Source organism: Aptenodytes patagonicus, chromosome 3 (assembly GCF_965638725.1).
Source record: "Aptenodytes patagonicus chromosome 3, bAptPat1.pri.cur, whole genome shotgun sequence".
NCBI lineage: Eukaryota > Metazoa > Chordata > Aves > Sphenisciformes > Spheniscidae > Aptenodytes > Aptenodytes patagonicus.
The window spans coordinates 117,426,372-117,548,267 of NC_134951.1; the positions used below are offsets into that span (position 1 = coordinate 117,426,372).

Below are 121,896 nucleotides of genomic sequence, written 5' to 3' on the forward strand. Positions count from 1 at the left end.
CCAGCAAAGAGCTGCCGTTGGTGACCATGCCTGCGATGGATGGGCTGGGCATGGTGCAGGCAGCTCACAGTCTTCCCTGCTCAGCCACTGCCTCTGCAACACCAGCGACTGCTTAAGGGGGATGTCTTGTGAGCAGGACACTGAGCTGGTGAGGGCAGGAAGAACATCTTGAAACAGCCAACACTGCCAAGGAAGGGCCACACGGTGGCTTGCACGGAAGAGCTCCCTACAGCCACATTCTCTGACATACTCTCAATGCCACATGCAGGACAGATGGACAGGCTGATCGACAGGGGGTGCAAAGTTTTAATGCATGGCTCAGAAGATGCGGTGCGAAAAGAGATGAATTAAGGAACTTCAGAAACTTGTGTACTGGGATGAACCGATATAAAGACATGAACTGCATGTGAGTCATTGCATACATGCCATTACCCTCAGCAATTACATACATGACAATACAACCTGTCTGCAGGCATATAAAATTACCTAAAAATAAAATTATGTTGTAATTTTAACCCAAAGCATAGATGTAAATTGAAAGCTGTCAATAAGCATCCAGTTTGGGACAATGCATCTGCTAGGAGGAGTCACAAAAACTGCATCCTCAAACAAGGAATAGGTTGGAGGCAAGAAGACCATCTGGAAAGCAATACTAGATAAATGCCCTGTTCCTACACTCTTTCCCAGGCTTCTCGCTAGTGTTGGAGATGGAGCATTGGGTGAGTTTATTATTGATTCATGGCGTCGAAGCCTGAGTCAGTTCCTGTATTGCTGAAACTGCAAAGTGCAGAGGATCCTTACTCAAACACAGGGCAGAAAAATCAAAACTGAAGTCTTGGTCACCAGAGATAGGAGCTAGGGGATGCTTAGGTTTAAATGAGAAAGTTGGTGGAAGGAAGGTAATTAGTGGAGGAAGGTGATCAGTGCAGGAAGGCGGAGCAGTTCCAATTCTGGAGGTCTGGTACTCTGCAGCTTTTCTTTACTCCTTTTGGGGAGGAACCCGTTGGGAATGGCCTGAGAGGGGGAGGGAGGGCAGGATGGAGCATGGAGCTGCTGGGACATGATGAGCACACAGCCACATGGGCAGAGAAACACTGGCAGGGCAAGTGTTAGACCTCGTTTCACCCACTCAGTAATAGCCTACAAATCACTCTCAGCATCCAGTCTCCCCGTCTCCTCTTTCAGTGGAAGAAAGTGTGTGACTGTGCATACTTTCACTCCCACACCTTTACTGTCTGCACAGGCTTTCCAAAAATAGTGTTCCAGCCAGCGCTAAAGCCCGCTCCAAGCTCCCCAGACAGCATTACATTACTTTTTGATGACTTCGTTTAAGATACAGCATGTCAGGGCCTCAGGGGCACTAATGGGTGTTAACTGCCCTGCACCTGCCACCCATGCACCTTCTGCTTATGGCCCAGGACCTCATTTAAGTTCAGGCCTGGGTCTCCCATCCCTGTCTGAGCTGCGTTAGATGTGTCCCTGTCTCCTGCCCTGGCTGCTGCATGCACCTTAGACCTGCCTTGTAGCTTTGTCTCCAGCCCCTTCTCCTACTCCAGACCAGGCTCCCTGGAGGGACCCTGGTCCCTGTTCATCCCCCTCGCTGTGTCTGGGGCCATGCTGAGACCCTGTGGGACTGTGCCCTGTTGGGGAGGGCATGGCCAGCACTGGAGTCCCCCCCCCCAGCTCCTGGCTCATCTCCTGCTCATGCTGCTCCCCGAACCAGTGGATGTGTGTCTTGAGCTCCCTGGCAACGTTTTACTTCACACAGGATTATCCTCTGCAAGTGACAGTGACTTAATCAGATGGTATCTCACCGCCAAAAACATTTGATCCTGCCTGGACTTCCCATTCCTGCTGTGTGTTTCTTTCCCTGGCTGAAGGAATAGTTTGGGTTTGCCCTTCCCTCAGTAAAACACAGCCTAATAATTTGGGCTGAATCTCTGCCCTGCTGCAGTTTCCCAACGGCACTGGTGAGATGAAAATGTAAAGAAAATAGTTCCATAAGATTACCATAGGAAGGGGCACAAGACAGGTCTGCGGGGTCTGGCTAGGGAGCAGACAGGATGTGAGCGCTGGCTGTGGACCCATGATCATATGTGGCAGAAGACGTGGAAGTGGCTCACGTCGTTTCACGTTAAAGCAGGATCAATGTTCATATTTCTGACAGGCAAGAAGAGAACCTTTGGCCAGAACCACTTTACTTACAAAACAGTTGTCATTTGTTTGTGTAACTGAGTAAAATGGCTGCACACAAGACGACTGCAAGTAATGGAAAGTATAGGAGTCTTGTTAATGTGGCATCAAGTCAGAATGGCATAAAGTCACTTTCTTCTAACACCAAACAAAGATCTTCAGGAGCCCCAGGACCTCTTTGTTGGCTGCTCCTCCACTTTCTCCAGCTGAGCTACAAAATCTGGTGTGCACACGTCCTGCCAAGAAGCATCTGGACATACCGCTGCAGTATGGTGCACCTTAGATTGATTGATACTGCAGGCATCCTCAGCTGACTTTGGCCAACTTTGTAGGACCTCGCTGTCCAGTTTTTGCAAATAATAGAAAAAATGGAGACTCCCTGTGCGTGGCGCATCTCCCTCCTGCAGGCATCTCAGCCTGTGATCAGCTGCAGTTAGATGGGGACACCTCTGCTCTCTGAGAGCAAGGTTAGGGTAGCTTATTGGCTCTGATGGACTCGTATTTTCATGGCAGTCAGGCATAACTCAGAAGGGAGGGAGGATTTCAGGATCTGCAGCTTTCCCATAGGAGAAAAATACCATTTAAGCACCAACCTGCAACAACCGATCAGATCTCCAGCTACTCTGCAGCTGTTGAGATACCCTTGGGGTGGCTCTAACTGCTAAAGGAGCGAATCAACTCCCTTGCTACTTTCACCATCCAGTCTATTACAGCTCCACACGAGGCGTTACGAAATTACTGCTGGAAACAGAAAAGCCGCACGTTAGTGACGGAGTCATTTAATAATCTTCCCTCTCAACAAGTAGTTGGCATGCCGACAAGGAGAAGAAAGAAAGATTGCAGAAGAAAATTATACACATGTGAAGTAAAAAGTAAACTCTTCTTCACAGTTTTATACGTGAAAGCAGCAGCAGAGTCTGCCTGCTGTCACCGCTGCCGGGCAAGTCCAAGCCGTTTGAGTCAGGTCCTGGGTCTAATTAACCAAGTGGTAGGGCATAGTCAGTCACAGCGTTTGCACACATGGTGGTCATTAACTAAATCTGGTGACTGGTTAAGTGAACACATTTGGGTTAGAGAAATACAGCAATCAACTGATGTACATTTTAAGCAAATGCAGTATGAACAGCAGAGCCCCAGGAGTTGCAGAGCAATGACCTGTAACCTCATTTCTGATGGGGAGGCTGGAGCTGCTCTGCAGTTTAAATATGCAACAGCACATCAATGAGAGTTTCTGTTCCTTGCTCTTAGAAGACCAGTGGTGAAAAAAAACAATTTGTCCTTTAGTTCAACTTCAGCTTAAACTGCAACCCTGGAGGCACAGCATTGTCAGATGTCCCTGCTTCACTCTTGTATGCTTCCTTCATGCTCATCCCAGGATAAGCACTGAAATGGTTCGTAGCAAAGACTGGGGCAGCGCATTAGTTAAACATGGGTGACCAGGAATGCTGCTGAAAAGAGCAAAGATCTCCTAAGGCCACAGCATGGCATCCTTTGCCTTGTAAGCATGAGCCCATGGTGTTATCCTGCTCAGTGTGCTTTGCGCCCTTGCAGCATTTAGTAGCTGGGCGACACTCCGTCTGGGCATTCAGCCACAGCAGGAGGCCCTATGAAAAGCTTTTTCGGACCTCCTCATCTCAACCTGCTGCTCTACAGCCCTTTCTCGCTAGCCCTCTGCTGCAGGGAGTGGGGCAGGCAGTCACCGGCTGAGGCAGTGCAGACAGGCAGCTCTCGGCAGCACCTGGCAGCAGGCAGGACTTGCACTTTATCTGTGCCCAGCCCCTTGATGTGCTTGCATCCCAACACCAAACATCACCGCTCTCTAGGTGGATGGCCAAACTACAGCTGCTTTAAAGCAGAGCATGTCCCAGGACAACAGCTTGGAGAAAGGTTTGGGATGATACATCAGCATCCACAAACGCTCAAGATTGCAGGGTTGGTGGAGGAGGGAGGACGCAGACGGCGAGGAGAGAGGTACAGAGTGTGAAGATACAGCAGGAGATAACCTATAGCAAGCTGTCAGTAACTGTGCTACTTCACGTGCACCCTGCAAAGGGGTTGTAGCCTTTGAACGGGCAACGGGGTGCTGCCCCTGCTTGCTGCATGATGCATTGCTCCCTGAACCTGTCAGGATGCGACCATCTGGGATGCATTATGCCCAGGGGCTGCCCCATAGGTCCAGCCTGTCCAGAGCACCCGCTGCGAGAGAAGCATGCCCATGTCTTGTACCCAGACATGGCGAGGGTGTTAAGGGACTTGCAGGAAAGGGTCCTGCAGGCTCTCCAGACGGAGTCAGGGTAGAGCCCCTTCTCCCACTGCTTCCAGTTTAACTGCCCTAATCTCACCCCTTTTTCTAAGCTTAGTCAGTTGTGGGGCAGGGAGTTGTGTCTATCTTGTCTTGAAGTGCCAGTCATCCTCCAGCCAGGTCTCTGCCAGCCATGGAAGAGGTTGTACACCTCTTGGCAATTTTGGCAGGCCTGTGGTACCTGGAGCTGCTACTTCTGCTGCATTTTTTTGTTCCTGGTTCATGGGCTAGGGACTCTTCTTTGAACCGTGTTGGTTGAGTGAACCAAGCTGTGCCAGCTCTGATGCCCCATCTCCCTAGTTGCTGCATTTTCCAGGCACTGTTTCTATAACTCTTCCAAAAATTCAGCAATTTTTCTGCTCCCTGCCACCCTGGGGTCAAAGCTTTTGCCCAGCAGCTGTGTGATATACAACTGTGTGTTACACACCTTTGATGACCAGCCACCTTTCAGCCTCTCAGATGCACCGTCCATTCTTGTTCTTCAGTGGCTCCAGCTGAATAAAGAGCTCATTTTCTTGGTTAAGAGCATAAGAAGAGTGGAAATTCACATTAAAGACCCACCTCTTCCAGGAAACCGCTCCCTGAAGCAGGCAGTGGAAGAACCATGGTGCAAGGCCCGTGCAGTGGTGGCAGCAGTACCTGTGGCCCTGTCAGGGGCTGCCCACTCACTCCTTTGGCTGTCGCATCGGTCCCCCAGAGCACACCAGCATGTAGCTGTGACCTTGCGGGAGTATGTCATGGCCCCTCTCACGCCAGGTGCAGCCTCTCTACGTGCCGGCACTGCAGCTCTCATCACTTCCTTGCATGTGTCCTGGAAAAGCACTTTCCCAGGTGGAAAAAGGGACTTTGTGGGGAAACATTTTCACTTTTTCCATCCTTTGGAGGACACTGGTGAGCAGGTGGCCCTCACCTGTAGCCCACCCTTTCTCCCCAGAGTGCTCACCTCCCTGTTTGCATCCATCCAGAGACCTCTTCTCTTCTCTTCTCTTCTCTTCTCTTCTCTTCTCTTCTCTTCTCTTCTCTTCTCTTCTCTTCTCTTCTCTTCTCTTCTCTTCTCTTCTCTTCTCTTCTCTTCTCTTCTCTTTTCTCTTCTCTTCTCTTCTCGGCAGCCTCTCACCCTCTCCATACTCCCTGCTCCCAGGTCATGACTTGACACAAGCCATACTAAAAAACACTTAGCTGATGCACAGCAACCAAGCTGTCGTGCCCCTGGGCATGCCTACACAGTGGGTCACCCCCTCTCTTCTGGGGGCCTGTTTTGTTATCCAGCTGGGCTGGCTGGTGATCAGCTCACACTAGACAGAGTTTCTTGCAGTACCTGAGATGCTGCACGGTACCCACACACTAGAAACGACAGTGCTTTCACAACACTCTTGCCCCAGCCTCCTTTCCTAATGTGGCTCTCCCTCTCAAATACCTCAACAGGAGAAAAGGACTCTAAAAAGAGAAGACGCCTTGTGCTGGGTCCACTTGAAACAGATCTGTTGAGTGCACACAGGATAATTTTTTTGGCTCTACCCCAAATGGAGAGTTTCACTGTGACTTTTGCAACCTTTCAGCAAGGTCTCAAAGTCCAGTGAAGTGGCTGTATGAAAAGCCATGGGAAGTTGAGCTCCAAGGACAGAGGCAGCTTTTCAAGCTCATGTTGCTGCTCCTTGGTACGTAGCTGCTCTGAATGAGCAAACTCCATAGAAAAGATGAAATTTGAGGATCTCTTGCTGGAAATTGGTGGCTTTGGCAGATTCCAGATTTTGATTTTGTTTATCCTCTGCCTCCCAAGAATCAACCTCCCCATGCATTTCCTGCTGCACAATTTTCTTGCTGCTACGCCCTCTCATCACTGTGCAATTCCACACCAAGAGGCATTTGTGAATCTCACCATGGAAGAAGTTCTGCTCATCAGCATCCCCCGGGAGCCCGATGGCACTTTCAGGTCCTGTGAGATGTTCTCGCAGCCTCAGTTTCACCTGCTGCTCAATTCCTCTCTGCAACCAGAAAACAACTCCATCATCCAGCACTGCCAGCACGGATGGGTCTATGACCACTCACAGTTCACCTCCACCATCTCCACCCAGGTAACGCCTGGCCTGTGATCTAGCCAAAAATGAAATTAGCTCAGTGTTTTGAGGAGCAGATGGAGAAGTGTTCGCTGGGTGCACAGAGTCAGAGGGGAATCTTTGCATTTTAACCAGTGGAAATGATTTGTTTAGAGAAGATTTCCTGGGATGAGGAAGCTCTCTGAAGCTCAGAGTTAGAAGCCACCATTTTTTATTATTATTACAAGCATCTTGCTTAGATTGATATTTAGAAGCCAACATTTCTTGTTATACGCATCTTAATTTCTGCAGGTGATTGAGAGATTGGAGGGGCAGGAGGAAGACACACATAGGATTTTCTCTGCTTGGGCCACATGGCATTTGCACAGGATTACACCCCATCAGGATTTCATTTGAGCCCATGAATTGCTTTCTTGATTTTCCAAACACTTTGTAACTTCTATTCCCTTGGCCACCCCTCCTCACTGCCCTCCGGCTTCCCCCTCTTCTCCCCAGGATCACGCTGCCTCTCTTCTCTTACCACCAGTGTCTCCTGCTTCAAGCCAAATGTGCTTTCCAAGGGCCTCCCGCTGAGATGCAGCATGCTGGCCAGCCATAACCTTGAGCCTGCCCAAGGTCCCTGCCCATCAAACATTAACCACTTGCCTTCTGAAATGCTTTGCTAAGGCTAACAGTGATACCTCTGCGTGTTAATGCTTTACCTTGCTTGAAAGGTGGCCCAAAGCACAGGAGGTCTTAGAGAAGGGGACAACTTGGTCAGACAAAAGGGGCATGGTTGGGTTTGAAACTATAGCAGCTGACTGTGTCAGTGAGAACAGGGCCAAGTTTTAACCTAGAGCTGGTGCCTCCTCCCCCCCATCCAACCACCTCTGGTTTTGGCAGGCACAGAGGTGAGGGTCAGATGTGCACCAGGTCTGTACCTGATTTCTGCACTGCTTCAGGGAGAAAGGTGCAAAGCACCCTCTGGGGAGAAGGCAGGGGAGGTGCTCTGCAGCACGGATGCTGAGCATGGAGCCTCATGATGCTGCACCCACGGTGCAGTGGCCTCGGGACATGTCCAAGGGGCCGGGGCTTTCTCTGGAGTCTTTTGCTCTTGCAGCAAGAAAGGTTGCTCAAGGTCTGGCTGGCCTTGTCAGAGAGGCTGCAAGGCTGGGTTGATGATTAAATTAAGTTTTGCCGAGTTTGCACACACAGAAAATTAACTCTGCAGCTTGCGCCCAGCTTTCTGTAATGATTAGCAACATCTGCACCTCCAAGAAACTAAAATGATGCTCATTAACTTAATTAGGAAGAATGTCTAGACCAACTTCTCAGTAACAAATCAGTAAGTTAGCATCAGGAGCAAGTATTTGGTCTGGCACCCCCTCTGCCATCCTTCGTCCCTGGCACAGACAACTTCAAAGGAAATTGGTCAGGGCAACAGTAACTGGATATCAACACGACATTCCCTAATGAAGGTTGAGGCACGCCTTAAGCTCACTGCAGTGCGGCACCCTGCAAATGCCCATCTCACCAGGGCAATCCCAGGAGCGTGGCAGAAGGAGCTAGGGGAGACATGCACCCTGAGAGCAGCTATCACAGGGGTCAGGAGAGGAAAAAGAGGATCTTTCCATGATGAGTGGTACCCAGGAAAGCTTTCTGATGCCCAACAAGTGTCCACAGAGAGGCTGTCACAGTGGGGATAGATAACTGGGAGGCCTCTGAGTTTTGTAAGATGCAGCTTTACATTTTTCAGGACTCCGGCACTGTCCTATGTGCAGTTTAGTGCAGGATTCTACCCCTCAATGAGATTCGGCTGATATAAATTGCAAGACACGATGGCTGACCACTGGAAGGAAGGGGTGTGAAAAGGCAACTGGGCACTAAGTGTCATTTTGGCCTTGTGTTTCAGTGGGACCTCGTGTGCGAGCAGCGTGGACTGAACCAGGCGACTGCAACCTTCTTCTTCATTGGCGTTACGATGGGGGCTGTGGTATTCGGATACCTTTCAGACAGGTTTGACCCCTTTCAGGCTGTTCCTCCAAGGCTTCAATTTCATGACGAGAACTTCACAAACCTGTGACCTGCAAAAGGCAATTAGAGGGACAGAGAAAGGAGAAAACACAATCGTAAAGGGAGAATCCAGCCTCTCACATGAAAATTGGACTAAAGTCATACAGGAAAGCAATGCAAGGGCTAAATGCTCCATGGATCAGCCAGTTATCAGCCCACCAGAGAAGCAGCTCTGGCCGTGGTTAGGAGTAAGATGCACTGCGGCAATGACCACAACACTGTGGTCAGCATTGCTGCAGGAACAGTAAAAACTAAAAAAATCCACTGTCTGTAAGACCAATTTCAAAAAAGACAACTGCCTAAAAAAAGAGAAAGCTGGCTAAACCAAAACCAAAACAAGAGGCTAAAAGAGTTAACTCCGTGCAAGTTATACGAAGATTGGTTAAAGACACCTAAGTGAGGGGCTCAGAGCAAATGCATGCCACATAGCTGAAAAAAAAAGAGTTTCCAGAAAGCAAAAACTGACTCCATCGTTACTAGAGAAGCAGGGTAAAGGAGGTTATTAGAAGCAGGGAGGCATTCCTCAAGGAAGAGCTGAGGCAATGAGGAAAACAGGAACGAATCTGCTCTCTCTGGTTAAATGTTAGAATGTGATAATGTAAACCTGAAAAAAATCTGAGTAATAACCTAGAAAGGGCATCAATTAAGAAATTAAATATTTTTGCAAACAGCAGAACCAGGAATCCTACCAGAGAATACATACTGCAGGCATGCAATCAGGATGTGCTATTCACTGTACGCTGTTCATTATTTAATGTCTGAGTTTCCTGCGCAGGAAACCGCTTCCTGATTTCCTTCCTCTGGGAGCAAACAAGCATTAGTGTACGGCAGGCTACAAAATCACTGCATAGCAGAGGGGAACCAGCTTCACAGTATGGAGCACCCAGAGACTTAGTGCTGAAGATGGGAATTTTTACATCCATATCATTGCATGAGTATATCAGTATACTTTTACAAGGACCCAAGACACCTGGTTGATCTTCGAACTGTGTGTCTTGGCTTTGTATCTAAAACAGCTTTATAGCACAGTGGGAGGGAAAGAAATTCAGAATCGTGAAAAGGAGCAGGACAAAATAAGGCAGAAGAGAAGGTCTCTGCTAGAGCAAAATGAAAAATAATTTGTTTTTCAAATGGATTGTGAGGGGGAAGAGCCAGTAGAAGATCAAGGCATAAAAGGAGCATCTGGAAATAAAAAGGCTGTAGTGTGAGACATAAATGAGTTTGTGCTCACAGTGGGAGAACGTGTAGGGGCAGGTGTTGGAGCTGCAGCTTTGAAATAAGCTGATAGAAGAAGGCGTAGAGAAATACACCAGGTGAATGCCAGTAAACTGCCAGGAGCAGGGAGTGGTCATCCTAGAGCCCTACAGGACCTTTGGGATGAAAAGGCTGGAACGCTGTTGGCATTGTGTGACCTCCACAGCAGAGGGCTGGGAAGGTATCATGTATCAAATCAGTTTTAAACTGGTTTCCAAAAAAGATCTCGGGAACTACGTTCCAGGCAGCCTGACATCTATCTGTACCAGGCAAATTAGTAGAAACTATTCTGAAAGATTGAGTCAGTGGCCACATGGGTGGATATGACATACTAGTGAAGAATCAGCGGGGGTTTTGCAAAAGATTCATGCCTTACAAACATACTGGATTTCTTTGAATGTGCTAACAGGCATGTGAACAGGGGAGATAGATGCCATCTACACGGATTTCAAGAAGTTTCCTTACCAAAGGCTCCTAAAGAAACTGAGCTGCCCTAGGATAAGAAGGAAGGTCTCTGCATGACTAAATAATTGACTAAAAGCCAGGAAGGAGAGGGGAGATTAAGTGTTCAGTTGTGACAATGGAGGGAGACCTGTGGGGACCTGTGCTTGGATTTGTGTGCCTTTCAGCACATTTATAAATTACCTGGAAAAGGAGCGAGTGGAGAGGTGATGCTGAGTGACCAGGCTGGTAGAGATGAGATCTGAGTGTGGAGAACTGCAGAAGGAGATTAAAGAGCTCTGTGACTGGATGGGAGTATCAGAAGACAAAATTTCAGGGTAGATCAATCTAAAATAAAGAGAAACAACTCTAACTTCTCATTTAAAATTGAGGCCTCTGAGCTGACCATAGCTGCTCAGGAGCAAGACTTTGGGGTTATTACAGACAGCTCGAGGCAAACATCCACTCAGCAATGAGTAGTGGCTGGGGAAGCAAATGGAAATTAAGAATCATTAGGAAAGGAATATAAAATTAAAGAGAGTATCACTATGCAGTAACACGTAAATGCATAGTGGCCCCACACCTTGAATACTGTGTGCAGTTTTGATTTCCCTTCACCCTCCTTCCCCATCTCAAAAGGATACAGAAGAAATGGAGAAAATTCAGAGAAGCTAACAAAAAAGACCAAGTTACAGCTTGACTTCCAATTAGCCAGACCAGGACCCTTCAGTTTGCTAAAGTGGCAGCTAACGAGGGTTTGACAGCCAGCTGTGCCCTCCTGAGCAGCCTGGAGCAGAGCTGGCTGTGCACTGCCCACCTCAGCTACCTGGCCACAGGGCCCGCAGGTCACATCAGAAAAGGCTTGAAGCCCATGTAATGGCAGCGGGGGCAGTGCATCCAGTAAATTTGCAGTAAATTTGGCAGATCTGTTAAACCTCAGGCGTCATGCCCCCCATCTCCCCTAAGACCCCTTAAAAGCTGACGTCCCATTAGCAACCTTCCTTTTCTCTAACAGAGAAGAGGTCCCACTTCTTTGTGCTAACAGTAATGCAGAGATCTCATCTGAGTGCTCCAGGGTGACAACCATCTGGTCCTGGCATTTTGCTACAGTTCAGGTTCGTTTTGTTCTAAGCCTCTACAGACATTTGGATTTGAGAACATCCCTACTGACAAATTTTACCCTGGTAAACCCTCCAACAACCTTCACTGTGAACATATATAAGCAAAAAAAAAAAAAAAAAAAAGCTTCTGTTATTGTCTGCTCTTTTCCAAACACTCCTTTTGTACCTTGTCCTTGTACTGAATTGGCTGTACGATGCTTTGGCAGACTTCCAGATTGGGATATTTATGAAAATGGCTTTTTTAAAAATTTTTATGCTTGTGCAGTTTGCTCTTTTTATTATATTTTCTACATTTAATCTTTCAGAGGCTGTGCTTTCCTAACTCTCCCTTTGAAGACAATTTTAACAGCATTATTTCTAGCAGCCTCCCTGTAGCCTGCAGTTCAATCCTGCCAGCTCACCTCTGGTTTCCCTAGCAGGTGGCATGCATTTGCTGAGAGTCTAGTAATGGGTCCATAAATAGCTGCCTTGCAGCCTGCAGGGAATCTGATGGGTTTATATCCTTCTCACTGTATTTTCAAGAAAAATCTTCATTTAAAAAATGTATCTTCTTTCTTAGGCAGTTACCCTATTGGGAAACCGGATCCAGCTCTGGTGTGTTTCTGACCCAGCAGACACGAAGTCATTACAATGACTTTTGGAAGCTGGCTCTGCTTAAATTTCAAAGCAGATCCAGCAAACTGCCTGGGCCCAAGCAACAAGTTGTTTTTTCTCCAGTAGATTCATTAACTAGCTGCTGCATGAAGTCATTTATGATCATTTTTAGGAACGTTATTGTGGCATTATGTCCCGGCATATCACTTTTTGCTCTGGAGCAATTGTCCTTGCCACCATCCTTCTCAGGTGGCCACTAAGAGAGCCCTAATGCCAGAATCAGACCAGGATTGCAGTCCCTATAGACTGAACATTACCTGTTGACAGGGTTAATTTACTAGTCCAGTTTGAACCTAAGCTTTCATCACATGCAGTGCTGATGTTCATCAGAAGACTGATGCTTTGTGCCCCATTTTGATTTTTAGATTTTCATAGGTTGTGTAGAAATACATCCACACATATTTCTCTGTGTGTGTGTGTGTGTATACATGTGCATTTGTGTGTATTTGATTTTCTGTATTTCTCCACACTCTCCACACAGGACTCTGCACCGGGGTAAGATGGTCCTACAACTTCCAAAACCCTTGGGGAATGACCTCCTAGCAGATTTCTCACAGACCCCTTAGGACATCAGAGCTATTTGCACATGTGGGCTGACAATTTGATTCCTCTTATTTTCCTTTGGGATCCTTGTTTTTCTTCCAAGGATCGGGGTGAAAGTGTCACAGCTCTCTCTCCTCCTCGAGAGCGGTGGCAGTGGCTGGTCCTGAGTGATCCACAGGAGGAGGACATGCTGAGCCAGGCATGGGGACAGCCATTGGAGGGAGCAGGGTGAGCCAGCAGCATGGGATTTCAAGCTGACATCACTGCTTTTGATGATGGTGTTGAAAAGGGGAGCCCGATATATTGTTTTGATCAGTGCTGCTCTTTCCATTGGAGAGCCTCATGCTCGATGCTCATGGGGGCAGGCTGGCCCTCTGAATGGGATTGCACCACTGTGGCACCGGTTATATCCAGAGCTGTTTCCTTCTCTCTGGCGCGTTGCATCTTGTGCTCTTTGCAGAGTGGGAAATATTTTAATTTTCCTTCTCAAGCCTCTGGTTTGCCCCATTTCAAACCCTACTCCTGGGACAGGTTTCCAGCCACTGTAACCCAGCCTGTATTCGTGGCAGGTTCGGACGGAAAGCCATGCTCCTGCTGTCGCTTGTGTGCTCTGTCATATTTGGGATGCTGAGCGCTGCCTCCGTCTCCTACAGCATGCTGGCCATCATGCGGACCCTCACTGGGGTGGCCCTGAGCGGCGTCTCCCTTATTGTATTGCCTTTGGGTAGGTATGTGGCAGCTTGTGGGTGTCTGGTTGTACAGGGGGACTTCTGACAGGCAGTGGGTAGGTAGGGACTTGTCTACCAGACAGGGCAGAGCTAGTAGGAACAGGAGTTTGGAAATAGTTATGTGTGCAATTTCACTACAGGCAGCCAAAAGTACATCCCTCTTGGGAGGACCCAAGAATTACAATTTTCTGTTAGTCTAATTAACGCTTTAACAGTCTACTCAAAATGTAACAACCACTAATTAGTACTTCTGCTGCAACATTAACACTTGCAATCCATGCTACCCAATTCCTGTTAAGGATCATCAGTAGTACAATAAAAGCCATAGACCAAAGTATCTGCCCCTTTCCTCTGATACTGAGTTCTCACCCTTCAAACACACTGTTAAGACAATTTATCAGCGTTGCCATGTCCTCAGCAGGAGGAGGAGGAGTGTGTCATTCGCAGGGTGTTTCTACCTCCCCAGTCTTGAGGTTGCTCGCAGTTTTCATAAGTTCCCAATCTGTATTTTTAGAAAGAGTGGGGCGAAAGAACCACAAAAAAAAAATCATACAGAACTAGGCAAAACTGAAGCCGAAGAATTCAGGTAATTATATAATAAAAACAAGCTCCAAACTTCAGGGTACTCAGCAGAGCACTGGATGATTTTGTAGATACAGTTGGGACATACTAGGCAAGACTCATTGTACCCAAGAGCAAGTTACAGGTGCAGCAAAAATTTCCAAGATTTTTGCAGATACAGCCAAAATCAAGCTAAAATGGCCTCAATACTGGAAAAGTCCACACAAGACCTGACAAATCCCAAGGTCTGCTATGTTTTTTTATTGTTATAAAGGTTGATGCCTGCAAGGCAAAGTAGAGCTTGGGAGGGACATTTCTGATTGTTAGCAGTTGTAGCAGGATGACCATTTGAATGCAATTGAATGGGATGAAAAGAAAAGGATCACCTAAGGTGTTTTTAGCACTGTTTCTTACTATATGTCCAGTATTTCTTCTTTTAAGGCTTTATTTTAGTTGCTTACATCTTTGCAAGAGGTTAAGCATTGTGGATGAACGTTTGAAATGTGCCAGATGTTGGCCAAACAGTGGAACTCTCCTGGAGGAGAAGACCAGGGACATTACCTCACTTTGCCCTTGTTAAAGAGCCCTGCAGACCCCTTCCTGGAGAAGTCCTGTGTGTCCCAGCTGAACGCTGCCTTCCTCTTGCAGGGATGGAGTGGGTGGACATACAGCACCGCACCTTCTCCGGGATCCTGACTAGCATCTTCTGGAGCATCGGGAACATGCTGCTGGCCATGGTAGCGTACTTGGTGCGGGAATGGCACTGGCTATTAGTAGCCGTAACAGGACCTTGTCTTCTGAGCATTGTCTGCCTGTGGTGAGTGCAGCGACCTGGAGCCGGATGGCTAGTGGGGCTGGGAGTGGGCTGTGATTTGCCTCCTCTGCTCTGTAAGCGTGGCAAATGTTGCAACACTGATCCTAGGACTGGCTCCAGCAATCCAAAGAGGAGCAGGACTCATCTGTGTCCTGCACTCGGATTGCCCAGGCATGGCAGCTCTTGAAAACTGAGTGGCCTGGGTTTCATCTCTCCCCACCTCCGACAAGGCCAGGAGCCAAGGTCGCACCACGGCTTTGGGGACAAAGAGGAGGCAGGACTGGGGCTGAGGCCAGACATTTGGGGGACAAGTTGCAGCGCAAAGGAGCAGGATTTGGTGCTGCAAGCACTGTCAGACGTGGCTCAGAGCAAGCAAAGAGATGCCAATAAAGGGAGGTAGGGCCAGACCAGATCCCTGGCTTTAATCCCTGGTAGACTCAGGATAAGTAATTTATCCATCCTCTGTCCCCACCTCATTGAGGAGGATACCTCTGGTACCAATTTTTCCATATGAGCCAATGACATCTGCAGGCTAGGTCAGGTTCATTTATCTCTGCACTTCCCATGGCCTTTCTCAGCTGTGTAACCATCCTGATGGGTCAAATACATCTGCCTCTGTGGGCTATTTCCCTCCTGTAGCCTTATTTAAGAAATACCTGACATCTCTTAAGCCTTAAAATGAAAGATGGTTCATTTAATCAAAGAAACTCATTTTCCTTCTTTTTTTCATGTAGTAAAACAGACCAGAATACAGGGTTGATTCACTGATACTGTGACTGTAATGTGAAGTGTATTGGATCAACCTATTCGATGATCCAAAACAGTCCTTTGAATAAGCAGCTCCATTTACTGGCTGGACAAAAGTCCTGTGTTGAAATAAGCAAGCAGGCATTCCCACAACTGCCCCACTGAAAACATGCAGAAATGGGTGTCTGGGTCTCCTCCACCTTAGGGTGGTTGTTTAGTTCCTCTTGGACATTGGTGTGGTGCTGGACCACACTGCAGAAATCACAGACGTGTCTCTCAGGGGTGACGGGGAGCTCTAGCTGGAAACCACACAGAATAAGCTCTGATTGTTAGACACATGGGCCCCAAGATTATATGCATAATCGCTGAGCAGAAAGTGATATCCAAATGCTAAAGTGCCTTTCAGCTGCCATCAAAGAGGCTTCTAGAGACTATGGTTTGCTTGCTTACTATGTCTGTCCATCAGCTTGAAGCAGTAGATTAAATAGCTGCACAGACTGAGCAGAAAAATCTCAAATAATACTTATGAAAAATGGGGTATAAACTGATGCTGTTGTTAATCAATGGCTCAGAAAAGATGTACTGTTTTGCTGGTGATAAGGGTTTTCTGGCAAAGAGTAACATCTGATATTTCGCTGATCAAGTCCAGCACAACTGCAATATGTGTTCTGCTGACTTTTTTAGTTTGAGTTGTCTTGCTCTTTCTCTAGGACAACCAGCCATAAACAATTGAGTCCTGGGAAGTGCTGAAATTCAGATACATTTGGACCCACCCTTTCCATGATAGCTGATTTTTTTTCTCTTATGTTAATGCCTTTTATGGAGATTAGTTCTCCAACAAATTATACTGTAGTCCAATCAAAATTCAAGCAACCAAGAGGTCAGTGATTGTTGGATAATTAAAAGTCCCTGAAGTATGGAATCAAAATCTAATTTAGCACACTCTGTAGATATTGTTGACACAATGTCAGAACTCAGTTGAGACATTAGACAACCAAAAGACATAATATTATACTCTGGAGATGGTGGCAGTGAGTGCAAAATGCCATCTTTCACTCTTTATATTTCCCAAGGTGCACTGGGTTACAAGCTTATAGGAAGGAATTGAAAACTTTCCAGAAGACCAGTTCTGCAAATGTTTTTGCTCTACACATCCTTTTCAGCTACTGCTTGAATAGTGACAGCAGTTGCTCATTAGGTTTTTTGTAACCTGATTTAGGGCACATTAATCACCAACAGCTTACAGGGAACTGGTCTCGGACCGCTTCAGTGGGAGACTCCAAAGAGAGGTTTTTGACAACTGTGTGACCTCAGTAGACCTCATAGCCACATCCTTCTTCAGGGTTGTAAGTCTTCCCACTGACTGCACAGGATGCTCAGCTGAAAGTCTCCATGCGAACAGCAGATTCTGTTTTCTGCTTCTCTCAGGGGACACATTTGAGCAGCAGGAGGTAGGTGTTGGCTGCTCTAGCAGAATGTAGCCACTGTGGGGTATTTCCAATGTCTTCTGGACCCTGTCCACTATGCAGACCCACAAAACACCATGTACCCTCTAGGCCAGATGGGCTGCACTGTGGCCTGGGAAGCTCTGGGCCAAACAGGGCCATGTAGCCATGAATTGCAACCAGATGCAAGATCAGAGAGAAGTCCAAGAAGAGGGAGTTGCAGATGCTAGTTTATGACAAGTGCTGGATCTTTTGCTGGAACAGACAGAAAAATAAGAGTCACAGGACTCCTACCCTACACAGGTCTGCTAAGCAGACCTCTCAGAGTTTCTAATTAGCTCTACAGCAGTACAGTATCCCTTGTCGCTCAATGACTAGCTTGGATACTTCACTGGGGGCCACAGCCACAATGATTTAGACCCCAGTTGACTGTCTTGTGCAGAAGGCTTTGATTATTGCGAAAAACAAATAATTTTAGCAATTAACAGAGTAAGTATAGAGCCCACTAAATCCTTTCTGCATAGTAATTTTTTACACCCTACAATTTCAAAGTTTAAAGAGTCCCAAAAAGCATGAGTCTGTAAATATAAACTCTCTGGGGACAATTTTAATTGATGAGAGTTTGAAACTTCAACCAGCTCAGAAAATTCAAGCATTGATCAAAGATCACATGATAAAAATTTTGGCTAGACATACTTCAATTAGCAGACTGTACTCCCTTAAGAGTAGAACAGCATGTATGTATAACAAGGGTGTCCCATTACTCTTATCCTCATGCACCACAGTTGCTATTTTTAGCTGATGTTGAAGTCCCATTGAGAAGACCCCGTCTCTGTGGCCAGGGCCATGTGTGTGGGGTGGAAAACATGGAGCACCAACAGGAACACTGTCTTCTCTCCTCGCACCAGGTGGGTCCCAGAGTCTGCCCGGTGGCTCATAGCCAATGGCAAAGTGAAACAAGCTCACAGGCATCTGCTTAGATGTGCAAGAATGAATGGAAGGAAAGACTTTGCTGTCTCACCAGAGGTGAGAAACTGAAGATCCAGACACACATTCTTCCTCTCCCATTTTCTCTCTCTCTGTTTTACTTCTATTTGATAGCTGAAGCAATGCTCAGCCTGCAGTGTGATTTGTGAGGCACTGTGGTCCACAGGGTGCCGTGCTCCGTTTTACTCTAGAAAGCAGCTACATCCACTCCTAAAGATAAAGCAGCAGCTCAGCTCCCATAAGGCCAGAAACCCCCTTCATTAGGTGGAGTGTCTTTCCATTCATTATTGCCATGACAAGAAGCCTCAATGCACTGGACACTGGACTAAATACGCAGCGAGAGAGAAGCACAGCCTGAAAAAGTAAGGCAGAGGCATCACTCCCGTAACAGAGAGGAGAGCATGCAGGTGCATGAGCAATTTGTGCAGCTTAGTGTTTGCCTTGGTTGCCGTAGTGTTTGCCAAGTGTTGGTAGAGTGCTAGCAGAAAGCAGACACACATTAATAGCATGTAGACAGCATATTTTCTCTCATACTGCACTTGAGATACTGCATGTAGTGTTATCCAAAAATGTAAAGGCTAGTCCACCTCAGGCTGCGTTAAGTGTACATGGGAAACCGGGAGATTGTCAGCCATAGTGCCCCAGTGGTGAATGTGGGTGTAAAGAACATTTGGCATAATCAACTTTTTCCCCTGGCTAAAGCTCTGCTCTCAAGTCAATCATGGCTCTGCCAGCAGTTTTAAAGGAATGTGGCATGGGTGAGACATTGGGCAAAGTAGGCATGTACTCACTGGTTTGAATCCATTTTTGCTTGACCCCAGAGGTGTAAAGGATAGAGTGAAGAAGCTCAGCTAGATGACTGAACAAATAAAAGGGAAAGAGAACCCTAAAAAATAGCCACCTCTTTTCAACTCCAAAGCTCAAGCTATGAGGCTGATCTGGAGATCTTCACCTTGTGTTCAGTTCTATCTTAAAAATTTATTTTTGCATTCAGACTCACAAATGTTGAGACCTTGGTCCATGACGCTTACTTAAGGACATGCTGGTGGCTCCAGGGGATGTTGATAAGTGCAAGTGATGTCTCAGCTCTAGGGAGGACTCAAGGGCCAGGCAGAAGCTGGTGTCTCCCTCTGGGGAGACACCAGAGCACAGTCAGTGCTCACAACAACCCTTCACAGCCAGGCTTGGATGGCTGCAGGTCTGTAACCTCTGACTAATTTGGTCCACATGGTTTGTCTCAACCTTCTCAAGAGCAACAAAGCTTAGCTGTGAAATCCAGTGGGTACGGAAGTTTGTGGTTCATTAAACATCAATCTTTCCTTTAAAGTCCATTGGTTTTCCTCTTACCAAAAGAGGAAGATGGGAAATCCCTGGCACCAGCACAGGAGGCTTGTGCTTTGCTGTCATGGTCCAGCTGCATCTCTGCACCCAGTGCTCCTGCAACCATGCCACTGTCTTATCCTGGCCAGCGTGACATTTTTTAAAAGCACTTTCTTAGTATCTGTTGAAAAGGTGATTAGCCCTTTTGATTTACAACAGAAACATGTTGTTTAATCATGTGAGAAATTACGAATTTACTGGTTGTGGCAGACAGGAGTTGAGTGTGACCCTTCCTTGCCTTTAATCAAGCCAGTAGCTCTGACTAAATATGTAAAAATAACAAGTTATAGCCTCTTTCATTCAGCCTTGGCTAATGACTCTGTATTTCAGAGTGCAGTGTTTCACCAGGAAGGGCATGGGCTTGCACCCTCATACCATTCTTAGCATTAGGAAATGTAGCTGGGGCTTCCCCACCATCACAGCCTTGTACCAAGTCACACCATACTGTGACCACTGGACCACGATCAAGAAAAGCTTGCAGCTGTGACACCTTGCTGGATTCATGAGGTTTATAGGGACGTGCTTGTTTTCTCTTGTCCATATCCAAACATGCAGGCAACACAGAACTGCCCGATTCTAGTTTGCTTAATTGACTTGACTGTGCATCAGTGTGTTTTGATGGCTTATTAAGGTAACAACTGATTTTCCTTAGTTCAGAAGACTGAACTTTGAAAGACGTATAATCTCTGGATAATTGCCAGCATGTTAGTGACGTACTCTCAGGTTTAATAGCATTGTCTTATAGAACTGATTAAGGAATTTCCCAGTGTGAAATTCTTTCTTCAGTATGAAAAGCTTTATCACTCATCCAAAAACTGCAAAGAATAGTAAGCAATTAGAAATAAAATCTTAGCTCTTCCCTAGTGAAACATGCTGTTACTTACAGCTATCCTCTTCCCTTTCCTAACGCTTTCTTTCATTTTGTGCAATTCTTTTAACCAGAGAGCTCTTTGGGCTGGCATTTCTCCTTTATTAGATATTTCTGCAAGTCCCCAGCCCTCATAACTGTTCAGCACCATGTCAATTGTAGGTGATGCTGTAGGCCTGCAGATTCCCTCACCCTCCTCCCTCCCCAGTCATCACTGAATTATGTGCATTTTAAGTTTCTTGGGGTTCTCGCTGTTCTGGCTCTCCCAGTTGTCCTTCCACATGCCAAGAAATCTGGCTAGCAATACATACTGGAAGATGTTTTCCATGTTAATGTCTTACGTTACCCATTTTAATAGCAAATCATGCAACTTAAAGAGAGGACAGACTGCCATCAGGGTAACTTGAAGCTAATATTGAAATTCTCAGCATTGCAGAAGTAGTCTGTTATCAGTGCTATGATTCATCCTATGCATTTGGATGAAAAGACTTATTATTTGTCTGTGAAAAAGGTTAAAAAAAAAAAGGTAAAAGTTTAAAAAAATAACTTACTTGCCATACTGCAGTATTAACAAAAGTTACCAGATCCAGAGATGGGTGTACGGAAATAAAAGAAAAACATGGGTTCAACAAACCACTAGATAGTGTGGGAAAGGATCATCAAGGTGCTAAACAGACAGACACCCTGTCTGGTTCAGAAAGTCCCTGAAGGGCTGGAGGTGGTGACATTTCTAGGGGAATATCTCTACATGCTTGCCCAGCTCTTCTGTAGGTTCCACTGCAGGACGCTGTTGGAGACAAGGCACTGGAGAAGATGATCCTCTGGTCCAAGATGCTGGAGGCCCTCTTCATCCATCTAAGTTGTAGGTTCCCTATGCGGCTCTGTGGCTGGGATTAAGTATTTGTGCAAAAGCTTTAGCCGAGGCTTTGCTTTCTCTGAAGAGGATATTGATTTGAGAATACATGTAACTAGTTAACCAGACTCTCTCCTCAAGGTTTCCTGTGATTCATAACCTAATCAGTTTTAACTGTCCTACCCTGCATCTGCTGATGATTTTTGGACATGGTGAAGCAAGGCTGTCCTGAGAGGAATTAATCTCTCCCAACATTAGGTGTCCACATCATCACTGTCTGCAGTCTCCTGTACAGTCTGCAGTCTAATGAATAGCCGATGGAGGCTAGCACATGATTCTTCTGACCAAATGCGGTTGTTTGCTCTAGGATAAAATGACTCCATCACTTCCACTGGAGATCTCCATTAACTACACAGTGAGCCTATGGCAACTAGCTTAGGTATAGCTGCATTGCAGACCTGTAGTTGTGTGAATCTCTCGCATCTCAGCCAGGGAGTAGAACTTACCAACTCTCCTGGTACTTACCGTCAATCAATCGCTAAAAGACTTTGTGAATAAGCACTCTCTTCTTCCTTATGGGCAGGGCTCACTTCTCAGTGCCTGACTTTTTTATATATTCCATATTTATAAACAGATGTATAAATAATCACACTTTATATAAATGCATTAATGAGAATAAAGCATGCAGCTCACTGTTTGTTCCTGTCTGAGACCTGACACAACAGCAGGCAACAACATGGGGAACACTGACTTTGCTAACACCAAGGTCTGCCATTTTTCTGCAACCCTTTCTGCCACATGGGGTATGTAGGTAAGAGGGAAGAAGGGGCCATGGAAAGAAAAAGAAGTCTAAAATGGTAGGCAATCTATAAAGTTGTAGGAAGACGTGCCTCTGACAACGTATGCCCAGAGAATTGTCCTGCAATGGCAACGTATGGAAAATCCAAGGCGGAGCTGGAGCTGGGAAGGGCAAAGGCCCCAGCCTGTCTAGGGTTTCGTGTCTGGATCCTAAAAGTACAGCAGCTGAGCTATTTCCTTCTTTCCACCTCTCCCAGGCCCTTAGAAGGATGGCAACAGACAAAAAGCCAGGAGGGAGCTACTCCTACATCAGCTTGTTCAGGACACCAGTCCTGCGGAAGATCTCTCTCTGTTCTGGGGCTGTATGGTAAGCAGTGCCACTTCACACAGGGGATTTGTCCTGCAGTTCGCCGGCTGGATTTCCCTAATCCCCTTCTCCACACACTCCTTGCAGGTTTGGTGTTGCCTTCTCTTATTATGGCATGAGCATGAACCTAACTGGCTTTGGGCTCAACATGTATCTCTCCCAGTTCGTCTTTGGGGTCATTGAGATTCCAGCCAAGATGATCATGTATGTGGTGATGAATCGAGCTGGACGACGGCAGAGTCAGGCGTGGGCACTCATCCTGACTGGACTATGCATCGGAGCCAACGTCATCATTCCCAAGCGTGAGACGCTCCTCTGCTATATGCAGTACTTGCTAAAGGGGAGGTTTGCATTCTGTACAGTGCTAGAGAAGGAGAACCATAGATCTTGTCCACAGGCAATTCTGTATAGAGATGTCCTCCACCTAAAGGGCATGTGTGGGACAAGGTTGCTAATGTGGGCTAGCCCTAATATGTGGTGGCAACAGATGGTCTCCAGTCACTGTGAAGCGGCTAGTAAGGGTCCAGTGATGGCAAGGTGAAGTGCCTATCTTTATTATAGACATTGTCCAATGGGAAATATCAGGACCTATCCTTGCATCAGTTCAGCTCCCACTCGGGCTAATACTTACCAAACTTACTGATCCAGACTTTGGAGACAGCAGCTCCAGGGCTACAAAGCTCCCTGTTTTGTCTGTAGGAGCATTGAATCTTCTTCCTTCTTGTACCTGAGGCCACAAGAACCTTCTTCCTAGAGGCTGCTCTTTGACCATTGTCATAAATGTCTTTTCTTTCCTCCTAGCCTTCACCTCCTTGCGCTCTGTAGTAGCCATTATGGGCAAAGGTTTCTCAGAAGCTGCATTCACTGCTGTCTTCTTGTACACCTCTGAGCTCTACCCAACCGTACTGAGGTAAGACATGCCACTCTCCTGCATGCACAACCAGAGCCTCGGTGGGATGTCACCCTCAGGTCTTCGACATCAGCAAAGCAGGACGTGCTGTTGGCTAGACTGCAGGACTGACGCCTTGCCTCTAGAAGTAGCAGGTTCTAGCAATTACACATACTCACAAGAAAGGGGCAGAAAGCTACCCTTTTTTACCTGGGTTACATGTGGTTAGGTTATGTTGATAGGGAGATGTATCGAAAGGTGAGGAGTATTCTGTGTGGGAAGATTTTTGAACTCCATAAGGCATCTGTGCTTAGTAAAGTCTTAGTTCCCTGTGATAATCTGCCAATAACTGTTAAAAGACCCCAAAAATAATCAATTGAAATACCAAGTTTTATAAGGGACACGTACTACTACATGTTTGACAGTCTTCTGGACATCAGATGATATTAAAGCAGGGACTTTCAGGAGGAAAAAGAGAGGTTATTTGAAATATCTGGGTAATGGTGACATAAAACCAGATTTAGCATCAGCATAGTTTGGGATATAGCTGAGACTGGTGGAGGGAATCACCTCACTGATTTCTTTGTGAAAGTCTCAAAAAGCCCTAACGGATCACAGCAGGCCTTGTGGCTTACTTCACCCCTGTCCCTCCCTGCCCAGAGTACCCTTCTCTGCCATTTAGTCCTTTAACTTTCACTGGTCTGTTGCATGTGGGGAATGATGCATATTTAAACCGAAGTGGGCACACCAATCTGCTACTTTTCTTCTCAGATTGGTTTGTATTTTTACATGCTCAAAGACATTGACAGATAAAGACAAAAACATTGGTTCCTTCTGCAGTACTTACTCTGCATATGCACAAGTAGGTCCTGGCATCCTTGTTGTCAGTGTGAAATGCCACCCATCCCCTGGAAATTAGTAACTGGAATAGGTCCCAGGTCTTATTTTTGGCCTCCTCTCCAAGCCCTCCTGGGCTTATATCTACAGCAGGACCAAAGGTGCTCACAGGTATCTCCAGTGCATGCCACCTGCCTAGAAGTACCTGGGAGAAGGAGGGACTTAGGTTTGCTCTCAGCAGATTGGAAGACCTACTACGGGATGGGTAGAAAATGCACTTGGGGTTTTAGACATTTAAAGTGGAAACAACTTTAGAGCAGATATTTTTAGTGTGGAACTGCAGCTTCTTTCTCATAATAGACATAAATCTATTTCTCACAGCAGTTACAGTTGCTCTCTGGGAAATATTACCATTGTAGGGAGATATGAAGAAAGAAAAAAAACAACCTAGAAAAAACCTGGCAGAGGAAAAACCTGGGGGGAAAAAAGCCTCAGCACTTATAGAAAAATAGGGGGAAGGGGAAGAGGGTCTGCACTTTTTCCCAAGGTCTGATATGAAAGAAGTACCCATCTCTTTCTCATGGTGTTCTGCACCACCACGGTGCCCTACCTTTCCAGGCAGAATGGGATGGGGTACACCTCCTTCGTGGCACGCCTCGGCGGGGCTTTGGCCCCACTTGTGTTTCTGCTGGATGAGGTGTGGAGGTCTCTGCCCGAGGTGACGTACTGTGGTGTAGCAGTGTGCTGCGGCTCGGTGGCCTTCCTGCTCCCGGAGACGCTCAACGCGCACCTGCCTGAGGGTATCGAGGATGTCGAGAAGGCACAGTGAGTCAGCTCCATCCTGCCCTGCACACAGAGTCTGCTGAGAGAGGCGGGGGACGTCCCTCTCTGCCGCCTGTAATTCCCCATCTGTGGGTGGCAGCGGATGAAGGGACAGCCCGGTGGGGATCGGGACTGTCAGGCTCCCTGCTCTTCTGTCCATCAGCCCAAACGTGCCTTCTTTTCTTCCAGAGTGAAAGGGCCGCCACAAATCAGTGCTCCCGAGGGCATGCCGCTACAGTCTCTGCTGAAGTGAGGTAGTCCGTGGGACTGCAAAACTGAGCCGTGCTCTGACCTGTCAATAAAAGAGCCTTCACTGTCCTCCTAGTCTCTCTCTGCAGGGATGTGCAGCTGAGGACATTGGAGAAAGGAGGCGGATCACGAAACCAGCTGGAGGGAGCTAAGCCCACTGTGGAGTTAGCGTGGCCAGGAGCAAGAATACAGAGGTCTAACAGCGTGTGGAAATAAAGGCACCCTGTGCTAAGCTCTTCAAGTCTTTGGCCTTGTGGGACTAGCAGCACCTTTCAGATCACTGCACAGCCTTCCAGAAACTACAATCCATTGGTTTACAGACCACAAGAAACACAATGCAGCAATAAAAAATACTGAGTGTGAATCATACAAAACCAAATAATCTCAAATAAATCTAACTGTATGGTGGATAAACCATAAACTGTAGCTACAAATATTTCTTGAATTTGGAAATGGTCTGGACATTTTTCATACTGAGGCTCAAAGCCAGCAAAAGGCACATGCAGGACTCTCACTGAGAGTGGGACAACTGCAAGCCTTTGTCCCACATACACAAAGAAAAAAAGCTTTTGCAGATTATTTAAATCTAGTGTGTATGCGATGAGTATCCTTTAAGCTAAAAAAAACCAAAAATACCTCACTACAGGAACTTTTGCATGGAATATTGAATAATTCATTATTGGACTTCATTCTGCTTACTGGTCTAACACATTGATTTTAAATTTACATGGAATGCCTTTGCCTCTTGCACTTACTTCTGCAAACAGAGATGAGCCACCAAATTACCTATAAATTTGGAACCCTGATAAACAGCACTTTCCTAAATTGGGAAGAGGGAATGGCCTCAGCATCTGAGTCCGAGGCGCACCATGATTCCCTGGGCTGTGAGGTGTTTTAAGCTAAGGTACGCACAGCCCTACAAGGACAACACAAACTGAGGATGCATCTGAAAGCGGGTGGAGAGGCCCATCCAATCCCAGGTCAAAGAGCGCCTCCTAGTAGAAATAAGGTGCCTGGCAAAATTTTATACATCACCTTTCTGCTTTAAGGCAACAAAAGGAAAGCAAACTCCTCAGAACCGCCCTAAGGCTGAGACAATTTTGCGTATTATTTCTGTCCTAGGGATTGGGTCAGATAACCTGCCAAATCCCTGGGAAAAGAGCATCTCCCCGTGCACCGCCTTGGGTTCATCAGTGGCAGACCAGAGCTAATAATCAGCTAGCAGCAACACGCTAACATGAATAATAGAGCATAATATACCTTCAAAAGTGCCATGTGCAGAGCACTTGTTTGGGCAGCTTTTCAGGGCATTCCCCTACCTACAGCAAACACCTGGTGGAGGTACCCCAAGGTGCTTGTGCCACGAGGTAGCATGCAAACTGTGCCAAAGAGTAGAAATCAGTAGAAATTTCTGGGTTTGGACAAGCCTGGTATCTCTCACTAGTTCACATTTAGTAACTGCAGGAGTTTTCACATCTTCTCTATATGCCTGCGAGTATAATAAATTATATTTGTAATGCTGTCACCAGTTTCTGACCTGGGAGCAGTACAGCCTCACCTTATTTTGGCCATCCTGCTAGCTGCCATCGGAGAGCTGGAAAGGACGTTTTTCCTTTGCTGACAGAGGAGCCTGAGCAGGCTAACGCTGCAGCACTTTCTTCTGAGCCATCCAGGACTGGGGGCAAGACAAGCTGTGAAATTCACTTTGTCACAACCTGGCAAGTGCCAGTCCAGGAACACTTTCAATAAAGAAGGTAAAATTTCGCTCCAGAGCAGGAAAACGGTGAGATTTAATATCCTGATTTCTTCCCCACATCTTTAGTCTTGTCAAAAGGACAACAGATGGGGTCCCAAATTAATGGGGTTGAGGGTTGACAGTTCCCATTCCCACTCTGCCCACGCAGCAGCGTACCCACAGGCTTTCCTCACAGACCAAGCTGTGCACTAAAAAATTACAGTGGCTCACTTCTACGTGGCGGGGCTGAGACAATATTGCTTTAAAACCCTTTTCTTTTTCTTGGGGAGGTATTTTAAGCTCTGATCATTCCTGTTTTATATTCAGGAAAAAACTTCTAGCTTCAAAAAGACTAAATTCAGTATCCCAAGTTTCATCCCAGTAACAAACAGAATACACAATAGCGTCCCATTTTAACAACCTCCACTTTGGCATTCTGTCAAAGTTGATAAAAAATAACCTGACAGTTCTTTTTCATTTGAATGTTGTTATCATCCATTTGGCCTATAGTTAAGTGTTCTGTATTTTCCTTAGACTATTAACAAAATTGGTGTTTTATTATACCAGATTAGACAAACACTAATTGTTGTCCCTGTCCACAATTCTTTCAAGGTGAAAAGCATTTCATTAAAAATGTTTTGGAAAAGCATTTCATTAAAAACATTTTGAACAATTTAGCAGGAGAAAATTAGATAGCAGCCATTTTTTAAATTAAATTTTTCTGTCCATGAATCACATAACACCTTGTGCTGCCAAAGAAGAAAAGGCAGCAACATCAGCGTGAGGTCGTGACCAATCTACCACACATCTGAGTTTCCTTCAGCAAAATGTTCTTGATTTGTTAGAAATACATCATGATTTATAGCAACCAACACGAGTATGCAATGCTGATGTCATTCCTCGTACAGTGTCTGTAGGAAAAACAGGACATTAACCAACCCAAGAACTCACACTTTTCATTATTGATAGGTTTGTTAAGACAAACCTGATTTTGGGGGGGAAATCTGATTTCCAGGTTCTGAATTTGTGAGATAAGATGCCTTTGGTCTGTTGCAGACTTGTTTAGGAGGAGGACAGAAGTGATGATTACAAACAAAAAGACTTTTTCACAAACAGAAAAAACAAACTAGGTAACAATGCATGAGAAGATAAGAATGCATCTTTAGGAAAACTAAAAGATATCAAGAAAAATGTGGTTTGAAGTGTCAAATAGCTTAAGAAGAGGAGAAGGTCTGTTGGCTCTCCAGTCCCAGTGTCGCGTGGTTCAGAGCATGCATCACCCCGGGACACGGACAACCGAGGTCTGAGGGTGCAGAGCAGAGGAATCAACCTGGCCCTTTCCTCACTTGCTGCCCTCCTTCGGCAGTTTATCACGCTGGTTTATCAACATCCTTCTTGAACTGGACGCAGTACCTAGATGCAGTCTGACAAGCACTGTGCTGGGGGGAACAGCTCCTTCCCTCCACCTCCCAACTGTGCCTGTTCGCAGAGCCCTCACTGCCACGAGGGCCCAGGGCTGTGCCCGCCAGGCCCCCAGGGCCTTCCTTGCAGAGCCTCTCCAGCTCCAGCCTCTGTCATTGCTGACTTTCCCCTTCATCCTGAATTTCATGGGGTTCCTGTTGTCTCCAGCCTGTCTGGGTCCCACTGCATGGCTGCCCGCCCTCCACACGCGGGCTGACCTCCCCGGGCCTCAGAGGCCCGTACCCGCGGTGTGGCGACAGCAGCCTGTGTGGGTGTGCGAGGCAGCGTGCGGCCCCTCGCCAGGGCCAGGCCAGACCAGGCATCGGTCAGGGCCTGCGCCTCCGGTGGCGAGACCTAGACAGGAGCCCCACCAGCCCCGCGAGGCCGTGGGGCCCAGAGGGCAACCAACGCCTGCCCGTGGCCTGTAGCAGCAGCAGGAGCGGGGCTGCAGCCTCGGGGCATCTCTGCCTGGGCGTTGGCACGCAGGGGCTGCTGCTGGCCAGACGCGGGGCCCCAGCCCAGCGGCGGTGGCCCGCACTGTGCGGGGGCGTGCAATCCCAAGGGGGCAGAGCGCCGGTGGGGAGCGGGGTGGGCGGCGGCGGCGCCGCTTGTACAGAGCCCGTGCGGGCCCCCGCGGCCAGCCGCGCACGCACGACCGCAGCCGGGCGACAGGGGCGACCCCCGGCCGGTGGCACACCGGGGAGCGGCGAGGCCGGGCCGGGCCGGGGCGGACACGGCGCCCGAGGCGGGGAGGCCGCTTCTCGCCCGCCGCGGCGTTGCCTGGAGACGGGGAGGGCGCAGCAGCCCCGCCCCCCGGGCGGCCTCCGCGACGTCACTGCCTTTCCAGCGGCGGGGGCGGTTCTGCTTCCGGGTCAGCCCCCCCGCCCCGGGCAGGCTCGGGCGGGCGGCGCGCGGGGGCGGCGGCGGCCCCGGCCATGCGGAGCCGGGCCGGGCGGCGGCGGCCGCGCAGGGCCCTGCCTGGGCTGCGGCGGGGCCCCATGGGCCTGGGGCGTCCCTCGGGCCGCCGGGGGTAGGGTGGGGTGTCCCCCCTCCCCGCCGCCATGTACACCTTCGTGGTGCGGGACGAGGGCAGCAGCGTGTACGCCGAGGTGAGCCGGCTGCTGCTGGCCAGCGGGCAGTGGCGGCGCCTCCGGAGGGACAACCCCCGCTTCAACCTGATGCTGGGCGAGAGGAACCGGCTCCCCTTCGGCAGGCTGGGTAAGGGTCCCCCCCCTAGCCGCCCCCCGCCGGCAGCAGGGCCCGACGGCTCCCTCGCCCCCCCTGCAGCCCGGGACCCGGGCCGCGGCTGTGCCCTTTCCGCCTCGGTGAGCCTACCGGAGTCCCCCGCCGCAGGGTGGGGTCCCCCGCGGCTCGTCGCAGGCTCCCGTCACCCCTGCGGGCACGGGGGCTGCGGGCAGGGCGTGCCCCGGCGGAGCGCCCCGCCGCTTGGGAGGGGGTGTCCCCCCGGCCCCTGTCACCGGGCCTCCCGCTGGCCCCGACAGCTGACCGTGTGCTGGGCTCCCCGTCACAGGGACCCGGCGGCCGCCCCGGCCTGCGTCGCCCAGAACAAAGGGCGGAGACCGGGGGGCTCCGTGCAGCCGCTTCCCGGCCCCCGGCAGGGCTCTCTGCAGAAACGGCCCGGCCCAGGGACCGGCTGTCCCTGCCGGGGACTGCTGCCACCAGCCAGGGCTCAAAGGATCCCCCTCCCAAGCTCCCGGAGGGTGGTTTCACCGGTGCCCCCCAAGCACCCAGCCCAGCTTGGGGGCTTGCGCTGTGGTGCAGCATCGGGGTGGGGTGGAGGGCACCCGGAGACCCCCTCCTCACATGTCGCAGACCCTCAGGGTCCTGGCACCCCTGGGTGCAGCCCCCACCTCCCAGCCTGCCTGCCCTGTTCTGTAGCCACACACTCAGGGCCGTTTTCACCGGGGGGCTTCAGTCACCCAGCGTGGGTTTGTGGGGAACATGGTGGTGCCAGTGGCATCCCCCTGCCTGGCGCAGGGCAGGGACATTGCGGTGCTGAGCTTACATGTTATGGGGGTGTTTCTATGGTTTGGGACAGGGCAGGGAAGAGGTCTGAGCCAGGCACGCTCAAACCCTCGCCCCGGAGCCGAGGCTGGTGCGGATGTGCCTCTGCAGGGGCTTGGTGGGGGTGACAGCATGTCTAGTCCCTGCTTGGAGCCCGGTGAGGGCTATTCCAGAGGCGCTGTGTGTGTGTGTGTATAGGGCCAGGCCACCCCCCACCTCCCCACACCTTTTCCCCTGCTGTCTGACCCTCTCTGTCACACTGCCAATGTGCGGGGCCCCGGGAGCTTCCCTGTGCAGGCTTGTCCCCTGCCTGCCGTGCGCACTGCCTGTCCCGTGGCAGGCAGGGCTGTCAGCACAGCCACCCCGGCCCTCTGCCCCGCCGGATGGGGAAGAGCCCAAGAGCAGGGAGGGAGAGTGCCATGCACTGCCCGCGAGCGGGGAGAGGCAAGCCAGGCGCTGGCAGCGTTGTAGGGCGCGGCGGGGAGCAGAGATGCACTGTCATTGCCCATGGCTGGGGGCGAGCCGACAGGAGCCGCAAGGCTGGCAGGTCTCCGTGCGTGGTGCCAGCTGCTGTGCTGGCTCCTGTCACCAGGCCTGTCAGAGCAGGTTTGGGATGAGGACGCTGCAAACCCCAGCAGAGCAGTGTGTTTCCCTCCTGCAGTCCCCCGTGTCTGTATCCAACGGCTGGCAGGACCCTCCGGGCCTCTCTCCCTGCCCTTGGCCCTGTTTTCTCCTTTCCTGGGGCAATTTTGCAGCACTGCTGCTGGCTGCTGAAACATTGGAGCAGGAGGAGCCCCCTCGCCCCAGCAGCTCCAGAGTGGGATGGCTTTTTGCAGCCCCTTTCTTGCAGTTGACACCCAGCACTGACTGCTCTTTCAGATTTGCAAGTCACCAGCTCCAGCACCTCTTCCCTTGTCTCCACATGCGTTTGTGAGTGGAAAGTCCCCATCACATGGCGATGCCATCTGGTCACCTCCCAGCGCTGGAGTGTCTGCAGCAGGCAGGGAAACACTGGGAGAGGCTTAAGCAGCGAGGATGCTCACGCACGCTGTAGCCAGGCACGGCAAGCAGACCTGTGCTTTAATGGGGCCAGCAGGCAGGGCCTGTGAGCATCGGGCTTCACTGCAGAACGAGTACGGTTCTTTGATGTGAGTGGGCCTTGCACAGCACGTCTAGCCATGGTGGGCTCGTGGCCATCTCTTACTAACCCCTTCCATCCTTGAAAAGAGCCCTGGGGTGATGGAAGGGCTTCAGCAAGCCCTTCAGCATGTGTTGCCATGGGATGCCTGAAAATTCAAACCATTTCTCACAGCCAAGGCACATCTATGATCCGTGGAGAGGGACCATGCTTTGGCACTGGCTTCTTTAACCCATCCTCCTATAGCAGGAGCTGGTTGCCTGAAATCAGTAGACTCAGACCAAAAATAACGTGGTTATTTTGGTACATCTTCCAAAAAGCTGTATCTTCTCTGGTACATCTTCCTAAAGCTCTCCTCCTGAGCAACTGTTGCATCAAAGCTGGCTTGGTTTGGTTTTCCTAAAGGCTCTACTCAGTGGAAGCAGACGTTAATTCAGGGAACTGTAGGGATTTGCGTTACTCAGGGGCTAAGCTAGATCATTTGACATGGAAGAGGGGTAGAAGTGGGGACTCTCAGCATGCACCGCTGCTTCTGTCCAGCTGCAGGGACTTCTGTTGCTCTTGCTGATACCCTAATTCTTGGGGGATCGTGCCCTTAAGCTGTGTCTGTATCTAATGGAATAGCAGTTTGTACTAAGGAGAGGGAAAGGAGGAAGAGGCTGCAGAGGCCTCATGGAGCAGAGGATGCTGGACTACGCCCTGCCGGCCACGGGAGGATCGCCAGTTAGCTCAGTGCCTTGGCAGCTTTTTAACCTTGCTAAATGCGTGGTGCAGACCTCACAACATGCCCGAGAACCCGTTCCCCTTCCCGCCTCGTGGTCCCTCCTCGCTGACCACCAGACTCCACGTTGCAGCCCACTGCTCTGTGGAGATGCTCAGGAAACCAACAAGGATGTGCCTCCCAGCGGGTCAAGAGTTATCCAACAGCAGTGGTTTCAAAGTGGGTTTCAACCACTTCCGTCCTCCCTCCTTTCACCAGCCCCATTCCTCTGTCACTGGTGACAGGGTGGATTGACCACTGTGAGGCAGAGCCCACCCAGAGTGGTAGGATCTCCTTCTGGACCTCGATTCCTCCAGGAACCAAGCAAAATCGATAAACTGGAAACAAGGAAATTTGATGGTTTTTACTAATTTCTTTCAGTAAATTAGTGCCTGGCGGTGCTGGCTACGTATTGAAGTGCCTGAAGTTACAGATCTTTTCTGGAAGATGGTTTTCAGCTATGTGGTATTTAAAGATTTGTGAATAAAATAGTGACGCAGGTCAGGGCCGTGACTTTAGGGTTGAAATAGATGTTGACTGTCAGTGATCTTGCAGCTGCCTGGCCTTTAAGGTAATGTTTGCTCCAGGCCTTTTTTCCCAGGCAAACACCAAGGAGGACAGTAAAACTCTGAATCCTTTTTCAGGGTCTAAATCACTCCCACGAGCATTTTTTTGAAAAGAGAAGGTGAAGATGGAAGTAACTGCCACGCTTGGGGGATCGCCCTAGTCCTAGGTCACTTCAAACCAGAGCAGTTTTTCATCAAGTTTTCCCTATCGATGCTCTTGTCAGTTGTTGTCACTGGTGACCCAGGTATTGCCCCAGGCATCACTCGCCTCTTGCACATCCATGTTCGGCTGCACTGGTTGTGCGGGAGAGGCTGCATGGTGTTGCCCAGATTTGCGTTACCCTTCGGACAAGTGCTTGCCATCCTGTCCTCCCAGAGAGCTTCCAGCTGAGCACAAGTGTTCGTGTAGTGTGAGAAGGTGAAGGAAGGCAGGCTGTGGTGTGAAGTCCAGTATTGGTAAGGAGGTACCCATCTGTTTGGCACTTGTGAGGCCACAGGTGGATACTGGGAGCAGTTTGGGACTTTCCAGTACAGGAAAGGCATAGGCACCCTGGAGTGACTCCAGTAAGGCCATCAGGATAGCCAGGGGGACCTGGCAATCAAGCACTGGGACAAGGACCCGTAGAAGCAGTACGATATTCATCCTTAGAGCTACTCAGTCTTTGACTGAACAAGAGGTTGGAGCAGAGACCTCCAGAGGTCCCTTCCCACCCCAGCTATCCAAGGGGGCTTGCTGCAAGCTGCCAGAGGGAAGCAAGACTCCAAATCTTTTAACGTTTCCCAGTGTTTTGTGATATCAGGTCCAACAGGGAATCCTGCTGTACGTGACAAAGAAACAAGGCCCTTTCCTAAGCTGTGATCTTTGTATCGTGGTGTGCTTCCCTGCATCCTCCTGCTGCACTTAAGAGTAACTGAAATCTTGGCTTTTAAAAACTGCCACCAGCAAATGGAGAACGTTTTTGGGTGGCACTGCCAGTTCCCAGTGTAAATTAGGAAATTATTATTTTCCTTTGGAAAATGGAAGTGTCAGATTCAAAACAGACTTGGGTAAATGCATGGTTTTTCATAACTAAAAGAAAGAAACCACAGGAGCCGGTACCAGCTTAGAGCCTGTTTCTGTGATGCAGGGCAAGGAAACGGCCTCCTTTCTCTTCCCTACTGCACAGATCCTTTGCACCAAGCAGATGTTTTTCCTTCATTAATTGAGAAGCTTGTCTGACTTCTTTGTTTCCCCTTTTTAGGCCATGAACCCGGACTTGTGCAGCTGGTGAATTACTACAGGGGAGCAGACAAGCTGTGCCGCAAAGCATCTCTGGTGAAGTAAGAAATTCACTGAAATGTTACATGGGATTGGCAGAAATTTTTCTTCTAACCATTGTCGAGTGTCGAACCTGTTCGGAGGGTATTTCACAGAACAGCTGCCCTGGGAGTGTCCTAGCATGTGCTGTCTTCAGACTCCTATGCTGATCTCTAGAGCTAACTGTGTGCACAAAGACCTCTTTGTAACTTCAGGGGAAATGCTGTTTCCACTGAATTACATCTGCTTGAAACCTTAGAGTGTATTGAATCAGATTAGAGCCAAACCAAACGAAAAAAAAAATCTGCTCTTTTTCCCTGTAGACATTTAATTAAAACCTACTCCTTTTATTCTCTGTTTCATACAGAGATGAGACACTAATATGCCTTTAGCTAATCAGATTTGTTGATCAAACAAATGCTTGGAGACATCTCCAGGAAGAGCTCTGGGAGTTATTTCTGCATGACCAGCTGTGCCAGGGTCTCCTGGGGAAATGTGGATGAGCTTTCATTGTAGATAACCCTCGTCCCTGTGCAAACTCTGCAGCCATTAGGGCATCTTCATGTCAGAGCTCTTGGTCTCCTTCAAGCGTTTGATTCCACGTTAGTGTCTGTGCTGCCTGTTGCTGATGCAGTCCTGCAGACTGCGTGTGCTGAGCCGAGGCCTCTCCTTCCCCTGCGAAGAACCTGGTCCCAATTGCTTTCTTTACAGTGGCGATGGTGTTTGTCCGGAACTAGCAGAGTATTTTTTAAACAAGCACTCATGGTACTCCCCCTCAGATTTCTCTGAGGCCCGTGGTCTAGAGGCGGTGCTGAAAGTGCTTGCACGTCTGGTTTTCTTCTCCTGAACCTTGGCTGACCTTTCTAACTGTGGGGTCAACCATGCATCAAGCTACTTATGAACCCAAGGGACCACAAATGATATTCCTCAGGGCTCCCAGGGTGTCACTGACTGACTGCCATTTCAACAGAGAGGCACAAATGCACAGAGAGAGTCAGCAACTCATGAGCTCTGCTTTTGGCCTTAAGCAAAGCACAGTGAGCATTCAGCGAGGCAGGCAGCTCCCTTGACTCTGAAAGAAAACAGGCCTGGGCTCTGCTAACAGGAGTTTGCTGTCATCTCTAGACATTACTGGTAGGAGAGATGTGCCAGAGAGATCGGAGACTGCATGATGCAAGGGGGATCCCAGACACCTTGGGACATGAAATGTGTAGCTGTGTCCTTGCTTTCAGTGGGTTCCCAGTGGTCTTCATCCACAACTGGGACACCTGGTCAGATCTCGGTGGGGATGGGATCAAGAGCTAAGTTCCAGCACAGAGAACGTTACTGCTCTGGCTTCCCTTTTGCTTGTTGTGATCACAGTATCCTTCCTGTCCCGTTCTGTGTTAGCAAACACACCTCCTCAGTTCCCTTGTGCAGAGATGGCGCAGGGAATGCACCGCAAGCTCTAGTTACAAGGAAATTTCTCTGCTGATTGTTTTACGATATCTATAGTATCTACAAAACGCTTAATGAAAGCATGCAGGTCTGGTTCAAAGAGCAATGCTTGGCTACAGGTTGGAGTTGCCATGATATCTTTAGGAAAACACTAATTTCAAGGGTCTGAGGAAAATATAATAATTTAGCACAGACTATCTGTAAGCTGCTATTCATCACCAAGTGAAAGAGCCCAGTTAATGATGACTTTTACTTCTTAAATGATGTCCATGCAGGTGGGGACACTCTGGAGATTAACAGCCTGTCTCTCTTCACCCAGGCTAATCAAGACAAGCCCTGAACTATCGGAGTCCTGCACGTGGTTCCCCGAGTCATATGTGATTTACCCAACAAACTTGAAGACTCCCGTGGCTCCAGCACAGAATGGAATTCGCCATCTCATAAACAACACAAGGACAGATGAGCGGGAAGTCTTCTTGGCAGCTTACAACAGGCGGCGGGAAGGCAACGAAGGCAACGTGTGGATCGCTAAGTCCTCAGCTGGTGCCAAAGGTTCATTCTCCAGCAAAACGAGCCACCTTCTTGTTATTCCATACTCTTTACTTGATCGGTAGAGTCCCAGGGTTTGGCTGAGCCCAGCTGACATCTAGCCTGTCTATGAAGGGCTTCACCTACCAACTCCATGCCAGTCAAGCCAGCATAAGGCTTTCCTTTGTCTGCTTGGTGGCATGGGGCTCCTGACAAGCATTGTAACATGCACATGCTATCTAGGACATGGTCGTAGGACAAAAGGGCCTCCACTTTTCTACACATGCGCCTCAAAATACAGGAAAGTTTGCTGCAGGGAGAAGGCAGTGGTGACCAGCAGGCGAGGGGAATGTGGAGAGCAGGAGATTACAGGGAGCAGAACAGGGTATGGGGAGGAGGGCAGCAGGCAGGACAGCAGCCTTCAAGGGCAAGGAGCCCAGCTCTCCATGCTGCAGCTAAGCCTGGTTTCACCTGGGCAGAAATACAGCTGCCTGTCTTTCAACTGAACCCACATGCCTGGTGCCAATGGCCTACCCATGGTCACACTGAGAGACTGGCTGAGCAGCCATGAGCTCAGTGCATCGAAATTACATCCAAGCCTCAGGGGAAGGTACCAGAGCAAAGACAATCAATGCAATGTCTGTATGTCCCTTTGATTTGAATAAGGCAATAGATACCTAAGTGAGAATGTGTCCTTCCTTGTTCCAGGGTCATTACATCACTCGCTCTACAGAAATAATGAGCTATTAGACGAGACAGCTGGACACAGCTATAGATGTAATGCTTTGGTAACTATGTGCTGTCAGTTACGGCAGTATCATGGGCACGTTATCAGAATGACTTTATGAAAACTTGCCTTGCCGTGTGTACAGACCCCAGGCAGCAGAGCCCAGCCCGAGGAAGGACCTGGTCTTTTCAAAGGGAAGAAGCCCACATGACTCACTTGTATTTGCAGAGTCACTTTTGATGCAGTCTTACAAAAATCACCAGAGAATATGAAAGCCAGAGGTGGCTGCAGGGAGGCTGCGTGATAAAGCTGTCCTCCATGCTGGCTTCCTTCACTGCTCTGTTCTCTTGGCTGTGTTACCAAGGAGCATCAGAAGAGTATGCTTATTTTCACCAGGGAGGAAGGGGAGATGAGTCCTTTCGTTATGCCAGTGAGGGAATGTGTTTCTGTGTGTTATAACTGTCTGGCAAAGAATCAGTCTGAGCAATTGAAAAGGCCATTGCTGCGGTTCGCTGCAGGATGGGGAGGTTTAAACTCTCCACATACTTTATTCAAGTGTGATCCCATCTTTTCTGCATTAAAGCAGAGTAACCTTTCATATTCATCAGTGTGCTGCAGAACTCAAGCTGGGAATTAAAGTGGAAAGCAGAGCCTCACGTTAATCTTCTAGAGGGAAGTTTTACATGTCTGGGGATTACTTCTGATGAAGAAGAAAGCTTATCGACATTAATTGCTAAGGCAGATCCAGCTCAGGCACAGCCCCTGACTCGGGACAAGTCTGGTGGAAGCTTGGTTGTCCATCAGTAAAAGTAAAATTAAAGGTTTAGGATATCCTGACTTAAAAGTTGAGAGATTTTTCAACTGTGGCTAGAGGTTTTGATGTTTTCTTTGAGGGAAGGGACAGCTGCCCCACATAAGCTGCTTTGCTGCCTCGCTGGGTTGCTGACTAGGTGCACAATTAAGCTAACCTCCCCCTTGATTCACCGTCTGTCCAGTGCAGAACGGGTGCCTGCTGATCTTCCCACTGCAGAGGCTTTACTGGTTTACAAAGATGATGTTTCCCTCCTTCCCCCAGTGCACAGCCTGTGGTTGTACCAGTGCAAGTTTCTGCCTGGCTCTGCTGTGATCAGGGGACTAAAAATCTTGCCCCCGCATAAAACATGGATGAGAAATATACTTTGATGAAAGGACTTCCCTTTTGGTGGAGGATGCTAGGATGGGTAGGGGGTCAGTAGGGCTAGGAAGCTGTGACTTGTAGGTATGCAAAGCATGCAGCAGTGAAAGTACCTGCAGGGCTGTGTTGACAGCGACCTTCAGAAGTCACAGCTAGGAGCATTTTCCATGGGATGATCCTGCCAAACCCTGCCTGTGATCCAAACCTGTGTTCTCCCCCCGATGCCCCCTTGAAGAGTGTTTGTTTCTTTTCACTCAGTATTTCCTCCAAAACACTCAGCACAAAATTAAGATTAAGTCACCAGCTTTAGTCCAAAAAGTTAACTAAATGCCTGAAGACTGGACATAGTGCCAGAGAAGTGTTAGCTAATTTTACCTGAGCTGGTATATTCCTCATGTGGCACCGTGCCATCCCTTTATCAAATCCCAGAAGGGATATGTTCTCTCTTCATTGCTCTGCAGTAGTGGTTTCGCATCTGGACTCTTGCAAGAAATGAACAGTGACGGCTTCAGCCAAAATGTGGCAGTATATAAACGGCACATCTGACTTCTTTAATGAAGAGCTTCATTAAAGGGGAAAACACTGACTACATGGATGGACATTTTGAAATAGTTCTTTTCCTAATTCAGCAATGATTTTAATAGTAACTTAAATGAACTCGGTGAGCAGGGCAACACTGTGCAAGTGTGCATGTGTGACTGCCTCTGGCAGCCAGAGAAGCCAGGCAGGGGGATAAAGTCTGAGTCTAGGATAAAAAAACCACAAACCTCCCTCCCCAAATGAAAAAAAAGAAAAATCTCACAAACAAACTGCCAAAACCCCTGTTCTTCAAACTGCTGAAAACCAGGGAAAAACAAAACAAAATTCAACAAGTGCTGAACACGTGCGCCGCCCCCCCCCACCCGCCTCCCACCAAGTCCAGCTGGAAAAAACACCAGAAAAGGAAACAAAATCCCCCAAACCAAGCAGCTGCCTCACTGCTTGCCAAGGTCCCTGTCTGCTGTGCATCCCCTCGCACCTAAATAGCCACCCCGCTACAGACGAGCCCCAGGCAGGCCGTGCCACCTCAGGCACTCTTGCCTCCCATTTGCGTTAGCTCCGGTTACTGGGGAGCCAGACGCCCTGTGGCGTGGTAACAGGGAGATCCCTCTGCAGATTTACTGCCTGACACTGAGCGAACATGACACTGCTTGGGCACCGACCAGCCCTGGGACCATGGGTCCTTGCTTGTTGCGTGGCTTTTTGGGCAAATGAGCCATGGTCCACTTGGGCCCTGAAAAAGCTCCAGCAAAGGTAGGAGGATCCTCTACCTGATTTTGTCTTCATCTTTCTATGCCAGGGGAAGGGATCCTGATTTCTTCAGAGGCTGCAGAGCTCCTGGACTTCATCGATGAGCAGGGACAAGTGCACGTGATTCAGAAATACCTGGAGAAGCCTCTGCTTTTAGAGCCAGGGCATCGCAAATTTGACATCAGGTAACCTTTTCCGCTTTTGTAGCAATACTGGTTTTCATTTTCGTGCTGTTTCTTTTTAAGCCACTGAGACTAGAGTTTGTTCTCTCACCCCCAGGAGCTGGGTTCTCGTGGATCATCAATATAATATCTACCTCTACAGAGAGGGTGTCCTGCGGACCTCTTCCGAACCATATAACAGTGCTAATTTCCAGGACAAAACCTGCCACTTGACCAATCACTGCATTCAGAAGGAATATTCCAAAAACTACGGGCGGTATGAGGAAGGGAATGAAATGTTCTTCGAGGAGTTCAACCAGTATCTGATGGATGCCCTGAACACGACGCTTGAGAATAGCATCTTACTGCAAATCAAACACATAATAAGGTAGCCAGCTGCCTGTTGCATAGGGGAACATAGCCCTTCAGCGACAGGGAACGCGTATAGACACAGCTGGGAAGCAGACAGACCGCAAGGGAAGGGTTTCAATTGCATAAATTTAAGATAAAGCCATAAACACCCCAATGTCATTGCTCAATGAAAAGGGACCTCCGTAGGGAGGGTACATGTCAATGTGTCTGCATTTTGCCAGCTGTGGCTGGAGAAGGATGGAGTGAGATCACTTGGTAAGGGAAGAGGGTAGGTCAAAAGACAAGGGCTGGGAGAGGTTGAGATTAAAAACGGTATAAGGTGTAAGAGGAGAAATGAAGCCAGACTCAAGTCTGCAGGATCTCACCGCTTCCCCCACCATCAGCAAGCAGCAGCACATCTCATTAGCACAGGTCGTCTTATTCGGTCCACACAAAGCCAGCTACCTCCTGGGCACAGAATGTGCCTGGAGAGAGATCTCGGACATTACGGTGCCGCAGAGAATCCAGGTCTTGACAAAGTGATCCTTCGTGGTGGAATTTACTTTGCAAGTACCCCATTGCTGTTAACTGACACCAAAAAGATATGACACGATCTTTGAGGGACTTGGAGGCAAATGAGCTCTCAATGGCAATTCCCTGGGGACCTCATGCAGCCCTTTGTGGCTCTGCCTTCTGCTCCAGGCTCTAATTGCACATCATGTTTTTCAACTTGCCTAATCCAGTAGTGAGGGTGGATACTGCTCTCCAGCTCTTCGGGAGTTAGCTCAGGGCTGTCCCCACATGTGTTTTGATGGTTGCATGATCTCACTTGCAGGGACCTGGTTACCATGGTGTGTGTTGTATATAGCTTGTAATTTGGGGCAGTCCCAGGGCAACAGGGGGCCCCTCCACGTAATTGTGCTATGCACATGCCCTCAGAAGCTGCAGTGCAACAGGTGTGATCGCAGGGCTTTTGATCTTGGGTTTCTGTTTCTCCCTTCACAGAAGCTGCCTTATGTGTATAGAGCCTGCGATCAGCACGAAGCATCTTCACTACCAGAGCTTCCAGCTCTTTGGCTTTGACTTCATGGTGGATGAGGAGCTGAAGGTCTGGCTGATAGAAGTCAATGGGGCCCCGGCGTGTGCCCAGTGAGTAATCAGTTTCTGTAATACCCTTGCGATGCCGCCATTCACATGCCTCACCCAAAACATGGCTGTGTCCCAGCTCCAAGCGAAAAAGGTGGAAGAAAGTGAATGGCAGGGGAGTTTTCCAGGCTAACCCATACCGGACACTGCTCTAAGTGCCAGCTGATTTAAGTTTGTTGCTCCTGTCTCTGCGTTTGGTATCCCCCAGCTTCTTTCCTATGTGAGATGGGACACTAACATCAGTTTTTGGACAAATGGGTTTGAATATAACTTGGGTTGTTTTTATTGACACTATTGGGTTGAAGTTATGTTGCAGAATTAACGCTTTGGGGGTCAGGTGGTTTCTCAGTATCTCTTGTGGAGCCACTGGTGGCTGGTCTTTACCTGAACACATGATAAATGAGTAGCGTTAAGGGCAGCAGCTGGAAGCGAGTGACTGAATTTGCAGGCAGCAGGACCCCAGAGCACACTGTGGATGCTGCAGACATTGGATCAAAGCCTCCACCAGCCACAGGGAGACTGGGACAGCCAAACAGCCATGGCCATGAACATCTCTGCATAGGCACAGCAGGAGGTGCTGTATTACGTGATTGGGACAACTGTGGAAGACTAGAAATCTTTGCTAAATGGGCATCTGTATCGTATACAAGCCCAGCAAAACAGAACAGGCTGTACATCACTATATTAGAATTTGATTAGATTAGATGTAGATTAGATTAGATCATCACTAACAGTAGACAAAAAATACAGGTCAAACCTACCAGACAGCCTGTTCAGCAGCCTTTTCAGGGCTAGGGCTTGGGGAGCTTTCTGTGTCCAGGATGCCCTGTTCACCATGTGCACCATGGTGCAATACTGCCTTGCACCTCCTTGTGTTGCTGTATGGGTAGAATTTGGCTGTTGCTGGGCGGATTTGGTTTGCAGCAATGCCCTGTTTGCTTTGTGCCTCTGTGGGCACTTGGAAGCCATCGAAAGCAGCTGAGGTAGGTTTTGGCTATTTGTGGCTTCTCCTCTTCAGGGTTATTCTAATTTATAGCACCCATATCACACAGTTCACATTTAAGAGACAAAAATTGGCTGCTGAAAGCAGTATCGCTCCCAGGAGTTGAAAAAGCATCTTACTGTCATGTAGCCCCAAAGGCACAGGGTGAAAGGCATTGTTAATCCTAGTAAAGACAGCTTTGGTACTAGGAGTGTCCCAGATGCCAGCATGTTCAGGGAGGCTACACAGGTATTTCCTTCAGCAGAAAGTGAAGCTATTGTTAACTTATTTCTCAAACACCTTGTCTCTCTTCTCCCTAATTCTGCTCTGTATGAGCTGTGGCGTGGTGAAACACATCCCACGCTTCCGGAGGGTCCTGTGAAGTCTCTGTGCCTGGTCACAAGCTGATGTGCACAGCTGCACCCCAGTGCAACATTTCATCAAACCAGGAACGCATCAGAGCAGTCCCTCTGGGGCACATCCCCCCGTGAATGGGGTCTGGTGTGATAATCACGACTCCCTGAGTTGGAAGGCTGGTACAGGGGGTGCTCAGATGTTGTCCGCCCCGGTGCATCTTGCAGTGACTCAAGTCTGGGGCCTGAGGGTGTGGAGACTGCTCAGGAGCCTGTTCTGACACTAAACTTGGATAATGGGTTTTGTGGTCCCGTCTGGCAGAGAGCAATATTGGGAATGGGAGCACCATTGAAAAAGAAGACGGTTGCTGGGGTAGGCAGGGAGGAGATGGAAGAGATGCCACCCTCCTCCCATTTGCCACCCTGGAGCTACCTGTAATGGGAGCAGGATCTTGTAGATCCTGCTGGGAAAATGCCTGTCTATGTAAAAATTGGTCGGGGGCCTGCTGATTTGTCCTGCCTGGGCATCTGATTCTCTCTCTCTCATCTCTTAGGAAGCTGTATGCAGAGCTCTGCCAAGGAATTGTGGATGTAGCCATCTCTAGCGTTTTCCCCCTCAACGACACTGGGCAGAAGACGAGCCAGCCATCATCGATCTTTATCAAGCTGTGATGACAACAGGAATGCCTCTGCTGTGCACAGGGAGAGGCTGCACCCATCGGGTCAGCACAGTTCGGTGGCTTATCTCAGTATCATGCCAAAAAGTGATAGAGACAGGCTTCTTATTTTCTGGGAAATCATGGGGAAAAACAACAAAACAGGCATCCACACAGAGCTGCGATGAGCTAGAGCTGCTCAGATAACTCTGCCTGCATTCACCAAAATCCACTTTAGAAACAGCTCGTGTGACTTTGATATCTGAAACAAATCTCTCTGGGACAACAACAAAATAACCTTAAAATGAAACCCCAACAGGGATACTATAATACTGTATTAGCGCCTCCTTTTCTATAGAGATAACATTGGGTTTTTTAAGGGAATTGAGCGAAGAGAACGATGATCGTCCGGGACGTCATGGCTGGGAAGTTGTCCTCCTCCTGCTGTGTTTCTTCTTTCCTCACCTACTGCATCATTAGTGCCTTAGCTCAGCTCCAAATAGGTGACTCCTTTCCTTTGTTCCTGCCCTATTACGTAGAAAGGAGCAAGCTCTCTTGCATCGCAGGATGCCTAAAACCAGGAACACCAAGAATTCAGTTTCCTTAGGTCATTTTCCAAGTTGGTTTGCTGAACACCCGGGCAACGGCTGGCAAAAGGGTGCTGAACTGCAGGTGGTGAATTAACCCAAGCAAGGAAGGCAATTTTGTTTATTTATAGCTATCCCTTTTCCTAATGAGATTTGAATCAGTGTCCATCCCAGTCTGATGCAGTTGGATTTTGTTCAAAAGAGGTAGAGAGACGCCCTCAGGGCTCACCGGCAGGCTGTAGGATTTCTAGCATCACTTTTGTGCTAAGAGTGTTTCAAACAGCAGAAACCCGATCTCCTCAGTTTCTTCTGAGACACTGCAGTGAATTTAGGCTCTTCTCTCAGCTTTCACCTTCATGCATTTGAGGCTTGAATCTGAAACCTTTCAACCCAAATGATTTTTATCCCGTTTGATCCAGCCAATTTTATTCTCTTCCATTTGACAACTATTGCAATTTTCTGCCCTGAGCACAGTCCACAACTTGGTCCCAGCTAGGGGGAAGGTGGGTGAGGTTTTGTAGACCAGGAGAGAGATCCCTTGTGTATAGGTTTGCCACACAGCTGGGAAGGCAGGTGTTTTGGGGGAGAAGTTAAATTCCTTGAGGTCCCTGAATTTCAGAGCTAACATCTACTTTGACTATAACCTAAATCCCTGGCATATTGCCCACCCTGTGAAGTGTTTCTGAATTTTCAGCATGAGCCCAGCACATCCCTCCTAAGCTGGAGCTCTTTGCAGAGCACAGTGGCACTTGTAACAGCAGCGTGCTTTGTGGGGGGTGTTCAGGGCTGTGTTCTGCTGCCTCTGGCAAGGAGAGATGGTTGGTACTGAAATAAAATGGTTCCTGTTGCCCAAAACAAACAAGAAGATACTGTGGAGGTTACGAGCTTCTGGCTGCCTGTGTGTAACGGGAAGTGAATCAATGGGATTTCTGCCTTCCTCAGAAGATCCTAGTGCTTTGGCATACTCGTCTCTGCTCGTGATGGAGATTTCAGAGGTCTTCATGCCAGCAGACGATCCTGGCACCTTTCTGTAGGCAGGACTGAAGTGCCCAGGCCTCCTTGGACTGATGCATTTTGATCGTGCTGTCATGGGATGGACATTCGTTGCGATATGCTGTGAATCCAGAAGTGGCACCATTTCACACAGGGCCACTCAAATCCAGGAGGGAACAGAGTGCTTAGCAAAACCCCGCGGAAGCATCACAGAGAGGGCACATCCCAAAGAGCTGCACAAGCACCTCTGAAGTTGTGGACACCCTGAAGCGCGGCGTGGATCTGCATCTGCAGGGGGTGTGGCGGACGCAGGGTGCATGCTGAGAAGTGACAGGGAGCAGGAGCTGTGTGAAAACGGGGCTGCGGCTTTGTTCCCCTGCACTGTAAGTGCTGGCGGGTGGCTTTGCTTCCAGCGAGACCCCGAGTGCCAGGTCTGGTCTCCAGATTTGGGCCTCGTGGGTGTTCAGAAGAGGGACCGTGAATGCGTCAGTTTGTGAGGCAGGAAACACTGGGTGATAAGCTGGGAGAGGGGTGTGGGGGAAGGACTGGTTGGGTTTTTTAACCTTATGATAGCACATAGGTGTCAAAATTTCACTGCAGGACAGGTAAAGAGTAGCGGTAACACCCCAAGGTAGAATGTAGGCTGTAACGGTCGTTACTCAACTTGCAAAGTTCACCACGTCTCCATTGGCATTTTCATGTTAGCTCATGTGAGCTTAAAAATTACACCTTTTTGCCCAGCAAAGGGAAGATCTAATAGCAATCGCTCTGGTCCAGGATGTGGTGCCTGAGGTGACAGAGGAAACGTTGGGCTCTCGCAAGCTCTAGGGCAGATGAGAGCAGAGTGCAAAGTGATAAGAGAAAATTCTCCCCATCGTAATAAAATGAGAAATGCTCATTTTCTGGGGTGCTAGACCCATCCTTCTTTTCCTCTCAAAAGGGAAATTAAACAACCAAATCACTCCCTTACTGCACAGTAATGTGAGATTCCTGTCGAGTAGTGGGATAAGGGCAAGAAAGCTGCCCGGATGCAGGCAAAAGCAGCGGCCCCCACTGGAGCAGCTGGTACCGCCGGGAGGAGCAGTGACTCAGGAGCCTCTGCCTAACTCCAAGGACATTTCTTCCCCCTTTTTCACCCCGGATTGTGTTGTGGCGCGTCAGCAGCTGGCTGTTTTTGCTGCTCAGCTAAAAGTGTGGCTTCAACTTGATGGCAGAGCCATGATCACAGGCAGTGCAGCTATTCATACCCTGCCTTTTCAGCTGCGCTTGGGGGAGATAGTGATTCAGGGACACTTTAATCATTGGCTTGTTTGCTGAATTTTTCAGAAATAAGCAACAGCCTCTGGAGGAAAACAGCAGGTATCGCGTGTATTTACCACCTGCTCTCAAGTGCTCCCCAAGGTAAAGCATAGGAGGTGAATGATAAAGGACAGAGAGCACAGTGCCTAAGGTCTTGCCCAAAATACTAGCTACGAGGTGGAGTAGAGGATGTGTGTATTGCTGAGGCCTGAGCATTGCAGCCATGGGTGCACCTTGCAAGTGATGCTCACAAGCCCTTGTGAGACTTTTGTTTGTTTCTTTTTTTTAGGAATACACAACAATAAATGTTTTCTAGCTTATTTCAGCTAAAAGGTCAATAGAAAGGGTCTTACTCTGTTTCCTGAGCTTTCACAAAGAATGGTGCTGGGTTTCCAGAAGACACCTACCATATTGCAGAATGTCTCTAGTCTTAGTTGTATCCCTTCATGTCAGCCATGAAGGATTTCAGGCCCAGGTGCTCTGGCTGCGTTTTCCAGCAGGGTCTGGTCCCGCTGGACTCTGGGTTTCAGGTAACTCCCATGTGGCTTGTCTCATACCAGGCTAGTCGTGATTACCATGCAACAGCTATTGTGCTCCTGCCGAAATCCAGTAGCTGGCCACAGCCCACAGAAAACACTGGAGAAGTCTAAGAAAGGCTCAAAAACCACTTCATCCAGGTGGCCCGGCTTCCCAGCTCTGCTGTGACCAGCACCCTTCAGGACTGCTTGCATGTCCCTGCTCCCAGCATTTCTTGTTCTTCACATGCAGCTCTTCCCCAGGAGAGCAATGCTGTGCCGTACGTAGGTTCATAATCATGTCTCATTGCCAGTGTCTGCTGTGGCAGCCCTCAGAAAATCCTGGTGTTGAGAGGATGGTGGGGTACATACGGCGCTGCCAAGCTGGCAGCCCGACAGGCTCCAGTTCGTGTCCCCAGCTGCTCTCACGTCAGCATGTGCGTGTGGGGCCAGCGGGTGCCTGAGCTTGTGGATCTCTGGCGACTCTACCCACATCTCTCCTAAACCATCATTAAAACATGCAAACCCCATAGCCTGTGGTGTTTCCTTGGGGCAGTGGGCCCCTGGGGTGTCAGGTCCCCTGGGAAACCTTCCTGTGGGTGCCTGTGGTGAGTGTTTCCTCCCTTGCCATGCGGGACCCCAGGAGCCGGCCCAGCCCCACAGCGGAGGTTTCCTCACCTTGGGGTGACAAATGTGAGACAGCAGCACGGCATGAAGGGCATTGGCCTCACACCCCAGGGCTGTCCCAGCACTGGTGGGAGCTGGGGAGTGGGGGGGGCTGTTTGGGGGTCCAGGGTGTGGAGGCAGCAGGGAGTGATGTGGGGTGGGAGGGGTGTCAAAGCTTCCCCACCGCTGCTGCAGGGGCCCTGGGGTGCACGTGGCTGCGGGGGGGCAGATGCTGGGGGACATGGGTGCAGATGGGTGGAGACACAGTGCTGGGAGTACCTGCCAGGAGGAGCATAGCTCTGGGGGACACGGGGTGGGGGGCAGGAATAGGGGGACACGGCTGGGGTGCCTGTGGGACACAGGGTGGGGGCAGGGACGGGGGGACGCGGCTGTGGGGCACAGGGTGGGGGGCAGGGACGGGGGGACGCGGCCGTGGGGCACAGGCCTGGGAGCTGCTCTGAGACGCAGGGAAACAGCGCGCGCGGAGGAGGGGGGTGGCTAGGCGGCCGCGCGCAGGCGCTCCCCCCGGCACGCGGGGGCGGGTGCCGCAGCGCCCCCCGGCGGCCTGGCGGCGGCGCGGCGAGCCCTGCACGCGGTCCGGCGCCGCGTGCCCCCGGCGCCGCGTGCCCCCGCCCCCGCCGTTTCCCGTGAGGCGGCGCGAGGCGGCGGCGCGGAGCCGGCATGGCGGGGAGCGGCGGGGACCCCCACCGGCTGCGGCCGCGGCCGCCGGGGCGCAGCGGGGCCCGGCGCGACCTGCCCGGCGCCCACATCGAGTCCTTCAACTACGCCGTCAGCGAGGGCGTCTACCGCGCCGTGCAGGTTTGGGGGGCGAAGGGAGGGCGGCGGGGGGGAGCGCGGGGCCGGGCCCGGGCCCTCCCGGCGGGCCCCCGCCGCCCCCCGCCGCCCTTCATCCGGTGCCGTTTCAGGATCTCTCCCCGCTGGAGTTCGCGCTGAAGGACAGCCGGGTGTCGCTGGCGGTGGTGGGGGTGTCCATCGCCCCCCCCGCCGTGCCGGCGGGGACGGTCTGCCAGGAGAGGAGGGTGTTCCCCGCCGAGTGCCGCGGCCTCCGCAGCACCTACCGCGGCAGGATCGCCGTAAGTGTCCGGCGGCTGCCGCCGCTCCCGTGGGGTCCTGCCCGCCTGGCACGCGTGTCCTTGTCAGGCGGGGTCGCCCCACGCCGCCGCTCCCGCGGGGAGCAAAGCCAGCCGAGCCCTTCAGGCGTTTCCGTGTGCTTTAGTTAAAGACCCCTTCCCGGTTTCACCTGCCTCGGGAGGATTTGTAAGAGCTCTTGTCCCGCGTGGGGGCTCGGGTGCTGGTGAGGTACGAGCTCACTGCACAAACTCCCCTTCAAACCGAGCTCATGACAGGCCCCGTCTCCGCTGCCCTTCTTTTCCACGGGACCCTAGCCGTGCTCTTCACTCTGCTGTCGAGTTTGCCGTGCAATCAGCCAGCCAGTTCAGAAGGCCTCGGAAGGAGACCTGTGTCATCCCAGAGAGCGTGACAACCCAAATCTTGTTTCTGCAGGAATCCAGGTTTCAAAAGCAGTGTGGCTCCCGTATAGAGGTCCAGAGTTATATGATGTGAACAAGAGGGATTTATGTTCATCGTTTTTCTGAATTGCTCTGAAATTTGCCTAGAGAAGAAGCAGCATCCTCAGCAAATATTTTCCCTTGCACTGTGAAAGGATTGCACAGCCATTGCTGTTTCCTATTAAAATTGTGTAATTGTGTCTGAGCTGTGCGTTTGCATGAGGCACCCGGTGCAAGGGAATGCTTGCTTGCGATTTCAGCTTTTTTTTTTTTTTTAGTTTGTCCGAAGCATTGCAACTAACACTGATAAAAGCGACTGTAAGTGCAGTATCTTATCTGGACGTGAAAGTGGGGCAGTCGCAGATTGTTCACAGTGGCTCTTAGATTTTCCTGAGCGAGAGGTGCTTTTATTTTTCATACCTGAATTATTTCCCACCTTTTTTCCAGCGTTTGGTGGTTTAATTATTTTTTGAACGCCTGTAAATGTTTGGAACAGTTGGAACAAAACATTTTGGTGTGTCTTGTATGAGAAGGTATTGCCTTGTGCTTGGGCGGGTTGGGTGGTCTCTCCCACTCCCTGCCCTTGCACAGCAGGAAGCAGCGCTTAATTGTTCTGTTTCCACCGTGCTGCCTTTAACTGCATACTCCTCCCTCAGATTCTTCCTGCAGTTCTCCCTTCCCCAAGGTGAGAAGTGAGCCCCGGCCTGCTGAGCGGCTGCTCATACGGGAGCCGCTCTGTACCTTTCGTCGTCGCTTAAGCTGGAGACCGGAACTGTGTAGAGGTCTCGGTGTAAGGCTGCACCATGGATTTAGAGGGGCGCAGTAACGTTTCCCTTCCCTTTCCTAGTAATTCCTAAGACTCGATTTACTCTTTTAACTGTTGCCAGGTGTTAAACCAATGTTTTTGTATTTCAGTGCTGTTTCTTTCCTGCGTGGCAGCAGCTCTTGTAAAGCCTGTCGTTCTGCATATAAAGTTAGGACTGTTTGCTCCCGCAGTGCATTCTGTCGCCTTGTTTCTTACAGTCAAGGGGTCCTTCTGCAGACCCACTGCCAGATCTTGTTATTGTAGATAAATTATTTTCTTCCACACACACTTTTCTTTCTCGCTTTTCAGATCACTCATGAAGTGATTAAGTGAACAAGTCTTAGGAAAGGTCTCTGCAGGCTTGTAGTGTGGATGTCCTTTCATTGGGCAGTTTTGGTTTTCTTCTACTTTTTCTTTGAACTGTTTGTTAACTTCTGAGGTTTCCTTTCATATCCTGAGGCTGCCTTTTTTATTTAGGCTGCTCCGTTGAAGGGCCTGAAAGGCAAAGTAGACTGTATCAATTTTGTTTACTAGCAGCTTCTTGACCTAGTTCTAGGCTTGTACAATTTTCTTCTGTAAACCCATGTTGACTGTTTTCCATGGAGTAATCTTTATGCATGTATCTACTAGTTCTGCTTTTTATTATCATTATTACCATTTTACAGTGATAGAATTTTGTTAAACAGATTGTGGTTATATTAAATGTACAGTTAATATAGCAGGAAAGATTAAAAGAGCAACTTAATCTTATAATGCTTAATTATTAATTAAATAATGCTCACTGTTTGTGTTGTGTCATTTTAGGCTGACATCAGCTGGTCAGTGAATGGCATGCCACAAGGGACTATTAAACAGCCCCTGGGGTATATTCCAATCATGGTGAAGTCCAAGTTGTGCAACCTCTATAATCTTTCTCCACAAGAGCTCACACAGCACCATGAGGAGGAAGAGGTAACGGGGATTTTGTGGGTCAGGAAAATGTGCATTTTACATGAGCAGTATCTCAGGCCAGCTTCTCGTTACAGAACTTGAGCATTTAATAATATTAAATTAATAATTTAAATAATAATAATAGTTAATAAAATATTATTTCAAGTTTGACTTGTTATTTTCTCTGAATGTACCCTATTTATGGTGGCTCCATACAGCATCTTGAAAAATCTGCAGTCACAACTGTCTTTGAATACAGGGATCTGTTTGGTGCTGATACCTACAGTTCCAGTATACGACTTCTCAACTGCTAACTGGCAACTGAGGCTATGTAGCTGTCAGTGGGCCTCTGCGGAGACAAAGATTTGGAGAACAGGCATTGAAAGACGTTTTCTTCTCAGTTGCCTTCTGCAGCTTTTTCCTCGTCTCCCCGGTAGCATGTCAGCTGTGGGGAATTGAATACAGAATTATTTTGTGCCGTATTTTGCGCTCACAAAAAGAGCCAGCAAACTATGAAAGAAAATCTACAGTGGCGTACTATTGCTGCCCCCCTAGTATGCTGCTTGTACCTTCATTCATAGTATTACTTGCTGCTGAAACACTTTTTGTCTAATGGCATACGGTTTGGGGAGCTATAAATTATCAGTGTTAAGCTTGTATGTGACCAGAAAGAGGTTTTCTGCACTGAAGATCCCTCTGGTTTATAAACTCAGAATGAGAACTTCAGAGTATTTATTTAAAAATTGTTAATGTCAGCTCTTCAAAGCCATTCAGTTGACCACATAATAGTTTTTTTGGGTTTTTTTCTTTCTTCCTTTAAACTGTGAAACACGCATCCCTTTCCTTGCGCAGTATGCTACATTTAGACTTAATAGTCACTGGCAAGGAGTGCAGCCTTTTCAAATGCAGTGCTGAAACATATGTCTTGCTATGTGTTTCATAGTTAAAACATTAAATGTTTGTAAACATATAATACAGGCATTTTTGTCTTTTACTTAAAATGCTGGGTTATGAATTTCTAAGCACATTAAAATGATTTTTCTTCTTCTGCCAGGAAATGGGAGGCTACTTTATAATTAATGGCTTAGAAAAAGTTGTTAGGATGCTGATTATGCCCAGGCGAAATTTCCCTCTTGCAATGACAAGACACAAATGGAAGAACAGAGGCCCTGGTTTCACAGAGTATGGTAAGCTGAACAGATTCCTGCAGCATCCTGCTAGTAACTACTTGGGGACAAACAGGAGTGACCATCTATAGCTGACTTCTGATAGTTTGTTTAGGTGTAGCTCTTGTATAACGCTTATATTTTTTACTACATGTAAAAGTAAAGGGTCAACACCACCACAACGGTACAAGGATGAGGCAGGTGCTGGCCTTGTGGGAGCTGTCTGAGCCGCCCATGCTGAGCGAGGAGATTGTATTCCAGGCCTCGCAATACATGTAACCTTTTGTTGTGTGGAAGGTGTAACTAAAACCCTAACTTCAGTTGAACTTGGTGTAAACTGTTGAACTTGTTTCATTGAATTTGTTTATCCATACTTCAAGGTGGCAGATTTAATTTACATGAAGCAGATTAACTAGATTAACTAGGCTGTCCCATACCTTTGTCACATATACTCAGTAAAAGAAGTTTAAAATTTAATTAAACCAGTAAAGTTACAGTTTTAAACTCAGGTGTTACCAGCTGCTGATTTGACTGGACCGTGGTGCCTGAGCACACACTGTAATTCCACATTAATTAGTCCTGAGGCAGTGCCAGTTTAAACGGTCCCATTTGTTTTATTTTTCTGTGTCCTGTAGTGGATAGCATGGGACAGGGCCAGGAAACACCGCTTCAGCGGTACCACCCGAACACAGAGATGTGAACACTTGACCCAGAGTGCAATTAGGAAGAGTACTTGTGTGTTGCTGTATCTTACAACCTAAGGTTACAGACAGAATAGTTGAGGCTTGGGACTTTCCTTTTCTTAAAAACTGTATGCATCTTCCAAACCTCTCAGCAAGTGTGCTGGCTGTCCCGAGATATTTGTCCACTAAGAACTGAATTGAGCCGGTGTATCTATTTGAAATGGGAGACTTGATGCTGAAACTAGTGATCTGCCTCGTGTTCTCAGCCGTGAATTACCGAAGTTTCTCTCATGAATTGTCTCACACCTGCTCAGACACGTCACAGCAATGCAGCCAGTTGGTTTTGTACAGCTCACGTTGGTCTTTGCTTGTGTTAATTTTTGCAGGAGTAGTGATGCACTGTGTTAAGGATGAGCACACTGCAATAAATATGAACCTTCACTACTTGGAAAATGGTTGTGTCATGGTGAATTTCATTTTTCAGAAAGAGTTGTTCTTCCTTCCCTTGGGATTTGCTCTGAAGGTAAACAACTAATGCTCGTGGTTTCTGTGTTGAATAAATACAGAAGTTTTGCTAAGCATTTTTATTTAAGTAATGAGAAGCTAATTCCATATTAAGTATTTTCAGTCATCCTTCCTGTACTGGCTGAAGAACTATAGTCCAAACGGAGCCTATGCCTGTAATGTAACACTCGGCTGCAGCAGAGGAAGCGTGTACAGGGTCAAGAGAGGAGGGGAGAGTTATGCAAGGGTTTCATGGCTTTTTGCTAACGAATGCTCTGGATGAATAGCTGTTGGAGGGTGTGAGAGTTTGCCACCTAATGCGAAAGATCTCAGGAATCTTTTTAAAACAGAATGGCAACTGAGCGTTCAGTGGGTGAACAACATTAATGATTAAAGTCAGGTTGTCCCATCTGAAAGTAAACCAGTGAACTGGCTTTTTTTTTTTTTAAGGAGAAAAATAAAATGCTGTTTCTGATTGGAACTGGAAGCAATGAAGATCTGGAAGGATCTATTTGAGCACATTTGATGGACGTGAACTGTTCTGTTCTTTGGATAGCAGGCAAAAGTTTTACTTGAGCCAAGACTTTTAAAATTCTCCTCTGAAAGCATGCTTTCTCTAGTAGCAGAGCCAGAGTACTTCAGCAGTGTATTTTACCTACAGCAGCTAAGTGTTAGAGCAAATCAGAGGCCTGTGGCACTACATGATGGAAGCATCATGTAAATCAGCTTCACTGAATTTGTACCTTCTTTCAACCTGTTGTATTCACATTACTGTTACACAATGCATTTCACTTTTTCTTCAATGCTTTTCTTCAGCTTTTGTTTCAGCAAAAGTACTTCCCAAAAGTAGCTGATACCTGTTATTTTAATATGCAAAGGAATTGTACTGACTTTCTCATGAGATTTCGGGATGAGCAGGCCAATGTTGTCTGAAGTTCGAATTCTTCCATGCAAACCACTCTCTACAGGTTTGCATCCCCCCCTACATCAATCAGGCTCAGTTCTGTACTGGTTTCCTGTGGCCCAGCCAAGTCCCACTGCTGCTACTGCAGCCCCACTGCACTTCTGGTGCAGTAATGCATTACAGCATTACTGGCTGTAATTCTGGTTTCTTCTTGCTGTGTAATCATCCCAGTGCTCTCCTCTGTTGGACAAGAGGCAGCATGTGCTCTGGCTGCTTCCAAATTGTATATATCATGATTACCAAGCAGCAGAACTGATCTTACATTGACCCCTTTCATAAAGAAATCTGCCTTAGTGTCTTTTTCATGCAGCCTTCAATTTTTCCTGAACTTTTTGAAGCCTACTTAAATGTGATGAACAAATAGTTTACTTAAAGATGAGGCACATTTGTCAGTAAATACAGAAGTCATTGGTGGACAACATATTTGCTTAACCCTGATGTAAAGAAACAACTAGGAAACCATTATAACACCAAGAGCTAAGAACGTTGGATTTAAGTATGAGCTTTAGTATATGAAGTGTTGAAACTAAAGTGAACTTGTTCTAATAGCCTTCATCAAAAGGCTAAATTGCCTTTTGGTTTGCATGAGAATAAGTAGCAGCTTGAGACAATGCTGAATTAAATGCACGTTTCTAAGTGAGCTCATTCTGCAAAGATATTAGTAAATCTTACCTAAACAAGAGAAGCCTGTTAATTTAGAGGGTGCAAGTTTGTTTTTTTCCAAGGGTCTCATTGGATTGGGAGTACCTGTGATCATCATCAGGGTATGACTCTCCCCTGCATTACTCTCTAAGCACCTCAATCCCACAGTATTTTTCAGTTTGCATGGTAGAAGGGTATTTCCAGAGGACTGAAAATCTAAATCGGTGGGGTGCCCTCATTCTTTTGCTGTACTTTATGGACAGATGTTGCTATGACTTTGTTCTTCTGCTCTGACACACTTCTGTCTTTCAGGCATTAGTTAATTTCCCAGACTACCAGATTTTTGAAGAGTTGGTCAAAGAAAAGGAAGGTGACACCTTCTATGTGAACTGCATTACTGAGATGATGAGAGCGGTAGTGGATGCAGGCTGTTTTACACAGCAAAACGTCCTCGAATACCTGGGAAAGAGCTTCAGAATAAAACTTAACCTTCCTGAGTGGTACAGCAATGAACAGGCTGCAGATTTCATTTTGAAGTATGTATGTATGCATGTAGGAGTGTGTGATTCAGCATAATTGTGTTGAAATTATAGGCAGATTTAAGAGTACTCTGCCATATTACATCACACTTCGTTATGGTTTTCACGTGCTTTTATAAAATGATAGCCAGTGGCCAGTTTTTGATGGGACTCCAGGATATTATGATAATCTGTATTTGTGGTGTTCAGAAATACGTATCTTAATGGATTGACACAAGTATCCCCAAAAATGGTTTCAGGAGAGGGTATCAGTTGTTATTTAGATGTGATTTTCTGACGTATTTGATGAAAAACGTAAAGATTAAGGAAGAGAAGGTGGGTCTGTGACTGCTCAAGGCTCTATTTGTTGAACAGAAGTACTGCAATTTGTGGCACTTTATCAGTTTCACAGAGTCATTGGCAACTATGATGAGAATTACATTTATCTTTTAAAAATGGTAGAAATTAGATGCTTTAAAATCTTGCTTCTTCCGTGGAGTAAGTTAGAAGGGAACGGAAGAGCTGGCTTAGAGGCTGTCAGTGTGACAGGCATTCAACTAAATAATTTCTTTTTCTGGTACAGTAGGTGTTTGCTCTTTGAGAGGTTTTTATAGCCCATGAAAGGGATCATTTGGGATGCCCAAGTCCTTGAGTACTTGTAAATAGGGGGTGGTCAGGTGGCTGGAAATACAAAGTCAGCCTGCAGGTGCCTCAGAGGGGCACTTAAAAGTCCATAGGCCGGCTGGAAGCACAGAACTTTGTACTAAGAAATGTGAGTGGATAATTTCAAGAAAGTTGGAATTACTCTGATTTTCTTATTTCTAAATACTCTGGTGGGTGGTTTGTTTGGGTTTGGGGTTTTTTTTTTTCCTCTGATATGTTCTGTACACCTTATGTGCCTCAGCTGAGGAGATAGAAGAGGAGGAATAGTGAAAACATTAATTGGGATGTACCCTGCATGTAAGAGTGCTGGTACTGTAACTTATCTGGACAGAACCTGCCTTTGGAGTTTTGTCTTGCTTTGCAGCGAAGTTGTGAAGGCTTCAGTAGAGGGCAATGTAGAGCAGAAGTGAAAAGCTGAAAAAAATCCTCGAGTGCTGATGGAAGACTATTGCACTTGTGTCTTGGAGGGCAAGTGATCTCAAGTGTCTTGGAAAGCAGTCGATCAGCTTTAATGGGAATTGGTTGTGGCGTTCCTTTTTGCTTGTGCTAGAGTGTTGTTCAGCCCACAATTTTCCACACGTGGGTTGATAGCAGTGGAGAACTGGACTTTCTGTGTTAACAGAAATGTTTCGTGGTTTGCTACTAGTTTCCAGCTCAGATTTGGGATGGGGCACATGTATGTGGATATGTGCGTGTATATGATTGCTGTCATAGCTACTGTAAAATAACATGCAGACCTCATCTGTTGACTGGTCCTGACTCAATTATCTGTTTACATAAACTGTATACTTATAAGGACATCTAACATGGGAGTGTGTAAAATCAATCTTTCGCAAGGTTCACCTCCATCTAATCAACCAGGTATATCCTTAACAAAACTAGCCCCTTAAAAAGACAAGTTGATAGTTTTTCAGCTTAGTCTCCGGGTTTTTTTAATTATTGTTTCTTGGAATTTTCATGTAATACTAAGGGCTGGAATACTAGAATAAACACTAAATACTAGTGGACTAAATACTGGAAAAGCTTGTGCCTTGTTAGGCATTCTAGCCAAAAAATGTGGTTTGCCGTTATTTAGGAGAAACTTGAAGAACAGTTAGCATGAAGAGATGGTGTTAGTTGTCCTCCTTCTTTCTCTTCCTCCAGCAATTGTATCTGCATACACCTGACAAACAGAACTGAAAAGTTCTACCTGCTCTGTATGATGACCCGGAAGCTGTATGCTTTTGCCAAAGGGGAGTGCATGGAGGATAATCCAGACAGTCTGATGAATCAAGAAGTGCTTACCCCAGGACAGCTTTTCCTTATGTTCTTAAAGGTAAGGTCTTAAGGGGTTTAAGCCTGTGAATGTAATGGTCATCCAGTCCAGACCCCACAGTGACCATGGGGACGGGAGAAGTGCAGGAGCCAGACTGAAGAGCGGGGAGCCTGGATATGCTATGAGGGCTGAGAGAGTGCTGGATGTAGCGTAACCAGGCACTGTAGTTGAGGAAGGCTTGGCTGTCTCAGTACAGGGTACTAAATATGCTGAAGAAAAGCCTGTACAAAACCTGGAATAAAGAGCGTTGTAGCCTTCCAGAGCAAACAAAAGTGCCCTATTCACGGTGGGAGTCTGAGGAAGGAGGAATACCAATCCTTCTGGTGTTTGAAGAGGGTTTGGAAACAGCGTACTTCTGTTGTATCAGTTGATATGGGAGTGGTAAAGATCTGCCTTGTGGTGTTGCTGCTGTTTCACATGGCAAATGTGCAAGAAAATAACTGCCTCCCCCATCTTCCGAAAGTCATGATTTGTGATGTTGTCATCGCTCTCCCATCGTTAAATTCCTTTGCAGATCAGGAAGTTGATAGCATGCTTCTGACTTACACAGTTAATTTATTACTGGTGATGTAAAATGCAGTTTCCTAATCTATTCCAATTCAGTATGAATTCAGTTTATTTCTAGGGATTCCTCATTTTAGGATGCCGGGAGGAAAGTATTCCTGTTCAGAAGCTTGACTATCCCATGAAAATCATTGTGGAATAGTAGTTCCCATCCCCAAGTAAAGATACTTCCCTGAGTTATTAGATAACTCTTTTTTTAACCTTTCTTTTCCATTTTAGCCAAAATTTTCTTTAGCATTGTTTTGTTGAAAGACTGCTAAAACCTCTCTACTACTTGAGTGGTTTCAGTGAGTTTAGAAATAAAATAAAAAGTGAGTTCTATGAAGCATTTTAGTGCTATATGGAACTGCTACCAGGAACCAGAAAAGGTTGCTTTCCTGCCTGGCCCTGTCAGATCAGCAGGGGAGCGAGTTAACAGCCCCTTTTTTTGAATGCAAAGATCCTAAATAGACTAGAGCATACAGTAGACACAGTGTGGCTGTATACAGTGAATTTTTACTAAGAATTCAAAATGTTGTTGGGTATCTTACGTCCTTTCCCCTGTTTTTATATAGTATCTAAGACCACAGCAGTGATAAAATTACAGTTAAAATGAAAATCCAGTCCGTTATCTCAGATTGTCTCAGCAGCATTTAAATGCTGCGTGTCCATGGCCTTCAAGTTTTGGTATCTAAACTTGCTTCGTAATGTGGTTTTACTTCGTCACTGTATTTAGCAGGCTAATCAGTGGATTTATTCTTGTGCTCAGATTATAGGTACAATTTCTGCTTCGGGTTTTGTTTGTTCTTTATGAAATTCCATTATTGTACTTCTTTTGCCAGACTCGTCACCTGTCTAGATGGAAGTGATTACTAAGCTGTTGGATGGGTATTTTCCTTGCAGATCTGTGTTGGCGTGACACCATCAGCGTTTTGATAAAATGAAGTTAGTGTGGGAAATATGGCTGGAAAACTGTCAGTTCACTAGAAGTTGTCCATCCTGCTGATTTCAGAGGATTTCTGTAGCACATGCAACTGATGTGAAGTTCTAATTTGAGCCTTCATTTTCCTCTCTTAAATTTAAATCTCTCACTTTTAAACCGTAGGAGAGGCTTGAAAGCTGGTTGCAGTCTGTTAAGTTCGTTTTGGAGAAAAGAACAGAAAAGGCAGATACCACCATAAATGCAGACAGCTTGGTGAAGGCATTCAGCCTGGCAACAGACTTTACCAAGCCATTTGAGTATCTTCTTGCAACTGGTAACCTGCGATCTAAAACCGGTAAATCTTCAGGCTTAAGAAGCCTTTTTTTCCTGCTAAACAGAATGAGAAAGAACATAAAACTGAGCTCTTAACTGAAAACAACTGCTTGTATGCAGACGTTGTACAATGTAACTGAATTAATGAAAGTGGCTTGAGGAAAGGGATAGTTGAGGAAAAAGGCAAGATTTCTCCTCAAGCATAGACTTTATGCATGGTATAAAACAGGTTAGTTATTAAAGCAAAGTCTCTACCCAGATAAATAGTTGAAACTAAATTTTAGCATTGTCCAAGACAGCAACCATATTTTGATTTGTTTTCCCAAAGATTGTTTCTTCTTAGAAGGGGCAATGTAAGACAGAGGAGGCGCATTTGTTTATCAGGACTGCCCCATTGGTCATGTGAGCTTAAATGGAGAGAAACTGCTTTGCTAATGTATATTTCAAATTTACCTGGTGCTTCCCTGAAGTGTCTAGTGTGATGATGTTGTAATGGAATGCCCACTAGAAAATGAAATGAGATTAGAAGGCCACAGAATTTCAGTAAAAAGTACCAGCTGCAAATCCCCAAGTCGCTTCACTGGGATTGACTTTCATGTGTTTCTAAAAGGAGTTGGATTTTAAGCAATAGCTTGGAATTTAAAGTCTCTAGGCCTCTGACAGGTCACCGAGTTGCCTGTGCACAGGCAACAGCACGTGCCTTCTGTTGTTGAGATCCTGTGTGAGCATCTTTAGGGCTTGTCAGTGAAAAATAAGAAACTGCCTTATAACATCATACTTCGTTTGTTAAAGCTGGATGACGTCCTGACATAAATCTCAATTTTGTTCCCAAGGCCTGGGCATGTTACAGGACAGCGGTCTGTGTGTGGTGGGAGACAAGCTGAATTTCATTCGCTACCTTTCCCACTTCCGCTGCATACACAGAGGGGCAGCATTTTCCCAGATGAGAACTACAACTGTCCGCAAGCTGCTGCCTGAATCCTGGGGCTTCCTGTGCCCTGTGGACACCCCAGATGGAGAACCCTGCGGTCTGATGAACCACATGACAGCTGTGTGTGAAATAGTGACAGAGATGGTGCCCGTGACAGACATTCCACCTTTGTTATGTTCCCTAGGTATGTTTTACTGGCTTGATCATTTAATGAAGCAGTCTTCTTTTTTTACCTTTCTGCCCTGCAAACCACTATCTGGGAAAGGTTCTCCAGATACCATCACTGTACACTGTTAACTTGAGAAGGTGAAATCGAGTTAAACCTGTACTTACTGTGCTTCTGCTTAGTGGTAAATAGCACGCTGCTTATACAGGCGTGTCAACCCTTTGGAGAGTGTAAAGTTCAATGTAAACGTCTCTTAGCTGTGTGCTGTACAGTGAAGATGTTCACTTAAGCACAAGGAATTGCACAGTACAAGCTCTAAGAAATCAGTCCAAGTAGTGACTTTCTAATGTTGCTGGTGACTTGAATTCAACTGCAGCTCACTTGTGATTACCACAGTAATGGGAATCCTTATTTCAGTCAGAAAAATTGGGGAGGGGAATGGCATTCTTAGTTGTGCATGTTTTATATTTTCCATGAAGTAATCTACAGCTTTGCCCTGTAGGTCTGAATTTTTTGATGTCTCAGAAAGCTTTTTGATGTGGATTGAGGCTTCCTGCAGAAATAACTTCTGTGGTTTGTTTGCTTTTTTGGCTGTTCCTTCTACCAATCCCCTCTTCTCACAGGTGTCACCCCCATTGATGCGACTCCAAGCAAGCCTTACGCGGAGTGTTACAGGGTTGTGTTGGACGGCTCTGTGGTGGGCTGGGTAGAGTGGGAGCTGGCTCCTGAGATTGCACAAACCCTCCGCCGTTTCAAGGTTGTCTTGTTTAAAATGAAAATGTTTCTTAGCTAAACATCCTTAATATGCAGTGGTCAAAAATAGGCATGTTTGGAACTTTTTTTTAAACTTCCGTTCTATTTTTTTTTTTAATCTGTCCCAATAAGTTATCTTTGGCTGTATGTTAGTATTGGAGTGGGCTTTTCTGTTTTTCTTGTTTATATCCATATGTTTGGTCTGGTTTATGAAGTCGTCATTATTAAAAGAACTTTTTTTCTTGAAAAGGTAAGATAGATATATTCTGTCCTCGGTGGACCTTTTTCTAGAAGTATTTTTAAAATCTTTTATCCACCATTTTATATTAGTAGCTACACCTGTGGTTGGCATTTTCATTGCGTAGCCTATTGGATGCAGCTTAACTACACCAGTGTTGGTTTGTGTTTCTAAATCTGTATTTCTTTGCACAAACAGATAACACAAGAGAAGAGATTTCCCGCACGGGCAGAAGTGGTCCTTATCCCAATGACAGGAAAACCCAGTCTGTATCCTGGGTTGTTCATTTTTACTACCCCTTGCCGGATGGTGCGGCCTGTCAGAAACCTGTTCTATGGAAGGAATGAATGGATTGGTACTCTGGAACAGGTGGGGTTTGCATATTTCCTTTATAAAGCCCTGACTGTTACAGAGGTACCCGGCATCAAAAACAATGTTTTGGAAAACATTTGTGAAAGGAGCTGAGGATGGGACATAGGGAGCTTGTGTTGAAGAGCTAAAATAGGTGGCAAAACGGTTTTCTGACCTCCTGCTAAGCTAATTGGTTTCCGATAAATGTCTTAGATGGACTGTAGGGATCTTTTCGAGATACTGAAATCTGCTCCCAGTATTAACTCAGTGAAGCTTTTGAGGCAAAGGATTGCTGTCTTGTGTGCACTGTCTCATCTTGTGTTACATCGTGTTCTCCAAATTGCCCATGGGCAGCCAAGCAGCGGATTGCCGGGGAACTTGCCCATTTGGAACAATTAAAATGGGAGACAGGAAGGAGGACATGTTACTGCAGTTTTGTAATTCCAGGCTTGCTTTCCTTGCAGTTGGTCTGTGATTGTGATAGGTAGTTTAACAGCTGTCTGATGTTTTTCTTGCCTGCTAATATACTAAGGTGCAGACAACAAATGCAGCTAAAACTGAAATGGATAAAAAGACATCGGAGGCAGCTTTGTTTTGCTTCCTTCCCTACAAAAGAAGGAAGTGAATGAGCGTTGCCCAATTTGACGCTTGCAGATCTTCATGAATGTGGCCTCGCTGGAGTCAGAGGTGGTGCCCGGAATGACCACTCACCAGGAGCTCTTCCCTCACAGCATCCTGAGCGTGGTGGCCAACCTCATCCCCTTTTCCGACCACAACCAAAGTCCACGAAACATGTACCAGTGCCAGATGGGTGAGTGCTGTAGTACGTAATGCTGCAAGTCCCTGGGCAAGGGAGACGGGGAAAAAAAAAAAATCTCTCACGTGTCTATTCCAGTGTCTTCCCGCATTCCCAAATAACAGCTCTTCCCAGCTGTTTCAACATTGAGGTTGATTAGCAGCCATTTTTTTCATGGCAAAGTAAATGAAGTGAAATTTATCATCCTGGCTGCCTTGCAGCGGGCAGTTTTAGGTTGTTGCACTCATGTTGCCTTCCTTAAGCCTTTAGTAAGTTTTGGCTGGTTTTTTTCTTAATTTAATGTTGTTGATCATATAGACAAGTGAAGGGCGCTGCACCAGCTGTTTGGTGGTGTTAATGTCTGACAACTGTGCTGCCAACAGTCCTCTCGTCCCCGCAACTGACAGAGGTTAACCTACTTCTGACTGATAGCTACAGTAGATGCTCTGCAGTAGTTAGTGTGAGGTTTCCTTGCCACCTGTTTTCGGTGAGCGACTGCTGTCTTGACACTGCAGCTGTTGAGAGGACACTTGCTAGGCCTCTGTTGCAAGAGAGTAATACAGCACTGTGGCAACAGGGTGGGTTTTTTTCTGGCAACTATTTGACAAAGATTTAAATTGATTAATTTGGTTGTGTAAAAGAAGTTGGGATAGGGTACGTAGAGGGGTTTCAATCAGCTGAGGTGCAAGTGATGTGCAAGAAGCTTATTTAAGAAGAAAAAAAAAAAGGCAGGCTAAGAGAAAGTGTGTGGGTAGGGACTTCAAGAGAGCAGGTCTCATTACCTCGATAGCATTGCTAGCATATTACATTTCCGACAATATTATCAGAAAGATGTCCTTAAAACACTAGCATGTTTTCATACTTTTCTGAAAGTACCAATGTGACTGTGTTCAAAACTTGTTTTCCTTGCCAATATATTTATACTGCAGAAGCAAATGGGTTTTGGCCTGGAAATAAGTAAGATGTGCCTCACTATGGGAAACTCTGGGGAGCGGAAAAAAAAAACCCAAAACAAACCAAACAAAACCAAAAAACACCACACCAGCATTATTGGAGATTTTGAAATTGCAGAAAAGACACAAAATTACAAATAGTCCTTATGAAATGCTATGAAAAGAATTGAGTGTTGTCGTTCATAGAAACTTTTATAGCTGGACTTAGGGCAATTATTACATTCCAAGGGTTTTAAGATTGATAATCCCTGTAAATTGTAAGTATTTCTAGCTTTCTTCTTAACAAGATACATGGAGGATGAAACAGATTAACTTTGAATTGATTCTGAATAAATCCAACTTTGTTTCTTTATAGGAAAGCAAACCATGGGGTTTCCAGTTTATAACTACAAGGACCGCTCAGATAACAAGCTGTACCACCTTCACACTCCCCAGAGCCCTCTGGTGCGGCCCAGCATGTACGACTATTACGGTATGGACAGCTATCCGATCGGCACCAATTCAATTGTGGCTGTCATCTCCTACAGCGGCTATGACATGGAAGATGCAATGGTAAGCCACCAAAAGGAGAAATCCTGCTGTTCCTGTAAAGGAATTTGATGTGGGGGACTGGGAAGAAGGGCTGAGAAGAGCCTGTTTTCTGCTTCTGCTAGTCCACAGACTCTGTTAGGGCAGATATAGGAGCACAGCGATTAAGTGTTGTTACCGCAGGTAATGCTGGAGGTACTGAGTGTGGAGCGGAGCTCCCTTGTGCAAGGCAGTGGGCTTCCAGCATTGAAAAATACTGGGGTTACAGGAGGTTTGGGCCTTTTGGAATGGTGACTTGCTGGCAGGCTTTGCTTAGGAAGGCAACATTAAAAAGGTAAGCATCAGATCGGAATGGAAATGTTTTCTTTGTTGAAGTTATTAGCAAGTCTTTAACAGGCCTTTGTTTCTTCTTTTCAGATTGTCAACAAATCTTCCTGGCAGAGAGGGTTTGCCTATGGAAGCGTTATCAAGATGGAGAGCATTGACCTTTCCCTTAAAGCCAGCAGGGCAGGCGATAATTTAGTATTTGGCATCAGGCCTGGTGATCCAAATGTTACAGAGAAGTTGGATGCCGACGGACTGCCTTTTGTTGGCTCTATCCTACAGCCTGGGGACCCCTTCTACAGCTTCATGAACCTCAACACAGGGGAGACCTTCACTGTGTACTATCCGTAAGTACAGCTTGTCCCTCCTGGCTCCTCCACACCTGGTGGTGAGCAGTCTGAGAGCGGTTGGCCCTGATGAGTTGCAGTATCTTTTCCTCCAGGTGTTTCCTTTTCTCCTCATGTGATAGTGTCCGTGTCTTGACAGAGAGAGCATGAAGCTCATGTTGTAGGTGGCTCCCATGTGTGTATCATGGCTTTTCTCTAAGCCAGTGTATGCTGCAGAGCCTGACTTATCCCAGGAGGAGAATCTGAGGCCGGTAAAAAGAGCGAGCTTGCAGAAATGTTTTGTTCTCTCCCAAGGACTGTTCCTCTGCCCATTCCCACAGTAGTTTTCTGTAGCTTTTTGTTAATTGACTTGCAATTAACACTCGCAAGGCGTTCTGTCTAAAAAAACCCAAAGGAACACCAAACAGAAAACCAAGACAAAGTGCCTGGTCCCAGAGACTTGCCAGAAAACCTTGTAAGCAAAGTTGTTACAGGATTAGGGGTTCAAAGAGCATTTTTATTAACAATGCAGCTTCCAAACTGCTAGAATATTAAAATGCGTCAACTACACCCCTCCCTCCCCCTGGAATATTTCGGGGATAAGTTTTGTAAGATTTTTGAACTTCAGTTGAAAGAGAGAAGGCTGCTGAGGATTTCATTAAAATCCTCTTAATTCTTTCAGGAGAGGGAAGCAAAAACATCGACAAAAACTGATATATTTAAATGCGTCCTGCACTCCCAGTTGTCCGTACAACTTCAGGCCTTACCTGTGTCTCTCTACAGCATTGATAGAGTGCGGATAATGCTGTGTAGTTATTCACATTGTGAAGGCGAATTAGTTTGAGAAGCACTTGGGTAACACGGTAGCTGGCATTACTGGGGAAGCTATTGTTTATTAGTCTGTAACAGATGGTGCCTTAGTTGCACTGGGGAGACTGCTGTGGACTTGTAGAATTAGTCATCCTGGTCGTAGAGCAGGGCTAAGAGATTTGGCGCGTGGTAGTGGGCATCTGTAAGCTCAGCCTCGTCCTTGCACTTGTGGAGCCCTCTCTGGCTGTCCCACCCCGCGCTCCTGCTCCCCAGCTCTCTCATGCCAGCCTGGCCTTAGTTCAGGTTCCTTATCCAGAGAGCCGTTTTACCTCTGTACCATTCAGCTTTTGTTCATTCTTGGTCCAAATCAGGTAATTATTTAGGTTCCTATAGAGAGATGAGGTTCCCAGCTCTCAGTGTTGACTCCTGCCCGCAATTTGCCCCAGAGTCCTGGGGCCCTTAAGGGGGAGTTCTCCCTGTTGTCTTAAGCGCTGCATATGCTGCTAGATCTTATGCATGGCTTGGAAGAGAGGGAGGACAGAGGCTTTGACTTCAAAAGTTTGAACAAGCTTGGAAGAGGCTTATGAAGCACGGTTTTCCTTTTTTTTTTTTTTTTTTTTTTTGTGATGGCCTGTATCCTGGTTGCATTGGACACTGCAAAATAATAACTTTGAAACAGAAGCTAAACTTAGGTACTCCGCAAACACTGTGTTCTTTAGGACTTCAAAGGAGAAGAAGAAAAGTAACCTTGTCTTAATATGGGACAAAATGTATTTATTCCTTAGCTGTTGTCTCCAAAACAAGTGGAGAGTTTGGGCTGAAAGCTCTATAACAAGTTAAGCCTGCAGCAGACACCTAGCACGCGGAACGTCAGGCTGAGGGTTCATCTGGAGACCTGAACAAGGCGCTTGTTGGCAAAGCCCTCTCAGCTCACACGGTGCCTTCCCTTTCTGCTCTGAACTTTCCTCTCTGCTTTGCACTGAACCCGGTTCTTTATTGTGGTATCCCACCAAGATGGTGTGAATTTGTTGGGGGTAGGGAGAGGGGCTGCTGCCTTAACACAAAACAAATGGCACTGGGATGCAGTTTGTCAGATAAAGCGCGATACAGACAAACTAGGTTTAAATGATCTTTATTTTAAATCAGGGGCGGCACATTACCTGATCACCTGAAAGTTGTGGCTGTGCTTCCAGTATTAGAAAAAGCAAATGAATGGCACTTGTGTGATGCCATTGTATTGCTTCCTTGCCCTAATTCTTACGCAGACTGATTTCCCTTGCTACTGAATAGTACTTTTCAAGAACGGTGTTGTTCCCCAGCTGTCGCAAGGCATTTTATGAGACTTATTAAGTGGTTTGGTTTTTTCCCTTTGTTTCCCTTTCCTAGCTAAAAATCATTAGCACACCTGACACCTTTGCTGTGATTGTTTTTCCACCTACACAGGAATAAGGAAGTCGGCATTGTAGACAACGTCAGGTTATGCAGTAATGACCGTGGCACTGGGAAATTCAAGAAGGCTTGCATCACTGTGAGGGTTCCCCGAAATCCAACTGTCGGAGACAAATTTGCCAGCCGTCACGGACAGAAAGGTATCCTGAGCCAGCTCTGGCCAGTTGAGGATATGCCGTTCACAGAGAACGGGATGGTTCCAGACATCCTCTTCAACCCTCACGGCTTTCCCTCCCGTATGACCATTGGGATGTTAATCGAGACCATGGCGGGGAAGTCGGCAGCGCTGCACGGCGTCTCCTACGACGCCACTCCCTTCACCTTCACGGAGAAGAACTCTGCTTTGAAATACTTCGGTGAGACTTTAGTGAGCGCAGGTTATAACTTCTTTGGGACAGAAAAGATGTACAGTGGCATCAGCGGCCTGGAGCTGGAGGCGGAGATCTTTGTGGGAGTGGTGTACTATCAGCGCCTGCGCCACATGGTCTCGGACAAGTTCCAGGTGAGGACAACGGGGCCCCGAGACGCTGTCACCAACCAGCCCGTCAAGGGGAGGAACGTGGAAGGTGGGATTCGCTTCGGCGAGATGGAGCGTGACGCTTTGCTGGCTCACGGCACGTCTTTCTTGCTGCAAGACCGCCTGTTCAACTGCTCCGATGGCTCCATAGCCTATGTCTGCATGAGCTGCGGCAGCATGACGTCTCCTGTGCTGGAGAAACCGCCACACTCCTCCTCTGTGACAAGCAACAGGAGGTACTCCTGCTCTGTCTGCAGCGAGGTGGACACGATCGAGGTTGTCCCTGTGCCCCATGTCTTCCGTTATTTTGTGGCGGAGCTGGCAGCCATGAACATAAAAACAAAGCTCAACGTGGAGTAGCTCTGTCCTCGGGCACGGTGATGCTGCTGCTGGGAGGGAAGAAGCACGTGTCAGTCCTGCCTTTGCCCCCTGCGGGTTTCAAGTGTTAAGTCAGTTCTCGGGTTCTTCAAACGTTTGCAAGATTAATTTGATGTTTGTATTGAGACGGGGCAGTCGCCAAGCTGTATGGCAAGGAAACGCGGCTCTCTTGAAGTTCGTTTGCACTTCCTAAAGGATCACTAGCTATCAAGATGTGGCGTATGGAAATCAAGCAGTATCGCTGCTCCCACCAGGCTGCTGGGTTGAGAGCGGTGGGGGTTCTTTGTTCTCCGAGCGCTGGCTGCAGCTGCAAAGATGAAGAGGTCATAAAACAGCATGAAGTGAATGCTGGAAATGATGAAAAAGAGATATATTTTGTTTTTTGAAGAAAAATCCTTGCAAAACATATGCCTTAATGATGGGTACGTGTTAAAGTGATTGGACATGTTTTGTTTTGTTTTATTTCAATACATACGCCTTGAAACTTGTGAAGAAGGCACAAGTTCTACTGCACGAAGCGGCAGCCTTGACCGCAGGAGACCAAGGTGGCCGAGCCAGGCCTGTCCTGGGAGTGTTTCGTGTCGCTGAGCCCCGCACCCGCAGTCTTGGTGTGGCACTGTACCAGGGTGGTGGTTTTTTGTTTTGTTTTTTTTTTTTGGTGTGTTTGTCTCTGGCTGAAGAAAAAGAAAGCAGAGGGCTTTCCCGCCTGGCTCCGACCCTGGGTCTCAGACCTCGTGCAGCGCTGCAAAGTGTGGACGCCGTGGGACGGGATCTCGCTGTGTCCCTGTCAACGCGCACAAGCCCAGTCCCCTGCAGCAGCAGCTGCCCCGGTGGAGGCCGGGCCCCGTCCCCGCGCTCTCCCGTGGCGCCGGCAGCGCTCCCACCTGCGCCCGCCTCCTCTGTCCCCCTCTGCCCTCCCGGCCGCCGCGGGCGAAGCCGGGCGGGTGCCCGGTTGGGGCCGAGCGTGTGCCCCAGGCGGCCGCCTTATGCTTCTTGTTAAGAGTTCTTTTGTACGTTTCTACATCACCTGTCTTCAGAGCCGTGCTGGGGGCCGACTGGGGCGGGGGGGCTCTCGCACGGGCTTGGGCTCCCCGGGGTAGGGCAGGCCGGGGCTTAGTGCCCGGCGGGGCCGGGGCGGCTCTCCCACGGCTTGGTGGGCGGCGGCAGGCGGGAGGCCGTGGGGCTGTCCCCCGTGGGCGAGGCGCGGGGTCGCCGCACGCCCGGCGGTTCCCGCCCGCTCCGCACCAGCCGCAGCACCTCGGCGAAGGAGGGGGCGGGCGGCGGCGGCGCGGCCGGGGCCGGGGCCGGGGCCGGGGCCCGCTCCATGGCGCGGCCGCGGGAGGGCGGAGTGGGATGGCCCGTACCACCGGTGCGGGAGGGGGTGGGGGTGGCGGTGGGCGGTACCACTGCTGCTGGAGGGGGAGGCCGTCAGTGCCGTTGCAGGTGAGCCGGGGGACGGCGGTGTCACCGCCGGGGGGAAGCGGGAGCCGCCACCGCGCTGGTGGCAGGCCCGTCCCCGGGGCCGCCCCACCGCGATGCCAGGTGATGGGCGACGCAGCTGGTGGCGACAGTTGGGGGCTGAGCCCTCGGCAGCCGCACGCTCTGCGGCTGCCATGGAGGTGCCCTGGGTGCTGCTGGCTGCCGCTCTGCTCCCGCTCCTGCCCCGTGAGTACCCCCGGGGGGAACGAGGCCGGGGACGGCCCCGGGCGGCGGGAGGGCCGGGTGCCATCCAGCCCAGGCGCGAAGGCCAAGCGTCGCCGAGCTGGCAGCCGCGGTGGGTGGGACGCGTGGGGGACGCGGTGCCCCTAACCCCTGTCCCTCCCCAGCTGGCAGGGCCGCCGGGCCGCTGCCCACCCTGGCCCCACCACTGAGCATGGTGGTGGCCGGGCAGCGCCGGCGGCTGGTGGTCTGTGTGGTGAGTGACCTGGCCCCCGGCTCTGGCCACGCCGTCTGGATCTCCAGCAGGAACGGCAGCGCCCTGCAGTCCTTTGCCTACGGGACCTCCCGGGAGGATGGCGGCACCGTCTGCACCGTCTCCCTCCTCCCTGATGACCCCCCGGCCGAGGGGGATCTCGCCTGCCACGTGGGGCCCGACAGGACCTCCCCGGCCCACAGCTCCAGCCCCATCCACATCACGGGTATGGCTCCGCTGCCACCCGTCTTGCCCGCTGCAGCCCAGCCCGGTGCCCCAGTGGCTCCCGAGGATGGGGGCTGGTGGGGAGCAGGTGCGAGGCCCCGCGGGCCAACGTTGCTGCCCCAACTGGCGGGCGCAGGAAGGGGTTTGCGGCCAGCCCCGCCACACACCTGGTGCTGGGCTGCTGCCACCTCCTCAGCCGCTCTCTCATCCCACAGGCAATGAGGGGGCAGCAGAGCCGTGTCCCGGCAGCACGGCCGGTGAGTCTCCGGGCCCTGCCGTGGCGGGAACGCCGGTTGCTGGGGAGGAAACCCTGCGGGGCTCCTGGCTGGGGCCGTGTGGTGGTCGGGGTGGGTCCCCACAGTGTCGTGGGGCCGGGGAAGAGGGGATGAAGCTCCATCTCTGTGGGGAGGATGGGGAAGGTGGGTCAGAGCCAGCCTGCTCTCGGGGACAGTGCGAGGGTGACATGAGGTGTCTCGGGGACACGTGAGGCTGACAAAAGCCCACAGGGGGCCCTGGCGGGGAGCCTGTTGGACCTGAAGTCTTGGGAACACCCCCCGACCTGGCCCCACCGCGGCCCTGGAAGGGACGTGGGGGCAGCGGGGTGCCTGTGGCAGGTGTCACCCCGTCCCCTCTGTTGCAGTGCCTCCGGCCCGTGCCTCGGCAGCCCTGCTCATGGCCGTCCGGGTGGTGCTGCTGAAGGTCGCGCTCTCCGATGCCCTCCTCACCTCCATCCTCCTCGCCCAGAGCTGAGGGCCCAGGCAGAGCCCCACCCCTGAGGGGTAGGTCCCCCTGGTTTGGCCTGGGGGCGTGGAAGGCTCCTGAAATATTCTGGAGGGTGGAGAGGAGACCCCCAAATGCTGGAGGGAGAGACCCAGTGTTGGTTGGGGGGGGAGCAGGGGGAGAGCCCCGTGCGGGTGGGGAAGAGAGAGCAGCTGCCATGTTTTTGTGGGTGGCAGGGACCCGGAATTACCCGGGGGGTAGGAAAGGGCCCCAAATTACCTGGGAGTAGGGAGGGGGCCCCGAATTACCTGGGGGGTAAGGGCAGGGCTCCAGGTTTCCAGAGGCAGGGAGGGGCCCCGGAAGGCTGCGAGGGAGGGGAGGGGGCCCGGGGCGGGGGGGGCGGGGGGGGGGGCACACACGCCTCCGGACCGGGGCCACGTGCGTGCCCGCCGCCACCCACGTGGGCGCTCAGCGGGACGACCCGGAGGCGATTCTACGGCGGCCGAGCTGGCCCTCGGATCGCTCGCATCGGCTGGCGGCGGGCGGGCGGGGATTGGCCGGGCGGGCCACGCGCGCCGCTGGGATTGGCCCGCGCCGCGCGGTTGCTATGGTTACCCGGCGGGGCGGGCGGGGCGCTCCCGGAAGCGCGGCCCCGGAAGCGGAGCCATGGCGGCGGCGGCGCTGCTGCTGCTGCTGGCGGCGGCGGCGCTGGCGGGAGGCGACGACTCGGACTGGGTGCGGCTGCCCAGCAAGTGCGAGGGTAAGCGGGGCCGGGGGTGGGTCGGAGGGGCCCCGCCGGAGCTCTTGGGCCCGGCTCGCCGCCGCGATCGGCCTCGGGCGGGGGGTTACCGATGCGGAGGCTGCGGCCGCAGCCCCGAGGCCCGACTGCGCCCCTGCGGGCTGCGCCTCCGTCCGTCTCCTGCCTGCCTCCGCCGGCGGAGGAGAGGGGCGAGCGCAGGGGCGCTTCGCAGTGGCCGCTGCTGCTGTGCGCTTGGGCGGGAGCAAGTCTCCAGCAGTGCCCCTGCAGCGGAGCGGAGCCTCCCGCGGCCTGCCCCTGCTGGCGGCTGTCTTCCGTCCTGTCCTAGGTGAGAGGTTTAGGGGCGCCCTGGCAGTCACTGCTGTTTCCAGTAGGCACTAATCGCCTGGCGGTTCGTAGCTGGGGCTGGTCGCCTCTGCTGCTCACAGTTCGGCCTCAGTGACGCTTCCTCCCTGAGCAGCCCCTTGATTCGCAAGCAGCCAAAGGCTTCACAGGCAATCCAGGGCAGGTCACGACGGACCTTTGCTGTTTGCCGTGGTTTCCTCTGTCTTTGCTGTGCAGGGACACTTGGAGCGTGACAGCAAAGAGAAAAGGAAGAAATGAAACTCCGGAGCTCTTTGCAAAGCTTTCCCTGCCGGGGAAGCAGCTCTGGAGACACTGATGTCCGAGCTGTGCTGTGGCACCTGCATAACCTCAGGGAAGCATCACAGCGAGCACTGACCACGCGCTGCTCCTCTTCCTGCCCAGGCTTGGAACCTGTGTCAGCGCGCAGCAATAGCCGTGAGCAGCATCTGGATAACTGGACCCAGCAGTGAGCGCTCCTGGCATGCGTGGGGACGCTGCAGCAGGTGTGGTGTGGAGAGGGACGTCCTCGAGGCCCAAGTCCAGGGGGGCTGCAGGAAAGATCACTCGTCCCACCTGAGAAATGGCTGCGGTCACCTCCAGCCCCTGGTGCCAGCAGAGAAAGGAAAGTGCAGGAGGTGCACACAGGGCTTCTCGGCACGTGCACGGCAGCCCTGGAGAAGCCACCTCGCTCTTTCCCTGCGTGCGACACATCTCTCCACTCACGTCATTGCCTGGGAGAAGATGCGGTGGCTCATTGCTGTCAGACCATTCCTGCTCGGGCTTGGCCCTTCTCCCAAAGCAGGACTTGAAGAAGAGGTGGCTCCCGGCAAACAGGAGTCCGCAGCACAGGACAAAGCCTTCTCCAGCCTCCCAGGACCCCAGCTTTGGGGGAGGAAGGGCCACACTGTGCCTGGCTTCCATTCCTCCACATTTCCATTTGTAACCCCCCGAGATATTTCTCTTCTCCTGCTCTCTGTTTCTATAGCTCTGTTGGACTCTTCATTACAGAAGAAATAAAGCTTTTGTTTCCCTTTTTTTTTTTTTTTGTTTTATAAAAGAAAACATGTGCTGTGTTATAAGCTGTTGGTGCCGTGGTCTCTGCTGCAGGCAGTGCCCCATGTGGTGCTGCTGGAGCTGACGGCCGCTCGTGCAGTGACACAGTCAGTAGCCAGCACCTTGTCCCACCACCTGGCCCGCTGAGCCCTGCCAGCCGCTCGGTCCCCAGTGCAGCCCCCGTGTTCCCGGGGCACTGGGGGAACTGTTATCCGGGTGGGATGTGCTGGTGTGGTGCGGAGGAGCTGTGACCCACGCTGGGGCTTGCGTTGCGAAAAGACCCCATCCTCTTCCAGGAGGAAGGGAGCGGCTTGTGGCGCGGAGGCTTCGGTGGCTGTGAAGTGGAGCTGTCGGGAAACCTGCAGGCAGAACTGGCGCCATCCGCCTCCCCAGCTGTGCCGTAGCAGCTGGCTGCGTGGAGGCACTTACACTGAAGCATTGATTCGGGTGTTTCCGCTTCAAGTGGAAGCGGATTCAGTGGAATCAGTTGAGCCGTTCCCAATTATTTCTCTGAATGGCCGAGGCGTCTGTTTTCTGCTCACAGCGGCTCTAGTGCACCCGACTCCCGGTGCTTGTTTCTGCTGCTGTCCTGTCCCCAGGTGCTGCGTCGCGCTGCCCATCGGAGCAGTGAAACCCCCTAACCTGCCTGTGCTTTCCTTCCCGCAGTGTGCAAGTACGTGGCGGTGGAGCTGAAATCCGCTTTTGAGGAGACCGGCAAGACCAAGGAGGTGATTGACACCAAGTATGGCTTCCTGGATGGGAAGGGCTCTGCTGTCAAGTACACGCAGTCGTAAGTGAGAGTGGGACGGGTGGTCTCCTGCCGCTGTCGCTGCCTGCGGTCTGCAGGGGCTTCGGGAGCCTGCGGGCAGGCTGCGCTGCGCTGCGTTGCGCACGGCTCCTCCAAAGAAACTAAACTGTGCCAGGGCTGGTGGGGTGGGCAGGGCAGGGCAGCCGGGGGGTGCTCCTTCTGCTTGGGGGGGAGCCTCGGAGCCGCAGAGCACTCCCCCATCACACCGGCCGGGCTGAGGCTCACCCTGTGCCCTGGCTGTTCTTGGGGGGCAGTGCCGAGCCCGAGCCCTCCCTCCTCTCCGTGCAGGGACATCCGGTTAATCGAGGTGACGGAGAACATCTGCAAGCGGCTGTTGGATTACAACCTGCACAAGGAGAGGAGCGGCAGTAACAGATTCGCAAAGGTGAGGGCTGTCCTCCAGTCCCCTGCTCCCAAGCGTCCCTCGCCCACCCCTGCACTGCCGGGGTGCCGAACTGTGGTTCGTTCTTCCATCCTCTTGGATCCCCTGCCAGCGCCCAGCATGCGAGGCCGCTCTGCCCCCCGAGTCAGGTGTGGGGTGCTGTCCTTGGGGGGGGTGGGCAGGCCCTCACCTGCACGGAGGGAGCCGGGGGCTGTCTTGCCTGGCCCGTGTCTTCCTGTTTTTGGGAGCGGGTTTGCAGAGGGGAACTCGCTGCCACTTGAACTCTCTCCTGGTAACGCTGATGCCCCGGGGACCCTGATTTTGGCTGGCTTGCATGTAGCTGCGTCCCTGGGCAGGGGAGAGCAGGAGCCCAGCGGGAGGAACACCACTTCACCAGGCAGTGCTTGCTCCCCCAGGGCATGTCGGAGACATTCGAGACCCTGCACAACCTGGTGCACAAGGGCGTCAAGGTAGTGATGGACATCCCCTACGAGCTGTGGAACGAGACCTCCGCTGAGGTGGCTGACCTCAAAAAGCAGGTACCCGCCCCGGTGGGATTGGCCCTCGGTGGCCGCCTGTGGGCTGGAGCGCAGGGGGAGAGAGGGTCTGGGGGTGCGCTGCCGGGAACGGGGGCGTCGGCAGGACCTGCTGCCCTGGTCCTGGTCCTGGTCCTGCCCTGGTGGCGTGCGGCTGGAGCTGGGCTCTCCACTCCGCATTAGTGCGACGTGCTGGTGGAGGAGTACGAAGACGTGATCGAGGACTGGTACAGGCACCACCAGACGGAGGATCTCTCCCAGTTCCTCTGCGCCGACCACGTGCTAAAAGGGAAGGACACAAGTAAGTCCTGGCTGCTGCCCGGGCCAGCGCAGGCGTGCTAGGGAGGGCGGGGGAGCCCCGCCAGGGCACGGGGAGCCCCACTTCTCCCTCAGGGCCCCCTCTGCCCCTCTCCTCCCCAGGCTGCCTGGCAGAGAAGTGGACTGGCAAGAAGGGTGACTTGGCAAGCGTGGGGGAGAAGCAGAGCAAGAAAAAGAGCGGGAAGAAGAAGAAGAAGGGCCAGAAGGATGAGAGCGAGGGAGCTGCCGGCCTCCCAGCCGTGGGGGAGGCCCTGGAGGAGAGCGGGGTCCAGGAGGAGGCTCCGCTCACTCACAGCCCAGCTGATGAGCTGTAGGCATGCAGCCCCAGCCCCCCGGGGCCGCCTGCTCTGGGGTCTCACCCCGCCGTGTCCTGCGGGTACCAAAGGAAAAGGGACTTGCGTGGGCGACCCCGGGGGGGGGCCGGAGCGCCCGGCCCAGACTGGCCAGCCTGGGCGCGGTCCTGCGAGCAGCAGGGGGGGCACGGAGCCGCCGACCCAGCCCTGCTGCCTCCCCGCGGGGGCTCCAGCTACGGGGGGCTGCGGGCGCTGCCCCGGTTTCGGCTCCTCGTCCTGCCCGCGCTGCCCGCACCCCGCCGGAACTGTAAATAAAGACGTTTTCCCGAGAACCGCCGCTGCCGCCAGGCCTGCTTCACCCGCGGTGCTCGGGGCAGGCGCAGCTCCTGCGGCGGGCGGGGGCTCCGCTGCTGCGGCCCGGCCCGGCCCGGCCCGGCCCCGCCGGGGAGGCCGTTGCGGGGCCCTCGGTGCGGACGGCGCCGGCGGGCAAACAGACCCAGACCCTGACCCTGACCCTGACCCTGACCCCGCGCCCGGCCCCGGCCCCGGCCCCGGCCCCCGCGTCCCGGGCCCGGGCCCGGGCCCGCGCTCGCCCCGCCGCCGAGCCAAAGGTCGGGGCCGCGGGGGGGGGGCGTGGCGGGAAGGGGCGGTGGGAGCGGGGATTGGCCGGGCCGCAGGGGGCGGAGGCGGCGGGGATTGGCGGGGCGGGGCGGCTGGCGGCAGCGGGGATTGGCGGGGCGGCGGGGGCGGGGATTGGAGGCGGGGCGGCGGGGCCGCGGCGCAGCGGGGCCGGAGCGGGGCCGGGGCCGGGGCCGGGGCCGTGTCGGCGGGATGGTGGACAGCGTGTACCGGACGCGGTCGCTGGGGGTGGCGGCGGAGGGGCTGCCGGACCAGTACGCGGACGGGCGGGCGGCCCGCGTGTGGCAGCTGTACATCGGGGACACGCGGGGCCGCACGGCCGAGTACCGCAGCTGGCTCCTGGCGCTGCTCCGCCAGCACCGCTGCCGCTCCGTCCTCGACGTGGCCTGCGGCACCGGGTGAGGCACCGCGCCCCGCGCCCGTCCGCCTCCCAGGTTTCCCCCCCCCCTCCGCCCCGGGGCTACCCTGGACCCCGCTGCCCCCGGCCGTCCCCAGCTCCGCCCCCCCCCCCCCCCGCCCCAAGCCCCCCGGGCCCCCTCAGCTGCCCCCAGCCCCGCTGACAGCCGTCTCCTCAGGGTGGACTCCATCATGCTGCTCGAGGAGGGCTTCCAGGTGACCAGCGTCGACGCCAGCGACAAGATGCTCAAGTACGCGCTGAAGGAGCGCTGGGAGCGGCGCAAGGAGGAGCCCTTCGACCGATGGGGTGCGGGGGCCGCGGGGGCCGGGAGGGGCGTGCGGACACCAACACCCGACCCCGGCACTGGGGGTCTCTGCCCTGAGCCCCTCCCGTGGCCCCCCTGGCCCTCCTGCGGGGCACCAGGCCCCTGTCGCGTGATGTCCCCGGCCCGTCGCGGTGCTCAGGCCCCTCGTGTGGTTGCCACTGGCCAGGTGGCCTTGCTGCAGGGACGGGCAGGGACCTGCCAGCGCCAGCTGCTCAGCCCTCTCGGCAAGCCCAGGCCATGGCCCTCGCCTGCCTGCTGGCCCCGGGCCGGATCCAGCACCTGCAGGGGCTAAGGAAGGGCTGGGTGATGGGCCAAGGTGGTGGTGGTGGTGGGTGTTTTGCATGCAGGGGAGGCTGTTGGGTAGGTGGGGTGTCCCTGCCCTCATCCGCTCCCCTGTGCTACAGTCATCGAGGAGGCCAACTGGCTCACACTGGAGAAGGACCTGGAGAAGCCAGGGGATGGGTTTGATGCAGTCATCTGCCTGGGCAACTCCTTCGCGCACCTGCCTGACTTCAAAGGTGAGCTGGGGGGGAAGGGGGGTGGAGGGGAGGTACGTATGCACATGTGCACAGCGTCTCCCAGCAGGCTGAGAACGTGCCCTAACTCATGCCGTAAGTGGGGCAGTGGATTACGCACGGTGGGGTTGCTGTGTCACCAGGGAGGCTGAGAACGCGCCCCAGTTTGTGGCATGAGTGGGGCCATTGGGTCCCGTGGTGGTGGTTGGAGCTGCATGCATCTATGTCACATCTCTGGCAAGGCTGGAGACGCACCCAGGCTTGTGCCACAAGCGGGGTGGTGGGTTCCCCACATGGCACACTCTGCCCCAGTGAGGCTGAGAACGTGCCTGAGCTCATACCATGGGTGGGGCTGCGGGTTTGCCAAGCTGAGACTGGCGGGGGGGGAATTGGTGGGGGCGGGGGGTGTGTGTGTGTCTGAGTGAGATAGGGCCCCATGGGCTGTGCCATGGGGCACAGCCAGTGCCTGGGAACACCACGGTTTCCTCCCCAGGGGACCAGAGTGACCACAAGCTGGCCCTGAGGAACATCGCCAGCATGGTGCGGCCTGGGGGTGTCCTGGTCATCGACCACCGCAACTACGACCACATCCTGGCCACGGGCTGTGCGCCGCCTGGCAAGAACATCTACTACAAGGTCGGTGGCTGGCAGACCCTCCCCAGTCCCACTCCCCTCTGCCCCAACCCCAGCCCCCTGGCCCCGAGGGGGCCAGGCGGGGCCAGGGAGCAGGGCTGTGCCCAGGCCGGGGGCCACTGCATCCCCGCAGGGCACAGACATCCTCCTGCGGTCCCCCAGAGTGACTTGACCAAGGACATCACCACCTCGGTGCTACTGGTAAACAACAAGGCACACATGGTGACCCTGGACTACACAGTGCAGGTCCCCCCCACCGAGGCGGGGGCAGCCCCAGAGCTGAGGTGAGAGGTGCTGCGGGGGTGGCTCCCTGCACGGGGGGGCTGGCTGGCGCCCCGCCCCACCGTCCCCCCACCTCACCATCGTTGCCTCCTTGCAGCAAGTTTCGGCTCTCGTACTACCCGCACCGGCTGGAGGCCTTCACGGCCCTGCTGAAAGGCGCCTTCCAGGGGAAGTGCCAGCACAGCGTGCTGGGAGACTTCCAGCCCTACACGCCGGGGCAGGCCCACGTCCCTTGCTACTTCATCCACGTCGTGAAGAAGACGGCCTGAGGGAGCCGTAGGGACGAGACTGTGGTGGCTGAGAGCTGCGAGTGGCTCTGGGGACAAGCAGGGGGTTGGGGCCATCACCGAGAGCCCTCACCCATTAATTAAGAGCACTCGTGAGAGCTACCGGAGCCCGTGGTCCGTGTGTCCATGTATCCGTGTATGGGCAGGGTATGGGGCAAGGGGGATGGCCGCAGCTGCCTCAGGACTCCCAGGGAAGGAAGTTCCCAGCCTGGAGGGAGCATGGGGTGGGTGCAGGCACAGCCTCACCCCCAAGCCCCCGGCTGCAGGTGCCAGTCATGCCTGTGGTGTGGGGTTTGGGGTTCCCATTGAAGCGGAGACAAGGGTGGGTTGGCTCCTGGGTGGTTGCACATCACTGCCGATCCCACTGCAGCACTGCTCATGGGGGTGTACAGCAACCGCTTTTCTCCCTCGCACCCCCCCCCCCAACCAGGTACTGACCCCTTTTCTTGACACCCGTCAGCCTTATCCAGGGGTGCCCACCCCCTCACCAGAGCTCCCAGGGGGGAGAGGCTCCGCACACCCCACCAGCGCTTTTGCTGTGGCTGCAGCTCCCTCCTTGCCCGCCCTGGGGAAGAGGTGGTGGCCAGATCCAGCAGCGCGTTGCGGTCGGGGACAGCTCTGCCTGAACACGCTCAGGTGCCAGAGCCAGAGCAACAGGGCTTGAGGCACGCGTCAGCTGGGTCTTCGTGATGGAGAACCAGCCCTTTGGAGAGGAGCTCAGCGGGGAGGTGGTCTTCCCCAGCCACACCTGGCTCAGGGACACAACCGCCAGCAGTCTGGGCGCAGGCAGCAGCGGGGCAAAGCCTGGCACCAACGACCCCTTGGGCTGGGGCATGTACAGGCCCCTGGCTTAACGTGGGGCTGCCACGAGCCGCACCAGCAGCTGCAGGGATCTACCAGAGGCAAAGGAAGCTGCTGGGCAGCTGGCTGCCACATACGGCTCAAGTGGGGATTTATTTGGCATCCTTGGCAAAGGCTGGGAAGCAGGGCACACGCAGTCATGCTGGCAGCTGCCACAAGGCTGCAGAGGGAGGCGAGACGGGACTTCAGGGGGGGTCTGGGCCAACTGGCGCTCAGCACAAGTTAGTGCAGACAGGGCAGCTCTGGGCTGCTTCAGCCAAGGGTCGAGTATTTCCAAGGCTGGAGCCCTTCCTCTCCCTGTGACACATTTTTTTTTCTAGTATGCGGTGGGAATTTCCCTTGCTGGCACTTGCCCCCATTGCCTCGTCCTGTCACCTAGCGCCTCCAGGAAGAACCGGGCTCCCTCTGCAGAGGGAGCTCAGCTCCCAGCTGAGCAAACCCAACTCCCTCGGCCTCTCCTCATCCACCGTGGGCTCCAGCCATTCTGGCAACCTTTGCTGGACAAGGGTGGCCCCAGCCCAGTTCGCGGGTGTGTTCCCCCCTCTATCTGCAGGACAATGGTTTCTCTGCAACACCCAGCCCGCCTGGGGGGTTGCAGGGACCTTCCTGAGCCCACAGACACCATCAGCAAGCAAAGACCGGAGGCCAGGCAGTGAATACCTGGTGCCAAAAACCTGTATTTATTCAGAGACCATGTCGAGCCCAGGCCAGCTGCAGCAGCAGTGCCCTGTGTCCTGCTGCCCTCTGGCCAGCACCCCTCACTGGGGGCTGATGCCCCAGCAAGCAACTGCCTCCAGCCCCACTCTTGCTGCCAAACTGGGTGCAGTTTGGGCCTTGCTCCCCCCTCAATGCTCTGTCACCCATGGAGACACTCCTACATTGCCCACAACCACGAGACTCGGCTTCGTGCCCGCGAGGAAGTCACCCCAGTATGCTCCTGGCAGCCACAAAGTGCTCCCCGAGATGTGAGGGACCCACCACCAGCTTGGCTGAGCAGAGCAGCGCCTCCACCAGGCTTTGGCTGAAGAAACTGCACAGCCACTTTTTCCACCCAAACTCGAAAGAAGGGGGCCCAGGAGCCATCAGAGAAGAGCGGGCAGGTGCCTGTTTGTGCCTGTTCGTGCCTGTTCTCTCGCACCCCTTAACACACTGTCCCCATCACTCCTCCAGCCCCAGCTCTGCTGAGCATTAGCAGGCAGCAAACTTCTGCTGGATGAGTCTGTACCGGAGCAGCTCCTGCTCGGAGACCGACGGCTGCAACCTCGCAGCAGCCTGCAGGAAGTCTTCCATGGTCAGGATCAGAGCAGAGCTCTCGGTATCCAGCCCTGCATGAGAGAGAGAACAGGAAAAGGCTGAGAGCCAAGCGCAGAGGTGGCTGGCAAGATCCAACAGCCCCCTCTCCAGCCATCGGAGACTGGAGAGAAAACCTGTGTCTCTCTCCTTCTCCCCGAGGCCAAGCACTGGAGGTGAAGGTGATCACATCTACAGAAACCGCCTGCCTGCCAGTAACCCGGAGCCTAACATTCAGATGTGGTCCCAAAGCCGTCAAGGCTCTTCTCACACAGCCCAGTTACCAGTAGTGGTAACTCTCCTCTCTGCCCCTGTGCTGGGCCGCCCCAACACGTGGGACAGGTAGGGACTGGGCTCCTACCTTCCTCGATCCATTCCACCTTGCGTTTGACAGCGCACATCATGGCATCTGAGCACAGGGCATAGATGTCTGCTCCCGTCAGCTGAGCCGGGCATTTTTCTAGGACGGTGGTGAGATTCACGGAAGGATCCAGTTTAAACCTGCCAAGAGAGAAAACTGCAGGTGTAAAAGCCACAGAAAAAACAGACAAGAAGAGACAGGGCAGCCAGTGTGACTAGGCAGGAGGAATCGGAGGCCCGACGTCTAGCCGCTTCTGGACTGTGCTCTGCATGCTCCAAAAAAATCAAAGGGGTTGGTTTGTTTGTTTTTTCAATGCAGTCACTTGTCTTTGAAACATCCCCGCTGCAAGGTCCTCTCTCCTGCTAAGTAGGATCAAAGGCAACTTTCAGTTCTCACTCAGAGAAATTAAGTGCTCCACATGCCTGGGAACGGCCTACAGCCAGGGCTGGATAAGAACATGTTTAATTACAGACAATACAAACCACTGTAACACCAAACCATCCCATCAGAGCCACGCTGCAGACAGTGAGCCTCCTTCAGCACGAACAACAGCACGGTGCTGGAGGGCATGACTGCCAAGCCACATGGTGTGAAAAGATGCTCACAGCCAGCCCACACTCTTGCCTCTCCTGCTAGCTTATCATCAAAGGCAGCAGCGATCACAGCTATCCAAGACAGAAAGTCCCTGCAGAGGCAGATTCACAGCTGCTCACCCAGCTGTGGTGGGTGGTACCTCTGCACCTGAATTGCAGGGCTTGCTTTTCTCCCTCCAGAGACGCTCTCAGGAGCTCAAAGCAGCTGGGGAAGCAGCCAAACCCCACTGCTCGGTGATCCCACACAACCAGTGTTTGGAAAAACAGAGCACAGACTGAACACCCCTCAGCATCGGAGGAGGAGAGGCAGAGAGATGAACAGAGCTGCCTTCACCCTTGAACCGGCAAACAGCAGGAGATGTGCTAGGGGAACTCTTGCAGGAAGCAAATGTGAGCTTCCTGCCATGTTGCTGCACTGCAGTCTCATCACACTGTTAGGATCTGGCTGAGCTCCTCGGGAAGAGCATGTGGGCACCGTGACTGAAGAACTCTACCCTCCACTTGGACAGCCAGCTCAGCTGCTCCCATCTTGTAGGAAAGCCAGCCCCAGTTCTGCTTCTGGAGTTGCCACATCCTCTTCCCCTACCTGCTGGCTGTGGGTCAGTGACTCAGGTGCTCCCCAGGGCTCAGACATGAAGCCAAGCTGGAGCACACTATGCACCAACCCCAGGAAGGCTGCGACCCATTGGAGGGTGGTGGAAGGCTGCTGTGAGAGCACAGGGTCACTCACTTCCTGGTGATGGCGCTCAGCACCTGCAGCTGCGACTCCCGGTCTTCGTTTATGCCCACATAGACCAGCTTGTCAAACCTGTCAGCAGAGAGGAAACACAGTTGAGAACAGGCGAAGACAAACCTTCCACTGGTACTCAGCCCTGTGCACCAGAAACTGAAGGGTAGTCCTGGGGCAGCTCCTTTTGCTGCCAAATTCGTGGATGATACAAAGCTTGGGGGGGAAGCAATGGAGGGCAGGGCTGTCTTGGGGGGAGCTGTCAATGGGGGAGCCCGTGCTGGAGGGCAGGGCTGCTCTTCAGAGGGACTGGGGCAGGCTGGAGAAACGGGCTGACAGGAACTACGTGAGCTCCAGCAACAGCAGATACAAAGTCCAGCCCCAGGATGGGCAAGCCACAGGCATGAGGACAGGCTGTGTCTGTCAGCTACAGGTAGCTCTGCAGAACAGGCCCTGGGGGACCAATTCCTCCCACCAGTTTGGTGCCACAGCAGGTCCCTTATTGCCCTGCTGTGCTGCTGGGGCAATAACCAGGGTGGTGGGGGATAACGAGCAGTGGTATCTTGTGCTGCTGCTACAGCCATAGGCACTGGCCTCCTCTTGGCTTCCTATCTCCCCCACAAGCCAGGGCCAGGGGGCTTTAGGAACAGTCTCTGTGGAGGGAACATGGTGGCGACACAGTCCAGCTCATCACTGCCTGAGGAGCTCTGGGGAACTACCCTGGAGCGAGGCACAGTAGGATGCAACATACCTGCCTGGCCGGAGCAGAGCTGGATCCAGGAGGTCAGGCCTGTTCGTAGCTCCAATGACAAATACCTCTCTGGTGGAATGAAGGCCATCAAGCTCAGCCAGGAGCTGCGAGACAACTCTGGAGGGAGCAAGACAGGACGCTCACAACTAGGCCTTGACAAGTCACCCACTGTCACCCTCAGCCACCAAATGAAAAGAGGAATAAGCAAGGCCACTGGCAGGTCCATGTCTTGGACTTCAGCTCATATTTCTCTTCCCTGAAGAGCCCTGACACAGCCATCCAGACTTCTCCATTTGAGCACAGCCAGTGAACGTGTGGGCTCATTGCAAAGTGAGTACAAACCCCTGGTATCAAGACAGTCCTTCAGGCCTGTGCTTGGCTCTGAACCCGTCCAGGATGGCCACATGTGCTTATACTTGCTATCAGACACTGGCAACACAGACCAAACATAGGCAGGCACGCATGGCTATGGCTCAGGTTCCCCACTCGGATGTGCTGGCTGGTCCTAACTCTCCCCCACTACGTGGTACTGCCCAGCAAGTTCAGCTGCAAGACTGCCCTGTCAGTCCATGTCGGGAACACCCTGGCAAGCCAGTGACGCTGCCAAACAGTCCTCAGGGCAGTTAACGGCACACACACTGCAGATCTAGTTCTGCGGCCACGGGGCTTAAGCTGGTCTGGCAGCACAGTACTTCAGTGCTGCACAGACCTCCTGGAACGGGGATATCTCCACCAGGTTCTGGGATCACCTGAGGCGACCAATGGGCACCATACCCAGCCCCTTCCAGAGCTGCTGGTTTGTGTGTGTGACGATGGACGCCGGGGGCATGTGGTGTCACTGGAAAACTCTGCAGAACCCCTCATGGATGGAGAGGAAGATTGGATGGGGACTACCAGCTCAGCAGAAGAGGCCTGGGGGAAATAACCCTGTTTCTGGGTATCTCCAAGCTGTACATACTTTGCTTCTACCAGAGGCAGCTGAAAGGTTTCCCACCACAGGGAAACAGCAGCTAATAGGAGGACAGCACGGCAGGGGTGTGAAGCGTGACCCTGGAGAGGCCAAAGGGAGCAGCTGGCAGTCACAGAAGCAGCTGGAGGAGACTCTGTCTTAACGAAATGTTTGCACAATAAGCTTGGGCAATCAGGAATCTGCGGCAATGCAAACACAGCAGTACTAATGTCCAGAGAGAGGAGACAGGCCATGCAGAGGAGCTGAAGGGAGCAGGGAGGGAAAAAGTAGAGAAAGAGAGTTGGGATGGACTCTGCCTCGCAGGGAAATCCTGTGCATCCCCCCAGCTGAGACAGGTATGCTGCTCTCCCAAGGACGCGTGGTGCTCACTCACCTGTCCATGACACCCCCTGAATCTCCACTCCGCCCACGACTGGGTGCCAGGGAATCCAGTTCATCAAAGAAGATAACGCAGGGAGCAGCTGCCCTGGCTCTGGCAAACACTGGGAGGAGACAGCACAAAAGGTGAGAAAGACCTGGAGGAGCAGTCAACAGCAACAGGACCTGCTACATCACCAGCAGGGAAGAGCTGTGGATGGAAACCAGCTGCCCACTGCCTCACTACCACCAACTGCTCCTGCCTGAGGGGCTCAGTAGGAGTGGGTACAAGCAGCACCCAGCATGATGGGCCCTGAGGCTCAGCTGTGTCTCTGAGGGGCTGCTGTCCCATCAGGAACACCAGGGACAAGAGCGACAGGAGCAGAAAGAGCAGGAGGGGAAGCTGCAGCAAGGCAGGGAACAGACTGGGTGTAGGAGAGTTGGGTTTGTGCCCTTGCTGGCAGCTGTGGGTGGAAGTTGGGAAGAGGGGTTTAAGCACTACCTCCTTCCCTCCAGCACCACAGAAAAGCCCCATCTTCCCAACATGCAGGAGCAGGATGCATTTCCTCACCATTACGCACGTTCTCCTCGCTTTGCCCAACGTACATGTTGATGAGCTCTGGCCCTTTCACGCTGTGGGGCAGCAGAAGAGGGAGCCAGTTAGAGCATGCCCATCCACTGCCAGGAGGAAGTCAGTCCCATTGCGTGACCCCCACTCTTCACCTAAGGAACGTCATGGCACACGTGGTTGCCACGGCTTTTGCCAGCAAGGTCTTCCCCGTCCCTGGAGGCCCGTACAGCAGCAGACCAGAGCGGCACAGACCCAGTGACAGCAGCTCTGGGTGCTCCAGGGGCAACTGGATAGTGTCCAGGATCTCCTTCTTCACCTCCTGGAGCCCACCAACATCCTGCCAGGACACGGAGGGGATCTGCCAAAAGAAGGAGAGTCCCTGTCAGCACTTCTTCCTGAGCCCCGAGCATGCCTCAGCAGCTCTTGCTCCAGTGGGGTACTAATCATCAGCCCCTTGTGCCGTCAGCTGTGTCTGCCTATGTAGCCCTGCACTGCACTGCTCAGCCATACCGGCTGTGGGATCCCCCAGCATCCACATTTCCCCTCTCCTGAGCTTTGCAATGGGGAAAACAAACCACACGTGTCCCCAAGCAAGCTGCACTTGCAGCCTGTCACCTCATCTCCAGTCCTCCATTGCACCTCATATCACCTGTCAGCAAAAATACCCCAGGGAAAGTATCTGCCAGGGTTGCCTGCAGCTTTGTGGGGAGAGAGCCCCACTGCAGACAGCCCTTGGGACATGTGAGGGAAGGTAAAAGTAAGAAAGGAAAAAAACCCACCAAAACCCAGACCTAGCAATTATGAGCTCCTTGTGTTCAGTGCACCTTGTCCGCCAGGATGGTGAGACTGTGCAAGGGCTTCACACCAGAGCGACAAAACCTGGGCTACTGGGACCTCTGTCATGTGAAGGAGGATGTGAGAGACAGACATCCTGGAGGACACTGTACAGAAAACTAGCTGCTTTTGAAAGGGGGGATGCAAGAACAAAGTCCATGGATGCTTACAAGAAATAGATATGGATGGGATCAACTGCAAACACGCGAAGGATCATTGCGAAGAGCAGAAAGACAGCAAACATGAGAGGGGTGAGCCATGCCACTTTCGTTATTTTATGCTGAGCAAAACAATCTCGGAGGATGCTGCTGCTCTGCTCACAGCTTTAGAAATAGCAGGAATGCCACAGTCTGCATGACGGATCCTCCCGAGAGTCAGAGCAGCTCTCCTGGGAACGTGCAGAGAAAGCAAAGCCCCAAAACACTCCCCCCCAGCTGCTGGCTGGGTGGGGAACAGGTGCCAGCACAAACGGGGAGTTTAAAAATAGGCTAGAGCAAAATTCTTTCCCCCTCAGCCAGTCTGGCTCTCCTTCCTTCACTACTTGAGGTGATGTTATCTCATGCTGTTTCTCCAGCTGTCCAGCAAGTCCATCAGGAAAATCAGGTCAGACAAGATAAGGATTTCCAGAAAAAAAAAAAAAAATCTTTTAAAGCAAAAGGTCGCAGGCCCTCCTTCTTCAGTGCTGATGAATGGAAGAGTTGCCTTCTCCCCCGCGCTCTTGCTTATACTGCCTCGCTAGAAAAAGTTCTACAGACATCAGCACGGGAGCTGGAAAACTGCAGCAAGGTTGTTTTCAGGGGAGAACATCGTAAGTCTAGGACATGTTGCAGACGCTGCTAGCAACTGGAGGCTTGAAATTAGTTCTCTCTAGGAGGCTCAAGCTGTAACTGCAAACAAACGTGTGACTAACCAGAAAATGCAAGCAGGGAACTGAAAGTTATGTATGTTGAGAGTATCCAGGACTGCTAACGGGCTGTCTGAATCGCAGCCAATTACTAAGAAATTGATAAAGGATTGTAAAATACAAACAAAATTAGCTCCCATTCACACAGCTCGCTGCCGAGCATGCTCTGTGGTTATTATTTGTCTTACAGCGAACTTGGCAAACATGCCTCAAAGCAGAGCTCATTTCAGTCTCTAGTAAATTTATGAATTAATTAAGTCCCGGAGCAGCTCCTGGATGATGACACCAGCAAGGTGTCAACCTGCTAGGGCAGGACTGCAAGTGGGTGGCTGGGGAAGGCGCCAGAATAACTGCTCCAAGGCCAGCATTTCCTGTCCTGTGCTGAGCTCAGTTATTCGCACTTGAGGGCGTGGAGAAGAGGCTCCGATCACTTCGCTTGGTCCTAACACCACGTTACCCAGCAAAAACAGTCACCCCAAATGCTGTTTCGTTTCCCTGGGTGCTAAGCTGCCAGAGGTGGATCACGTCCCTCCCAAGAAGCTGACTCTGCTGGTTTTCTCTGACACTCCATGTCCCTTTCCCTGAAGAACCCCCAAGCTCTTCAAACTGCCCAGCTGTCAGAAAAGCCCGTGCCAACTTGAGCAGCGTCCAAGGCCAGGGATCAAGTATAAGGCTTCTCACACATGTGGGAAAACTCCCTCACCAGCCTGTGCCCCAGCCTCTCTGTTCCCATACACCAGGTGGCTGGAGAGACCTCAGCGAGGCAGCAGCCTGCGGTTGCCTTTGCCTCTCAAAAGGCTGAGCTACACAGCTGGCACCCCTATGGCACTAGCCAATTGAGCGGTCTCCAATTACAGCGGCAAGGGCTTCCCTGACCAAATTCAAAGCCAAGAGGGTGAAAAGCACTAGTGGGGGAAACCCACAGCGGGACTGCTTTCCATCCAAGGCTGAGGGAATACGTGGAAGGACACAGCAGGAAGTGACATGCCAGAGCACAGCCCCGTCTGGTGAGGTCTGCGAGAGACGTCTTGAGCCATACAGCTCTGGAGAACCAACCCCCCTTCTTCTGCCCCAGCATCCTACCTTCGGGGCTCCCACTGCCTGTGAATGGGCGTCATGCAGTTGGTCCAGCGCAACGCTGAAATCCTCCTCAAGCACTGGGAACCCAGCAGTGCAAAAATCTCTCTCCACTTCCTCGCTCAGTCCACCTGGAAAACTGGCGAGGGAAGAGAAGGGAAGGACTCAGGCTCTGCCCCACTCCTGGCATTAGCAGGCTGGCTGCAGCCCCTGCCCTCCCCCACCTCCTGCCCTGTTGCCTGTGCTACCTCAAGGCCTGGATGCGGGTACAAGCAGCCCGGCTGCTGTGGGACAACAAGGCACAGAAATCTCCCAGCACAAAACCCTGTGAATGCAGAAACAAACAGCATCAGTTCAGTCCCTGACCACAGCTCCAGCTAGGCCATAAAAGGTGTATGGGGAAAAATTCCTTGCAGAGCTGTTCTTTGAGCTTCTGTACCCTGGTTAAAGGCTCTAGCTTCTTTTTTTTTTTCCTATTGGCTCTGTCTTCTAGCAGAGCTGAGCATCAGCCAACACCTCTGCAGTCCTTTGGCACTAGAAATCTGCAGTTAAAGCTGCTGTCTGAGGACCAGGGTTAAACTACTGAAGAAGATGACTGCGCTGTGGGCATTGCCCCCTTTCTCCAAGGCCAGGCAGGGGAGGTTGGCCCAGCGCTCCCAGCCTGCCCATCTCCACATGCTGCTGTGGTTTCACTCACTGCAGTCCTGCGGGCCAGCTTGGATAGGCTCACTTCTTTGCCCAGAGGCAGACTGGCTGTCAGCATGTTCAGCATCGACCTCCTCTGCTCTTCTGAAGGGGCTTCGATTTTCACCTCGTGAAGGAAAGCAGTCTGCACGTCTGTAGGAACATCCTGGGGCTTGCAGGTTGTGCCGATCACCAGGACAGGGTGGCTGTTGGGAAAAGGGGGGCAGTGCATGGTCTCAGCTTTATGGAAGCTTCCCTCTTACATTGCCATCACATACACCAAGTAGCTCTCCAATGGCCAGCCTTTCCTCTGAGAAGTACGCACATACTGGCCAAGGTGTCTTGCAGCCACTCTCCTCCAGCTTGCCCTTGAACTGCTTTGCAAGCTCTGTCTCCAAGTCAAGGCCCTTCAAGTGACATCTTATTTTTTCACTTAATGTCTCCCTCCCTGCACCCTCGTACTTGTCATCAGCCTCAAGATTCTCCTGGGGTCCAGCTCCCTTCCAGGGTCCCTGCAACCCTTGACATGCCTCACAGCAAACACGCTGGGTTTGCTCATCTGAACAACTCAGAAACCAGCTTCAGACAACAAAGCTTCCTGATTCCCTGAGCCACTAAGCTGGAAGAACAAGGGCCCTCTGAAGTAAACAAAGCAAGTCTGGGAGAGACTCCACTGGATTAAAAATAAAACAGGGCATGTTAGCAATCAGTCACCTTGATGTAACGGTGACCGCTGCCCTAGGAATGGCAGAAGCAAACAAACACCTCAGATGCCCACAGCAAACATTCAGGGTCCATACCTCAGTGCTGGGTCTCTGTCCAGGAGCAGCTGTCTCAGAGTAGCGATGACCCTGGCGTCCTCTCCTAGCCTGTCCCGGTCTCTGCCAAGCACCTCAATGTCTTTCAGCACAAGCACACACGGATGATACTGCTGGGCCTGGGCGAAGGCCATCTGTACTTTCTCCTCTGTGGCTCCACTGGTGTCACTGCACAAACTAACGCAATCAACCTGCGAGACAGACACAACACACAGTCTGCAGCAGTTGCAACATGGACAGCTGGGGGACCTGGGACAATGTTTGCTTCCGTAAAGCTTTCCACGGCCAATTCACAGCTGAAAAGAGATCTAAGTGGATGTTTCCCAGAGATACATTCAGGACTCCCTGGCATATTCTGAAAAATGGCTGTTTCTTGCTTCTCTGCAGGAGGTGAGGGGGGCAGAAGGGTCTTGTCTGAAAAAGGTGAGGCCAAGGGACCGAAGAAGTCGATACAGTGGATGTCACGGCTCAGCAACCTAAGCTGGAAGGGATGGGAGAGCTGTGGAAGAGGCCAAGACAGGGAGAACAAGGTTTCTCAGAGGAACAGTGCAAAGAGTAGAGGGGGAGGCTCAGGAAACTGTTCAACCCAGTGCCGCACAGGCTCAAAGTGCAGGAGGAAGGTAGAAGGTAAGGGGAGGAAAAAAAAAAAAATTTAGAGGTGGCTAGAGGCCCAGACACTGTTTACAAAGCAAACACTTGATGAAGTCATCCAAAAGGGAGAGGTGACTGGTGAGCCTTGAACAGCAGGTTGAACGCTGCTGGAAAACAGGCAGCGCTGCCTCCTGGTGCTGCAAGGTCACACAGGGAGAGCCAAAGCATCTCTGGGATTCCCTGGGCCTCATCCTCGGAAAGGGTAGCTTGGAGCAGGGAGAATGCCTCAAGAGCTGACATAAAGGGTAAGGACGGGGAAGCAGAGCAGAGGAACTCCTGTGCTCCACATACTATAGGAAAAAACAGGAGTTAAGTTTGTGGCAGGCATAGCCAAATGGCAGCAGTATCTGTATGCAAGTACAGAAGGGCAGAGAGAAAGGACAAAAAACTGCTGATTGTCAAGTGGTGGAGATTACAGTGTGGAAGAATTACTGTGTCCTGGTAGGAGAGCAGGCAGAACAGTCAGAGGAAGGGAAGAGAAGGTGGAATGGTAATGTAAGCATTGCAGTAAGTGAGAAAAGGAGGGGAGAGTGTAAAAGCTGGAATAGGAGAATAAGATGGAGAGCAAATACCTCTGGCTTCAATAGTAAGAGTGTTAGTCTTTAAAAGCAGCACACAAGGCCAAAACCGGAGCTGTAGCCTTGCACATCACACTAGAACCTTAGGCCACCTGCCAGGACACGGCAGTGCCACAGTGCTCCCAAACACATCCTATACATGGATCTGAAGGTACCGTGAAGTCTCTGCAATCTTGTACTGGATCCCAAGAGCTATGGCACATCTGCAGAAGAGTAAGAGCTCAGCACCGCTAAGGATCGTGCCCATAAGAAGATGAGCTGCACAGCAGCTGGCCGAGGCTGTACCCACCTCCCCCACTGACCCACTGTTACGGCTTTACTTGGATAGAAAAGAACAGTTAAAGAGAGTAATGTCAACTTAACAGGCCCCAACTTCTAAACAGAAGAAGAAAACCCAAATATCCAAAATGCTTAGCTTGTTTTCTATGAGTTACTCTAAAAATACCCACAAAAAAGGAGCAAGCCTATGTTTTCCTTCCACTAAAGGAACCTTCCAGCTCTCTTTTCTCCATCTTTCTTCTTCTTCCAAGTCCTTTCAGAGTTTCAGAAACTCTCCCAGAAAAGTCACCATGTGACTTCTAATCCCCTCACTTTTGCAAACGTAACTCTACAGATTCAAGGAGATTAAAGCACTTGTGGGATATACCCAGACTGTCAGAGTGAACAAAAGAGGAAGGAAGAGAAGGAAAATAGTATTTTTAACAAGTCAGGGAAGACTGCCTCGGTGCCCAGAACCTCCGGTGCTGGACAGAGACAGGGGCTAGACCTCATTTTGGCCACGAAGCTTACCCAGTACAGCCACAGCTGTAAGAACATAGGAATGGCTGTACTGGTTCAGACCAAGAGTCCACTTAGCCCGCTATTTTGTCTCCAGGCACGACCAGAAGTGGCTGCTTAAGAAAGAGTAAGATCAGGGTAAGCACATATAACCCTCTCCCCTCAGTACTCTTCCAGGCACCTACCATTCCCACCGAAAGGGATTTTCCCAGTCAGATGTGGTTTCATAACAGTAGATTTCTCCTCCAAATACTCTTACCTACACAAAGAACCTTCTCCTTTAGCTTGCCTGTTCCCACTAGCTTCACCTGACAGCCCCAGGCCTCGTGCTGGCACAGAGAAAAGTAAACACTTTCCACTCTCTGCTGACCACTCAAGATCTTGTAAGCCTCTATCAAACTCTCCTTAAGTTCTCCATTTCTCAAGCTGTTCAGCTGTTCACCACACAGAAACTGGTCTATACCCCTGATCTTCCCCAGTGTCCTCCTCTGAATTTTTCCAGTTCAGCTTTATGCTTTTGCGATGGGAAGACCAGAACTGTGCATGATATTCAAGCTGCGGCAAGACACGGATCTGCACAGCAGCAGCACCTACTCTCAAGTTTGTTTCCTAAAATATGATCTGATTTTTGACATATATGGAGAACAGAGCCCAAGTTTTCATGGAGCCATTGACATAAAACCACATTCTGGCTAATGACTGGTGACAGTCAGCTTGAAATCTGGTAAACATTTCCATGCATTTCCATTTTCCATGTAATACCAACTACAGTGAATTTTACCTGCCACTTCACTGCTCAGTCACTTGGTCTCATTAAAGCTCTCCTCTAGTCTAAGGACAGTCTGTCTCCCTTTTCTCTTACCTCTAGTAACTTAGTTATCAACAAACCATCACACCACTGTTCACCCCCTTTCTCAGGTCATTTCTGAGCTCCCAGTGCAGTTGCCTGCAGAGCTCCACTGCTGACTGTGAAGACTCACCAACTACTCCCATCCCGTTCCCAACCTTTAACCAGCACTTTATCCATGCCAGGACTTTCGCTCACATCCCACTACCACTCAGTTTCCCAAAGAGCCTTTTCAAAACCCAAGTAGACTGTGTTGGTCAAGTTACCTTCCCCACGTGCTTGGTAACACCTTCAAGTAACTTTCTGAAGGTTTACAGGACAGGACTTCCCGTTGCAAAAACTACATGGATTTTTCACGAGTAGTGAAGTCATCCCAGAGTGTGCTAACTCTATCCTTCACTCTAACCTGCTACAGGTTTGTGCCCCTTGAAGAATGCCTCTTGTTTTCAGCGACTGTCCTTTCCCTGCTGTTCATCTGTTTTGTCTTCCATTTACTTTTCTCAAGCCCATCCCAATACGATCTATGCAGCGGCCTCGTGTTGTGGCGCGGTGTCCCTCATTCACCTCCACAGCAGATGTAACACTTCCTTACCTCAGCCGATTCTTTCCTTCTAAAGAAACCTCATTTTGATGTTGTTCCCCTTTCAGAAGCCAAGCACTGCTATGGAAGATTTGGGGGCTTTGTTGCTCTTGGTGGGGGGTGATGGTGAACGCGAACACAGTTACAGGGCAGCTCTTCTACAGGCCGCGAGATTTTGAACCAGATCTGACACACATGCTGTTATCAAACCAAGGGCTGCATTTCTTTTCTAGGCTTCCCACCCAGCTAGAGAAGATCTCAGCGTCATCTCTGCCTCACTTTCCAACATGCCTTTTGCCCAACCTATGCGGGGACAATTGAAAACACCCAATGCCACTGCAATTCCTGCCCTCATCACCTCTCCAATTTCTCTCAGTGTATGTCAGGTACTGCTACCCTTTGGGGTACAGTATCAACTCAATGCCCTATCAAATGACAGGAAGTTAGTCTACTGAAATACAACTGGTATCTGTAAAGTACATCAGACTGACAGCAATAATAGCAAGAGTCAGTAAAGAAAGGTACAAATGCACCCTCTGGGCCAAGAGATCTCTAAATTACTGATTCTGGAGCACTGGAGGGTACACGCCAGAGGAAACATCTCTTCCTGCTTATGCTCTCTTCCTGAGCACCTGTTACTGGCCAGTCTCAGACACAGGCCAGGGGGCTAGACAGACCTTTAGGCTGAGCCAAACGGTTGCCCTGAGGTTCTGCCCACCAGCAGTCATAATCCGTGCCAGAGCGAGCTGCTAAGCTCTGACTCTTTTCGTCTGTATGTGCACATGGGAGCAGCTTCTGGGTAGGCTCATGTCACAGTTGCAGCAGAGGTGTCGGTATGGCTAACTTAAAGAACATTTCCGTAATTCTTTGTATGTTGTAAATCTGCCAATCAGCTGACCGCAGGAGGAATTACCTTGAAGAGGTGGAGGTTGAGGCAGCTACACACAGCTCTGACAGCCAACAGTTTCCCACTGCCACTTGGCCCTGAGAGGAGAACGCTGCTGGCCCCGCTCAGTGCACTTGCCCTGTAACACAGAGGCAGTTCTCCCGGTGACCGGGGAGCAGGGTCCCAGCTCTCCTGGGGCTTGCTAGAAGGAATTCTAACTCACCGACTGTTCAGGTGAGGCCGGAGAGCATCACAGAGCTGCTTCACGACATCAGAAAGCCCAGCAGGAGACAAACTGCTCCAGAACTCGTGGCTGTTATAGGCTGGGGCAGATGGGACAGCGCTGTTTGTTGAACCCACCTGTGAGGAAGGGAAAATAGCACTTTGTGGAACACCGCATGAGAAAAGACAGGTACCAAGGGACAAAGTCTGTCCTGAAATGCCATTTTTCATTGGCAGGAGACACAAGCCTCCACAGGCACCTTCATCATCCATAGCGCAACCTCAGCCTCAGATCTCCGGTACACCCTCCCTGCTCTCCACAGGTATCTTACCAGATAGAGAGAGGTGTTCTGGGTGTCCACCAGGTAACCCTCAGACTGCTCGCCTTCCACCATGCCTAAAATCTTCCTCACTTTGAAGTAAAGCTCTGGCCACCTAAGGGAGAAAACAAGCAGTCTAAATTGTTGAGTCAAGATCTTGAAGGCAGCAACAAAACAGTTGTCAACAAGAAGGCAACTGAAAGGCACAGGTAAGAAGAGATATTCTTGCCCTCTCCCAGAACCCACATGGATCCTTTACGGACCCTGTTGTGCTGTCGGGCCAGACAGACCAACAGGACTGTCAACAGTTACAGCTTCTGCTGGTGGCTTCAGTCCACAAGTACGGCTGTACTAACCTTATTTCATCTACCTAAGAGCTCAAGACATTCTCTCTTCTGCCATCGCTTCCTTCACTACAACTCCGCAGAGATTCACGTGCAGGGTATAAAACCTTACAGCACAGGGTCCTCTAGGCTGCAGACTAGGACTCACCCAAATACCATGAGAGCCTTACAATCATCCTGCCCTGGACACCTCGCAGGAAAAACACTTCTTCCTACATTGATATCCCACTGGACAGATTAAGGGATCTGCAGAGGTTTCCTCCAGGATTTTCTCCACCTTCTGAATAATCGTACCACTTGCACACCAACACAGTTCCAAGCTCTTTAGATCCCATGAACTCTGCTGTCTTCTCTGGCTTGCCACAGGGCTAACATATAAGTCCACAAATGGGAGACTCGTGCCTCCTATGGTCCTGCCTCCCTCTGAGAAACAGCCTAGAAAATACTCATCGTATTAGTGCTATAAAACCATTAGATTTTAAAATACATAGCAGAGCTGAGCAGTGTTACAACATGTCACTGGTACATCCTGCATGAACGATTCAAGGCAGTTCTTTGCATCGCATGCCTTGGTTACCTGTGGCAGTTCCCCCAGTGACACAGCTGAATCATTTATATTAACACCAGCCAAATCCTGCTGCAAGCACCCCTACTCTGATACAAAGGTGACTTTCTCTCATTTAGCACAGAACTGCTTCAAAGACATATGAGCAAAACCAAGGAAGGCAGAATTGGTGGCCAAACAGAAAGGTATTCTAACATGAACTGTAAAAGCTTATATTCACTCTTTGTTGTTTGTCACACGTTGACAAGCCCAACTTCCACTTTGCTTTCTTTATGTGGCACTGGCTGTCCTCAGGCCACCCCTTCCCCCTCTTCATTCTTTTTCCCCATCAGTTTCTCTCTCTCTTATTCCTGTCTTCCCTCCATGACTATTTGAGTAAGCTAAGAGAGGCCTCCCTCTTAGCTGCAGCCCTCCATAATCCAACAAAAACATTTCCCTCTTCCCCCCAAAATAAGAGGCAGATAAACTCTAAACTCCAGGGACAGATCAGAATGGAATAAACTGTCTTGTTTCAAGAGAGTCAATAGTGGAAAAGTATCTTTTCTCTTGCAGTACCATGTAATAGAGCTACAGTTTGTTGCCACCTACCTTAGGAATTTGTCTGCATTTACTTCTAAAAACTCGGCATATCCAAATGTTGGAACACACAGAATGTCTCCCTCCTGGACAAGCCTACAAAAAAAATGGGGAAATCCTTCTGGTCGTGTGTCCTCCCCGTCCCATACCACACGCATTTTTACAGAAAAGAATGTCGCTGTTCATACCGACTCACTCCTTTCCTGTAAATAAAACTATAAATAGCCACTTAAAGATTTAGCATGCACTGGATGTGAGTAGGCTCATCCAGACTACTAAGGAGAACCTTCTGGGAATGGTATAGAAGATGAATGCCATTAAAGAGCATCTCTTCCAGACAAAATAGCCTCCTTATCCCTGGAACAGCCGAGTACAACTCCCACAGAAAGCCTCGACAGCCAAATGAAAGAGGCTCAGGGGCAGGTGTCATAAGAGAAGATGGCAACACATCCAGTTTCCTGATGACTCAACTTCATTCAAAGCTGAAAACTGGGGTTATGAACATGCCCCAGGATGGAGGTTTGCGGGCAGCACTTGGGAGCCCTCAGCATTGGAGGGTAGATCATGAGGAAGGAGACTTGAAGATGACTTCTGAAGGACAGGGCGAGAGACGTTGCGTGCAAGTGAAGCACACTCATGAGGAGAAGACAGTACAGGCGGATAGTCTAAAACTACTCAGCATCTGCATTAAGGTGTTGATTATGCACATCATGAGCGTGTATCAGATCTGGGTGCCACAAACACAGAGCAAGGGTGCAGCTCACAAATACACCCCACGAACAGAAACGTGTCTCCTCCCCACGCAGCTCACCGGGGCGTTTCGAAGTGCTTGTAGAGGACACGGTCGTAGCCTCCCCGGGCGCTGTAGGCCGGCGAGCAGACGATCTCTAGGTGCAGCTCCTTGGCGAAGGGGGGCACGGACAGCACGGACCGGCTGCCTTTCCCATCCGCGGCGCCGGATCCTTCGTACCTCTGCAGCGGGGAAAGGGCGCACCGTGAGACCCCGCCGCCACCACCCCCGGCCCCAGAGGCCTCCGCGTCCCCCGGGGGTGCCCGACCCCGGCCCCGGCTCACCCGCAGGCGGAGGTGTGCGGCGGCGGCCGGGTCGCAGCCCAGGTTGAAGGCCAGGGCGGGGGCCAGCAGGGCGGCGCCGTCGGCCGGGCCGCGGCGGGCGGCCCGCGGGTACTCCCAGGGCGGCGGCCGGGCCAGCAGCGCCGCCAGGTGCTCGCGGGCCGCCCCCTCGGCGCCCACCCGCACCCACTCCCCCTGGAAGAGCCCCAGCGCCAGCAGCCCGCGCCGGCTCACCCACACCTCCGCCCCACCGCCGCCCGCCCCGCCGGCGGGGGCCGCCCGCAGCCGCGGCCCCGCCGCCGCCGCCGCCGCCGCCCCCCCCCCGGGCCCGGCGGCGGCGGCGGCGGCGAAGCGGGAGACGAGGGGCGGCGCGGCGGGGCGCCGGCAGGGGGCGCCGCCGGCCGCGGGCTCGCGCGGCGGCGGGGGCGGCGGGGGGGCGAGGGCGGTGCGCGTGCCGTTGCCCAGCAACCCCTGGAGCGCCGGCCGCGCCTCCAGCACCAGCGGGCCCGGCCCCGGGCCCGGGCCCGGCAGCGCCTCGCCCCGCCGCACCAGCACCGCGCCGCCCGCCGGCCGCCCCGCCCGCCCCGCCGCCCCCAGCAGCACCCAGGCCAGCGCCGGCGGGCGCCGCACCGGCCACACGGCCACCCGCCGGCCGGCCGCCAGCCCCAGCCGCCGCAGCAGGGCCCCGCGCAGCCACAGCTCCGCGCCCCGCCGCCCGCCCGCCTCCAGCGCCACGGCGCTCAGCAGCACGGCCTGCGCCCCGCCGCGCCCCGCCGGCCGCACCGCCAGCACCAGCCCGCCGCCCCGCCCGCGCAGCGCCGCACACAGCGGCGGCGGCGCCAGCAGCAGCGCGGTGGCCGGCGCCAGCTCCGCCGGCGGGGCGTCCAGCGGCCGCAGCACCGCCACCGCCATGGAGCCGCGGGGCGGAGCGGACCGGCCCCGCCCCGCCACCATAGAGCCGCGCGGCTAGAGAGGGCGCGGCGCGCAGGCGCGGGGCGGCCCGCCGGGACGCCTCACGCTCCGCCGAGGCCGCCGAGCGGCGGCGCAGAGCGGCCCCGTGGGGCCAGGGACCATAGAGCGGGCGCCGAGCGGCTGCCTTCCCTCAGCAGCGCCCCGGCGCGGCCCCGCTTCGAGCGGCGCTGGCGGCAGCGGCGCCTCCAGGCCGCGCCTGCCCCCGCTGCGGCGGCACCGCGAGTCAACGGCACCTCGCCTGGCGGCTGAGGGGACCTCACCTCGGGGCGGGGCCTCCGCGAGGCCTCGCTCCCGGACCCAGCCGCCGCCGAGGGCTGGCAGCCTGGGCACAGAGCGGCGCGGTGGCACCGGCCCCGCCGTCCTCAGGCTACAGCGGGACCGCAACCAGAGGCTGCGGAAGGTGGGAAAGAGGGAGAGTGGGGCCAAAAAAGCGGGCGAGGCCTTTGCTGCCCTGCCCTCCCTGCGCCTCACGCCAGCAGAACGTGGAAGAAGAGGGAAATGGCACGCGCCCGGAGCAGGACAGGTTGCCCTCGCCAGTGCCAACCTGGTGAGATTTTGCAGGCTGAATACGTGCGCTTGGTTCATAAGAGTGTGCTTGTATTGGTGTTAGTGCTGAACTAACCTTGGAAAGGAGCAGTCTGGAGGAAGGCAGAGCCTCTGATCAGCGCCTATGCCCTCTCCCAGAACCCGGCTTGCTCTGGGGAAGGGGCTGCTCATTGTACCCAGTGCCTGTTGGTGATCCAAGAAGCAAGTAATGAAAAACAACACCCCATAGGATTCTTTAATTCTGCATCCAGACACCCCTGCGTCGCCCCACAGGTAGACAGGGGTCTGTTGGACTGAGGGGAAGGCGGGAGGCTTCTGGTTACCTCTAGGACTCCAGCCAGCCTTCCCTGTTCCTGGGCTGCTTGCTGTGTCCCATCGCCCAGCTCCACACGAGGGAGCGCTTATAAAATGTTCATACTCGCTTCCTAACCTCCCGGTCTGAAAATCCAGCCAGCGGCTTGGGAGGATCGGCCGAGACAAAATGCCAGTTAGAAATGAGTATTACTAAGCTGTACAGAAATGGCACCATGAAGATGCTTCCGCAAATGCAGCCTTGCAGCCTTCTCTGTTCTGGCCTGCTCTGCGCCCATCACCAGGACACCCCCTCCGCCTCCTTGCAACCTCCAGATGTGCACACCTGACGGTCAGCCTCCAATCCCGTAAAAGCTGAGGGATGACAAAATAACCTCGTTTTATTCCCTTTTCTCTTTACTCGTCCCTTCTTCCGTGATTGGTTTAGCAGATAGCTTAAGTCCCTGGCTAGCGCTGTACACATGGCGCGGTGAAAAGATCTGGATGTGCTGGGGCGGGTGGCAGCCCAGATGAACTGAAGTGAGGCTGCGGCAGCGCTGGCTGCTGGACAGTGGCTTTGATGTTACCGACTCCTCTTGCCCAAGCCACATCGAAGGGATCTCCCACCTGAACAAACCCAGCCTTTGTGGCTGACGGCCCCCAGGGCCCCTCACAGAGGGAAGTTCATGCCAGCCAGGCCCTGGTGCGGTCACCAAGATGGCTGCTGGGTCTCGCACGGGCAACCCCACTGCAGAAGTGAAGATGTGCGCGAGCGGCAGCCATTGCCATAAGTCAGGGTTTCTTCTGTCGCACTGTCGTGACTGGCACTGGCAGGAGCCGTGGCTGGGTTTGGCTACCACTAATCTCGGGACGGATCAAATCTGAAGCAATGACAAGAAGACTGTGCCGCCCTACTCCTTCTGCTGCTACAACCACAGCGACATATGGAGGACAGCGAGCACTTCCCTGCCAGGCTTAGCACAGGCAGCTAAGAGGTGAGTGACTGTCCCTGCTCCGAGGATTGTCCCACCAGACCCTGCCACCAGCTCCTGGTGGCAACCAGGAGCTGAGCCTTGGGCAGTTGCTGTCTTCTACCAGCACCTCCCTTCACTTGGTCTCCCCTGGGCTCTCGCCCTGTGACTGGAGCAGCAAGGGCACGTCTGAGACCCAGCGTACCTGGCTGCACCCTGTGGTTACTTCCCAGCACAGGAAAAGTGCCTCGGGCCAGCAGCCCTCCCCGTGACTCCCCCGTCACAGCGTGAGGCGAGAGCTGGGAGCCCACCAGGCCCTGCCAGGAGAGTTGTCTGCACCCTGCCCGGGGCTGGGGCTGTGGTGTTTCCCCTTGCAGCAGTTGTGGCGGCGACGTGCTTGCTCTCGCAGCGCTGCACCCAGCACAAGGCGAAGAGCCAGGCCATCTGCATGCAGGCAGGGCAAAAAAAAATGATTGCAGGCATCCAGTGCCAGCATGGCACGGCCCAAATAAAAGGTTTGCAGATGCTGCTCAGGCAGGATTAGGCATCCAATGTGCTAAGTCTCGGCCCTCGGCAAGCCTAATTGCTGCTGCAATAAGCCCTGGCTGGTCCTTCCCTGAACTGTGCTCCCCACGGCCCCCCCCGTCAAACATTTTTTTTTTGCTGCAAAGCTTGTATTTGCCATGCATATGTTCCTCCCCTCCCGGCAGGGCCTGGCCGAGCAGAGGAGGGGAAAGGCATGAAATCTACAGATGCCACGTTTATTGCTCTGCTCTTCCCAGCCAGCGTCCCACCACTCCCCCCCCCGCCCAGCACAGCCTGTGGCTGCCTGTGTCCAAGGAGCCAGGCCCAGCAGCAGAGGCGGGGACAGGTGACAGCATCGTTACATGGCCACATACCTCCTGAGCTGTATTAGGAAACTTTCCACATTGGAATTACTCAGATTTTAATAAATCCTTTTGATAATTTTCCGTGATATTTTGGCCAGCAGATGAAACTGGAGGTGTTCCAGGAGAGCTGTCGTGGTGCATGCGTGGGCTAGTTCAGCCCAGCCATGAGATGAAGACCCATCGCAGCCAGGAGTTGGGCAGTTGGATGGCCACGGCGCCCTTGTGCCTCACTGGTGGTGCTTGTGCGATTGGGACCACGTGGCTGCTCTGTGTGCCTCCCCGGGAGGCAGAGGTGCCCCCAGCAGTACCTCCCACCATGCGTTCACCTAGCCCAAGTGAGCAGCTGCTCCTTTTATTTAACCACAAGAGACGTGGGGACACAGGGCCCAACTCTGCATTTCAATGAAGAACCTCACACTTGAGCTGTATCGAGAAGGATTTTCAACAACCCTCGGGAGAATGGAGCAACTTTCTCCCCATGACTTCCCTCAGGAACTGGCTGCGTGCTCCGTTTTGGACCATCTCCTAACCCATCAGCTGTGGTTTGGCTCTTTGACTGGCACAAATCACTCACCTTCTGGCATGTGGAGGCCACTGGACGAGACCTCAGTTCTGGGGAGACAGGAGCGCTTTGCTTTGCCCCCTTGGAACAACTACACTGCCTCAGCAGAGCTCTCCAGCCCAGTTCAGGCACGAGTCTGCGGAGGATCTGCTCAAAGCTAGCAGCTACCACGAGATGTGCCAAAGGAAGGTAGAAATTGCAATGCAGAGCATGAAAACCAAAGATACACCACAATTTTATTTATGTATGTGTAATAAATAAATGGTGGACAAAACAGGAAGAGCCACATTCAAAAATCCAGATCACTAAAGTGCTTTTAGACATATATATAGGACGACCAAGAAACAGCTCTGACATTAACACTTTTTACAGACAATTACAAAATATCTTCTTATGTCAATTCACAAAATTGTTCAATTGCTCCAGGGTACTATGGCTTGGTTTTGAAAAAGGTCTGTTCTATTATGCATAGTATGGCAGATAACATTCAAGAGTGTACAAAATCATTGCATAAACAAAAATGTCTTTACCCCCTTCTCCCAAATATGAGTTAAGGAAGCTACACAGTGTAAATCCAGTGATAAGGCTGCATTGGCAGGCCAGATCCTCAGGAGGTATAAACCGGCGTGTCTGTCAAGTCACACCAGCTTGAGGATGAACCCTACCGTGTTCAAAAACCCTGCTGCTCCTCAAGGTGAAAGAATTGTGTGTTCAAAGCGGAGGGACTTACCACGCGGGCGCTGTGCAGGGGTGGAAGTGCTCGGAGAAGGCGTCTGTAAACTCCTGCACCCTCTTTGCACCCGCGCATTTGAGAAGGGAGCGACTCCCATTGCATTGCTGCTCTTTGTGCTCCTGGCTGGCCGGGGAAGCGTTCACAGCCCAGAGGGGAAGGGTGGCTCTTCCCCAGCAATGGTCCACGCTGACCACAATGCGGTCTCGTTTTCGTACTGCTCTTGGCCCCGCTGGGACACCTCTCCCACCCTCCACCGTGGCTCTGCTGAGAAGTGAACAGCTTGAAAGTGAGGGGACAAGGGGATGTGTGTGCCCAGTTTTAAAATGCCCTGAATTCAGATAAAAGTTCAATTACTTCAGAAAAAAAAAAGTATCAATAAATCAATAAATATTATTATCTCGCCAGGAAGCTGTGAGGTCTGGCCTCCTCCAGGGCAGCCCAAGCTCAGTGGTCCCTGTCCTTCTGCTCCGTGGGGGGCTCCCCGTTGATGCACTGCCTCAGTACGCCCCTCTTCTCATGCTTGGCTGTCCTGGAGAGGTCGATGGCTGTGTCCTCCGAATCTTTTGCAGGGCCAAGCTTGTCGGACCCCCTCTGGGAACTGGCCTGCTTCCCTTTGAGTTCCTCCTCCTCCTGCTCCGCTCGCCAGCCATCTGCCAGCTTCTCTTGGCTCTCCGCCTTCCTGCTCACCTCCATGGACTTTTTGTGCATGCCTTGCAGAGGGGAGAGAGCAAAGCCAAGGGCACCGGTTGCTTATTTCTGCCCGGGACCGCTCAGCATCACCTCCTGCACTCCTGCTGCTTCCTTCAGCTCTCGCTTGCATCCCAAGGAAAACTCATGCTAGCTACCAGCCCTTCCCGACCCGGAGCCCTGCCACCTGCTCTCTGCAGCCCAAGAGGATGGATTGCGGCAGAATTGGTCCATACCTCTCCTGCAGCGGGGAAGACTTACAGGGAGAGGGGTGCTGTGACAGCCCATCCCAGCCTGGATTTCGAGTGCCACCTCAGTGTAGGATCTTGTACGAGCAGAGGGTAGCTTCAGTTTGGGGGGGGAGGGTGATGACTTCCTAGACACCCTGCGACTCCCACACTGGCTGCTAGCACTAGAAAGCTGTATAGCTAACTATACGCAACCACGTGCAGACACCTGTCTGACACGGCAGTAAAAGGTTTTCCCTTTCCCAGCTGTTCTTTGCAAGGAAGGAGTGGAAAAGCCAGGGTGCTTGGCAGCCTGCGTACAGCTCATGGCCGAGGCCCTGTTCTTTGCTGGGAAAAGGCAAGGACATCCATATGAAAGAGGAAGGGCCGTTCACTCCGCAGCTGCCCCCCGACCCCCCCAGCCCCAAGCTCCCACTTACCCAGCAGCCATGGGGCACAGGATCCCACCAGCCCGCTCTTGGCGGAGTTGATGATGGACTCGGGCAGAGGGATGGAGTGCCTCACCATGGCCCCGTAGAGGCCGTACTCAGCCATCACGCTGCTCCGGCCCCAGCACTTCTCCCGCTTCCGCCACTTGGCTCTTCGGTTCTGAAACCAAACCTTCAGGGGTAACAGCCAGGAGAGCACAGAGGGGTGGGATTGGGGAGGAGACGGTCCCCGTGGCCGGGCATCCAGGGCCCATTGGGCACGGGGGAGCGTGCGTCCAGGGCAAAGGGGCAGCCGTGGGGGTGCATGGAGGGGTTTGTGCGAGCACAGGGTGTGGACGCGCAGGTGGCAGTGGGAGGGTGGCCGGGGCAGTGCGTGGGGAGGGGGTTGAGGGAGGGCACACACGTGGGTGTCAGTGAGAGAGGAGAGGAAGGGGGGGAGAGGGAGCACACGTTACACGAGGCTGATTGTGACACAGGAGGGTGATCCCAGCCAAAATCACCCTACACGCCACCTGCCCGCAGGGTCCCTCTGCTGCCTCCACATGGAGCACCAACCTCTCCAGAAAAAGGGGTCTGTAATGCAGTGACCGATGATGACAGAGGGTGCTCAGGTCCCTCTCCCTACCCCCTTCCTGCATTCGAAGGCTCAAGGGGTGCAGATACAACCTGGCTGCTGCCCAGACTACCACCCCATTCTTAAGCTGCTCCACAGTGGGGCAGGATCAGGCCCTAAAACACCATGTGTCCCTCAAAGGGACAAGCTAGTCAGCAAGCTAGTGGGACACAGCTTGGCCCAGCAGCTCCTGAATCGCTCTCAGCTCCTGCCTGAGTTGGGTCTCCGGAGGACAGAGCCGAGCTGCCGGCAGTGAGCGGCCGTCAGGGCCAGCTCAGTCCCCTGGCTCTGCATTTCCATTTGGGGCCTGTTCAGTGCCGGGGGGCGGAAGCTGAGCCGCCCCCCCCCCCCCGCCCCAAGCGCCCTGCAGCATTTCAGTGCCACCACGTTCCCACCACCTGCACTCACTGGCCATAGCGCAGAAGAGTCAGCCAGGCGCCGGCAGCCTGCAGGCTCCAGCGGGAGAGAGGACCGGCGCAGCCACCTACCTGTATCCTGTCCTCCGGCAGCTCCGTCTTCACGGCCAGCATCTCCCGGGCGTAGACGTCGGGGTAGTGAGCTTCGTTGAAAGCCTTCTCCAGCTCCTCCAGCTGGTGAGCTGTGAACACCGTCCTGCCGGGAGGGGAGAGCATCCTGTGGCACAGTCCAGACCCTCACGGCAAGCAGCGGGGCTGGCTGCCCCCTCCCCGCTGAGATTTTTCCTCCTGAAAATCCTCCCCCCACCCCCAGCTGCAGCCCTTCTCTTTCTTTGCTCCCTTGGGATCATCCACCGCCCCAGCCAGGGGACCAGAGGGACAGCGGGAGGCTGGTGGCAGCAGCGAGGAGGTGAGAATGGGGACAGCCCCGCTCTCGGGCTCTACCTGTGCCGGCGTTTCTTCCTCTTGATCTGGGAGGTGGACATCTTCAGGTCGCTGGCGTCCCCAGACAGGCTGTCCTCATCTGGCAGCAGCATGCGGGAGGGGAAGAGTCACGTTCCCGTTGGGAGGAGGGGGACCGAACCCAGCTCCCGAAACGCGGCTCCAGCTGCCCGCGGGGAGCGGGCCCGGGGCAGGGGTCCCCTCCCACAGCAACCGGTGGCACCAGCGCCGCGGCCGAGGCCGGAGCGCCGCGCCGGTGCCGCTATCTCGGGGCGGGGGATCGGCGCCCACCCTTGGCGGGGGGTCGGAGGGGCGGCAGCCCGGCGGGACGGGGAGCGCGGGGCCGATCCCGGGCCGGCGGGAGGATGCTCGCCGCCGCCGCCGCGTGTGCCCGGGGCCGCAGGTGCGAGGCAACCCCGGCAGCGGCTCCGGACGGGGGTTCCCCTGCGCGGGTGAGCGGCCACCCCCGCCCCCGCCCCCGGCCCCGCTCACCGGAGATGTTCTCCTTGTGGCGGCGGGCGGCGGGCGGCGGCCCGGGGGGCGGGCGGGGGCCGCGGGCGGGCAGCAGCGGCAGCGGGGCGGGCAGCAGGCACGGGGCGCCCGGCCCCCCCAGGCCGCACAGCAGCCCCAGCCCCAGCCCCAGCGCCCCGCCGCCCTCGTAGCCACCGGCGGCGGCGGCAGCAGCGGGGGGCGGCCCGGGGGGCGGCTGCAGCTCGGCCTCCAGCCCCAGCAGGTCGGTGATGGCGAAGCCCTTGGCCCGCAGCCCCGGGCCGCCCGGCCGCGCCGCCGCCCCGGGTGCCACCGGTACGGGCACCGCCACCGGCCCCGCCGCCGCGCGTCCCCCCGACGGCTCCGCCCGGCCCGGCATCGCCGCCGCCTGGCCCGGCCCGGAGCGGGCACCGTCGCCCGGCGCCCTTTTTATCGTCCCGCCGCCGGCCCCGGCTCCAATCACACCCCGGGCCGGCGGGGAGGCGCTCCCAATCCCCGGATTAACGGCCCCCGGGCCCCCCCGGCCACCGCCCCGGCCGCCCGCCGCCCCCTCCCGCCGTCCCTCCCTCCACTCCCCTCGGCCCCCGCCCCTCGGTTCTCCCCATCCCCTTGCCGGGTCCCCCGCGGTCCCCCCCGGGTCGGGTCCCCGGGTGCCCTTCGGTCCCCCTCAGTCCCTTGCCAGGACCCCCTCAGCCCCACTCTGCCCCCGGTCCCAGCCACCCAGCTCCCCCATGAGCCCCTCTCATGTCCTTCTGGTTTCCCTCCCTGGGTCTTCTTCCAGGACCCCCCCCCCGCTATGTCCTCATGTCCCCTCTTCCAGGGCCCCGCAGTGCCCTCCCCGGGTCCCCTCCCCAGTACCCCCATCCCACCCCGTGGCCCTTCAGCCCCACATCCCAGACAGGGCATCCCACCAGGCCACTCTGTCCCTCTGCTCAGCACCCCGCGGACAGGGACGGCTGGGGGCTGTGGGGCAGGACCCTCCCTGACCCCAGGTGTCCCGCCACCGGGGCCGGGGCCACCTTGAGGTGCCTGGCCTCCATGCTCCCTTTTGCTCCCAGATTCTTGCACCTGGGCTGCAATTTTTTTCCCCCCTTCCCTTCATCTGTTGATGGAAACGATTTACAACCAGCTTACACGGGCCGCCTGATCTGGGCCTTCGCTGGATGGTCAGATTAACCAAGGGTCCTTCTGATAAAGATAATTACAAAGGGACTCCGCATTAACTTTGCATTATTAAAGAAAGACCCAAATCTCCCCTCGCAAGCTGTTCCCGGGATTAGCAGAACAATAACTTTCATTTAGGATAATTGCCGGGGCTGGCGCTGGGGGCTGGTGGGGGGGACCCTCTGGGCCATCACACTTTGCACCAAGAAAGGCAAAGGGGTGCGAGCGGAGCGGGGGGTGTGGGGGCTCATGCTGCCAAAGCCACCAATTGGGGGGCTCCATGTGCTCGGGATGCAGGGATGCTCGGGGCGTCCCCACCCAGGGCTGCCCCCCACCTGGGGACAGGGCACCCCGGGGTCCCCTTGGGCACCTTCGCTTCTCCAGAGTGGTTTTGCTGTAGTTTTGCTGGAATCGGAGACTTTCACTGCTAGGCAGGGAGGATCTGCCACAGTAATTAGAAGCCATAATCCGGCCACCACCCACAACAAATTTCCTGTCCGAGCAGATATTAGTGGATAAAACCCTAATTTTTGACGTTGTCCCAGAATCAGCTTGATTTCAGCAGTTTACGTTCAGGCTGAGCTGTTGGGAGAGATGATGAAGCCTTAAATATGCATATGGCCTAGGCATTTGGAAAGTTTGGGGATAAAGCGCATATAATTGCTCCTAATCAGTTTATGAAACATAAAAGCTCAAACCCAAGAGAAAGCCGATAGATGCAGAAATGGAAATAGCGATTAAATCTCCCCGTGCTGGTGAGGTGGCCTGGATACGGCGCTGCTGCCCGGGGCGGAGGGCGGCCATGGCGGTGCCGTGGGGAACGGGAGATGCGTCCGCTCCTGGGACGGGGCTGCGGGACGGGGTGGGGGGACACGCCTGTTGCCACCGCCGGCTCCCCTGGCCGTGGTGGAGAGGGGCATCTCCACCAGTCCTTTGGACAATAAATCAGTTAAAGGATATCTTGATATATGCTCATCAGATAGGATTAGCTGGGATTAGACTAATCAGTAAATGTTTCTCTGCTCATTATTTTCCAGGGAAGATTTTCAGCTGATTCTCCAACGCCGAAAGATTATTAATCGCTTAAAGAGCAGAACATCAAACATCGTCCCTTGCTCTAATTTCCCTGGGGTTTGCCCCCCCCTGTGGGCAGGGCGCCTGCACCAGCCGGCCCGGCAGCCCCAGGGTACCCCAGCACCCAGCCCCTCCACAAGGGCTCTGGCCAGGGCAGACAGAGGCCACAGCACCGCGGCCCCAGTGCAGACCCATGTCCTAGGGGTGGGTGCTGCCCGCAGCTGATGCTGGAGCACCCCCGGCCCCTGCACTCTGCTCCCCACTGCACTTTGCAGGACTGGGGACACAGCAAGGTGGGACAGTCCCCAAGGTGTCCCCTCCTCCCCGTGGCTGCTCCAGCACCATGTCAGGCACACACTGTGCCCTGCAGCACCCTACGGGATGGCATCGTGAGGGCACACAGGATGGGATGGGTGCCCGGGGCTGTCCCCTTCAGATACCAGGGACAAGCCTTGCAAGTCCTTGGGGAATTACAGAGACATGCAACATTTTGGCAGACCCTCCTCAGCCAATGACGGCTCCCGAGCCAGTGGCTGGTGGGTTTTTGGGGCCCCTGTCTTTGCAGGGACATGAAACTCAGGGAAACCCCAGAAGGATGTGTATTCACCTTGCAATCACCTGCTGTAGCGATGAGGAGGGGGAAGCAAGGAGAAGGTATTGAAGGGCCTGGTCTAGGGGATTAGTAATGGGATAAGAGCTTTCACCTCCCTGGTTTGGATATGAATCAGGTCAATAATAAAGGACCATCTGACAGTTTCAGGCAGCTCGGGGTGGCAGAGGCTCCCATGCTCCAGGCTGGACAGAGAACCCCTCTCTGAAAGCCCAGCTCCTGCTGCACACCCACCCATTGGACCCGCACTGGCACTCACAGCCCGGTGCTCCCCGCCTGCTGCGTGCCACGCACCCGCATCAGCTCCTGGCAACCTGGTGTGGGAGCAAGGTTGGAGCCTGGTCCCCAGGGACGATGTTGAAGCCATAGCCCTCAGGTGCCTGCTCTGCAGAGCAAGTTCAGCCAGCCGGCTGGTGGCCATGGCGTGGGTATAAGGTGGCTCAGCAGTGGAGTGCGGTAGGGCGAGCAGCCAGCCAACGCCAACACAGACAATTTGGCAAGGGTGGGAGCCTGGGGGGAAGGTCCCTGCCTTAGTAAGCATGGACAGAAGGAGAAGGGCTTTTCTTCCACCTCCTCAGTGTCCTGCTGGGAGCACAGGGAAGTGATGGCTGTTGTGAAAACATTGCCTCTGACACACAGGTGAAAAGAAACTGAGAAATAGCCCATCGCTAGGGGAGAAGGCAGCAAAGAGGGGCGCGTTGCAGTGAGGCACGTCCGTATTTCGCAAGGCTAAATCCCCACCTCTGAGTTACAGGTGGGCTTCCTCCTTGCGATGCGGGCGATGGGACTTTTCTCAGGCTGCAGCCAGGGCTGAGTGGTGGGTTATGTGTGCGCTCCTGGCCAGTTAGGAGTAGATATATGTAATGGCCAAATATCCTCCATTTTGGGGTGATGTATTTGCAGGGGCAGTGGCATGGCCAGGTTAAATGAATGGGGAAATCTGCGCTCCCAGCACTGCCGGGCTGCGGAAAGTGCTTCATTTCTAGCTTGAGTTTACATGGGTGAAGCAAAGGGTTTGCAGGGTGAGCGCAGCCACAGCTGGCCATGCACGCCACCTGCTTAGCGCTGTAGCATCGCCAGCCGAGCTTACTACAAGTGCATCGGCAACCCTAATTTGGCACCAGAGGGGGGTCCCTTTCCATGTCCCTCTCTGCGTGCCCCAGAGACATCCCTGCTAATTCCTCTGCACAGATCTCTGTCTTAAGGCATTTGCCTTTGATTAAAACCAGAAGAGCAGTCACGGTTTAAGTGGAGTTTAAGAGCAAACCATGTGCCGATGCACAGGGCTCTCACATCTGGAGTGCCGCAGATTTAATCAAACTGCTGGGAAGTGCCGCACGCAGACAGCTGTCACAGCAGCCTGGAGCCCATCTCCTAATTAATTCCTATCCAAACATAGGGCAAACAAATGACCATCAAGGTGCTACACCTACAACCGCGACCAGAGGCATGACTGGCAATCGGTGAGCAAGCAGAGCTCACCCCGTGTGTCTCCAGGTGCTATAGGTGACGTAGCCCGTGGAAAGCCCTGTCCCAGCTCCTGGGGAGGAGACTGGGGCTTGTCCCAGAGGTGTAAACCTTGAGGTGATATATGGGAACATGAGGGATGGGGTGTTCAGGAAGAAACCCAGGCAGAGCAGGCACAACAGCCGTAGCTCTGATTTCTGGCTGCTCCTTCAGCGGGTGCTTTTCGCTTCCACTCCACTTTGTTGTTGTTTTCTAGTCCCGTTTACCTGCCCATCTCACATCCCGTGGGCAACCCCCTCCTGTCCTATACAGGGTGTGTGAGCTGGGACACAGCCCCCCCCCGGGGATGCTCTGCCTGGCAGCACCTGGGGCCCTGCGCCTGCCGTAGGTCCTGGGCAAACTCCGCTCGCTTCCCCAGCCTTCTGCAAAATCTGGGCAACAGCAAAACAGGGCAGGTCCAGACTCGGTTCTCCTTGGTGCTCATTAAAGCTAATTGAAACGACTACTGGAGCTGGGTCTATGTGGGTGCTTGCAAGTCCTGGGCACACGGCACAGCTAGGCTGGGAATATCCAACTGTGAGGAGCTCCAAACTAGCCGATGGACTGTCCACTCCAATTAGCCCCACAAAGGAGCTATTATTCCTCCGCACTATGCTTGTCCGATTACTTTATCTTATTATTTTTTGATCATTCCTCCAAAATGTGCTAATTAAACAGAAATCATCAAGTCAATTAGAGAAACACTCATTAAAGCAGAAAAGAAAAGAAAATATCAGCAGAAGAAAAACGGCTGTGAGGCTCCCAAGCACACACAATAGCTGCCACATTCATTAAATCAGCATCTCCCAAAAGAGGGGTAGACATTGTCCCACTCTGGTACGCGCCCTGGAAATGAAACTTCCCAAGTGATGGAGTCAGATTTCTTTCTTTTTTTTTTTTTTTAATGGAAAAACAGCATTTCACCACACCTCAGGTTTCTTTTACATTTGGGATAGCAGAGAAGTTTTTGGTCCCGTGAAGGTCTCGACCCAAGGACAATGAAACCCCCTGGAAGATTTTTACTGACCTTACTTGAACTGAACTGAGATTGTTAACTTCCAGACTGGAAGATTGTCAGCCAGTTTCTTCATTCAGATGTTTGGCCCTCAATCAGATAATGGCATGACGTGAAAATAAGTTAAAATAAGTTAAAGCCCAGCAAAGTCTCTCAGAATATCTCCACTGACATCCACAGTTTTAGCATTTGCCATCTAGATATGGAGGCTCGGGGGATCTCGCCGTGCTTTAGCCTGGAGGATGTCAGCAGTGATGGGCAGCTGCTCTGTGCGCTATGTAGAACGGGCAGGGGGAAGGGAAGCGACCTGCCCATGGCCAGGCAGCAGGATGGGGGCAGAACTGGGAGCCAAATCTTGCTGGATCCTAGCGCAGGTGTCTTATCCAGGTGCCACGGGTATTGCTGCTGCTCTGCACTCACTCTTGGTGCAACATCATAAAATACCCCAGTCTGTGGCAGACACACCAGTTGCTTCCATGGGAAATCTAGGCTTGGCTCCGGGACTCCGGTCTCCTGACCTGGCTGGCCCTCAGATACCCAGCAACGTGCTGGGGAATAGGCCATGCCTCACCCCCCCAAGAGCCACAGCTACAGCTTGCAACTGCAAGGCGTGTTGGAAAAGCTCAGGGACAACTGGGTTGGTTTGGAAGCGACTGGTCCCAGGAGGTGAAGGAGTGATGGAGAAGTGCCTGGGCTGCAAATGGTCCTCGTGAGACCTGGCTGCTCCTCTAGTGACTTGAAGGTTGATTTTTTCCCTGGCTCACCTCTTCTCCACCTCACCGCCTTCTTTCCCTCCCAGACACCTCTACCCGCCCAGCCTCCAAGCCACCGCTCTCTTTCCCTAAGCGCCTGTCCAGTGCTCATTGTCACAACATCTGAACCTCTCTGCATTTTCTTCTTTCTGCTGCTGCCTCCCATGGCTTTCCCAGCTCCCAGCCCAGAAGCATGGCAAGTCCCCAGGCAGCACCTTCTCCACGTTCATACCCAGCACCTCACCAAGCAGAAGCCTCCTAGAACAAATGCATCCCTTCCCACCTCCCCACCCCGACCTGCAGCAAGCTGGAAGCAAGTGGCTGGCCCTGCAGACACAGGAAAATCCAGGAAAACACGTGAAACAGAGATTTCAATATTTCTAATACATCTCCACTGGGGATAGAGAAAGGAGGATTTCACTTTATTCTGACCCCAAAGTAGTGGAGAGTCCAGCTCAGCTCTGGGTGAAGGTGTTGCCTAGCCTTTGTGTTTCCAAACCAGTTCAGCCATGCCTAATCACAGGCGCTATGCTATGAGACCTGACAGAATTACTTCTCCTTTAATTAATCTCCAAGTTTGCTATCTGAGTGCTGTGCCATATGGTATTGATTTTTCAGCTCGGTATGACAGCACTTGCCATGAAAGAAGCTAACCTAATTAAAGCAGGGGACACCACGCGCGCAGGCGGCTACTCTCACTCTTCCCTTTAATACTGCTTTCTAGATTGGCTCCCCTGAATGCAAACCGGTGCCGAAACGCGGTGCCTCTGCTTGAAGGTGAATTCAAAGGTTTCAGCTGTGCAAAGAGGTCCGGGTCCCGTTCTCAGCACCGGCCTGGGCTTGCAGTGCAGCTCTGGGTCTGCCATGACAAGCGACACCCTGGGCTTTCCCAGCTCTCTCCTCTCTGCAGCTGAGTGGGGAGATGGTGTCGGCAGAAAGGCCAGGAGGTTTTGGAGCACGGCTTCCCAACACCACGCAATGTCTCCATTTCTTTTCAGACAGAGCAGATAATTCATTAATGAATTTCACAGCCCCTCCCCCCCCAATTAAGGACTAGACTTCCAAGAGACATAGACTAGGGTCTTTTAGCTAAAGAGACTGACATGTGGCTGTCTCACAGAGCCCACCTGGCATTACCCAAGCAAATGACCCTTTACTGAAGCAATCCTGTCCCAAACAGACCATCTAAAGGATCTATAGAACTAACAGAAAAATAACATCAAATATATCCCCGTGCATGGATCCTCCTTCTTGTACAAGTAGAGGCATATGTGCTTGGCCATCTCACCTGTGCGGGCAATCACGTAATTTAGTGTTAGAAATACAGATATAAGACCTAGGGTTCCCGTAGCTCATTTCACCCATTTTACCTGACCCTGCAGGAGAGCTCTTCATGCCCAGCTTCCCTCCACACTGTCGGGGACGCATTTTCTGCACTCTGACACTGCATTCTGCAATTTTCTTTTCAGATGCAGAAAGAGCAGCTTTCAACATGCACGGACTTCTCCCTGTGTGCTTCTCTTGCCATAGCTCAGCCCTACTCTCACAAATGTCACTCCTGAGCCATCTTTTTCTCTTCTTTTCTCTTCAGCTCCTTCATTGGCAGCAACTAGTTGTAAAATGTGTAAAATTTTCTTGTGGGATTAATTTTTCTTATAATAAAGGACAGATTTTAGCACAAAGGACTTTCCAGCTTTCCTACCAGCTCCTAATCTTTGCTTTGACGTGATTCCTCCAACATAGTCAAGGTGGACCTTGATGCCAAAAGGGAACATATTGTCCAAAATGAACAGATTGAATGTTGCCGACAATGAACAGTTACTTAATCACCTCAGATAAGGACTTATATTATTGGTATTGTCACACTCTGGGAAAAAAAGGAGGAGGAAAAGGATTAAGAGGAAGAAATAAATCTCTCCCTTGTGGGATCATTGTCTGCAGTCTTCCCTTTCGGCTTGAAGTTTCGCTGGGTCTTGAAGGTGGAATAAACGTATTTTCTTCCTATTTGGAAATGGCAGCAAAGGCTCTTGTTTCCTTTTGCTTAGTACCTAGAAAGGTTCCAGTTTCACTGAGGGAGAGGTGCCTGGTTGTCAGTTTCCTTCAGCATCCCCCCCGCTCACCCTCCATTGTGGCTCTGGCAGTGCTTAGCCAGCCAAAGCGCCCTCCAGCCTCCTGGGAGGTGAACGCATGGTGGCAGCAGCAGAAACCCTGGGGAACATCCTTCCCTCTGCTCTTGTCACCCTGCCCGGCCCAGGGCAGGAAACCTCTGCACCAGCCCCATTTTAGGGTGCTCACTGCTCAGCCCAGCAGAGCACCTTTGGGGGCGGATGCAGCCCACCCTGGAGTGAACCCACCACTGAGGGTGTCCTACCCCACTTCCCCTTGCTTTTGTTGGCCATCCCAGCACCGTAACGGTCTGGAGCACACACGAGCAGGTTACCGGCATCTCCCCTCCTAGCTGGGAGCCCATGGCCCATCCTTCCCTCTCTTTTTAAGTGACCCCCGCTTTGTTTCTTTAGCTCACGAGGGGAGATGTAACGAAGAGCCCCATGGCCCCAAGCAGCAGCTGAGTGTTCATTTGTTTGGCAAAGGAGATGCTCGGGCTGGGGGAAGACCTGAGAGTGCCGGCGTGAACTGTGGCCAGCGTGAGCTGCGCAGCGGGCTGCGGGGCAGCCATCCCCAGGGGCAACCTGAGAAAAGAGGCAATTAGCCAGCCCCTCACCAGCACAGCGGGAGTGGTTCAAGGGGAAAGAAAAGCTGAGCCCTGGTGGTAATGACATTTTTCCGCATGGGTAAATGCATTGATCTGTGACAAACAATACCAGGCTGTGCCTCAGCCCGTAGTGCAGAGGAGGAGGGATGGGAGAGCTTCCCCATGCAAGATGTTAGAAGCAGAAGTTTCCCAGCTTCCCTGCAAGAAGCTGGACATATGTGGAGGACAGGACCCTAAGGATGTGCCTCCAGCCCCTGTTGAAACCACAGCCCAGGTCTCGCCCAGGGACAGGCTTCCCAATGGGTGCCAGGAGCTCCTCCTTTGCATTGCAAGTGCAATGCAGGCGAGCCTCATGCAAGATCCCATCCCGCGTCCTCAGAAAGTCCTGCAGAGCAGAAAAGCAGGGTACAGAGCACTCAAGCGAGGCTTGATAACAGAGCTACCCTGGGGTAAAACACCTATTCATTGAGGCTAAAACAGTGACAATGAAATCTGCGTCTGTCCCCAATACCTGAACTCATCACCGTAGCCTTAGTTGCCTTTTACCCATGCCCTGCAGGGCTGTGACTGCGGGCTGATCCCATGCTTGTAGAGCACCTGATGTAAGAGGGCATTTGGGTAACACCCCAACCGATGCCTGCGCTGGGGCGTTTCTCCCAGGGCAATTCCTCTGGGAAAAGCCCAAGCCATCTAAAGGCTGAACCCTGGCAGACCTGGACCTCTGCTCTGCTTGGAGCAGTTCCTCCTACTTCCCCGCTTCCGAAAATAGCCAGTTGACCACATATAAATACCACTATTCAGACAGAAGTGGTGGGATGTCCCAGGAACATCATACACCCCATGGACCGGGCATCACGCATGTCTGAGAAGAAACATACAGGAGTATATTATGAGTGTCTTGTCATCGAGTGGACAAAGTGGTTTAGGAGAGCACAGGGCAAGGCACGCATCCTGCCCGAAGAGCTTAACTTCTAAGCTTTAATCAGAAGAATTAGGGCTTTACTTTGGCTCTAATTTAATCAGAATGAATAGCAGAGGTGGTCGTGCCATTTTGTGGGCAGGGTGCTATCTGCTCAGGGCATTCCCTCCTGCCTTGTGTTTGCCAGGCAGCACCCCTGTGTGCCCAGGCTCTGACCGCCAGTGACAGGCACTGTCCCGATGGACACAGCTCAGCTCGGAGCGCCTCGGGCAGGACAAAAGCCCTGTCAGCTCTGGGGGAGCTCCCGGGCTGGCTTTGCCCTCCCATTGGAGGCTTAGCTCTAGGTGGGCCCCCACAGGGCTGTCCGAGGTCTCAGCTACCTGGAAACACGTGCATGCGTCTCTGCTCACTCAGCACTCTTCTTTGGGCTGGAGCCATCAGGAAACGGCTCCTGATGGTCGTTTTATTGCCAGCTGGACTGTAGCCTGGGACCTGGTTTAGCCCAGCTTCCAGCACCCGTGCGGTCGCGTGGCTGTGCCGTGGGTGTAGCAGAGTTGGACCAGGTCTCCCAGCAGCAATAGCGAGCGTAAAGGAAGGAGATTTGTTCCCTTCATGGCAGGCCTCTCCACTCATGACACGGGGGCTGCAGATGCCTTGGCAGGCCAGGACCTGTGCATGGGGAAAGGATCTGGGGCTAAATCCAGGGCAGGCATCGCTCTTCCCCCCAACTCAGCACCTGCCTCACCTACCACATCGTTATGGGATCGCTTTTCCTTCCATTTTAACTGCAAAATGGCACTTTGGGGAGTGACATTTCACCTGGCAAGCTCCAGTTCAAGGCAAAGAGCCCCAAACTGTGACTGGTTAAAGTAAACCGTCCCATCCTTCTGATGTGAGCTGCAACGGTCGGAGGGCTTTTGTCACTCACCTCTTTCCACCCTCTTTTTTGACACTCTCTTCTGTTTGCTTTTGCACAGAAGCAAGTGCATCTCTCATCGCAAAGCCAGACCCCAGCTGCCCTGGGCACGGTGCCACCCTGCCACTCTCCTCCCTGGCCAGAGCAAATTCCCAACTGTGGCAGCAGGCAAATACCAGGCACACGCACTGGATGTGACCCTCATCCCAGCGCCTCTCACTCCTCCTTGCTGTGTTTCCAGCCCACAGAAGTGGCTCGGATCTTCCTGAGCAAAATCTAATCAGGCCTGTGTAAAAAAACGGAGGGGGAAAGAAAAGCCCTGACCATATTTTTAAATAATACCAAAAAGCTGTAAGTATGTGGCCGGCCTGCTTGTTCTTACTGCCTGGGATCAGCCCGATTATTCAGGGATTCATTTTTATTTCTGAGTTTTATTTTTTCTCATTTAACAGCTGCACATTAATAAAAACTCCATTTATTGGAGGATTTGGCTGGGATTGCTATAATAAAATAGAAGGATTTGTGCCGGGCACTAAAAGAACTCTCTGCAAAAAGTAGTGTTTTTCCAGTGATTAGGAGCGCCGGAACATATTGTTTTGCTGTATAGCCCCGTCACTGCCGAGGATGGTGACAGATGTCTTGTGTTAATGTTGAATGATTAAATGCCATTTCTGAAGCCACTCCCTAGCTGTGTAGCACGGTGCTGCTTCACCCACACAATCTGCCTTCAATCTGTTCCCTTTGCCGAGAGCATCGCGCCTTGCTGACTGTCAAGAAGCCCCCATCACAACCCGGGCTGCACGCCGTGCCCCAGGGCCAGCCTATGTCCAGCCAATGTCTGGACATCAGCCTTTCAGTCACCCTGTAAGGACCAGACCAACCGTCATTGCAACTCAAAGATGGAGGATGCGGCCAGTGGAAGCAGAGAGACAAGTACAGCTCTTGGGCTTCTCATCCTATCGCGGTGTCCTTCACCCACACCACTAGTGAGGGCAGGTTTGGCAGGAAATGTGAGGCCAGCCCAAGACGTCACTATTTCCAGCTCTATCCACTGCTCTGCTAAAAGAGGTGATATGTCCCTGCACACTTGCCTCTCTTCTATCTATAGGCCGCTGCTTGTGTCAGCAGGGGCTTCTTTGATCTCCTTTTTGACCATTGCCTTTGAGCAAGGCAAAGAACATCCCAGCCATGGGTGTCTACATAGCCATGTCCAGCTGCACGGGGGGCTCCACAAGCCCTCTAGCACTGGCTTACTTGCTTTCCAGTGTCCCCAGCCCATCTCCTTTTACTCCCTTATTCTGCTAAACCACTGCAGCCCACAAACCACGTCCTGCTCTGCCCAAAACCAGGTAGGTAGCTCGACTCCGGAAAAAAAGAGCCTCTGCCCAGGAGAAGAAGATGGGCAGGCTGGCAGCAAGGTGGAAATGGTGGCTCACTGCTGTCCACCTGAAATTTAGCAAACAGCAATGCTCCTCTTCTAAAAGCCTGCTCTGGCCTCAGCAAACACACACAGAGATACCCAGAGAGATGCACGCGCGCGTGCGCACATACACACACACACAGATCCTTGATCAGAACATCTGTATCCTCTGGAAGTATGCTGTCTTCGCAAAAACATTATCTGTTTGGCATCTGTTGCAATGACCTACTCCAGCGACAAGTCGCGTGCACACCACTTCTGACCCACACACGCACACGCGACATCTGAGTCCCAACACAGCACAGAGGACAAATAAGGTGGTTTCTCCAAACAGAGCTGATATGGTGGGGGGAAGGGAGGAGCCGGCTGGGGAAAATCTGGCCATTCACATGCATTCACACATGTCGCTACAAGTCCTGTCGGTCAAGGAGAAAACATGGTAGGGGACACTTCGGCAAGCTGGGAGGTGCAGAAAGATGTTAAGGAGGGGGATGCCCCCTTGGGAAGCCAAGGCAAGATGGTGTGACCGCACCCATTCACGCCATCCACAGATAGCACCCTTCTGCCCACCTCTGTTCCCTCTGTTCACCCCTCTCCGTGCACCCCATGGATTTGGGGCGAAATCCCCCTTGTCCCAGGACCAAGCGTCACCGAGGACGTTGTCCCTTGGGCTGCAGCAACCTGGCTGCACAAGTCAGCTCTTCTGCAAAGCGGGAGGAAGTGGGAGGGCAAGGTGGTGCCAAACAGCAAAGGCCCAAATTGACTTATTTCTACCACCTCTCCTTCAAAAAAAAATGAAACCTGCTGTCACTCGCTAATCCATCAGCCTGACAGGTCAAGTAAAAGCAGGTTGCCCCCTCGCTTTCACTTCTCCCCCAACTTAATCTCTGTGCTAAATTACAAGTTGATAATGGGTTCCCATTAATTATTGATTTTCCAGATAATACTTGTTAAAGTAGAATTAACGCTATTGTTTCTGAACAAATACTGCCCAAATACTGTGTTTAGCGGGCTTGTAATCAGCTTTACCCACTTCTCCTCTAATCTGATTGAAACAGATTTCCTACCAAATCTTTTTTATCATTTTGTTGATATTAAAAGGTCACATATTTATGCCTGCTCAAAAGTTTAATTTAAGTTACTGCAATTGATTATCATTACGTGTTCGTGTGCGAACAGCAGAGTGCTGATGGATGCAACTTTAATTTAGACTGGGAATGAAGAAGCAGAGAGAAAAACCAAAGAAGTACACTTTCCATGGTGTTCAGTGAGTGATGTTAGGCATTGTACATTTAGCTTATTTTCCCAAGCCCTATATTATGATTCTGTTCATCATAATGCCTTTTGACCCGCTGCATTTACTCCATCATAATTATCCTTTAATACTCTTATAAATGAACTTTTAGCTTATCTTCCGTTAATTCTCAGAACAAGCAAAGCACACACGTAACAAACAAAGCCATCGAAATAAAGTGTTTAACCCTTTTGGTGGCTTTCCCTGATTATTCAAAGGCGGGCCGTGCATTTAAGAGGTAGGTGGCTTAATTACACTTCCTCTCATGAGGTGGAGAGCGTGTGATGGCATTTCAGTCCCTCTTCAAGCCAAGCCCCATCAAACAACTCTCTGAAAAGCAAAAGCAATGAATTAAAACCAAAGCAAAACTAGCTGGCAAGAGTATCACAGATCAGCCTGGGATTTCTCCAGAGTTGGGCGGCCACCCAAAGCTGAATGGCGCACAGGACCTGAGATGAGCTAGTTAGAAAGGGAAGGTGGAGGTGACTTGTCTCAAGTACTTGAGAGGCTTCAATTTGATTTCCAGCTCAGCCATGAACTCTCAGTGAGCCCTTGAACAACTCAGCTCTCTAGCACGTGGAGGGAATACCCCGGCCAGGTCTGTCCTGTGTACCTGCACCTTGGGGCAGAGACCTTTTTTCACAACACAGCCATCAAAGAGCTCACAGTACTAAACACTATACCATCTTCCACCTTGTTCCTCCTCCACGGCCTTGCTCAATCCATGGTGGGAAATGGGGATGCACCAGCTTGTTCCATTTACTGTGTATGTAAATGGAACAAGCTGGTGCATCCCCATTTCCCACCATGTTGGCAGTTTGGCACATAATCACATCACAGCTATGGTCTCAGCAAAGGTTTCTATAAATACAAATATTCCAGCAATACAATATCTGGGGACCACAAAGACCAACACTGGTTTGCAGCTGTAGCTGGGTGCAGGCGAGACCCTGCAGACCGGACCGGAGACATCATCTGCCAGCAGAGTCCTCCTTGTCCTTCATAACCCAGAAGGGACGAGAGTCTCCAATACTCCCAGCGCCTTGGACACCTGCCACTGACCCGGCACGTCAGACTCTCTCAAACTCTTCTGCAGATGGCAAAGCTGCAACCCATCTCTGCTGTGACCTGATTTCCCTGATCCACCTTGCGACGAGCGCGAGGTAGCTGGCACTGGTCAGCGCCTGCCTCCTGAGGCAGAGGACAGGCGCCCAGGCACCCACCGCCCAGACAGCCCTGCTGCCCATGCGTTTCTGAACGTCCCAGATGGGGACAAGATCAGCAGGGGATCTGTGGCACAATGAGGGGTCACCTCCTTGGCAGGAGATGCCTGCTGCTGCTAGCAATGCAATCGCAGCTCCTCTTGCTGCGGTCACTCCAGTCTCCTTGCTGTGGTCATTTATTATTAGCATGACAAGCAAAGCAAGAGAAGGTCCCTTTCCTGGAGAGTTTGCTAACCCTGGACATACAAGGGCAGAGAAATGGAGCATTATTTTCCCCAAAGGAGCTGAGACACAGAGGTTAAAGAGGCTTTAGCTGCCTGGGGCTCAGACTTTAGGTGTCTACTTGCAACCCTGCAAACCTTGAACGCTTTCTAATGTGTTCTAAAGGTGTTCTAAGGTCAATGGTCAGCCCAAGCGGCCACACATTTTCCCAGGACACATGGCAATGAGGTCCCACAGGCAGAGCAAGGAACGGAGATGGGTGGATGCTTCAACCACAAGGCCGTTGTCCTGAAATGGCTCCACATACAGCAGGGACTCACCTGCTTCAGCATTTCCTTCCCCACACGCATTCTGCATCTGCCTGTTCCGAAGGCAAACTGCTTTCATTTTCCATCAGTTCATTGGAGAGTCTCTCACCTGCATAATTCAGAGGTAGCTAGAGGACAACTCATTAGAGACAATTCTTAAGATCCTCTTTTATAGACTGGGTAAACTCTGCAACTTGCCAGTGAAAATCAAACAGATTTTCATGGAAATTTGGTGATATTCAGTGAAAAGCTATTAGCGTGCATAATGAGAAAATACCTAATTCTCCCAAAGAAGGTTTTATGCCCATAAGTGCATCTACAATAACCTGGAAGGTTTAGATTATAGCTAGTAAAGCCATGCAGACCTCTAAAGGAGATTAACTCAGGAGTTTTGTTATTAAAGGTGTACTGTTCATGAGTCTAACTCCACTACAGCGACAGATACTAAACAGTACTAAAAAAGGTTAACAGCCCTGAGCGGCTCTACGAGACAACTTTCCCACATTGGTGCACGTTCCAATAAAAAAAGATCTCAAAGAATGACAAATGAAACGGCCGTCCTATTTGGTCCCCAGCCCATCTTATTTGCTCTCTAATATTATTTGCCCTTACGAAATCCTGTTATAGTCTTTTCCCTGATTTTGCCAGCAAGATGATGATTCTTTCAAAGTCACGGGGCTGGATCCTCAGCTGCTGTGGACTGACCCAGCTTTGTCAGCTAATGGGACTATGTTGACTTACATCAGCTGAGAATCTGGTTGCTCCCCTGCTTCACGTGGAATGGACTCACGAAGATTATCAGTTAGCTTTAAGACTATAACATTTTTATTGTAAAGAAATCACTCTAAAAGCATTTTTCCCTATTCAGTTTTTAAGAAAACAATCCTCTGCTGTAGCTTAAGGACAAACAATTTCATGATTACCACCAGCAGATCCTGGCCAACTTGAGAAATTTTTATTTATTTCCTGATAACATAATCCATATTCCACAGAATTTGCCATGTGAAATATACTCCTGTGTAATACCAAAGTGTTAATGGCAGAGTAAAACCGCAAGCTGGTTTGAAATGCAGAGATTTTGAAGGAAAAGATATGAAATCACATAATGCAGCTCCTTAATCGTTTGACAATAAATGATCCTTTTATCCGATTATTATTTCAGTCGCGTGTCTTTAATAAAATGCAGCAGTTACCCATTCCCCAAAGCATTTGGACCACAGTTATGACCAAAGAGCGGTGGCCTGTACCAGGAAAGCTGGGTCCTGGTCCTTCATTACCCCACGCACAGCCTGAGCTCCTCAAATCTTGGGACCATCAATGGGATGAGACATAGGATCACATCATTAATTGCTTGAAACTGCAGTAGCTCCAATGAAATTGTTGCACCAAAGGTTACCGACGGGCAGGCAGGAAATGGCGAGGACCGATACGGGAACATAAAGACAGCATTGAAAAAGACCGTGACTAATAGAGTCAAAGAAAGTAAGAAGGAGGTCTCTACATTTACCAAGAGCAAACATATCTCCTGCTCGTTAGCTAGCTTTCCTACAATATGCTGCTTGTTAAGCTGCCATTCACGGTTCAGAATAATTCTCTTTTAGTCAATAAACTTTTGCAGTTTTAAACAAGGAAAGAAGCAGTGGTCACATCTTTTGGTGATAGCTGCAGGAAACTACCAGCTCCTTGAACTTTCCAAGGGGAAATTCTCCAACACTAACAGACGACTTAATTTGTAAAGAATTTGGGAGAGCTAACACAGCACCGGGGAAGTCCTGCTTTTTATGGTTTCAGAAAAGACAAATAATCCTTTTCCATCAGATTAGAAGTTGGCTCAAAGAATGTAAGCATGTTGATAAAATAATACTATGGCTTCTCAAAGGAATTTGATTTCATTCTGGCTTAAAAAGAAATGAGTGTTACACAATATTGGCTGTGCCCATATTGACCAGTTTTCAATCTATTTAACTGCTAAATCCTCAAATCAACACCAGCCTTTTCTCAGCCCAGTAGAGTTTGGTTAACCACCAGGCTGCAAAGAAACATTAAATGTTACTGGGTTTTCATCACATTTGCAGAGGATTCAAAAATGAGCACTAAATAGCACAGGGTCAGGTCAGATATGCAGACAAATTTAACCACCTGCAGAAATACATTATTGTTTTCAAAAAAGCTACAGCCAAACACAAGTCTACATCTCCATGGAAAAAGATGGTGACTGGAGACAGTCTTTGGGATGGTGCCTAAAATACCTGAAGAAAAGGTTGAATAAAATGCCATGGTTGGAACACATTCTCTCTCTGAAGTGAGATGAATTTGGATAAGAAAGAAGGGACATATTTTTCACCACGGATTCCCTAGTATTATTTACAGCAGACAAAAAAATGGGCTGTTCTTAACTGTACCAACTATGAACTTGGCTGTTCATACATGGTGTCATGTGTACATGGGGTACAGTAAAATTATTCACACCCAGAAAAGGCATTATCAGAAACTAGGGCATAAAGATATGAGGCAGAAATAGATTTTTCGCTTTTTGTTTTGTTTGTTTCGTGGCCCCCAGGGACTGAGCGACAGAGACGTAGAGGGGGATTTGCTATAGGTAACACATCTAATCAGTGCGCAAGAAAATACATGTTGAATTTTTGGAGGAGGAGGTCAGGAAAGATGCAACTTCTTTAGCCTGCACAAATTCTGTAACTGGAAAGGAAGAGTCCTTGCATTTTGCCTTCCAAATAGGCTAGTGGAAAAAAAATAGTCCTACCAAATTGCAAAAGCAGCATGAGAATCATACTGCCTTGGTCATCCCTTGCTGGCCTCACTCAGCAAGATTCCGGCTGTTTGGTAAAACACCAAGTAACCTGGGATGTTTTGCTGCTGACTACAGACCAGTTACACAGATCCGTGACGTGGGTCTGATTTTCACATGTGCCCCACTCTACCCAATTCCCACTGAAAGCTATGAACGCTGCAGGCTCAGAGCACCCC

The 121,896-nt window shown here is 51.8% G+C and overlaps 7 protein-coding genes and 2 long non-coding RNA genes across 11 annotated transcripts; 6 read left to right on the forward strand and 3 right to left on the reverse strand.

Moving 5' to 3' along the window:
* Positions 1-6,084: 6,084 nt before the first annotated feature.
* Positions 6,085-25,383, forward strand: SLC22A7 (solute carrier family 22 member 7). 3 transcript variants are annotated; one of them, XM_076334825.1, is made up of 11 exons: positions 6,085-6,570; positions 8,444-8,547; positions 13,187-13,341; positions 14,555-14,723; positions 17,821-17,938; positions 22,056-22,165; positions 22,253-22,467; positions 22,967-23,075; positions 24,510-24,716; positions 24,903-24,967; positions 25,052-25,383. In XM_076334825.1, exons 1-10 carry the CDS (start codon positions 6,193-6,195, stop codon positions 24,964-24,966), a joined length of 1,629 nt encoding a protein of 542 aa, XP_076190940.1. In that variant the 5' UTR covers positions 6,085-6,192; the 3' UTR covers position 24,967; positions 25,052-25,383. The 3 variants fall into 3 exon arrangements, with proteins under 3 accessions (XP_076190940.1, XP_076190942.1, XP_076190941.1); XM_076334827.1 differs by having other exon boundaries at positions 6,085-6,153; positions 6,276-6,570; positions 24,903-25,383; XM_076334826.1 differs by having other exon boundaries at positions 13,271-13,341; positions 24,903-25,383.
* A 3,734-nt stretch (positions 25,384-29,117) lies between these two features.
* Positions 29,118-46,673, forward strand: TTL (tubulin tyrosine ligase). Its single transcript, XM_076334830.1, has 7 exons — positions 29,118-29,376; positions 33,889-33,967; positions 35,701-35,933; positions 39,150-39,285; positions 39,380-39,649; positions 40,618-40,761; positions 42,648-46,673. Exons 1-7 carry the CDS (start codon positions 29,220-29,222, stop codon positions 42,763-42,765), a joined length of 1,137 nt encoding a protein of 378 aa, XP_076190945.1. The 5' UTR covers positions 29,118-29,219; the 3' UTR covers positions 42,766-46,673.
* An 868-nt stretch (positions 46,674-47,541) lies between these two features.
* Positions 47,542-67,535, forward strand: POLR1B (RNA polymerase I subunit B). Its single transcript, XM_076334829.1, has 15 exons — positions 47,542-47,628; positions 47,736-47,903; positions 49,948-50,094; positions 51,128-51,260; positions 52,309-52,445; positions 54,345-54,568; positions 56,357-56,528; positions 58,177-58,348; positions 59,160-59,441; positions 60,047-60,180; positions 60,613-60,783; positions 61,420-61,576; positions 62,870-63,066; positions 63,460-63,713; positions 65,946-67,535. The coding sequence occupies exons 3-15, from the start codon at positions 49,975-49,977 to the stop codon at positions 66,826-66,828; spliced, it is 3,036 nt and encodes a 1,011-aa protein (XP_076190944.1). The 5' UTR covers positions 47,542-47,628; positions 47,736-47,903; positions 49,948-49,974; the 3' UTR covers positions 66,829-67,535.
* On the reverse strand, positions 65,619-68,078 carry LOC143158642 (uncharacterized). The gene is made up of 2 exons (XR_012995046.1): positions 67,874-68,078; positions 65,619-67,153 (listed from the first exon to the last, which is right to left on the reverse strand). It is a non-coding gene; the product is annotated as an uncharacterized LOC143158642 (long non-coding RNA).
* Positions 68,079-68,303: 225 nt separating this feature from the next.
* Positions 68,304-74,527, forward strand: CNPY3 (canopy FGF signaling regulator 3). Its single transcript, XM_076334832.1, has 7 exons — positions 68,304-68,511; positions 68,673-68,984; positions 72,525-72,648; positions 72,955-73,051; positions 73,465-73,587; positions 73,768-73,885; positions 74,005-74,527. The coding sequence occupies exons 1-7, from the start codon at positions 68,382-68,384 to the stop codon at positions 74,214-74,216; spliced, it is 1,116 nt and encodes a 371-aa protein (XP_076190947.1). The 5' UTR covers positions 68,304-68,381; the 3' UTR covers positions 74,217-74,527.
* On the forward strand, positions 70,397-71,839 carry LOC143158645 (uncharacterized). The gene is made up of 2 exons (XR_012995047.1): positions 70,397-70,463; positions 71,022-71,839. It is a non-coding gene; the product is annotated as an uncharacterized LOC143158645 (long non-coding RNA).
* Positions 74,528-75,003: 476 nt separating the features above from the next.
* GNMT (glycine N-methyltransferase) lies at positions 75,004-77,380 on the forward strand. Its single transcript, XM_076334831.1, has 6 exons — positions 75,004-75,232; positions 75,410-75,537; positions 75,961-76,074; positions 76,565-76,707; positions 76,867-76,988; positions 77,084-77,380. Exons 1-6 carry the CDS (start codon positions 75,027-75,029, stop codon positions 77,253-77,255), a joined length of 885 nt encoding a protein of 294 aa, XP_076190946.1. The 5' UTR covers positions 75,004-75,026; the 3' UTR covers positions 77,256-77,380.
* Positions 77,381-78,791: 1,411 nt separating this feature from the next.
* On the reverse strand, positions 78,792-96,400 carry PEX6 (peroxisomal biogenesis factor 6). Its single transcript, XM_076334833.1, has 17 exons — positions 95,492-96,400; positions 95,229-95,389; positions 94,430-94,513; positions 92,945-93,047; positions 92,614-92,750; positions 92,418-92,529; positions 88,054-88,262; positions 87,267-87,459; positions 86,818-86,894; positions 86,576-86,708; positions 83,907-84,112; positions 83,755-83,816; positions 83,200-83,308; positions 81,857-81,973; positions 81,109-81,186; positions 79,786-79,925; positions 78,792-79,459 (listed from the first exon to the last, which is right to left on the reverse strand). The coding sequence occupies exons 1-17, from the start codon at positions 96,398-96,400 to the stop codon at positions 79,323-79,325; spliced, it is 2,967 nt and encodes a 988-aa protein (XP_076190948.1). The 3' UTR covers positions 78,792-79,322.
* Positions 96,401-100,897: 4,497 nt separating this feature from the next.
* On the reverse strand, positions 100,898-104,154 carry VSX1 (visual system homeobox 1). The gene is made up of 5 exons (XM_076334835.1): positions 103,779-104,154; positions 103,290-103,368; positions 102,918-103,041; positions 101,808-101,988; positions 100,898-101,163 (listed from the first exon to the last, which is right to left on the reverse strand). Exons 1-5 carry the CDS (start codon positions 104,152-104,154, stop codon positions 100,898-100,900), a joined length of 1,026 nt encoding a protein of 341 aa, XP_076190950.1.
* Between the last annotated feature and the right edge of the window lie 17,742 nt (positions 104,155-121,896).

Bases quoted from the DNA above. Each gene is read 5' to 3' on its own strand.
- SLC22A7 (XM_076334825.1), top strand. From the start codon at position 6,193: ATGAAATTTGAGGATCTCTTGCTGGAAATTGGTGGCTTTGGCAGATTC. The intron at 8,548-13,186 runs GTTTGACCCCTT...TATTCGTGGCAG, and splicing joins TTCGGATACCTTTCAGACAG to GTTCGGACGGAAAGCCATGC. The intron at 24,717-24,902 runs GTGAGTCAGCTC...CTTTTCTTCCAG, and splicing joins GAGGATGTCGAGAAGGCACA to AGTGAAAGGGCCGCCACAAA.
- TTL (XM_076334830.1), top strand. From the start codon at position 29,220: ATGTACACCTTCGTGGTGCGGGACGAGGGCAGCAGCGTGTACGCCGAG. The intron at 29,377-33,888 runs GTAAGGGTCCCC...TCCCCTTTTTAG, and splicing joins GCTCCCCTTCGGCAGGCTGG to GCCATGAACCCGGACTTGTG. The intron at 40,762-42,647 runs GTGAGTAATCAG...CTCATCTCTTAG, and splicing joins GGGGCCCCGGCGTGTGCCCA to GAAGCTGTATGCAGAGCTCT.
- POLR1B (XM_076334829.1), top strand. From the start codon at position 49,975: ATGCCACAAGGGACTATTAAACAGCCCCTGGGGTATATTCCAATCATG. The intron at 56,529-58,176 runs GTAAGGTCTTAA...TTTAAACCGTAG, and splicing joins TTTTCCTTATGTTCTTAAAG to GAGAGGCTTGAAAGCTGGTT. The intron at 63,067-63,459 runs GTAAGCCACCAA...TCTTCTTTTCAG, and splicing joins ATGACATGGAAGATGCAATG to ATTGTCAACAAATCTTCCTG.
- CNPY3 (XM_076334832.1), top strand. From the start codon at position 68,382: ATGCCAGGTGATGGGCGACGCAGCTGGTGGCGACAGTTGGGGGCTGAG. The intron at 68,985-72,524 runs GTATGGCTCCGC...TCCTTCCCGCAG, and splicing joins CAGCCCCATCCACATCACGG to TGTGCAAGTACGTGGCGGTG. The intron at 73,886-74,004 runs GTAAGTCCTGGC...TCTCCTCCCCAG, and splicing joins GCTAAAAGGGAAGGACACAA to GCTGCCTGGCAGAGAAGTGG.
- GNMT (XM_076334831.1), top strand. From the start codon at position 75,027: ATGGTGGACAGCGTGTACCGGACGCGGTCGCTGGGGGTGGCGGCGGAG. The intron at 76,075-76,564 runs GTGAGCTGGGGG...TTTCCTCCCCAG, and splicing joins GCACCTGCCTGACTTCAAAG to GGGACCAGAGTGACCACAAG. The intron at 76,708-76,866 runs GTCGGTGGCTGG...GCGGTCCCCCAG, and splicing joins GCAAGAACATCTACTACAAG to AGTGACTTGACCAAGGACAT.
- PEX6 (XM_076334833.1), bottom strand. From the start codon at position 96,400: ATGGCGGTGGCGGTGCTGCGGCCGCTGGACGCCCCGCCGGCGGAGCTG. The intron at 83,309-83,754 runs GTGAGGAAATGC...GTCTCCTCCCAG, and splicing joins CGAGGAGAACGTGCGTAATG to TGTTTGCCAGAGCCAGGGCA. The intron at 81,974-83,199 runs GTGAGTGAGCAC...TGCTCCCTCCAG, and splicing joins TCAGGGGGTGTCATGGACAG to AGTTGTCTCGCAGCTCCTGG.
- VSX1 (XM_076334835.1), bottom strand. From the start codon at position 104,154: ATGCCGGGCCGGGCGGAGCCGTCGGGGGGACGCGCGGCGGCGGGGCCG. The intron at 103,042-103,289 runs GTAGAGCCCGAG...CCCTCCCGGCAG, and splicing joins AGGAAGAAACGCCGGCACAG to GACGGTGTTCACAGCTCACC. The intron at 101,164-101,807 runs GTAAGTGGGAGC...CCCCTCTGCAAG, and splicing joins CTGTGCCCCATGGCTGCTGG to GCATGCACAAAAAGTCCATG.